General features: G+C 32.4%; 14 protein-coding genes, 2 long non-coding RNA genes, 1 other non-coding gene and 2 pseudogenes across 20 annotated transcripts; 8 read left to right on the top strand and 11 right to left on the bottom strand.

Moving 5' to 3' along the window:
* Window positions 1-5630: 5630 nt before the first annotated feature.
* Window positions 5631-5702, bottom strand: TRNAE-UUC (transfer RNA glutamic acid (anticodon UUC)). Its single transcript has one exon. It is a non-coding gene; the product is annotated as a tRNA-Glu (tRNA).
* A 13670-nt stretch (window positions 5703-19372) lies between these two features.
* On the top strand, window positions 19373-20446 carry LOC107957777 (14-3-3-like protein). Its single transcript, NM_001327664.1, has 4 exons — window positions 19373-19864; window positions 19952-20074; window positions 20169-20285; window positions 20372-20446. The coding sequence occupies exons 1-4, from the start codon at window positions 19373-19375 to the stop codon at window positions 20444-20446; spliced, it is 807 nt and encodes a 268-aa protein (NP_001314593.1).
* Window positions 20447-31951: 11505 nt separating this feature from the next.
* Window positions 31952-34136, top strand: LOC107957778 (acetylajmalan esterase). The gene is made up of 5 exons (XM_016893355.2): window positions 31952-32426; window positions 32872-33090; window positions 33177-33325; window positions 33420-33693; window positions 33774-34136. Exons 1-5 carry the CDS (start codon window positions 32168-32170, stop codon window positions 33893-33895), a joined length of 1023 nt encoding a protein of 340 aa, XP_016748844.2. The 5' UTR covers window positions 31952-32167; the 3' UTR covers window positions 33896-34136.
* A 3942-nt stretch (window positions 34137-38078) lies between these two features.
* LOC107957779 (VQ motif-containing protein 9) lies at window positions 38079-39865 on the top strand. The gene has a single exon (XM_016893356.2). The coding sequence runs from the start codon at window positions 38926-38928 to the stop codon at window positions 39475-39477; it is 552 nt and encodes a 183-aa protein (XP_016748845.2). The 5' UTR covers window positions 38079-38925; the 3' UTR covers window positions 39478-39865.
* Window positions 39866-40914: 1049 nt separating this feature from the next.
* LOC121229488 (uncharacterized) lies at window positions 40915-41652 on the bottom strand. Its single transcript, XR_005927267.1, has 2 exons — window positions 41423-41652; window positions 40915-41294 (listed from the first exon to the last, which is right to left on the bottom strand). It is a non-coding gene; the product is annotated as an uncharacterized lncRNA (long non-coding RNA).
* On the top strand, window positions 41297-45630 carry LOC107957782 (cytochrome c oxidase subunit 6b-1). Its single transcript, XM_041113982.1, has 6 exons — window positions 41297-41773; window positions 41945-42396; window positions 43317-43589; window positions 43719-43801; window positions 43887-43968; window positions 45312-45630. Exons 2-6 carry the CDS (start codon window positions 42355-42357, stop codon window positions 45363-45365), a joined length of 534 nt encoding a protein of 177 aa, XP_040969916.1. The 5' UTR covers window positions 41297-41773; window positions 41945-42354; the 3' UTR covers window positions 45366-45630.
* A 1851-nt stretch (window positions 45631-47481) lies between these two features.
* LOC107957781 (histone H3.3) lies at window positions 47482-48891 on the bottom strand. The gene is made up of 5 exons (XM_016893358.2): window positions 48627-48891; window positions 48419-48490; window positions 48239-48315; window positions 48057-48147; window positions 47482-47952 (listed from the first exon to the last, which is right to left on the bottom strand). The coding sequence occupies exons 2-5, from the start codon at window positions 48488-48490 to the stop codon at window positions 47782-47784; spliced, it is 411 nt and encodes a 136-aa protein (XP_016748847.1). The 5' UTR covers window positions 48627-48891; the 3' UTR covers window positions 47482-47781.
* A 359-nt stretch (window positions 48892-49250) lies between these two features.
* LOC107957780 (serine--tRNA ligase, chloroplastic/mitochondrial) lies at window positions 49251-52656 on the top strand. 2 transcript variants are annotated; one of them, XM_041113980.1, is made up of 10 exons: window positions 49251-49487; window positions 49566-49714; window positions 49830-49923; window positions 50032-50180; window positions 50277-50369; window positions 50787-50966; window positions 51270-51436; window positions 51573-51707; window positions 51785-51878; window positions 52067-52656. In XM_041113980.1, exons 1-10 carry the CDS (start codon window positions 49253-49255, stop codon window positions 52340-52342), a joined length of 1572 nt encoding a protein of 523 aa, XP_040969914.1. In that variant the 5' UTR covers window positions 49251-49252; the 3' UTR covers window positions 52343-52656. The 2 variants fall into 2 exon arrangements, with proteins under 2 accessions (XP_040969914.1, XP_040969915.1); XM_041113981.1 differs by lacking the exon at window positions 49251-49487 and having other exon boundaries at window positions 49575-49714; window positions 49823-49923.
* LOC121229489 (uncharacterized) lies at window positions 52469-54063 on the bottom strand. The gene is made up of 2 exons (XR_005927268.1): window positions 53878-54063; window positions 52469-53068 (listed from the first exon to the last, which is right to left on the bottom strand). It is a non-coding gene; the product is annotated as an uncharacterized lncRNA (long non-coding RNA).
* A 9705-nt stretch (window positions 54064-63768) lies between these two features.
* Window positions 63769-65336, bottom strand: LOC107957783 (homeobox-leucine zipper protein ATHB-6). The gene is made up of 3 exons (XM_016893360.2): window positions 64879-65336; window positions 64413-64786; window positions 63769-64321 (listed from the first exon to the last, which is right to left on the bottom strand). The coding sequence occupies exons 1-3, from the start codon at window positions 64937-64939 to the stop codon at window positions 63923-63925; spliced, it is 834 nt and encodes a 277-aa protein (XP_016748849.2). The 5' UTR covers window positions 64940-65336; the 3' UTR covers window positions 63769-63922.
* A 4343-nt stretch (window positions 65337-69679) lies between these two features.
* LOC107957785 (isoamylase 3, chloroplastic) lies at window positions 69680-80570 on the top strand. 2 transcript variants are annotated; one of them, XM_016893361.2, is made up of 24 exons: window positions 69680-70232; window positions 70541-70598; window positions 70692-70760; window positions 71183-71340; window positions 71734-71827; window positions 71981-72217; window positions 72513-72617; window positions 73223-73327; window positions 73756-73890; window positions 74022-74108; window positions 74234-74291; window positions 75058-75121; window positions 75747-75846; window positions 76194-76294; window positions 76847-76898; window positions 77927-77989; window positions 78485-78574; window positions 78689-78761; window positions 78978-79057; window positions 79292-79396; window positions 79471-79569; window positions 79653-79714; window positions 79963-80071; window positions 80306-80570. In XM_016893361.2, exons 1-24 carry the CDS (start codon window positions 70123-70125, stop codon window positions 80414-80416), a joined length of 2325 nt encoding a protein of 774 aa, XP_016748850.2. In that variant the 5' UTR covers window positions 69680-70122; the 3' UTR covers window positions 80417-80570. The 2 variants fall into 2 exon arrangements, with proteins under 2 accessions (XP_016748850.2, XP_016748851.2); XM_016893362.2 differs by having other exon boundaries at window positions 70080-70232; window positions 70541-70593.
* Window positions 80571-96717: 16147 nt separating this feature from the next.
* Window positions 96718-98429, top strand: LOC107957786 (uncharacterized). Its single transcript, XM_016893363.2, has 2 exons — window positions 96718-97194; window positions 98175-98429. The coding sequence occupies exons 1-2, from the start codon at window positions 96872-96874 to the stop codon at window positions 98182-98184; spliced, it is 333 nt and encodes a 110-aa protein (XP_016748852.1). The 5' UTR covers window positions 96718-96871; the 3' UTR covers window positions 98185-98429.
* Window positions 98430-99535: 1106 nt separating this feature from the next.
* LOC107957787 (blue copper protein) lies at window positions 99536-100521 on the bottom strand. The gene is made up of 2 exons (XM_016893365.2): window positions 100294-100521; window positions 99536-100206 (listed from the first exon to the last, which is right to left on the bottom strand). Exons 1-2 carry the CDS (start codon window positions 100457-100459, stop codon window positions 99794-99796), a joined length of 579 nt encoding a protein of 192 aa, XP_016748854.1. The 5' UTR covers window positions 100460-100521; the 3' UTR covers window positions 99536-99793.
* A 3123-nt stretch (window positions 100522-103644) lies between these two features.
* On the bottom strand, window positions 103645-111114 carry LOC107960667 (GLABROUS1 enhancer-binding protein-like; annotated as a pseudogene).
* Window positions 111115-111241: 127 nt separating this feature from the next.
* LOC107957788 (spindle pole body protein pcp1) lies at window positions 111242-113663 on the bottom strand. Its single transcript, XM_016893366.2, has 6 exons — window positions 112928-113663; window positions 112559-112831; window positions 112016-112173; window positions 111831-111936; window positions 111619-111744; window positions 111242-111526 (listed from the first exon to the last, which is right to left on the bottom strand). The coding sequence occupies exons 1-6, from the start codon at window positions 113117-113119 to the stop codon at window positions 111407-111409; spliced, it is 975 nt and encodes a 324-aa protein (XP_016748855.1). The 5' UTR covers window positions 113120-113663; the 3' UTR covers window positions 111242-111406.
* Window positions 113664-114477: 814 nt separating this feature from the next.
* On the bottom strand, window positions 114478-118181 carry LOC107957790 (uncharacterized). Of its 2 annotated transcripts, none has more exons than XM_016893367.2 (5): window positions 117852-118181; window positions 117676-117765; window positions 117502-117584; window positions 117221-117423; window positions 114478-114676 (listed from the first exon to the last, which is right to left on the bottom strand). In XM_016893367.2, the coding sequence occupies exons 1-5, from the start codon at window positions 118049-118051 to the stop codon at window positions 114590-114592; spliced, it is 663 nt and encodes a 220-aa protein (XP_016748856.1). In that variant the 5' UTR covers window positions 118052-118181; the 3' UTR covers window positions 114478-114589. The 2 variants fall into 2 exon arrangements, with proteins under 2 accessions (XP_016748856.1, XP_040969913.1); XM_041113979.1 differs by having other exon boundaries at window positions 117676-117759; window positions 117852-118177.
* A 2303-nt stretch (window positions 118182-120484) lies between these two features.
* LOC121228885 (uncharacterized) lies at window positions 120485-121668 on the bottom strand. The gene is made up of 4 exons (XM_041111904.1): window positions 121400-121668; window positions 121256-121308; window positions 120937-121136; window positions 120485-120663 (listed from the first exon to the last, which is right to left on the bottom strand). Exons 1-4 carry the CDS (start codon window positions 121666-121668, stop codon window positions 120559-120561), a joined length of 627 nt encoding a protein of 208 aa, XP_040967838.1. The 3' UTR covers window positions 120485-120558.
* A 5172-nt stretch (window positions 121669-126840) lies between these two features.
* On the top strand, window positions 126841-128377 carry LOC107960668 (RING-H2 finger protein ATL54). The gene has a single exon (XM_016896971.2). It carries the CDS (start codon window positions 126978-126980, stop codon window positions 128079-128081), a length of 1104 nt encoding a protein of 367 aa, XP_016752460.2. The 5' UTR covers window positions 126841-126977; the 3' UTR covers window positions 128082-128377.
* Window positions 128378-135432: 7055 nt separating this feature from the next.
* On the bottom strand, window positions 135433-137501 carry LOC107957791 (transcription factor bHLH96-like; annotated as a pseudogene).
* Window positions 137502-142979: the final 5478 nt, after the last annotated feature.

Here is a 142979-nt window from a genome sequence, read left to right as displayed (position 1 = left end):
TTAATATTAGATGAATTTGATTTATACGGAAAAGAAAAATTAGCTTAGCATTTATGGTTTGATGAATTGAGAAATTAAATACTGAAATAATAAATATTAAGAAATTAAGTATTGAAAACTTTATTATTGGATTTAAGATATAAATTTTATTTTATATATTACTTAAAATTGACATTGGAATATAACTAGATTGTTCGATAAATATAGATTTTAAATTATAAAAATTTTATTCTATATTTTATCCTTAATTTTTAAACATTTCATTTTGTTCTAACAAAAAATTAAATTTGAAAGTAAAATTTTTATGGGATAATATAATATTAAATATAAAGTTTATAGGATAATATATTATTAAAATAAATAAAATTAAATTAAATTAATTAAAAATATTCTCCGTTGAATGATAAGTAGTTCTTATTTACTTATTAAATTTCACATTTTTTTATAAAAAAAATTATCGAATTATTTTAATTTTGTATTATCAAACATATATAAAAAATTAAATCAATCAAAATTAATTTTGTCAATGATTTATCAAATAGGCCATAATTGGATGCAATTTACTAGGAGAAAATATAAAAACTCCCTTATCAAAAATTAAAAAAAAACTCTAATTATTTTAATAAATTTATAGATTTAAAAACAAATGGGATACTAAAAACCTACCCACTAATAATAAATAACTAGATGTAAAAATAACCATTCACCTTTATTTAAAAACAAACAATCATGTGTATTTTTTTAACTTTATTCTTTAAGTTGTTATCTGTTTTTTTATACAATATTTAGAATTATTTATGATCTCTCATCAACTTTTAAAGTAAGAAGAAATGTGTTTCAATGTTGTACTGACAAAAATACCGATGTCAATCAAACTAAAATTCAATCAACAAAAACAATCATATTATTTTATAAACATAATTATAATTATTTTTGTTAAACATTATTATTAAAAAATGTTTTTTTCTCATGTGGGATGAGTTTTAGATATTTTAATATTAATTCCCCACCTCAAACGAAATTAGAAGGATTTGAAGCAAATCATTACCAAAAATAATATTTCTAGAATGAAAGAAAGAAAAAGCCTCTAACATACATACGGGCTGGCCCCCATAAGATTCCATTTCCACCTGTTTTTGCGCCGTAAAGAATACAGTCCACATGGCTCAAACAGGAGTGCTAGGATTGCAATATCTTTTTAACTTTTTTGTGGACTCATTAAATAGATTTACAGCATCCAAGAGATGCCTCCAAAGGTTTAAAACCATTGCCTTTGTTTTTCCTGTCTATTGATATTGGCAGTTGCCACTATTAAAATGTTAATTTGGAGATATTTTTTTTTTATCATTTCAATGCTTTCTTTTAGATTAATCAATGGTTAAATGGAATCTCGTAAGTTTATTTCTTTACTCTTTTTCACAAATAACAAAATGGTGTTTTAGAAGCAACTGCCACTTGAATATTACACAAAACGTCCTTCACTGAAAATAGTATTATTTTTAGTTAAAGAAAAAAAAACATAGCATAAATTAAGATAATGTTGGATGCATAGAGATATTCACTGTATCAGCCTTAACAACATTAAGCATAAAATCAGGGACATCAATATAAATAGCCTACCAAACATTAGAGTTCATAAAAGGTCAGTTCCTAAGAAAACTATACCTACTTCCTTTTCTAGCAAAAGTGTCAGTATATCAGTTTCTTTTTTAGAAAATATGAAGAATTCAACTATTTAAAAATGTTTCCGTCTAGTAATCATCAATAATACAATCAACTACTCCTAAGAAATTTAATAATAACAGTTGCATCAATTTCAATAATTAGATGAGAAATGTTAGGATTTTTTATTTAAATAATCTAAATAATTTAATTAAGTATTAAAATAACCCATTTTTTAATTAAACATCAAAATGACCTGAAATCTACCGTAAAAGTTGGTGGAGACAAATTATATGACGCCACTAACTTGCCACGTCAACAGAGAGCATAAAAAAATTAATTTTTTGATGTAGCCATGTAAAATGGTGCTATCTATATAAATACCATTGAAATACTGTAAGTTCTGAAAAAATTAGAGACTTAAAAATAATTTTTTATTTTCTGGTGGAGTCAACTTAAATGGCGCCACACCACACCTGACACCCTTCTTTCGCTTTTTTTTTTCACTTTTTTTTTAACTTTTGTCTTTTTCTTTATTTTTTTTTCTTTTTTTTAAGTTTTATATTTTTTCTTATTTTATTTTGTTTATTTATTTTTTGTTATTAATTTTAAAATATTTGAAATGTTTTATAATATATATTTTTTAAAATTTTAAATATTATTTTTAAATTATTTTTTAAATTTTGAATATTATTTTTTAAAATTATGTCTTATAAATTTTAAAAATATATTTTTGAAATTAATTTTTCTAAATTTTAAATTTTAAATATATTATATTTCTAAATTTTAAATTTTAAAAATATATTATTTTTCTAAATTTTTGAAATTATGATTTTAATTATTTTTAAAGATATTTAAACCTTTTTAAAATAAATTTTATAAAAATTTTATTTAAAAATTTTAAATTTTTAAATATTATTAAAATAATATTTAAAATTTAAAAATAATATTTAAAATTAAAAAATAATTTCAAAAAAAATTTATAAGAAATAATTTCAAATATATATTTAAAATTTAAATATATATTTTTGAAATTATTTTATTTTGTTTAAAAATATATTTTTAAAAATATATTTAAAATTTAAAATTTAGAAAAATTAATTTCAAAAATATATTTTTAAATTTTATAAGACATAATTTTAAAAAATAATATTCAAAATTTAAAAATAATTTAAAAATAATATTTAAAATTTTAAAAAATATATATTATAAAACATTTCAAATTTTTTAAAATTAATAACAAAAAATAAATAAAATAAATAAACAAATAAAATAAGAAAAAATATAAAACTTAAAAAAGAAAAAAATAAAGAAATAGACAAAAATTAATAAAAAAGTAATAAAAAAAGTGAAAAAAAGGTGTCAGGTGTGGCCTGGTGGCGCCATTTAAGTTGGCTCCACCAGAAAATGGAAAATTATTTTCATGTCTCTTATTTTTTCAAAACTTGCAGTATTTCCATGGTATTTATATAAGTGACGTCATTTTACGTGGCTCCACTAAAAAATTAATTTTTTTATGCTCCCTGCTGACATGGCAAGTTGGTGGCGCTATATAATTTGGCTCTACCAACTTTTACTGTAGATTTTAGATCATTTTGGTGTTTAATTAATTATTTAGGTTATTTAAATAAAAAAGCCGAAATGTTAACTTCTTTCGTGAGTATTAATCCAACACGAAGGACCCATAATTTGATTACCTTATTTGATGTTGACCCCAAAAAAGGATTGGAATCCACAATCCATTCCCCTCATGATTACAGATTATAGGACAAATACTAATTTGTGACACTCCACAATAATCCGATCATTGAGTCTTAATGCGTGATGTCACATTATATTGTTGAGGCAATTTAAACTATTTCGAATTAATAATCCAAACAATTTGTTATTAATTCATAATCATCACCACACAATCACAATTAAACATATTAACATAACATTACAATGCTAAATGATCTCATATACGGTATTTTAGGGTTAAACGAGGTCAAATATGGAGTTAAAATTTGAATCCAAACTCTTTTGATCAAATTTCAGCATGATATCCCGAGACAAGTATCTCCATGTCTTAAGATAGACTGCATTTTATTTTTAGAATTTTAGCTTTGATATTAGCATGTCTCGAAACAAGACTCCTTAAATCTCAAGACAAGCCTTCCCTATTTTGTTTTCGATGTTATGATGTCTTGAGACAATGGCCTGGTCTTGAAACTTGGAACATAGAAAAACTAATTTAGGTTTGATGTTTACTCATCTCGAGACCATGGCATTCATGTCTCGCGAGCTTGCTATTATTGTCTCAGGACATTTACCCAAAAATACATGAATTGGTCATTTTTGTTCAAAGTATCTCGATACCATCCTATCAAAATGTCAAAAATACAAACGTTCCAACAAGTAGATAATGCCAAAACATTTCCTAAATAATCCTAAAGTTATGTTAAGCTAAAGCACATCCAATTGACTTGTAAAACCACAATCAATAAATTAAAGTCATGGCATTTCATATATCTCATTTCAATACTAATTAATAAATAGTTGAATTAATTAAATACAATTTAAACCAATTAGAGATTCAACCAGTACCAACTCAACAACCATTTTAACATAAATCAACCTAATGCATGCATATTTAACTTGTATAATTGCATTCAACGCCTAAAGGTAAGGACATTTATTCCAACACAACTAACTTAATTAAACTAACTGCTAATTTATACACAACTAGCTATTCAACGAAAGTTACTCCGACAAATCTTTCTATTTATTTATCTATTTATATATCTATCAAAAGATAAGTGGAATCCAAAATCATTCAACCAATCACCAAAGCATACAACTTTATCATATTTATAAAACAAAATGACATAAAAACTTTAAAACACTTCCTAATTCCTTAGGTACATGCCACTAATAAGCAAACGTAAAAAAACATTATAATTGATGGCTAAGCTGAGTATCTACTGCTTGGATGCTAACAAGACCACGAATACACCAAGAACCTAAGTCAGGTCTACGCAGTAGATACAATCATATGCTGAGTATTGAATACTAGATAGTACTAACATAATTTAAATTCAAAAGTAAAAAATTATTAAGCTAGTCAAATATAACAAATACATTAAATTAAAATATTAATAATATCAATATATTATTTCGTTACATCAATTTCAGTATCAAAATTATTTAATAATCATTTTAGCACGATTATCATCACATCTCAAATTCAGAATGACCTTTTATGAGCAAAATCAACTTAGTACTTGATTGCCAAGATCATAATGACATTTTATCAACAAATCAAAATATCATATCACTTTTAGAATCAAAATATTATATCAGATTGGTGATCGAATTGGTTAGACTATTGATTTATATGGTTCAATTAAATGAATCATTAAAAACATAAAAAAAGCGATTCAACTGGTTTGTTTGCCTGTTCAATCAGTTTATATCAGTTCGCAAGTTAATAAGTATGATGCTTCTATTCGGATTGGTATCTTGATAGGCTTCTAGTCCAATTAGCCGGTCCGATTAGATTCAAACAACCATGACTCTAGGTCTTTACACTTCGTACATTTAAAATTTAGTCATCTAACTTTTGTTTTCAAGAATTTAATCTCTGTACCTTATGACTTTAAAAATTAATTTTCAAATTATATGCAACCACATAACGTTTTAATTAAAAAGCTAACGGTATTAACTATTTGAAATAATTTTAAAAAATTATAAAAATATAGAGACCAAACGATATTTGAAATTAAATTATAAAGATTAAATCTCAAAATTAAACAATTTTGGCCTAAAATTGAAATTAAAGTATAAGAATTAAATCTCAAATTTAAGCATATTAAAAGGACTAAAGTTGAAAATTAACCGATCTACAAAATGAAAAAGAAAGAAAAAAAGCTGGTGGTGTGTGCCACGTGTCAGTAAGAGTAAAGGACAGCAATAAAAATTTAAAAGAATTCCATTGCCGGGAATTGAACCCGGGTCTCCTGGGTGAAAGCCAGATATCCTAACCACTGGACGACAATGGATGGTTGTTTGGCGGTTATAACAAATAAAACTAATATTATTGTCTTTAAAATGGACAGAAATTCAGTATGGAACGACATGCTGTTTTGGTTTCCAACCATACAAATCAGATGCTTAATTTCTGAATATCTTAAAACTCATCTAACTTGATTTGATTGAAACAAAAAGACAATTAATAACACAAATCTCCATACTGCCTTAATTATCATATCTAAAACCATCCTTAATTGCTAATAAACTCGGGAAAATAAGCAATGAAAAACAAAATAACACGCAACATTAGTTTACTCGTTGAAACTTTTTAAAGATCATATCTTATTTCTGTTTCTTTATCAGTTAAACTTGTTTATGGTTGAAAGAGGAATAACAAGACAAATTCATGATAATAGAGATTGTAATTAACATTTAACTGAACACAACTTAGGATTGGAGAGGGCTTATCTTGCTATGTTCTAACTCCACCTTAGATTTGAGTTAATTATTTATTTTTTTAAAGGTTATTAACGAGGTTTCATTTGAAGTGTGTTCAGTTCGATTTTTAGACAAAAATTAAATTGAATTAGCCCATTTAATTTTTCACTTCAAATCAAAATCGAAATCATATAGAATAAAAACCAAAATATTTAAACTTGATAATTGCGGTTCGATTCGATAATTTTACTAAATATGGGCTTGGTAAAAAAAATAATATCACCTTCTTTTGGACCCAAAAAAATCTAATATTACAAATTTTTTTATACAACAATCATAATATATGTTCTAGATTCATTTATAAATTAATATCATAATCATCAATAAGACTATTTAAATAAACATATTAAGTTAAGCTATTAAGTTGATAAATAATTTAAAGTTGTTAAAAGGAAAGCTAATACATAAATGATCAGTATACCTATTATTTTTGTGTCATTTTTTTAATTAGTTTAATTAATTATAACTGACTGGTTACAGGTATAATTCATTTAATTCATAACTATCAAGCATATATAGTTGTGAAAAGTTGTTTCTTTTTTAAATGAAATATTATAAAATTTAATAAGCTATTTTCTTAAAATTAAAATTATGCTTATAATTATTATATTTATCTTTTTGCATGATCCTAACTAGTTGTTTATAATAATAATAATAGGGTTAAATGAATTGGTCCATATAGATATATTGAAATATTCTATTTATTATTTTATTAGGACTGTTTGATTCATTTTCAATGTATAAATGTATCTATTGAGAATACATTAAATATAAATAAAAAATAAAAAGTTTACTTATCCAAAAATAAGATACAACGACTTACCTTTCAACTTAATAAAAAACATTTTAACTATTTATTTAATTTTTTATTTTTTTAACCCTTAAACTGTAAAAACCATCGAAAATATCTCATATATTGCCTAAGGTGGCGGTGAAATATTATAAGTCCAAAGAAATGTTTTAATTTTGTGCTTATTAGATAAGTAAGCTGCCTTTGGAATAATATTGACCTCTTGCATAGAGAGTAACTTTTGTTGGTCGCTTATAGCTCTTGTTACGCTTATTTTGTTATATTTGGAATTGCTTAATCATTTTTTTTACTCTAATTTGTTTCATGTCATGGTATTTGTAGAAACCATTTTTATTTTGAAAACGGGGATTGACTTTAAAACGAAAATAGAGTAGTCACCAATCCTTTTTGTTTAGGTGTGATCGGGTCACCTTGTGATCGATCATTTTAATAAAGTATTTCGGTTTATTAAAACAATATTTTTGGTCTATGAAAAACTAGAAAATGGATTCGGGAGTCAGTTACGCGCGAGAAAGGATTAGCACCCTCGCAACGCCCAAAATTGGTACCGTATTGATCAATTTACGTCTTAATGTTGAAGCTTTGAAAAAGATTTTAAAATACAATTCCTTTAAAACGTTTGGATAACTTGAATTGGATATTGAGATTCTCTTGCTTAGAAGAAATAAAATATTACGTCCAGCACGATTGGATACAATATTTCGAACCCTTGACACAAGATCATCTCAGGATTTTCAAAACACATGCACTTAAAACTTTTAAAAGGATATTTGACTATTCGGCCCAAACGGTAAACCGAAACCCAGCACGATTGGGCACGATTTATCGAATTTCCAAATACGAAACATTGCCTCATTTTAATTTGAGAAAACATGGATGGAATTTCAAAAGGATATTTTGTATTTTAGTCGAATGAAAAATCGAAACCCAGCACGATTGGGCACGATCTCTCAAACTTCCAAACACGAAATATTGCCTCGTTTTAAAAGGTTTTTTTTAATGAGGGTGATTATAAAAGCGGTGAAGTACATTTATTCGGTTTATATAAAAAAATGAATTGAACAATTTAAGATGACAAAGTAAATAAGCTCGATCATAAATTAATACACAGAAATCCAAAAGCAAAGTAACTAATATGGAACATGTACATAGTTAATATGTTACACCATTTATCAACAATATTACAAAGGTGCAAATATGTAAATTAAAACACACAAAAAAAACAATAAATAAACGAACAATACATAAAATAAACTATATGTATACAGACAAACAATACATGCAAAACTTGAAAATTAATTATAAAATAAATAAAAATAATTAATGCATAAAATACAAAATATTGATCTATCTAAATTAATAATATACATATAATGAAAAACTTATTATAAATATATGTACAAAAATAATAATATAAAACATTTGAAATAAACAAAAATACATCATAAAATAACTTTAAAAGGCATAAATTATATACATATAGATTTAAAAGGAAATGTATAATCACAAATAGATTTAAAAGAAAATACATAAAATAATATAAAATCAACAATATATATAAATAATAATAATGTGGAACAATTCAAAACTGATGATATAGGAAACATTTACATATATATAAGTGTAAGAAATAATTTTGTAACGAAACAGTATAAATGATATACAAAACAATATATATATACGAATAAATAATATACACAAAATACAAATAGCTTAATATAAATAATATATACAAATAATAATATAATATTTAAAAAATGTTCATAAAAAAGAAAATAAATAAAATAGAATGAAAATATACAAAAGAAAATACAACAAGAAAAAATTAAAATAAGGTGGAATCAATTAACTAAATGTTAAGATAATATGAAAAGGGGGGGAAAGAATGAATGAATTATAAAAAATATAAAAACATGAATTTTAAAAGAACTCAATGGAAATAAAAACAAAATTTAGGGGATAATTTGTAAACAAATAGGATTTCTAAAGCGTAGACAAGGACTAGAATGAAATGTGCCCCAAATAAATTGGGATTTAAAATACAAATATTTCAACTCACAAAAGACAGTATTTAAATGAGGAGCAAATTAAAACGATGCGCAAATCCTTCAAAATAAAAACCGTTATTGAATCGTTGTTTTTTTGTGCTCGTATTCAGCATCTCCTCTCCTTTTCCCCAAAAAAACCTCCTCTCTTTACAATAGTATTGAATGGCTTTTATAGCCAAATTTTACAACTGATTGCCTCTTTCTCTTTTCCTAGGCAAGTGAGGTAATGGGGTTAGTGGAAGGTAGGGTGATGGAGTTAGTAGGGTGATGGAGTTAGTGGTCGGTTTAGTGGTGTGCTAATTGGATGGTTGGTGTTTTGGGCTCTGCTTGTTGGGCCCGAGCAAAATTTGAGCTCTACAGCTGCCCCTCTTTGCTCGTTATCGTGTAACGAGAATAGAGCAAAGACTTCAAATAGGGCCAATTTTGCCCGGTCTTGCGAAATCTTCAACTTATTTGATGTTCCTCTTCTTCAAGTAGTCCTACAGCAACTTCAAGAAGATAACGTTTGTAATTTCAACCTGTTCCACTGCAACTTCAGGAAGATGAGGTCAATGGCTAAAATTTGCTCCATAGACGATACATGGAGATAAGATCTGTACTTTTCAGTCTGCTTCTTGCAACTTCAGGAAGATAAGACCTATATCTTCAACCTGCTCTCTTGCTACCTCAAACAGATAAGGCTGGTGGCTAAAATCTACTTCATAGCCAATACATGGAGTAAGATCTGTAATTTTTAGTCTGCTTCCTGCAACTTCAGGAAGATAAGACTTGCTGTCTTTAGTCTGCTCCACTGCAACTTCAAGGAGATAAGACTTGTTATTTTCTATCTGCTCCATAGCCAATACATGGAGATAAGATCTGTAAATTTTCAGTCTGCTTCCTGCAACTTCAGGAAGATAAGACTAGTGGCTAAAATCTGCTCCATAGCCGATAGATGGAGATAAGACTCGTCATTTCTAATCTGCTCCATAGCCGATACATGGAAATAAGATCTGTAACTTTCAGTCTGCTTCCTATAAGACTTGCTATCTTCAGTCTGCTCCACTGCAACTTCAGGGAGATAAGACTTGTCATTTTCAATCTGCTCCATAGCCGATACATGGAGATAAGATCTGTAAATTTTCAGTCTGCTTACTGCAACTTCAGGAAGATAAGACTAGTGGCTAAAATCTGCTCCATAGCCGATACATGGAGATAAGATCTGTAATTTTCAGTCTACTTCTTGCAACTTCAAGAAGATAAGACTTGCTATCTTCAATCTGCTCCATTGCAACTTCAGGGAGATAAGACTTGTCATTTTCGATCAATTCCGCTGCAACTTTAGGGAGATAAGATTTAACTTTACCAATGTTACTACACTGTCCTTTGGGATATGTCCTGTAAACTCGGTTTCATGTATCTATGCTTATGCCAAATAATTAAGATACTATGATCGAAATAAACCAAATGCTCCTAACTAAATGTGATGCTTATATCAAATAATTAGGATGCTATGATCGAAATGAATCAAATACTCCTAACTAGATGTGTTATGAATGATATGAATGTAGAAATGTTATGAGAATGATTCCACCTTTTTTAAAAAAAAACTTAAAGTGTCATCACTCATTATTCATCGAGTTTTATCACTATCGTATTATGCTGCCTTCTTGCTCTGCTAGCATTTTCCAACAGAAGACCCATAAAAAAACATATTCTTCTCAGTTGGTTTGCCCCATTGCAACTTTAGGGTCCATTTCACTGTACCTTCTGGGACATAAAGTTTGTATTTTCCACTGCAACTCCAGGGGAATAATCATTTGATTTTTGCTATCCATCCTGCTGCAACTCAGAGGTATAAGATTTGCATCATCTTCAATCAATTTGATCTACTACACCAATCCCTGGGTGTAATAAACAGATGTATATGCCTGATATCTACATGAATACAGAATACCATTTTTCTTTTTTCGAGAATAATCCAATTGCTCGTTCTTTTCCGGGATTATAAAACCAATGTAATTTCATTTTTGCTCAACCAATGTCTTTGACAGAAAACCTAAGGAGATAATTTCAATTTGGTCTTAAATATTTTCAACCCTTAAGCTTGATAAGTTTTAAACAATAGTCCCGTTTCTGGTTTTTGTATTATTTAGAAGTTTCCAGAGTAATATGCGAAACTCCTTTTATGAAAGTATTATTAGTCCACTAATCATTATTTCAATGCAAAATACTTGAAAAAGATCATAATAACGGACCAGAAATATAGCTCGAAGCAAGTAAGTTAACCAATGATAGCAAATGCAATTAAGAAGGAAATTTATTGGGATGTATCTTGAAAAGAATAAGATAATGAAAGATATCAAATCCAAAATAGGTAAAATAGAAAACTAGGTGCCCTAGATATCGCAGGTTGAGCTTCTCTAAACCAACTTCTTGAGGACCACTTTGAGCTCAATCTGTATTTAGGGGATCCAGAGCATTTTTTCGATGCCCCCAGACGTAGCATACTTCTTTATTGTTAATTTAGGCATAGCAAGACTACTGTATACCTTACTTTGATCCAAATTTGAGCCGCCCTTTTTGGGTTTTCAACTCAAATCCCCTTTGGCCTCAATGCGCCCTTTGCGGGTTTTCGCCTTGGCCTCTCCTGTCTCTTTTTATTATTATTATTTTGTTTTTCCCTTTTTTTGAAACTGCTAATTGTGACTAAATCTGAATTCACCAGATTGGGCAGGTTCTTGCCATCCGTCTCGGTCAATATCAGTGCTTTTCTAGTAAGGCTTTCTTTACTACATAAGGTCCTTCCTAATTTGGAATCCACTTTCCTCTGAAGTCCTTTTGTATAGAAATTTTCAATGCCAGGTCCCCCTCGTGGAATTCTCTAGAACGAACCTTTCTATAGTAAACTTGCATCCTTCATTTTTGGTACGTTTTGACCATGACGGGTAACTTTCAACCTCTTTTTTTAAATTAAGTTCATTGAATCCTTCTGCTTCATCTAACTTTTGACTCAACCGAAGCTTGGAGAGAAGGAATCTCGATTTCAATACTGTTTTTATCTCATAAGCCAACGAGCAATGTGTTGCCCTAACGAGTCCTGGTCGACGTTCGATAAGCATAGAGGGTAAATTGTAACTTCTTTATGCCAATCTTTACAAGTTTTGGTCACCTTTCACTATAACCTTTGTTTTTTTGGGTTTGATGACTTTGTAACATTGGCACATGAAGTGACCTTCACCCTCCTCTTAAAGTAATTGACGAATGCCAAGATGAATCGATGTATATTAGTTGAGAATGACCTGATAACATCCATGCCCTACATAGAGAAAGTCTGTGAAAAAATAAAATGAGGCACATGAATTTTGTCTCACTAAATAGCTAATGCAATCCCCTTCCATGGTGGATTAACAGTATCCAAACCTCATGATTAGTGTGGCTACTGTGAAGCTATTAACATATGTCTGTCTGACACTGTATAGATATATTTATCGTCCACAGGTTTTAATATCTCAGGTATATCTTGACATGATCACGCGAAAACCTCTTTGATTTCTTGGAATAACTCAATGACGATTCGCTTTGTCTTCATGGTAATGCAGGCACCGATCTTTACCTCTTGCTTATAATGTCCACTGACCCTTTGTAGAGTAGGATCTGTTTTTCATCATGTTCTACAATCCTTAACAAATCAGAGGATAAGCTACAATCTCTGTCATCTTCAAAGTCCTGAAATCCACTTAAACACATATCTTACCCCAAAATGGAATCAGTTACAGTATTGCTCCTGTTGTTGATATCTAGGGACCTATTGTAGGTACAAAGGCATATTTCCAAAGAATAAATGATTCTAAGGATGATTATTTTTATGATATGATCATGGATGAAGAACAAAAAAATATTTAGAAGACAGTCCAAAGAACAAAAGAATGTATATTATGAAATGGAAAAAATGAAAAAATATTTGCTCGACAAGATGCATTTTATTGAAATAAAAAATTCTGGACACAAGCCTATGTCACAAAAGGATTCTTATTGCCTTTAGGCTTAAAGCAACAAGCGTGTTTTGAATATTATTCTAGATTAGCTCTAAAAATATAAAGATCTATTCCACAGTCCCGTTGTTCAAAATATTCCCAAGTATGCAAGGATATGGAAACCTCTATTTCCCAATTCTCTCTTCACATATGTCATTCAGATTCCCTGATATTCATTCCTCTTTTGACTTGTTCAAGGTATCGCAACCCTTTTGCCCCCTCTTTCAAATATCGCATTTACTCCATTTTCAGAGTGATTGAGGAGTCGTCAAACTTCATAATTCCCATGTTGATGAGCTTTTCGACTACTCTTTTGAAGGAGGTGCAGTTCTCTATTGAGTGTCCCGCAATGCCCGCATGATATTCACATTGGGCACTTGCATCAGACCACTTGGGGTACAGGGGTTGCAATGGTTTTAAGTAGAACGGGGATACAACGTGCGCATCGAATAGACTTTTGTACAGCTTCCGGTATGTTATTAGAATTGGAGTGAACTGGAGCTTCTCCGTGCTTTGTTTTGTACTAGGCTCCTGACTTGACTAAACTTGCTAGCCCGTGACTGTCATTTTTGGTTGATTAATTGTGATTGGTTTTACATGAATTATGCTCACATTGCCGACCTCATTTTCTCTCTTCTTCAGGGCTGACCTCCTAGCACTCTCCTCAGCCTTTATCTTTCCGCACCTTATCGCATTCTCTATCATTTCACCGGACATAACTATGTCCGTGAAACTCTTTGTTGCGCTTTCCAGCATGTGATTAATGAAATGTGTTTTCAAAGTAGTAATGAAAAGCATGGTTGCCTCCTTTTCCAAGAGCGGCGGTTGAACTTGCATAGCGACTTCTCTCCATCTCTGGGCATATTGCCTGAAACTTTCATTTGACTTCTTCTCCATGTTCTGTAATGTGATCCGATCAGGCGCTATGTCCATCACATGGTCATACTACTTCATGAAGGTCTGTGCTAGGTCCCTTCACGATTTAATTTGGATGCGACTTAGCTGATTGTACCATTTGGCTGCAGCTCCGCTCAGACTATCCTGGAAACAGTGAACTAGCAACTGATCATTATTGACATGACCAGGCATCCTCCGACAAAACATCGTGATGTGGGCCTCAGGGCAGTTGGTTCTGTTGTATTTCTTAAACTCCGGTATTTTGAACTTCGGAGGGAGTACTAGATCTGGAACCAAACTTAACTTTTTAGCATCCATACCACATTGATAATCTGCGCTTTTTAGTACCTTAAATTTCTCCCCCAGCCATTTGTATCAGAGTTCCAGCTGCTCTGGGAGTTCTCTTTTCGTCTTCCCTACCTCTGTCATCTCATCAAAATTGATGACCGAAGGATTTACACGATCGTCTTCGGGTTTAGAACAAAATCCCATCGGGAAATTTATTGCTGCTGAAATACTAGCATGATACTGGGGTTTGATATTGACAGACACTCTTTGTGGTGGTACTAGGGTATTCACTGGGGTGAAACTTAGAGGGTAAGCAAGGATCTTGCTATCGCCCTCTAGGTTGACCATAGGGCTCTTCCCTTCTCCTGGCCCTCCGAGCAACAACTGAGTTAGCTGATTCATCATGTCCTTCTGCGATTCTTGCATCTGGTCTTTCATATCCTGCTGAATCTTGGCCAGTTACTCTTGTATCTGTGCTTGCAGCTGCTCCTATATTTCTCTCTACATTTGTTTCAATTTTTCCAGCCTTTGATCCATAACTTTGGTTTTTCTCCGTGTGTAGTAATGATGTTTCAGGGTAACTATAACACGATTTCTAATTAATTAGGGTTTTTTTGTGAAGTTTGATGCACATGATGCAATGCAATGCAAATGCATGGAATGAATGCAAAAGAAAGTAAGGTGTTGATTCTGAATTCAATTTTATTAGAACAACTTTTCTAGAAAACAAATTCCTTTACATAAAACGGATTACATATGCGGCCTTGTGTTCATGTTTCAGGCGAAGACGTCGATTTTTTTCTTTGTAGAAGTCAAATCTCGCAAGCTTCCAATAGATGCCCCTGCTAACTCCTTTTTGCTTGATTCGGGTCGCGACTTATTACTCACTTATCCTCGCGATGCTTGTTAGCTTTTTTAAGAAAGTCGAAATGTGACTGCTCTCGAATAATCTTTATTGACTTAAATCTTCGGCAAAGTTTTGTCTTCCTCCACAAACTATCAGCCTTCTTTCGTTGGACCATTTCCAGACGACCGTATTACAATCCACTTTATCAAGAAATCCGTTTTCTCATGACAAACTATTCTATTTAGCAATCGAATTTGAATCAACACCTTATTTCTGTGATGATGTAATACAATGCAGTCATAAACAAAATAAAAACAAAACACGTTAGTACAGAATAAATAAACAACAAATAAAGCACCTATTCGGGTGACCACTAAATTTGGGCATGGTTTTTCCTAAGGTAGACTTTCAAGGTTCACTATATGTGGCTCAGTTCTAGAGAAAGGGTATCTGAACCAGCAGATTCCTCAACCCTCACCCATTATAGGCTCATGCGGATCGAGGTCGGTTCAGGGGAATACATTTCCCTATGGCCATACGGAGGTGAAAACCTCACGAAGACATAGGTACGGATGTATCCCAGAAGTAGTCCACTAACCCATGCGGAGGTGAAAACCTCACGAAGGCATAGCTTCTCATTCCCACTTAAAAGGTGTAACCACAACGGTCATGCGATATGCAATGCGAGGGGACATAAAAACTCAGAACTCAAAAATATGAATAACATGATGAAAACCATAAAACCCACGAGATGCAATAAAAGGATCGTATGTTAAAAACTAAATTTTAAATTTTCAACAAAAGGACAGAAAATGATCAATTTTACAGCTTGACTCTCTTGTGGTCCCTAGTGGAGTCGCCAAGCTGTCGAAACCATTTTTATTTTGAAAACGGGGATCGACTTTAAAACGAAAATAGAGTCGCCACCAATCTTTTTTGTTTAGGTGTGATCGGGTCACCTTGTGATCGATCATTTTAATAAAGTATTTCGGTTTATTAAAACAATATTTTTGGTCTACGAAAAACTAGAAAATGGATTCGAGAGTCAGTTACGGGCGAGGAAGGATTAGCACCCTCGCAACGCCCAAAATTGGTACCGTATTGATCAATTTACGTCCTAATGTTGAAGCTTTGAAAAAGATTTTAAAATACAGTTCCTTTAAAACGTTTGGATAACTTGAATTGGATATTGAGATTCTCTTGCTTAGAAGAAATAAAATATTACGTCCAGCACGATTGGATACAATATTTCGAACCCTCGACACAAGATCATCTCAGGATTTCCAAAACACATGCACTTAAAACTTTTAAAAATGATATTTGACTATTCGGCCCAAACGGTAAACAGAAACCCAACATGATTGGGCACGATTTATCGAATTTCCAAATACGAAACATTGCCTCATTTTAATTTGAGAAAACATGGATGGAATTTCAAAATGATATTCTGTATTTTAGTCGAATGAAAAATCGAAACCCAGCACGATTGGGCACGATCTCTCAAACTTCCAAACACGAAATATTGCCTCGTTTTAAAAGGTTTTTTTTAATGAGGGTGATTATAAAAGCGGTGAAGTACATTTATTCGGTTTATATAAAAAAATGAATTGAACAATTTAAGATGACAAAGTAAATAAGTTCGATCATAAATCAATACACAGAAATCCAAAAGCAAAGTAACTAATATGGAACATGTACATAGTTAATATGTTACACCATTTATCAACGATATTACAAAGGTGCAGATATGTAAATTAAAACACACAAAAACAAACAATAAACAAACCAACAATACATAAAATAAACTATATGTATACAGACAAACAATACATGCAAAACTTTAAAATTAATTATAAAATAAATAAATATAATTAATGCATAAAATACAAAATATTGATCTATCTAAATTAATAATATACATATAATGAAAAACTTATTATAAATATATGTACAGAAATAATAATATAAAACATTTGAAATAAACAAAAATACATCATAAAATAACTTTAAAAGGCATAAATTATATATATAGATTTAAAAGAAAATACATAAAATTATATAAAATCAACAATATATATATAAAAAATAATAATGTGGAACAATTCAAAGCTAATGATATAGGAAACATTTACATATATATAAGTGTAAGAAATAATTTTGTAACGAAACAGTATAAATGATATACAAAACAATATATATACGAATAAATAATATACACAAAATACAAATAGCTTAATATAAATAATATATATAAAAATAATAATACAATATTTAAAAAATGTTCATAAAAAAGAAAATAGAATAAAATAGAATAAAATAGAATGAAAATATACAAAAGAAAATACAACAAGAAAAAATTAAAATAAGGTGGAATCAATTAACTAAATGTTAAGATAATATGAAAAGGGGGGAAAGAATGAATGAATTATAAGAATATAAAAACATGAATTTTAAAAGAACTCAATGGAAATAAAAACAAAATTAAGGGGATAATTTGTAAACAAATAGAATTTCTAAAGCGTAGACAAGGACTAGAATGAAATGTGCCCCAAATAAATTGGGATTTAAAATACAAATATTCCAACTCACAAAAGACAGTATTTAAATGAGGAGCAAATTAAAACGATGCGCAAATCCTTCAAAATAAAAACCGTTATTGAATCATTATTTTTTTGTGCTCGTATTTAGCATCTTCTCTCCTTTTCCCCAAAAAAACCTCCTCTCTTTACAATAGTGTTGAATGGCTTTTATAGCCAAATTTTATAACTGAATGCCTCTTTCTCTTTTCCTAGACAAGTGAGGTAATGGGGTTAGTGGAAGGTAGGGTGATGAAGTTAGTAGGGTGATGGAGTTAGTGGTCGGTTTAGTGGTGTACTAATTGGATAGTTGGTGGTTTAGGCTCTGCTTGTTGGGCCCAGGCAAAATTTGGGCTCTAGAGTATTTAATGGTAATATATTTTGTTTGTTGGTCTGCCGCAAGCCGCAACTGGGCTTGATTCGGTGCTTACTTTGCTTCATATACCGCTGCTGCCATGTCTCTTTAATTACTGCCCCCTTTAGTGCCCCCAATATTAAAGGGATATTAGCAAGTTTTTTTTATTTCTCTTAATTTGTCCTTGTTTAATCAGTTTGCTGGCACTTTGCATTGTTTTGTCGCTCCAAAGTATTGCTATGTTGCCTGGATCCAATAATTGCCATTTAATCTAGGCCGCTATTTTGCTGCCATTTACCAAAAATTCCTGCTAAATTAGGTAATTCCTCACTTGTAAATCAAGCTGCTATTGGTCACTGTTTGATGTTACAAAACTGCTGCACTTTGTTGTACAAATCAGCCTTGGATTTCCGAGTGAACATGTTCAAAAATCTGCTGCTATTTGGCTTAAATCTTCCCACCCATCAGTCTTAATTTAATGCCGCTTTACCATCTCATTGTACCATTCAAATTGTTGTGAATTGTCATTCCACATGGAGCTAATTGCTCCACCGTTTGCCTCAAAAATCCAAAAATAGTGGGTGATTGCTCCTTCATGACTTGTTTCCATTAGCCTCAAATACTGTTGCATAGCTGGTCTAAGTTGAAGCGATTAAGGCCATTGTTGCACCAACCAAAATGCTTCCTTTGCCACGCCAATTCTTGGCACAAGCTACTGCGTTTTTGCTTTTCAATTGGCTACTGTGTGCTTGCCGACCAGCAGTTATTGCTAAAATTTTTCCTTCATCATTAGCGTTCAATTAGCTCTCCAAATCACTACTGCTAACTGTCGTCCATCTTGACACTAATTTGCTGCACCCGTGCTAACATCCTTTGCGGACCATTGGCTTCAATTTGCTGCAGTCTTGTTAATTTTTCTTGCTACTTACTACTTGATTTAAGGTTAGTGTATGTGTTTGAAATTGACATACTTATTGATTGTGTTATTAAGCTTTGTTTGGTTCGATCAAGTAAGAAATTAGATGTATTAATTTAGAATAAGATTAATACATTTAGTTAAAGTCTAAATTGATTAATATTTTGATTAAAATTTGATTTAGTGGCTCCGTGGACTAAAGTACTTTGTCATGTTCGTTTGATTTGTTTCTCTTAATTAGTTAATTCGGTATAAAATAATTTCAGTTAATCCGACGGTCCGGATTTGTTCATCATCGGCCCTTCTTCTTCAACGCAATCATCGCCTCCCACTTCTCCCACCCCCTCAAAACTCCCTCCCGAAATCTCAGATCTAATATTTTTTAAAACCTACCATCTCTTTCGCTATCTGCCTTTTCCCTTTCTCTCTATCTGATTCCTATCGACAATGGCCGCCGCCGCCACTTCTTCACCCCGCGAGGAAAATGTCTACATGGCGAAACTCGCCGAGCAAGCCGAACGCTACGAGGAAATGGTTGAGTTCATGGAGAAAGTCTCTGCCTCCGCCGACAACGAGGAGCTCACCGTCGAGGAAAGGAACCTCCTCTCCGTCGCTTACAAGAATGTTATCGGCGCTCGCCGTGCTTCCTGGCGCATCATTTCCTCCATTGAGCAGAAAGAGGAGAGCCGTGGTAACGATGACCACGTCGCTACGATCCGTGATTACCGGGCCAAGATCGAGTCCGAGCTTACTTCGATCTGTAACGGGATCTTGAAGCTCCTTGACACTAGGCTTGTCCCCTCGGCTTCCTCTGGAGATTCCAAGGTCTTCTATCTTAAGATGAAGGGAGATTACCACAGGTACTTGGCCGAGTTCAAGACTGGAGCTGAACGGAAGGAAGCTGCTGAGAGTACTCTCACTGCCTACAAATCTGCTCAGGTTTTTTTTCTTGAACATCAGTTTGGTTTCTTTTCCTATATTTCTTTCTTTTTTTTTTCTTCTGTTTTAACTTTTTGTGTTTATTAGGACATTGCCAACGCCGAGTTGGCTCCTACTCACCCTATTCGACTTGGACTGGCACTCAATTTCTCTGTTTTCTACTATGAGATTCTCAATTCTCCCGATCGCGCTTGCAATCTCGCCAAACAGGTTGATCACCGATATCTTTTTCCCCCCTAAATAAAAGTAACTTGTTCATAAATCTAGATTTGCCAACGTGTTTGCTGTTTTTTTCTTCGGCCAGGCATTTGATGAAGCGATAGCTGAGTTGGATACTCTAGGCGAGGAATCGTACAAAGACAGCACCCTCATCATGCAACTCCTCCGTGACAATCTCACTCTCTGGACCTCCGACATGCAGGTAAATTGATTTCGCCTACGAAGATAAAGAAATCCCTTATTTTCCTATAAATAAACCCATACTAATTTCATTACAAAATTAATTAGGATGACGGGGCTGATGATATTAAAGAAGCACCGAAGCGTGACGAGCAGGAGCAACAACAAAAGCCAGAGCAGTAGTGAGGGTCAGCCGGGCTCTTACTTTCAATTATATAATTTGCCAATTTAGGGTTTCAATTCAAAACGAAACTTCTACCGATTTGATGTGTTTTTGATAGAAGAAGATTTGGTGCTACTTAGGCAATTCTTGCCTTTGTTTTAACTCGATCGTCCATGTACTCAGTTTTTTGCTTCTTTTCTTTTTTTAAATTTTATTTTAGCTTCTTTGTGCCCCTGAATGCTCTCTACTATCTGCTCTGAGCATATATCTGCTTTTATTCTTCACATTGTGGAATGGAAATGAATGATTTGGAAGTCACAATGGGAAATTGGGAATTTACTGCTCATTTACTGGGTCTGGCGTTGCCTTTTTCTTCTTTTCAAAAATTACAATTTGTGGGGTCGGTCAAGTACTGAAAAGGAGTCGTGGAACACTCGATGCCTGCTTCGCTTGCAATAGTAGCTGTTAGGTCAATTCAATCAATTGGGTGCCTCTTTTTATGAATCATGATAGCTGTTTGCCACGTCTTTTAGCTTATCTCCAAATGAGAGATTTCTTTTACTAATCGAATTAGTCTTTGTGGATGAGTTAATGCAAATTGATTTATATATTTAATTTTAAAGATAATCTAAAATATTAGAAAAACATTATGAGGATAAGGTAGTAAGCTTTCTACTCATTTATGTTAGACTTGGCCTTTGTGGCTGTACAAATTATCACATCTCTTCGCAGCTCATTCAATAGTTGGATCAGCATGATTATTAACACAAATCACAATTTTCTTTTTCCTTCCAAATTTTGAAGGAGCTAATGAACGAAAATTTTAGGGTGAGCTTCACTCGAGGTTTAGAATTTATCAATCTTTTTAGGACTATTAGAATTGATTTTTACCAAAATATTTAAAGATATATCTTTGTGTAAGTACCAAATATTTTAAAAGGGCTGAGCTATGAATATTTTAGATATTGACATGCAATTTGCTAAATCTGAAGCATCAAATCATTCGACAGCATTTCATAAAATAAAAAAAATCCTACGACAGCAGACTCTACTATCAGCTATAATTTAACTTTGTTCAATGGAAGGGATAATATATCCTATAACATTATGAAAGTTACAATTTAGGAAATAATCTAATTTGTCATAATTTATAATAAATTGATGTGTATATATTTTAATTCTTAAAAAATCTTTTATAATTTCAATTTAAAACCTTAAGGAAAACTATCTAATATGACATTAAATCCTTATTAAACATGTATAATTTAAATTTGGTAATAAATATTTTAGACATCATAACATAATATTATTTACCATATTGAATGCCTCAAATTTGCAACTACATGAGGAAGAAATCATGGTATAATTTTTTTTAGTAAATATTTTGATGAATATCTTTTCTAACATAATTTAAATATCTTTGATGAGTAAAAAAATAAAAATAAAACAATATATGGCAAGTATTAAATATATTAAATCTTAGGTTTCACTTTTAACCCTGTATAAATAACTAAAATATACTTTCGCATGTGCCCACAATTATTTTAATATTTTATTTTTAAATCCAACTATTTTAATTATATAATTTTTAGTTCCTTTTTGGTCTTCAAATAACTTACCATATAAAAATAATATATTAATTTTCTTAAATTAAAATATATAAATATTAATTAATACCAATTCTTTTATAAACTTGGTCAAGTTAATAAATTAACTTTTAAATGAAAGTTAAACATTTAATATAAGAAATAAAAATATTTTCATATAAAAAGTTTGTCAATTGATGTACAATCGAATTAGGATTTTTTTTTTAAAATAAAAAAAATAAAAAATGGATATATGGAATTTTAATGTAATCATATATGAAAAAATAATTATTAATGGATGTTTTGTTTCTAAAATTTATTTTTTAGAAACTTTCTCTTATAAATTAATTTGAAAACACCTTCTAACTAAGTTTTAATCAAACATATCTTAAAATTAAATTGTTAAATGCAAATTTAAATACAATCAACTCCTTAATTTCGTTGTTGTAGATTCTAAGGAAAACTACATATTTTAGAAACCCTAAATTCTTTATTAAGGGGTTTAAAATTTTGTGTTTAAATAGAACATGAGTTATTTCCATTTTAAATTTTTTGCTTTTTAATTTAATCTCTTTTTCTATATTCTAATTTATTCACCTTAATCCTAAATGTAATTTTGACTTTTTTTATTTAAGTCTCAACTTGGGTGTGATTTTTGTAACATTATTAATATTAATTTTATCTTTTTCTTTTTCATATTTTTATCCCATTTTTATTTTGTATGATTACTAATTTACAATTTTTTTTAAAAATTTTCGTAACATTAAAAATTTTTAACTTAAAATTCATTAAAAACTTTAAATATATATATTTACGGAAAAAAACTAGTTTAAAATAAATTAACAAAAACTGGAGGGTTTTTTTACCCAATTGGGTTAAAAAAAATTTTAAAATATCAAAATAGGGTGTCAGATACATTATTTACGGAAATGGATTGTTTTTTTGGGTCGAGCCTACCTGACATGCGCGACCCATTTTTTTAATAATATAATTTTTTTAAAATATTATTATTTTATTATATTTTAATAATTTTTAAATTTTTAAAATTCAGTCGGGTCAAAACCGAGTCGAGCCAGACCCGGAGGCGCGACCATTAGCGCCTGCTGCAGGGGCGCGACTTCCCTGTAGCCCGCCACGTGTCCCTGCCCCCCCACCCCCCATCCCTGCACCCTCCCATGCCACCTGCAAAGAGAGAAAAGAAAAAAAAATTATTAAGTTTAATAATTATTTAGGGTTTTTTACTAAAATAAATTTTTAAAAAAATTATTTATCAAATAGGTTGTCAGCTCAATTATATACGAAAATTGAGTGTTTTTTTCATTCGCGCCTATCTGACAGGCGCAAATGATTATTTTATATTAATTTTTTTAAATAAAATATTATTTTTTTATTTTAGGGTTAGTATGACTCGCATATAAATACGAATACAGGTTGCACCTACTTAAGAGGCGCGACTAATCGAGCCTTTCTCAGAGGCGCAAATGAATATGGTTGTGGTGGGGCCCACACGTGCTTAACTTTTCCCCTATATATACTCCCGAAAATCAAATGGTTCATATACCACAAAATTTAGCATACGAAAGTTGAACGGAAAGAAGAAGATAGGGAGAAGAAAAAAAAGAAAGGAGAAGAAAACAATGAGGAGGATAAGGTATTTTAGTATTTTTTTTTGTAAATAGAATGTAAAGTTTTGTTAGTAATTTTATTGTTTGAAAGTTATTTTGTTAGGTTATTAATTTTGTTAGCTTATGAATGAAAATTTTTGCATTAAAAATTTTATGTATTTTTTTCTATTCGAAACTGTTTTGAAAATTTTGAAAATTTTTTTAACAGATCTAGTATTGAAGATGGAGAACCAATTTTTCGTATGTGTTTTTTTCGATGGAGAAATTTTACCAACAACCGTGGGATGTATATTTGAATGTCGCAAACAAGTAGCAATGAGATTTAGTAAAAATATCTCGTTTGATGATATGAAGGAAAAAATTAGTGAAAAAATTTATAAACGTTGTGGGAGAAGGATGTCGAAACTTTTCTACAAGTTTCCAGTTTCGACGGATCCCATAAAATTCACCGAAATAGAAGTCGTAGATGATGAAGACGTGGAGACAATGGTTGCTCTTTATTGTGGGACTCAAAGCAACCAAAATGCACCGATTCAGTTATTTGCTGAGTTAGCTGGTATAGAGGCAACTGAAGATCCCACTTCATTAGGTGAAGAAGATAGAGCTCAAGAGCCGTGTATGGTGGTTCCGATATCGTACGTTGATAGCCAATCAACTATACACGGGATCGACATTGATCTTAATGCTGCAGCCGAGACTGATATGGTTGGTGATGATGTATACCATAGTAGTGATCCTTCTGATCATGAAGTCGATAGTGAGAGTGATCCCGACGTAGACGAGGTCCCGGATGATATTGACGACGAAGGCGTTAATGATGATAGAAACGTTAACGCATCTTCAGTCGGGAACCAGATTCGTCGTATTGCGATACACAATAATCCTGGGGTACACATGTCTCGGATAGACCCCGATGCGGCGCACGCAGCTGAGTTTCCGAAGTACCCTGAAATACTACCTGCTCACCGGATAGCTGTATATTCTGATTCTGAGGAGTTGTTCGTAGGCCAAAGATTCGAAAGTAAGGAAGAATGTGTTTTTGCCATTAAGCGGTATGCATGAATATATCAGTAGACTATAAAGTTGTAACGTCTAAACCGACATTATACATTGGAGAGTGTTGGAGGTCAGCGGAAGGCTGCAATTGGCGGATACGAGCTGCATTTATCCAGAAGTGGCAGATGTGGGAGATACGAAAATTTGTTGGGCCTCACACATGTACTTCAACACGTATAACAGAAGATCATCGAAAACTTGATTCCAAAACTATCTGTACGTGCATCATGCTAATGGTGAAAGACATGCCTACCATTAAAATTTCAGTACTAATTGCCGAAATGCAGGCACGATTCCAGTATCGAGTATCATACCGAAAGGCATGGATAGCTAAACAAATGGCAATGGAACAATTGTATGGAGATTTCGATGCATCGTACAATGAGTTACAGGGATGGATAGCTGCTATGAGGGAGTACGTGCCAGGGATTGTCATTGAGTTGCAGACACGACCTTATTACGGGCCAGATGACCAACTACAATCGGGAAAAAGAATTTTTCATCGAATTTTCTGGACGTTTGATTCATGTGTGTGCGCATTTCCCAACTGTAAGCCGTTTGTGTAAGTAGATGGGACCTGGCTATATGAAAAATATACACAGATCCTACTTCTTGCGATTGCTCAAGACAGCAACAGGAACGTGCTTCCGATAGCATTTGCCATCATCGATAAGGAGAACATGGAATCGTGGGAATTCTTTCTTACCAACCTATGGAGGTATGTTATTAGTAACGATAATATTTGCATCATCTGTGATAGAGGGAAAGGATTAATTGCTGCCATTAAGCGTTCTGGTATGCCATGGAGATCCGTTTACTGCATCCGGCACATCGCGGCTAACTTCCAGCGAGATTATAAGAATGTAGACTGGAAGAGACAAGTTGGGAGAATGGGTAAAGGATTACCTTATCTTTTCAATATAAGTTTTAATGTTTTAAGGCAGTGTTGTAACTTATCTTTTCTTAATACATAAGCAGCGTACGAGTTAGAGCCACACATTTTTCGCCAAAGAATTACTCGACTTGAGAGCGACATGGAGGGTCAAACAAACACATCTTTCCGACAGTGGTTAGGTACTATGGAGCCGTGGCAATGGACTCAAAGTTTTGACGAGGGCTTTCGTTATGGTCAAATGACCACAAACTTGGTGGAGGGGATCAACGCTGTGTTGTTAAAAATACGACATCTTTCAATTTCATCTGTCTTCTCAGCTACATTCTACAGGTTGGCTACCTTAATGCCAAGAATGAGTCAACAACAAGTTAACCAAATGGAGGCGGGACACGTGTTTGTAGAAGATGTCAGGGATGCAATTGCTGCAAACCGTCGAATGGCGAGGTCAATGACTGTAGAAGTATATTCACGACGTAATGAAACGTTTCGAGCTACTGAGACTATCGGTCGTCGACCCGGTATACCACCTAGGTCCTACGGAGTTGATCTTCGTAATAGACGATGCGATTGCAGGAGGTTTCAAACACTTCATTATCCATATGCACATGTTGTAGCAGCTTGTGCTAAAGTCTCACTCAATGTAGAACATTTTATCGATGAAGTGTACACCCTTGCACGCACGTTGCGTGTATGGGAGAACGAGTTCCCCGTGCTTCCTGACCTATCTACTTGGGAGGTACCTCTAACGACCTTCGAGCTTGTTCCAAATAAAGGGTTACGTAGGAACCCGAAAGGTCGTCCACAATCATCCAGAATTCGTAACGAAATGGACATTAGGGAGAAATCCGACGGAAAGCTTGTGGCGTATGCAGATTAGCCGGTCATAATCGAAGTAAATGCCAGTTCCGAAACTACCATGTTGGACAATCGTCGCAATCGGGTAGAAATTGAGATGTAGTTTCATGACATGTTAAAAGGATTGAATCACAAATTTGTCAACAATTTGTTACAGTTAATCTAATTTGACTTACATAGTTAGTACAAAGTTTATTTATTTAAATAATAAATAAAAAACCATAAAATTGATAAATAAAATGGCAAAAAAGTCATTACATAAATACAAAGTTAACTATTTAAATACGAGTTGTGCCATTAGGCGTTTTGGTGTGCCATGGAGATCCGTTTACTGTATACGGCAAATCGCGGCTAACTTCTATCGAGATTATAAGAACGCAGACTGGAAACGACAAGTTGTGAAAATGGATAAAAAAATAACCTTATCCTTTCAATATATTACAAAACCCCTTAAAATTGATGGTTTGATGGTGTGGTTCTAGGGGTATATCTTTGTGGAGCTCGACGTTCACGTTGTGGGCGACTACGACGATCAACATTCTCTTCGTCCATATGTAGGGGTGTAGAGAATGTCTCAAATGCCACTGATGAACTCGAGCCGGATGGAGTAGAGAACGGTGGTGGATATGAGCTGGGAGGAGTAGAGTACAGATGTGGCAGTGGGCTGAAGATATCAAAATCTCAATAATATGACTGGGCTGAAGAGCCCGAGAAATAGTCATCGGCCCCCAAATCTGGATGATAAGAACTAGTCCCTGAGTGTAAGTCCGACTCTGGCCGCCGCTCTGGGTCCGGCACTGCCTCCGGCTCTGGCTCTGGCTCTGGCTTCGGAGTTGGTGCATGATGCGGATCTAGAAAATATTGCCCAATCCGTGTCGTATGAGGGGGAACTACCATCGACCGCCCACCAAATAAAAATGGTTTCCTATTCTCATAGTACCACTGAAAGTACTGTGTCGAGGGCCGCAGATCCAAACAACGATCCATCGGAGGTTTCCTACCAAACCGGTTGTTCCACATCGTAACATACTCTTCGTGCACATCTCCCCAATCTGCCCAATGCATCCCCCTCCTAGTCATGCCATGAAGCTTTCTAGGCAATCGTACTGGTTGTGTCGGGATATATTGTACACAACCGAACTGTCGGAGTACTCGATCGCCATGATACCACTTCACTGTCTAAAAATGGATAAGGGGTGCGCTAATGCACCATAAGTTTGAGTGGACGTATGCATGCAAGGGAATAACGGCCATAATCTTAGGAACAGAATACGACATCCAAATAACTGCACAGTTAATAACATTTTCATATTAACGTGAATTGAGTGAGATAAAAATAATAAAATTAAATTGATATTGAAAAAACCTACCCCCTCCCCAAAATGATTCTCGATCATCAAACGATATATCGGAACCGTGTATGACCTCCCGATACTCGGATTCGTGCTCCATCTACGGAAACAAATTGTTAGAACAATATAACCCAAAAAATTCAATTAATTGCTATAACGCGTAAAGATTCATCACCTATTAACAAGTGGAAATATATATGGCTGGTGACTAATGGATGCCAAGAATGGCATCCGATAAAGTACCCACGACTGCAGCAGTATAAGGCATCCGCCTATGTCCATCACAGAAGGATCTGTCGTCCGACAAAGTTTGCGGTACAGCGTGGCTAACACTGCAGACCTCCAACTGTATGAAGGCGTGTTATGCAAATTAGACAGTAGCGGTAGGTACATCAAACTGACCTCACTGTCGTGTGAATCCGGCACGAGTACACCTCCTATAAAGTGCATAATGTAACCTCGAGCGGCCTGCATAACCTCCAATTCAGTGGCAGTATTGGGCAAATGCACAAAATTGGCCTTTAGCCATGAAAACCGCAATGTGGCAAATTTCCCCTCACTTGGGGAGCGTCCAAGTAACTCGTAGCAAAGGCGAGCCGGCCTCGAGATCGAACTTACGCCCGTGACCATGTTCCCGTCGATGGGGAGCCCCAGCTGTACTGCAACGTCCTCTAAAGTTATGGTGCACTCCCCGCACGGCAAATGAAATGTGTGCGTCTCCAGACGCCATCGCTCGACTAAAGCAGAAATTAAATCATATCGCAGATCAAAAGTCCGGATCAATGCTACTGATCCGAACCCCGCTAACTCTAAGAACGATATTACGCATTCATCCGGCTGAAACCCTACATTATAAATACAACCCCTCAATACGCGGTACTCGACCTGACATTATTATATTTACGAAATGGTTAATACAATATAATTTCATTCAACAAATAATGTAACTATCAAATAAAATTTTCATTACCATCTCATTAATGTTACTCGATATGTGACCCTTATTTTCATTATCAATCAACGAACCCATTTGCTGTAAATCTGCAATTAAAATTATCAAATAAGTAAAAATTATAAATTTACATTATATCAAAATTACATTAAAATTTCTTACTCTCTTCAGAATTATTTAATTTTATTTCTTACTCTCTTTAGATCGTTTATTCAACATCTTTCCATATTCAAAGTAACTTATTTCTCATATACTCACTTTCAACTAGTCAATTATGCATCTATTCAACCGCAAAGTACTACATTACTTCCAATCATAAAGCCAAATGCATTTTAACATATCATTTATATTAATGTGTTTAATTCTTTAATATATATTATTTCTCTTGTTATATGTTTTATACAAGTTAAAATATAAGCATAATTTATTAATAGTCTATTTTACTCTTAAAAATATTTTATTTTTTCCTTAAGTTTTGATTAAATTTTTATAAAATTTAAAAGAATTATTTTTTTAACACTTTACATAGGTAAATTTAATTAATTTTAAAAGTTTGAAATTAAATTAAATTATAATTTAAGAATATTTGAAAAGATTAACTCTCAAGTTTATACATTTTACATAGGTATAAATTTTTATTTTATTTTTTAGAATGTATTAGTCACTATATTTCTCACTTTTTGTTAACAATGAAGTGAATGCTAGTAAAGTTTTTTTAAATAAAATACAAAAAATATTGATTCCAAGTAAATCCGGAAATGGACAATAATTGGCAAAATATTAATTTTTTTTATATATTTATTTAAAAGGGAGGCTGCCATCAAGCTATCAAAATCGAGCATCAATGGCAAAATAATGGGGTTTTTTACCCAACTAGGTTAAAAAAAATTAAAACACCAAAATAGGATGTTAGATAAAAGTAAAAAAAAATCATGGACTTGAAAATTCAACAAAAAAAGTTTAAATTAAAAAACAAATAAAGCAAGACTTGACAAGTAGTATTAAAAACAAAAACAAAAATTAGCAACTAATAAACTATATTCAAGCACAATAATTACATAACACTCTTAAATTACTAATATTTTACTTTTTTTAAAAATGTACTTTTTTTTTAATTTTAAAATAATTACAAACACTAAAAATTATCACATAACACTAAACTACTAACATTTTAATCTTAAAATAATTATAAAAAAATTACTAACATTTTTTTCTTCTTTCTTATTTCTCCTCCTTCTCCTTCTTCTTTTTCTTCTTCTTCTTCTTCTTTTCTCTCTTTGCTGCTGCATTCACAAAATTGGGGGACCGGTGCTTATATGGTCCCCCATTACAAAATTTAATTTTTTTCTCTCTGTCTCTACAGGTGGGATGGGGGGTGGGGGGGGGGGCAGGGACACATGGCGGGCTGCAGGGAAGTCGCGCCCCTGTAGCAGGCGCGAATGGTCACGCCTCCTGGTCTGGCTCAACCCGGTTTTGACCCGACTGAATTTTAAAAATTTAAAAATTATTAAAATATAATAAAATAATAATATTTAAAAAAAATTATATTATTAAAAAAATGGGTCGCGCCTGTCAGGTAGGCTCGACCCAAAAAAATAACCCATTTCCGTAAATAATGTATCTGACACCCTATTTTGGTATTTTAAAATTTTTTTTAACCCAATTGGGTAAAAAACTCAAAACTGGAAATGGCGGTCGACTGGTATAATTGGGCTCGCTTTTGAAACCCTACGTTGAGCCCATCGCGCCTCTTCCTTTTTTAGGTAAACTACAATTAATATTATTAAATTATTAGTTAATTTTTATTTTAATTACTTAACTTACAAAAATTACAAAATAATTGTTAAACTATTCAAAAGGTTTTTTTAATTCATCAGATTATCGGGTTGTTAAAATTTTATTTTTAAGAAAAAGTACATCTAGTGAACTCCAAGCAAAAATTCGACGATCGGTACAGTAAATCAACACCTATTGACAATTAAAAGAACATACCTTGGACAGGGGCGAATCTAGGGTGCTGGCAAGAGCCCGGTCCCCTTAAAATGAAAATTTTTTCACTTTGGCCCTTTGAATTTTTTAAAATTTTAAATTAATAGAGGTAAAATTTTACCTCCATAAAAATGATAAAATTTTGATTTAATCATTTAAAAATTATATTTTTACTATCGTAAAAATTAAAATTTAATTTCAGCCGCTCTAAAAATTTTTTTTGGCTTTTCCCTTGGCCTCGGATCCAATTCAATCTAATGTTCAATATTCGAGATCGAACAATAAAGCTATTTGAATTTTGATTCGCAAATTTATGATATTCAAAGTTGTTTCATGAAAAAACTGAATTGTATAAAAAAAAAAGAATGAAAACTTTCGATCGGTGTAGACGATACAAAAAAAAGATTATGTAACAACAATTTTAACAATTTAATGACTTAAATAAAAAAATTCAAAAATTTTAAAAACTATTTTATAACTTTAAAAGTGAAATAAACAGAACATCAATTAATTTGTTGGTTGAAGACGAGTTTGGCATTATGCATCATTGATGAAGAAAAGGAATCATACATAATAGGGGCTCATATTTATGACAGCAAAATTGCCCAACTTGCGGCATAAATTATGGTCATAAGCTCGCAAATAATGTAAATAGCCTTTTCAATAACTTTTAAAACTATTCATTGCTCTTCTTTTTGTTCATTAATATGATGTATCAAATACAATTCTCCTTTTATCCAACTTCATCTGTTTCTTCCCATTCAATTTCTTTTATTACTTCTATTAATAACTTTTCATTTTTCTTTTATATAGCTTTTTTTTAACCAATAAAAAATTATATATTTGACAAAAGTACTAATCGCATGGTTAATACTGATTCAGTTTAGATTAATTTTGCAATTACAGTACTTCAACCGGACCGAATTGAATTTAACCGGTTCAGCTCATTGTTTTAAATTTTTTAAAATATTTTTTATACATTTTTAATAATTTTCACTGATTTATGTATATTTATTTTAATAAAAAGTAATTATAAATCAACGATAAAAAATTTTATAAATCAAATTAATAATAAATTTTTTATGTTATTTCTTTAAAAAAAAATTATGTTATAAGCGGAAAACTAAACTGAATGAAACAAATGTAAATAATTGAGGCTAACCAAACACTATAATTCCAACTGATATTCGATTTCTCAGAATTATTTATTCTGTAGTAGACGATTAGCACCAAAGGTGAGACTATAATTATTATTCAGAGCAGCCATGGCCCGGTTTCCTAATCCGCCTTTTTATTAGACATAAAACTGCCACGATTCGAAGACAAACTCTACTTTTCCCCATTTATACTCCATTACGAGTTGCATAAGGCACAGGTATTAGCCAAAAAGTTCGCGTTCCCAACTTATTTGTTTCTCTCTTGAAAATCAGGATGGCTACCTCCCTTTGTACTCATGTTCCCGCCCTCTTTCTTCTTCTTCTTCTTCTTGTTTCAGCTCCATGCAATGCAGGTATTCTCAGGACATGCAAGTTCGATGCCATATATCAGCTGGGGGATTCCATATCCGACACCGGAAATCTAATCCGGGAGCACCCTTTCTCTCCTTTTGCTAGGCTTCCTTACGGTGGAACCTTCTTCAAGCATGCAACCGGTAGATGCTCCAATGGCTTACTCATCATCGATTTTCTAGGTAATTTCCTTATTTGTTTCTTTCTTCTTTTTGTGGTTCTCATTTAGTATATGAAACAACCTTAGTATTTTGAAATTTATGCTATGCAAGTACTTAGTATATAGTACCTTTTTTTTATGGTTAAGATCGCAGAGCTAACATGTTTCTTTTATAAACTTTAGCAACGTGAGACCAACTGACAAAATTATTTGGAAAAGTTAGTTTCCAGCTCAATGTGACTGAGCTTTTAAGAAAAAAAAAAGTTTTTAACTTTGAAAAAGGTGACTGAAAAGGTCATGATATTAATAAACCCTTAATTATGTGGCAGTCCAATCATCTTAATTATGTTTGTTTATATAATCATATATGTCTCCTCTTGCCTTTTCAGAACTTTCCATATTATATTTCAATGTAAAACAAAAACTCGTTGTATGGCATATAATAAACGTAATTTCTTTTTGGACAGCTTTATCTGCTGGAATCCCCTTCCTCCAGCCCTATTTAAACAGTAATGCACTATTCACTCGTGGCCGTGGGGTGAATTTCGCGGTTGCTGGCTCCACTGCGTTACCTGTGGAGACTCTAGCTGATAAGGGAGTTGTTGCCCCTGTTACCAATTCTTCTCTTAGCAGGCAGCTTGACTGGATGTTCACCCATTTTAATGGCATATGCCACGATGAGGATGGTTAATTACTAGTCTAGTCCCACAATTACCCTCAATAATTTGCATCAACTGAACAATATATATGATCCTTATATTTTGTCTGATAGATTGTTTGGAGAAGCTTAAAACGGCTCTTTTCATCGTTGGGGAGATTGGAGGGAATGATTATAACTACGCCTTGTTTCAAGGCAAATCCTTTGACCAAGTCAGATCCATGATGCCCTTGGTTATTCAAGCCATAAAGGATGCTGTAACAGTAAGTACTTTACGATAAATCTTGAACTCGTATAGTAATCATTTCAATTTCAATACTATACTCATTAACCACGTTTGTTGTTAATGTGTCACAGAGAGTTGTTGGTTATGGTGCCACTCGAGTGATTGTTCCCGGAAACTTTCCAATAGGCTGCTTCCCGGTCCACCTCACGGTATTCCGGTCCAATGATTCCGATGCCTACGACGGTTTCAATTGCCTCAAGGACTTGAATAACTTGTCAAGCCATCATAACGGCCTTCTCAAACAAGCCATTAAAGAATTGAGAAAAGAACTCCCTCATGCCACCATATTGTATGGCGACTACTACAATGGATACATGAGGCTTTTGAACAAAGCTAAATTTCTTGGTAAGTTCTTTTTTACAATGATAGATGGACATAATATTTGTCTACTTTAGAATTGTTCTGATTTATTAATATATGAATAGGTTTGGATCCAAATTCAACACAAAAAGCTTGTTGTGGGATTGGAGGAGATTACAACATGGAGCTGAACAAAATGTGTGGAGCAGCAGAAGTGGGAGTGTGTAAAATCCAGATGAATATATAAGCTGGGATGGAGTTCATTTGACGCAAAAAGCTTATCAGTTGATATCAGGATGGCTCATTCATGGCGTTTATTGGAAGCTTCGATGCGGGGTTTGAGCATGTCATGCCTTTGTTTTAGTATTTCTGTATAGGCATTGCATATTTTTTGGATGCGGCGTTTGAGCATGTCATGTCTTTGTTTTATTAACTTAAGAATCATATTTTCCATAAATTACTAATTAACATAATAGCAGTAAGCAGTATTTGTATCTTATAACTTATCACATAACATCTTTAAAAACTTAACTATTTAAAAAATATATAATTTTTCTAAAAAACTATTATTCATTTAAACTATATATTTTTTACATACACCTTTAAAACACAATTTTTTGTAATAAAAAATATTCATTTAATTTACATATTTTATATATATTTTTTCTCTCACCTAATAATAGGTGTGAGATGATCATTATCTAATAACCTTCGGTTTAAGCTTTATGGGCCTCAATAGCAGACAATAGCCTATTGAGCAGAAAACAAGCCCATCTTCGTTTGCAGGTCCAAACACACCTCGTAATTGAAACATGATCCAACCAACCATTCAATTTCTCAAGACTATTTTTTATTAAAAAACTGAATTATTTTAACTTTCAGATTTACCAAAATAAAGTTTTATCTTTATAAACATGAAACTATTAAATTAAATAAATTAATATAGGAATGAAGTGGTATAAAAGTTGAAACTATTAAATTAAAAATAAATATACCATTTTCAATTTTGTCAAGCTCTTCGATTTGTTCTTTATTTTTCTTGATGTCTTCTTGTGGATGATTTCTGAATCCAATTTTGAGTACATATAAGAGCTTATACAATTTTAGGAGTTAAATAACTCCTAAATTGATCAAGCACATGCCTCCCGGTGCTAAATGTAGACTCTAAAGCAACCGTAGAAATCGATATAACTAACATATCTTTGGCCACATTAGAAAGAGTGGGAAATCTAAGGCTATTCAATTTCCACCACAATAAAATATCAAAAACTTCAATAAAATTCTCATTAGCCTCAGCTGGATATTTCTCCAATTCAGATGTTTTATCCTCAACTCTATTTTCTAACTCATGCTTTTTATACAAAGCTTGTACAAATTTAAGGGTTAAATGACTCCTAAATTGATCAAGCACACACCCTCGATGCTAAATGCAGACTTTGAACCAACTGTAGAAACCGGTACAACTAACACATCTCTAACCATCTTTGAAAGAGTGGAAATCTAGGGCTATTCACTTTCCACCACAATAAAATATCAAAATCTTCAACAAAATTCTCATTAGCTTCTGCTAGATACTTATCCAATTCAGACATTTTATCCTCACCACCATTTTCTAACTCATGCATTTTATACAAAGCTTGCATATGCCTTTTTTTTGTGGTTTACCGAGAGAAACATGTGCTGCCACACTTGATTGGCTACAAGCATTATGAAGTTTAGGCTTATATTCATCAAACAATTCATACAAAGCTCCCTGCAACTTTTACATCATTTCTTAAGCTTTTTCAGCATTAGACATTTCGCTAAGTGCAAATTCAAGATGCTTCAATTTTTTTCTAGGGTCTAAAACACAAGCAACAAACACAAGCAAATTTATCTTATCAATATCATATCAATAATTATCATAATTGTCTTTCATCTTAATGGCCATAACACTAAATTCAACATCAATATTTGACTGAACATCTCGTAAAAGGATATCAATTTCAGAAAGCTCATCAAAAAATTATTGGGTGTGACATATGAAGTGTTGGAAGCACGAAAAGTTACTTTATAAAAGTGTTCCAAAAAATCCCTCAAGTTTCTAACACTTGCCCAATCATCCGCACAAGGCCAACTTTTCCCCTTTTCAAGTCCAGCCTTAAAATTTGTATCTTGTTTCTCAAATCTCTCAAAAGCTTTCTCAAAACTCTAAGTTGTGTCTAACATTAAGTAGGTCGAGTTCCACCTAGTACAAACATCAAGACACATCTTCTTGCACTCTATCTCTTCCACCACAACACACTTTTTAAACTTTTGTAATCTAGTTGGAGATTGCCTCACATATCTAACAGCCTCCTAACACGTCCAACAAATTTATTCATTTCCTTTAAGCCTTCAACAACAATAAAGTTCATAATGTGTGGCATGCATCTCATGTGAATGTATTTACCATTTTGAACTAAACCTTTTCGAGGGATAAATTTCTTTCTCAAATAACCAATAGCAACATCATTTGAACTTACATTATCAACAGTGACAGTAAACAACTTATCAATCCCTCAATTCAACAAGCATTTCTCAATCACCATCACAATGGACTCACCCTTATGACTAAAAATTGGACAAAAGTTTAAAATCTTTTTATTCAATCTCCAATCTTTATCAATAAAGTGAGCAATGATACACAAATAATTAACTCTTTACAAAGAAGTCCAAGTGTCAGTAGTTAAGCAAACTCAAGAACAAGAACTTCCCAAAAGTTGTTTTAGTTTAGCCCTTTCATCTAAGTACAATTGATAAACATCACTAGTCATAGTAATTCGTGAAGAAATATAAAACCTAGGATATGACGTTGTAAATTTCCTAAAGCTTTCACTTTCAACAAACTTGAAAGGTAATTAATCAATCACAATCATTTGTGCTAAATCTTTCCTACATGCTTCTTGATCAAATCTCCAAGTTGAAAGATATCCTTTCTCCCGTTCAACTCCTAGGTAAAACAAATTATACTTGCTTAGTATCAACAATATTACTAAGATCTATCACTAGCTAATTTTAAGGAAATGCTTATTTGAATCAAATAAAAAAGAAAAACAAAATCTCACACACAAGTCAGAAAGATGGGGCCAACATTTATTGGTATTTATAATTGTATTTCAAATATTATATATTTATATACATTTTAAAATTTATTATTTGATATATCGATCTTAAAACCTTTACATATATTGTTTATTTAGTTTTTAATTTTTTAAATATTAAGGACTTGTGGAGATTTTATAATATGTTTGTAGAGTTAAAAATATTCAACCGTAAATGTATTAAATAGTTATAAAAAAATTAATACTTTATTATTAGTACCTATCTATACTACATATAAACTTAATTAAAAAATAAAATTTTATAATAAAAATAGGAGTAAATTATTAATTTTGATATATAGATTTAAAAAAAATCAACAAGTCCACATGTATAATATGATCTTATATGAAAAATAAATGAAACAAAATTAAATTAAAATTATTATATAATCCATATGGACTTGATGATTTATATAAAAAAAAATTATGTATTGAATTTTCATCCATTAATTCAACAATTTACTAATGGTGCTAATATTAAATACAATGATAAAATATATATAGATAATTTAATACATTAAACATTTAAAAAAGATACATGCACCACATTGAAAAGTTTATAAAAATACAGATATCATATTCGATATTTTTAAGGTACATATACCATATTAAATATTAAACATTTTATAAGGTTACAAGTGTGAAATATTACATTACCCCTTAAAATACCCTGAGGGATGCAAAAGAAGACCTTTTTGCAGCCTTGTTTTGGAGTACAAGGGAATAAGGACCAAACTTGGATTGAAAATTGCGGTCCGTTTCACACTGATTCTCTTTATTGGAGCTTTGACCAGATTCTAAAAAAAAAAAACCCAGCAATTGTTTCTTGGTTGGAAATCCAACAGCCGCGACATTAATCAGAGGAAACGCCTTTCAATTCAACCCCACACCTAATAAAATTCAATTACTGTCTTCTTTTTATGGTCTTCAAATTGAGTAAGCATCTTCTTTTGTATTAATTACATATATAAAGGAAAAGAAAATACCAGTCACCATATAGAAACCTAGTGCAGTAAATAAGTGGTCGAAACGGAGAGATTTTTATGGAAATGACATCGGTGAAAGTAGTGTGTGGTGGTGGCTGCTGCCATTTTGACAGCTTGGTTGGTGAGTCATTTACTCAGGTTTAAAAACTCGGTCAACCGGAACACGACAAGGAACAAATTGTTTGACTCCGCAATCGCAAATTACTCCTACAATCGCCCAGCACCAAATATTAGAGAAGAGGTATTCGTGGCTTCTTTTACGGGTCATGTTCCTTTTTTTTGCCTTCCCTGTTGGTAATGCCTAGAAAAACCTGACAAAAAAAAAAAAAAACTCAAGAGAGATTAGACAGCGGCACAAAGGCAAAGACCAAGGAGACACAGACATATTCGTTCTTTTGCTACTTTACTTTTCTTTCTTTCCTCTCTCTCTGTTCAAATGTTTAGCAATAAAATCATCGTTCTTTTTCTTTTTTTTTGGGGTTTAAAAATAATATTTTATTCCCATAAATGAAAGCAAAGCCCCCTATTAACTCTATCTCTTGGTTTATCCTTACTAGTCCACCCGAAACAAAAATAGCTTTTATTGTTTTACATAAACAAATAGATCATTATAGATTTAGATAAGATAGAGAAAGGGAGTTTTAGTTGGGGGAGAAAGATTGGGTTTTTATTTTTATTTTTTGGAAATGGATAGAAGCTGTCACTCTTCTGGTGGCTCTACCACCATCAGTACCACCACCGGTAGCACCAGTAGCTCGAATGTCAACAATATTAACAATCGCGATCATTACCTTAAGCATCTCAACAAGCTTTCTCATAAAATTTCCAAACCCTCCACAGCCAACGCCCCTCCTATCATTAAAAAGTCTTCATTTGACCACACACAAGCGTTGCCACCACCTCAGCTTCAGCAATCTCATCCCTCCCAGCCTCAGCCTCAGCCTCAACCGCAGAATCCTAACCAAAGCAGTCTCTAGGCTCAACAGAACCAGCCACCAGTTTACAACATCAACAAAAACGACTTCAGGGACGTCGTACAGAAGCTAACCGGTTCACCGGCTCACGAGCGGTACTCTACTTCTCCTCCTCCAATCCACCAACCCAAACCACAAAGCTCTCGGCTTCAGAGGATCCGACCTCCTCCATTGGCGCAGATTAGCAATCGCCCTATGGGACCCATGATTAATTACGCCGTCCCCAACATGAACCCACCGGGTTGCCCTCTGCCTACCCTTCCTATCAGTGGTCCCATTGGTAATAGCTTCATTCAACGGCCACCTGCTGCGACGCCTCTTTCGCCACTCCCTCCATTTCCTGCTGTGCACGCGGCAGCCGAATCACCGGTCTTCGCCTATTTGCGATACTTCCAGAATTCCATGCCCTCCACTGTGGATTCCATTTCAAAGCAATTCTCGGGATTCCCACCATTGTCCTCACTCATCTCACCCCGTCGGAACAACTTAATCGCTCCTCAACAACAGCAGCAACAACGTTCGTCGTCGCAACAGCCACATCAACAACAACCGCCGCAGGTACCATCAAGGGGGATACACCAGTCACAGTTACCGCCATCATCAATACCATTTGGGTGCCTGAACTCTCCGCGGTCACCGTATCCTTTACTTTCCCCAAGTTTGCTATTTTCGCCGAATTCGAGTCAATTAGAATTCTCGCTGTCGCCGACGGTACCAGTTCCGAGCCCAAAATGGCGAGGCTTCTGATAAATTCCAAGTTCAGGTAAGCGTTAAGCCTTAAAAAGGTGAAAAATTGCGGCATTACAGGTTTTTTTTTTTTGTACATGGTTAGGTTGGTGGGGGATTTTATTCAGTTACCAGTGGTCGGATAAAGAAAGAAAATTTTCTCGCCCTGGTCAGAATTTAGAGGCTTTTTTCCCCTTCTTACAATTTTCTTGTTATGACTGAAACTTTATTGGGTTGTGAACAAAGTTAAAAATTAGGTATTTGTTAAACATTTTAGTAATATGGATTATATTTATTTGTAAGATTTATTCTTGCTATATCTGTGCTTTCTATGATTAATCCTGGTTTAGCCCTTTATGGATGTAAAATATTCAATTTCTTGGACAATAACAAGATAAGCTGTTGTTTCTACTTTTGATAGTCAAATATGGAATTACCATAGATTTCAAGTTGCTTTGATCAGTTTTTTTTCCTAAATTGTAAGGATTCGTAATTTAGGTATTCATAAATTTCGAATATGAACAATAAAACATAATAAAAAAATTGCATGCCATTAGAGCTAGGTTCTTTAAGAAATGAATATTCAGTTATGGAATAACTTTAGGAGAGGAATTAACACTGGTTTTATATCGCCTTCAGTCACAAGAATCTTCAAAAAGTGTTTGGATTCTTTTCTTTTTTCCATATATTCGAAGTTGTACGTGACATTTAGGGTTGAATATGTGGCATGTACCCATTAATTAATGATGGATGGCCCTACATATCTGATAGTTGAATATGTAGCGAGTACCCATACATTCCTACATACGTATGTAAACCGCTTCACATGTATTTATTTTAGAGGTTAGTGATTGGCATGTGTTTATACCCTCCCCACAACCTTTTGCATCACACCTTTCATTTTATCAAATTTGGATGTAAAAAGAACCTCTGCTCATCTTTGATTGTATATGATTGGGAGAGGGAAAGCTAAAGTCAGTAAAGCATCAGACTTTTTATATAGGAATATAAAATGATAGTAGTTGTTTTCGAGCAATGGTGTGTGAGGGTGAAGACTTCTCATGGAGCAGAGGCTGCTCCATTATGCTGTGGGTGATATTGATGTCCTGAACGTTCAAAACCTTGGGGTTGGTTCTTTGTTCCCATAGGCAATCGGTTAGGATATGTAATCATTGTCAGCTGATGGTATGCATTTAAATTGTTTCAAATGGCAGTGGAACCGCGGTGGGAAGTTCCGGCAAATATATGTCGATCTCAATGGGTCAAAAAGAAAGTGCCCACTTGCTTTATCATAATATCGTACCGCCTCAGATCGGATTTCTTTATCATGAAAATGGATGATAATAATAATTGGTTGTGGAGAGGTTTGGTATGGAATGGCTGAAGCAGATCCTCTAAATGGGATGCGATCAATTATATTCAAAATTTTTAAATATTTATCTTCATAATATTCTTGAGTAAGTTGGTATCAGAAGTTAAAAATTTTATTATGAATTGTAATTTATTAGACTAATCTTTTAATTATACAAATAAAATTAAAAAAAAACCATCATCCGATTAAATTGATATTTTTAAAAATAAAAACTAGATGGAACCACTGTTGATTGCTAAACAAGAATTATGGAGGCCTCCAGAAATGGGTAGCATACAGATTAACTTTGATGCGTCGTTTCATGCAGCAAGCAAAGGTTCCATTTCTGGGACTATAGCTAGAAATGACTCGGGCCAGATAATGGGAGCATGCACTTACCTACATATTGGTATAGCTGACGCGTTTATAGCAGAGGCTCGAGCGTGTGAAAGGAAGGTTATATTTGCGGTAGAGATGGGTTTCCGAGCTGTTCAAATTGAAGGTGACTCGTTAACAACAATAAAAAAAAATCAACTCAAAAACAGCGGATAGATCGGTACTGAGCCCAGTTATCCAAGATATTAAGGATTATGTGAGATGTTTTGAGAAGATTACCTTCCGATTTGTTAGAAGAGACGCTAACATGGCGGCGCATGTCCTTGCGGGTGAAGGACGTCGGTTCTCGGAGCCAATGTACTGGGTAGAGGAAGCGCCGGCTGCGGTAGATCGAATAGTGGCTGCTGACTGGCATAAGTGGTTACATAGGGATATGGGTAACAATAGTTAGCTTTGTGGAATGGGGAATGTTTATCTGGTACTCCTTGGAGGTTATCAGAGCTGATTCTCTCTGAGTTTGTTCATCTAGTTTCATGCAGTAGTGGTGAGGAAGAATTCAGGAAGATTATTCATCTGGGTTCCACAGTCGTTTTGGTTTCTAGGGGCTGTTTGGGGGGTTTTTTCTTTGTGGTAATTTATTGTTGCTTTTACTTTGTCATTATTGCATTTGCTGTTCTCTTGAACTGATGTAACGGTTATTTAACCCTTGGTTAATGGAAGCCAGTTGTTTAAAAAATAAAAAACTAAATAATTTTAACTCACTGGGAAGTTTTTTGATTTTGTAATTTTTTTAATTGTCAGAGAATAGAAGGGCTAAACTTTCTAGCCTAACACGCCATAATAGTTGGCCCAAGATGTTGGAGCGGAGCAGCCATCCAACAGCCCAACAGCTGAGTCAGTCAAAAAAAGAGAAATCAGTCAGAGTTCTAGTACCTCCTTTTCTACCTTCTAAAAGTTTCTACCCACAGGACAGCCAGCCAGCGAGCCATCCAAAATAGTAAACAGAGCGTATTACGTGGCATAAGCTCGTCAACTCATTTATCCCTTTCCTCTTTTATTATTTGTTTCCTTTAAAATTTTTACTGCCGCAGTGAAACGCTGAAATCCTAACCTAGCCGCCCATCTATCGCCATATTATCCTGCGTTGGCTTGGATTCCCCCCAAACTAGAACTCGCCAACTGAAGGAACAGACGATCGTCCTCTTTCCGCAATGGCGGATGCTCAAACTGAAAAACCCCTTTCCCTTTCCGAGGTACCTTTTTTTTTATTCTCTCTGATTTAACCTCTCTCTTTTTCACATTTCTTTGAAATATGCAATTTTATAACTTTATTTTAATCCTTGTAGATGTTGCGAATTTCGATCTCCGTTGCTTTTGTTGTCTTTACAATTTTTTGGCTGTTTCTGGCACTTCAAGTTCGTTTTTTAGAGTTTAGTTTAATTTATTTTGGTTGAAATGTAACAGATCTTTGTGAGTTGTGCTGATGAAATTTAAAATAATTTGGTGGATAAAACATATTAGCTTTTTAAGTTTTTGAGACTCTGGTTTTGATTAAACCTAGATTGATTATGCTTTGTTGTCGAATATAATTGACGTCCAATTTTCTTGAGCATGATCCTGAACATGTAATTATCTAATTTCTTTTCCAAGTTTTCGACTAAATTAACTCAATGAAGTTACTCTATAGTTTTCCATAAGATTCTACCAATTTTTTCCTTGTTGCCATATTGAGTTTAAGGGCTTCATTCTAATATTTTGAGGCAAAGTCTGATGGGTGTTTTACTAGATATGGTGCTTAAGCAAGTGACAATATTTGGATCGATTGGAATTTCTGACCAAAATTTTTGGTGGCTTAAGCATCCAAAGAACAACTATAGTTTTTGCTGGTTTAGGGTAATCTCAATTCATGGTAGCACGGTTGCCATTTAAGAAGTGCAAGCAAATTCATTTATGAGTATGGTGTGTGAACAATAATGTCTTAACATGGTGAATTGGGTTTCTAAGTTTTTGTGCAGATAACTTTACTGAAATTCCTACTTTTTATGCTTGTAAAATCTTCAGTGTAGCTGAGCTGGTACTAAGTTCTCTGATTCTGTGTATTTGTTCGTATATGGTGAGAGCAATTATCTGATTATGCTTGAAACTTATTGTTCTTGAATGTTTGGACATATAGCAATATGCACTTAAGGAGAAAGAGGAAAAATCAGATGTGACTACAAAACCAGCAGAAGCAAAAGAGGTTGAAAATCCTGTAAATGCTGCCACTGGTTCTGGTGATGTAACTGAGAAATTGGAGGAGACTTCTGCCGATCCAGTTGAGGGAAGCACTGAGGCCCCTCCTCCTGCTGCTGAAGAAAGCACTGAAGCAAATCCTGCCACTGGGAACAGTGGAGAAGATGCTGCAGAGGAAAACTCGGGTGACTCTGGGGAAACTCCAGAGATAAAGGTTGCCCTGCTGAACATCTTTATTATGAACTTCATATCTGCTCCCCCCAGTTCTTTATGTGTATTGGGAACTCATTTTTACATGTTAGACTGCTTCAATAACATAGAGTGATGCATTTTCTTTATTCAGCTTGAGACTGCCCCAGCAGATTTCCGCTTCCCAACTACGAACCAAACAAGGCATTGCTTCACACGATATATTGAGTACCACCGGTGAGTTTGTATCTTATGGAGGTATAAGGGTTTGTTTCTTCTGGCAATGCTTCTTGACCTGCCCTTACCTTTTCTTCTTATACAGTTGTGTAGCTGCAAAAGGAGAAGGTGCTCCAGAGTGTGATAAGTTTGCAAGGTATTATCGTGCCTTGTGTCCTGGAGAATGGGTATGTATTTTCTTCAAAGAACAATAATACATTTCTCTTTGTTATGATAAGTTGCGTAATTGGTTTTTACTGTTATTGCATGGCTTCTGTTTGGGACTCTTATTACATGCATGAATTAGGAAATGCCTTTTGAATCCTATCTTTTTGATAAATACTGTCAAATGTGAACATTAGTTACTGATAATCTGATCTGGAAGGACTGTCAAAGATGAGTTGAGAGAATTAGTTCAATGACTTTTAACGTATAACTGTTAAAACCTACCAGCTACCATGAACCCTGAGCTCAACTTGATTTAATCCAAATATAGACCAAACTTGCATATTGTAGTAACTGGTGGATTTTTCCATGCACCCTAAATTTCCTAAATTACACTGGAGAAGAGAAGTATGTTCTTCTATGGTAGCCTAAAAATATGATGGTTCAAAGCTTTTAATTGGTTTTTGACCTAAATCTTATGGTTGATTTCGGTTGAACTAAAACTAGTGAATTAGAGAAGACTAAATCAACTGTTCCAGTATAGGAAGTACTATGGTGTAAAATGTAAATGCCTCAAGCTATTTGAGCTCATTTTGGTGAATACTCATGCTTGACTTGTTCATTATCTAGATGAGTTCAAACGTTTGAGCTACTTGAGTAACAAGTCAACCTGAGTTCTAGTATTTTACTAGCCTATTTGAGAATCTCATGTGCCTAATTAAGCCTGTATATACTGAATATGTACATATAAGTAAATGACAAAAATATAATTTTAATTTCTCTATTTATTCGAGTCAAGCTTGAGCTGCTGAGTAAATTAGGGGTCGAGCTCTAGTAAGAAAAACGATGTTTGTTTAAGTCTAAGTTGAGCTTCAAGTCTTGAGGTTTGTAATCGAGCCAAGCTCGACTCTGGCATTAGATCAACTCAACTCAGCTATATTACAAGGAGACCCTTAGGACCTATGACTGCGGATTGCCAGTTGATTTAGAGATTTTTATTACAACCTAATAACAAGAAGAATCACAATAGAATTCAGCCAAAAAGCAAAGATGCAGTAATGAAATATTTACTCTTTGGCAATTCAATTTTATTGGAAAGGTACTTTCTAGCGTTAATGGGTGGTCTAATTAACTAGTCTGATATGTTCCACATTCTGAGACTGAATCATATAATGAAATCTGCTGTATGGTTGGCTTCTTGTATTAGTATATTCTATCTTCATATGTCAGTAGAATTTTCATCCTTAATGCATAGTTTTTTTTAATAATCATCCTTAATGCAAAGTTGATTAGTTGGTTTATTTACCATTTGTGGGCTTCTTACGCTTACAATTACTCTTTTTTTTTCTTTTTTGGTGTTGCTCAGATAGATCGATGGAATGAGCAAAGGGAGAATGGTACTTTTCCAGGTCCTCTCTAGATGAGATGGTACCCCTATTGTTATCCGAAAAATCCCTGTTTTGACTTTTTTTTCCCTCTGTTATATCAAACCGTAACAGTTGAACCACAGATGAATTTCCAGGATGAAAGCAGAATTTCTCAGGAAATATCCAATTTGAAAAGGATGAGTTAATAATAAAATTTGGCGTGTACCCTAGCTTAGACTAGATCAATGGACCATACAATTGTGTTGCTCATAAATGGAAATTCATTGCTCATCGGTTCCCATGTTGGAACCCTTTTTATTTCTTTTATTTTTATTTTTGTCTGGTGCAGCCATCATTCAGTTTCAGGTTATTGCGTAACTCTACTATAATCAAAAGAATGTTAACTTTGTGATTGTTATTCCTTAGTTTTCTATTCTTTAATGGTTATCAACTCTTCACCGTTTTGGCACGACTCCATAGCTCCTTATAACACCGAAGGTTGTAACTATGGACCTTATCCAGAACTTGAACAATTGCTGCAATCTGACTATAGAAAAGTGTGCGTATTAGCCAAACCGTGTTGCCAACAAATTCAGAATCGAAGGGTCGAAAGTACATATATGAGCAGAGTAAGGGAGTTAAGCATACAATTCTTTTTGTTTTTTCTTGGAAAAAAGAGAGGAGTGCACTCGTCTTCATTTCACTTATTAGATTGCCCAAGCTTGAAATGATCTGATCATTGCCTGTACTGTAATGCAATATAATACCAACAAGAGCATCGCTTTCAATCTCAACGTTTCTTACCTGAAGCTCGAGAAGCCATTTGACTCCTAAAAGCATTGCCATTGTCTCCATTATGAAAACATCCGAACCCCACCATATATGGCCCAGCTTCGTGCAGCAATGAAACCACCAGCAGCATATCTAAGGATTGCGGAGTAACCTAAGCAGCTCTCATGTCTCCCACGCCCTGCATCCACGTCGAGCTTAGGAAAGCCCACTGTAGGCTTTTTCCACATAACCACAATGGGAACCTCCATAAAGCCAAGAATTGATACCATGATCGAACAGTGGTTAATGCCAATGGTTACCAAATCAGTAGAGGTGAACCGGGAAGTCATTAAAATTCTCTGCCTAGTGACAACTCTTCCAGCTCCAGGTTCCGTTTATTGGAAGTTCCAATTTTTGTTTATATGGCTTCCAACAGCTCATGGGCGTCTCCTTTGTAGCGATCCACAAACTTGTCAATGAACGACTTTTCTGAAGCCTCGAACAGTGCCTGCACGCTCAATTCCTTCTTAACCAAACCTTTTGACAACAAATCTCTAACAAACAAACCCCTCGGAACAATCCTCTTCTTTAAGCTTTGTGTTAAAACACGGGGGCGCCTGGCAATAACCGAGGTGGATTCCCATTCCCTTCACAAGAAAATCCATTATCCTCACTGTTTTCTCCTCAGACACTATCATAAACGAAGGATTCTTTCGAAAAACTTCTATTACCTCTTTTTTCAGACCAACCCACTTTTTATACACATCTAGTTTTCCATCCCACTAAGATTTAGGCATGAAATTCAAGACAGTGACGGCTAATACGAATGACATGCTCGGAGGATTAAAGCCCATTTCCTTCACTTTCTCCACTGTCTTCTCGAAATCGGTCGGTCTTTTCAAGAATGTTTTAGATGTTGAATACAGTACTTTGACGATATTGGGTTCAGGCACTCCATAATTGTTAAGACGGAATTTAGTCTGCTTTGATAGCACGAAATCATCTGCTAATTTAGCAAGAAAATTTCTAGGGTTCCTTCTTTTGCCGACAACAATCTTGTTCACTTTTAAAACAAATTGATTGATTACAAATCAAGAATAAGAAGAAGCATGGTCTTATTTGTTTTTAAGACGAAGTAGGTGTTAAGAAAGCAATAGTCACGCTAAGAGCAATTCATAAATGGAGAAAGACCAACCCTCAAAATTCATATAAATATATAAATAAATGAAATGTATAAAACATTACTAAAGACGCCAAGGACGATTCATCGATGAAAAAACCCTCAAAGTCAAATGAAAGAAATATATAAATAAAATTTGCAAAAACTCATATTGAAACTCCTAAATCAAAATTTAAAACATAATTAAAAATAAGAGGTGGAGTCAAGATACAAAACCATTAAGTTAAAAGATGGTTGGGCTTTTAATCAATTTCTAACAAACCCTCAAAGTCACAAGTTGTTGAATTCTTGCAGTAGTTAACAAAGGTACAAGGCGGTTGCTTTTCATGTGCCATAAACATAACAAAATCCTTAATCTTATACTTCTCGTCCTTAGCTTCAACAACTTCTCTTCGTGATTCGTAATAAAAAACACAAACTATATAGGTTTTTACAGCATCAGACCATCCTGAATTCATTAAACATCAAAGAAAGCAAATATCCTAGCAACAAATCAGCAAATCAGAGAGGTGAATTTATTAAGCCCTTTCACCACGAATCCTCCTAGCTAGTTGAATGTCCTTGGGCATGATTGTAACACGCTTAGCATGAATGGCGCACAGGTTGGTATCTTCGAACAATCCAACAAGGTATGCCTCTGCCGCCTCTTGCAACGCCAAAACAGCATGGCTCTGGAAACGCAGATCGGTCTGCAAAGCCACACAAAAAATGTCCAATAAGCTTAATCAACAGAAGTAAACATGTATGTATATATCTTTTTATGTAAAATTAACTTGGAATTTAATGGTATTACCTTAAAGTCTTGGGCAATTTCACGAACGAGCCTTTGGAAAGGCAGTTTCCTGATGAGGAGTTCAGTACTTTTCTGGTACTTCCGGATTTCACTGCACCGAATGGAAACATCATAAGTTCAATTCGTGTAAACAATTTCAATTCGTGTAAACAAGAACAAGAAAACGTGATTTGATGACTAACCGCAGAGCTACAGTTCCAGGGCGATATCGGTGAGGCTTTTTCACGCCTCCGGTTGTCGGTGCCGACTTGCGAGCAGCCTGAGAAACACATAATAGATGAAAAGAAACTAAAGAAAAAGAAGAAACAAATCAAATAGAGGTAAAAATTGCAAAATAGAATAAATGAAGAAGAAAGAAAAACCTTAGTGGCAAGCTGCTTCCTTGGAGCCTTGCCGCCGGTGGATTTACGAGCAGTTTGCTTCGTACGGGCCATCTATATTGACCACATCGAATCAAATAATTAACAAAAAATCACCAATCAGAAAAACAAAATCTCAAATGTTTTACCAAATTTATAAACAAAAACTAAAAAAAATGGACGGAGATTGAAAAATAACGACTACGCTTACCTCAAAAAAATTTCTTCCAGAGAACGATAGCAAGGGAATTTCAGAGAAGAAGAGAAAAACTTCTGATACGACTCGGAAACTTGAAGGCAAGAATCTCAAATAGGGAAGATATAAAAATTGTGGACCATTTTATAGGTGATGGATATGGACCAAGAAAAGAAAATAACGTGACGAATACGAAATCGGACGGTTAAAATTTGCTTGTGCTGTGTTTCTTGGAGCTTCCTGTGAACGGTTTAGATCCCCATTTAAGGATTCGTTCCTGGATTAAGGCGGAGAGATACTCGCTTCCTATTGGTCCACAAAGTTGAACCTTGCCGCCTTTTTCTCAACAACTCCGCTTCGTCGCGCGGACATCCTTCTACGACGCCGTTCTGCGCCGCTAACTGGGAAAAACATAAAAATGGCAGTGAAAACGACGCCGTTGGTCACTGTTACTTATTGAATCCATTCCCGCGAGGCAGATGAACACGTGTTCATATACTATTGGTTAGATTAACTTAAATTTATTTTCTCTTTTTTAGAAAATAGTTTCTAGGAGTAGAGAAGATAACTTCACTGAGAAATAAGGAAAACATAGACGGTCTTTATAGAAGGCAAGCAAGCTGAGGGCAGAGGTGAAAGGCATGGCGTTACAGTGTCGTTTAAGCGGGGCGACGTTTCAATCCCTAAAATTGGCGACGATTCCAATCTCATCTTCATCGTCGCGCTTCATCTTCCGAACACTTCCTAAAACCCTAAACCTCGCTTTATTTTCCCGCCATTCTGCTCCAAAAGCGCCTCCCTTTTCTGTTCTCATTAGAACCCTTTCAGCTCCGGCTGTGGCTGCTGCTCCCGCCGCAGAAACCTCTGATATTAAAGGTAATTACATTAAATTCTTCCTCTTTTGTTAAAAAACATATATTTCTATTGCTGATATTTTGCATATATTCTTTTTAGTTGTAAAGCCCCAGTGGAATGCGGCCATAGATTTCAAGTGGATAAGGGATAATAAAGAAGCCGTTGCCGTTAATATTAAGAATAGGAATTCCAATGCAAATTTGGAGCTTGTGCTTCAACTTTATGATAAAATGTTGAATCTTCAAAAGGTTATTTCCTTTTTTTTCCGTCACTCATCTTCAAAATCAATCCGATAATAAGAAAGGGAATTCTTTCCTAAAAATTTTATAGCGTAGTTAGCTAATTTTCGCTGACAGATTGCAGGAAGTTGAGCGGCTTCGAGGGGAAAGGAATAATGTTGCCAATAAGATGAAAGGCAAATTGGAGCCTGCTGAGCGTCAAAAGCTCATAGAAGAAGGTATTTGCGCAAACTTTTTTTGCTGTTTCTTCTTGTCATTTTTGTGGTCTAATTGTTTTGTTTTTTTCGTTTAGTTTTTTTATTTTTATGGGTGGTTTTGTGAGTTAGGAAAGAATCTGAAGGAAGCACTTACGACTTTGGAAGAAGACCTTGTCAAATTAAGAGACGAGCTTCAGATAGAAGCGCAATGTATACCGAATCTGACTCACCCGGATGTTCCAATTGGATGGGAAGATAGTTCAAAGTTGAGGAATATGGTATGTATTGCTTTGATTGATCATGTCTTTTTAGTCATTATATGCTGTTTTCTGGCGTTTGCATAGAATTTTGATGTTAAATTTGTATTGTTCTAGGTTGGAAGCCCTCGTAAATTTGACTTCCCTGTCAAGGATCACCTTCAACTCGGAAAGGAACTAGATCTCTTTGATTTTGATGCTGCTGCAGAGGTATTCCTTCTATTTGGTGTAGGGAATTAAAGCATCCCTAATTTGTTTATGTGTTCTATTGAGGGTTTTAATCGGTGAAGTAAATTACCTTTGGTTGTTGTTTAGCTGTTATTTTTAGTTGATTCATTACCTTTGTCCAATTCAGCCAACATGATCCTGTGTAGTTTATGACTACTATTATCGATTAGATAATCCTGATAGTTAACTGAGTTGCCTCATGAAATTTGTGTTTCACATTGCAATAAGTAATATAATGCGCACTGGAGTTTCTAAACTTGCAACTTACATGGAACCTTCTTATATTAAAAAAAAAAAAATTCCTTACTTCTCATCAGATGGGATTATATATCAACTTGCATGCTTGAAGCATCCTTGACTCCCATATGCCAAAGGTACTAATGCTTTCTCATTGTATAGGTAAGTGGTTCAAAATTCTATTACCTAAAGAATGAAGCAGTGATGCTGGAAATGGCCCTTGTCAACTGGACACTGACAGAAGTCATGAAAAGGGGCTTTACACCATTGACAACACCAGAAATTGTCAGGTCATCTGTTGTCGAAAAATGTGGATTCCAGCCCCGTGGAGAAAATACGCAGGTTTGCATGTCTTTTGGTTGTAGTCCTGTTCCCAGAAAAACTAAGTGGTACATGCTGCATCAAATATCAAGTGCTTATTGTCTCGGCTCAAATCACTATAAAAGCTGATGACAGACACAATGAATCACTTTGATCCTGAACTGCAGCAGTAGCTTGGATTTTGCTTGAATTGACAACTACTAACTCGTTTATTGGACTGTTTGAGTCTTCATGTTCTTAAACTCGTTGAAAATTGGGAATTTCGTGTTAATATAATTAGTATTTCACGGCAGTTTCTTGATACTTATTTCAAATGCTAAACAGGTTTATTCCATTGAGGACAGTGACCAGTGCCTCATTGGCACTGCAGAGATTCCTGTAGGGGGAATTCATATGGACTCTATTGTTGCTGAGTCTGCATTACCCTTAAAATATGTGGCATTTTCTCATTGTTTTCGTACTGAAGCTGGTGCTGCTGGTACAGCAACCAGGTAATTAGCTATCTTATGTTCCATTTCTACTTTACTAGGCCTCACACTATAGTCCCTATACCTGAGTAATGGACTATCTGAAAACACTGAAAAATCTCAAGTTCTGCATGAACTAACGGTGCCATTTGCTTTACAGGGGTCTCTATAGGGTACACCAATTTAGCAAGGTGGAAATGTTTATTTTATGCAGACAAGAAGAAAGTGATATGTACCATGAGGAACTTATTAAAATTGAAGAGGACCTCTTTTCGTCTCTAGGATTGCATTTCAAGTATGGACTTTCATTAACTTTTACCAACTTTACTGGTTTTGTTCTGTTATTTGTGACAGTCTTTGCTTTCTCGGCAGGATTTTAGATATGGCTACAGGTGACCTGGGTGCTCCTGCTTATCGTAAATTTGATGTCGAGGCATGGATGCCAGGTTTAGAACGCTATGGCGAGGTATTAAAATAACCTTTTGCCTACCTATGACAAGTTAAATTTTCTGTCGGTTTTTCCATCTCTGACTTTGGTATATGAAATTATTCTGTTTGCTGAGTACTTTGAAATACCTTTGAATATTTTTGTTTTCTTCTTTTGGATTTGGAAATTCCTTTTAAACTTAGTTAATAACACATTTCTGTAAACAGATATCAAGTGCATCGAATTGTACCGACTATCAGAGCCGCCGGCTTGGCATTCGTTATCGTCCATCGGAATCACCCTCAACAACTTCCAAGAAGGGTAAAACAAACGTGGCTGCAACCAAAATTGTTCATACATTAAATGCAACAGCTTGTGCAGTTCCAAGGATGCTTGTATGTTTGCTGGAGAATTTTCAGCAAGAAGATGGGTCTGTTAGTATTCCACATCCATTAAGGCCATTCACGGGTGGGGTTGAAGCCATATATCCTAAATCTAGATAAAAAGGTAACATAGTTGTTTCCCACACCCTTAAGCTATTATTTTGTGAAAAAATAAAAAATAAAAGGGGCATACAAGTTAATGTAGATGGAAAAACAAAGAAAAAAACGAAAGATTTTTTCCTTTTCTGTTCAAGAATTGGATGTATGCACAATGCGGAACATTAGTTTTCTGATAGTGAATCAGGTTTTTGAGATTGTAGATTTATAAAGCTGGCTTTACTACATGGGCACTTTAGCCCTAAGATGCATTAAATTTTCAAGGCTACTGTGTTGTTTGATAAGATATTGATATTTTATTTGTATTGTTATTATTATCCTGATTAGTGTTTAGCTTAGTTATAGACTGTTAAAGTTTGAGCCGTTATTATTATCCTAAACTCTAGCTATCTAGAAACAATCGTTGTCTCTTCGTTCCACAAATATGGTTCTTTCGAATAGATTATGTTGAAAAGTCATACATTCATCTTAAGCAACCTAACCTGACCATACTGCAGGCATTACAATGGTTAATCTCTCAGAAACTAGCATAGAAATGGAGCATTAACAATGATCCTAGCTAGTCATATTGGACGCCACAACAACAGGCTCCAACTTGTTTAACATGTAGTCGTTAGATGGTGAAAGGCAAGGAGATGAAATAATTGTCACTCCATCTCATTGTTTAGCTGATTCAGCAGCCTCCGCAGTTTTGATCTCTCTCGGGCACTGAAATACCTAAGGTTTGAGCTGCAAAAAAAAAAAAAAAAAAACAACCCGATAAACAATAGACATGGACAATTTATATCACAAAATAGAGAGCTTGAACTGTTTGAGAAACATGTTAGGGACATCCAGCTCTCACCCGAAATATAAAATTTAGTGATACATAAGAACATGATTATTCAAAATAAGCCCCTAGTATTCGATAAAATACATTCCCTTTCAGGCAGGACTAATGTAATAAATTGGCACGTAATCAATACCAACATCAGAAATCTGAAATAGTCAGGATACCAACCACCCCACCCCCCAACCAAAAGTGCTTTTATATATATGTATATATATATGCAGGACTTGGTTGCACATCTGAAAACCAGAACTATATTTGTATATCTTCCAAAGTGAATCCCAGGTTATTCAAGAACCAATAGTTTAAGACCATTACGATAGAAAGGGAATGGATTTTCCTTTTTTAATGCAATGGCATTGGGATCAGGACAGAACATAAAGGTTCAGTTATCATGGACAGAATGCCCTAATTGCGGCTCCACACAGATAACAGACCTAATTCAAGTACAGTCAACCCGAGCCTTCCTACTTACCAAGCCCAAGCCCAAGCCCAAGCCTTAACAAACTTCTAGGGTCATGAATCATTACCCCTCCATGATGTTTACTAAAGCATCAGAAAACAGTAACCTTGCCCTGAGCTTCTCCTATGAGAAAAAGGGAGAATAGTAACTACCCCGGACAAGCAGTGTTTTGAACCATATACAGAATGTTCTCTCCTGAAAGATTAATCAAAACTTAGAAAATGTCAAGCAAGTAATACAAATTACCTTGAAGTCAGTCAAATCAGGAACAACGTAGTTTGGCAACTTCTCCTGCATCACAACATATCTACCTACAGCATACTTTTCAGTTATAGACCAAACAAAATGCAGATACATTCACAGTTCAAGAAATTAAATTTCAACTTTTAGCCTACAGCATATTTATCAATTACAGCTCAAGCATTTAGAAGGCATAAGCAGAGCCAGTCAGAGATTGGAATTATAATATGCATTATTCAATTTCGACAGTTTAGAAGGAAAATTGCCAACCAAAATAACTGAATCCCAATGACCAATTCAAAAGAATAAAAATGGAGAATTTAAAAGTCTATTCTAAACATACTAAATTTCTAAAATAACCATTCCATTCCCTTAATCAACCAACTTTAAAGTAAAATCAATCAAAGATTCTTATGCTAGTAAAAAACCTATCAATAATGACTAAAACCTTCAAAAATCACCGTCGGAGTTTCCTCAATCGAGAAGGTACAGTTCTCATCCTTAAAAACCTCATTTGCCATGAGCTTTGCTACGAGGTTCCCCGATTTATGGGACATACAAATGTTTACAAAAGCTGACATTTTTAATCAGTTCCTTCCTATCTTCTATATACGATTTGTCCATTTCTTTTGCACTGAGTTCCTATCTCCCAGCATTATATAATAAATTTTAACCATTCTGCCATTTTTGTATTTGTATGAGGTGGAGACCAAATTGATTCTAAACTGATACGATCAAATAATAATCTTGAATGATATAAATCACAAATTTTATGTGAATAAGATATCGTGAACTAATTTCTTGTTTAATATATAAATTTTGTAAAACTGATACATAATTGTTGTCAACGAAAACAATAGGAGTTAATAGAAAAAATAAGATATTTTTGGTATAATTTATTTATGAAAACATACATGATAAAGCGGCGGCCGCTACGTCAAAATTTTCAAAAATGCTAGAACCTAATCAATATGAGGGACTTAAAATGATTGGGTATGGGTGGAAAAATGAAGTCATATAGAATCATATCATACGACTGTTAATGATAAAAAAATAAAAACATGTTTTAAAGTAGCAACAAAATCATTTAAGATCTATTAGTTCTAGATTAAGAAAAAGTGATGGGCCACATGCAGTTGTGTGAGAAATCAACAGTTGAAATGACAAATAGTTGATGTTAAATGTGCCTGAAATTTAAATAAATAAATAAATAAATAGACCACCTTATTTTATTATTATACACCAACATCTTGGGCCAATTCTTTCATAAATATTCATTCAAACAAGGCATTAAGGTAAGCACAAAAGATTAAGGACCCCAAATAAACCATAAAACCCTCTTATTTCCTCTGAGAAAACTCAAAAGAACATACAAAGAACCCTAATTCTCTTTTGACCTATTCCAAAGACTATTTCCTAAGCATTATCGTAATGGGAAGTTTTATTCACAGGTAAAATTGTATGGTAGAATTTAATTATTAATTTACATTTGTTTGGTGAAATGTTGTTATATATATAAACAAATTAATAATGGTTTAGTCGCTTTCTGGGTTGTGTAAATTGCACTGCTTTTTGCTTCGTTTTTCCACGTTAACAAAGATAATGTCGGCTGCCAATTTGAATTACCGTAAATAGTAAAAAACGTGCATTTAAATTATTAGAACACCGTGTGTGTTTTATTTGGGGGGAATATCGTGGCTTTTGGCTTTGTACTGAAGGTGTTGATCTCCTATTCCTCAACTATGGTGATATACTGTATGGATGTTGTCATTTTATAAAGCAAAATAAGAAGTGTTTAAATAGGCCACGTTGAAACTACCGTTTCCTGCGATCTCATTGTTAAATGAATGAATGAATTTTTTTTAAGTGGGGATGAGAAGTGTTTTAAAAAGTTTTGTTCCAAAAAAAAAAGAAAATAAAGTGTAGTTTATTAACGTTAAGTGTTCAATATTACTGCTAAGAATTATAGTTGAAGGTTAAATTATTTTTTTTCTCAAGATATCTCTATTCATCTGTATTTTGTAAGCATATTAAAGTAGTAAATGTTGATCACGAATTTTAAAGTTATTCTATATCTAAGGTGATGATCGAATCTTCAACCACTGGTAGATAATATTTGAATATTTAAATATAATTATACATAAATATATATTTTAAATACTCTTTAAATAGATAATAAATTATTTGTAAATTTAATGATACAAGAAATATTTTTTTTAAAATTAAATATAATAATAAAGGTATTTGTAAATAATATTGACATAATTTAATATAAATAATAGATAAAATATAAATTAGTCTAAAATTTTAAATATAATTTAAATAGTTAATATAAATAAGAACAATTTAATAATTTAAATTTCAAAACGCACCTTTTTATGTTTGGGTGGAAAACCACTTCTCCACCGTAATTTCAATTCCAAAAGCAAAGTGTTTGGCATTTGCTTATAGGGTTGAAAAGCACTTTTTGGCACCCATAAGCAATGTCGAAGAAGGCCTTAATAATTAAAAGTTAAATTTTGAGGATAGTCTTTATACTTATCTATTTGTGCAAATTTAGTCACTCTACTTTTATTTGTTCAAAATTAATCCCTTTATTTTTTGATTTACTCATTTCGGTCCATTCGTTAACTTTATTAAATAACTAGGTACAAACACAAATTTAGCCCCTCAACTTTCACAGTTTTTGTTAGTTTGACTCCATTCTTTTTATTTTTGCTTTAATTATAAAAAATTATAGAAAAATAAAAAAAATTATAAATTTTCCCATATGTACCAACAAATTAAAGACAGAAAAAACAAAACTTACTATTAATCATTACTACTACTGGAGATTTTAACTTGCAATTCTCATTTAGCAATAATAAGTACAATGTATATTAAGTAATTTACATTATAAATCATTGAACTTAACCTCAACTTTCAAATAGATCATAAATATTTGATTTAATCAAATTAAATCATTTAACTTCAATTTTTTTTTGAAAGGAACATTTAATTTTAATTATTAACAACTTATATTACTTACGATAATACTATTAAATTATTTTAATGAAATAACTTAATCCACATTCCTACTTTATGTGTCTTTCACATGTAAACAAATTAATAACTAATTGAAATTTAAATAATATATAAAGTTTCTATTTTTTTTTGTTTTTTTTCTTCTTAGTGTCAACGACAAAATTAGGATAAATATTAGATTACCTTTAGAGATTAATATTAGATTAGGGTTTCTTTTAAAATTAATAGGACATCATTTAAGTGATTATTATACATAACTTAAAATAAAAATAAAAAGATAAATTGCAAAAAAGAGCAAAAAATTTAAAATGAAAAAACAAATTTAGAAGTCAAAATTGAAGTAGGAGTCAGATTTGGACGAGGATCAATTAAATGACATTCGAAATAGATCCACATTCTTTTACTAAAAATCCCTTCACTTTCTTTCCTTCCTTTTTTGGTTTACCTGAGGTTATTTCATTGAGCAAAAAAATATAAAAAAATTAAGTAAAGTTCTTGAAATTTTTTCGAAAATGGAGATACGAACTAAAAATTTATTTTTCACAAAAAAAACGGAGAATAACTGTAATCCCCTTACCCGAGAAACTTGAGTAATGAATGTTACATTTAGCACTAGACATTCTTTTCTATATCAAATACTTATAATTTGGACCTTTATCAAGGTCATACTACCCTTTTTAAAACTTAACTAGACTAATAATAAAGTTTAATTTCATTTCAAACTCATTTCGGGTCTCTTTTGACTCAAATAAAAATTTTCAATTCTAAGTCTATATGTTTCAAGATAGTGTCATGTTACTATAGAACTTTAGCTTCAAAGTTATCTTGTCTCCAGACAAATGAGTGCATGTCTCGAGACAAAAGGGGCATATATCATATGTCTCGAGACAAAGTTCAATATGTCTTGAGACGTGATCCTGATACTATAGCTTTTTAGCTCCCACATTAACTTGTCTCGAGACATTCCGTACGTCTTAAGACCTGGGACAGGAAACCTGAAAATTTTGTTTTAAAAAACTTTTGAATCATATAAAGATTGTATCCAACATAGTAAACAAAACCTATATACTATATAATACCTTGTATTTTCTTTTCAAAACACCATTAACTCGAATATTAAAACAACTAAACACTTGTTACTTCATTATTAAACCTATGTACTTGCCATCATCTAAAATCGAAGGATTAAGTTCATACTCTCTTTCAAGCCTTGGTGATGTGATGAGATGTCTTGATGTTGCTACTTCACACGAGCGCTTCAATTCAAACTTTGACCTAAACTTTAAACAACAACGCATTAAGCTACATTGTAGCTTAGTAAACACCATTGAATTCAAATCTTACAATTGCGTAATTTATTCCACAATAATAATACTACTATTATACTTCATAAATTTTTTCATATTAATAAAAATAGCCATTCAACATTAATAAAATTCACTAATACTTTGATTCACTACTTGTCATTTTACAGTAAAACATGAACTTTTTATCAGAACTTACTTACCACGACTTTTAGCCCTTACTAGACATGTTTGAATCGAATGGATACATGGAACATATCACGATAAAAGAAGCACATAAGTGCTGAGAGGATGGGTATTGAAGTGCAATATCAGGACAAAACAAAGTAGCACCGAAGTGCATATCACGATTAATACAGGAACGCTTAGGTTCCTATGGCAAGCCAACCATACCCACGAAGTTCAACACTAGTTTACATGGGTGTTTCACAATTCCAGATTTACCATAATCAATCACAAATGGTTTATTCACGATTATACGGTTTCATTACACTTTCTCATTCCTTTCATTTAGCTTTACTATTTAACATTACTCGAACGTATAATTTCAAACATTAAGATTTTCAAAAGCATTAGCTTTTCATTTCCATTTCAGGACTGTTGACAATCTTTTTTCATGTTAATATATATTTAATGATTTTCACAAATTAACTACACTTTTGAACTTTTTAAGTTTAGTATCCATTTTTCCACAATTTAAAGAACAATTGTAATTTCATTTATAAAAATCACATAACTTTATTTAGTAAATTATTACACAATACACCTTATATTTCGTGCTCTTTGCATCATTTTCACTTTCAAATAATAACACTTAAAACTTTCACGTACTTTCCAATTTAGTCTTTTTAACCATGAAATTCAATATTCATTGTCTCGTAACACTTTAATCAAATAATTCATCATAATATCATATTTCACATGTCTAATCTGTATGCACTTCACTTTTCTTATTTCAATTATAAATTTCATAAAGTTCACAATTTAGCCCTTAGCATAATGAAAATTCAATATTTACTAAGATTTCACTTTGACATCACTTTATGTTTATTCCACTACCATATTACACTTCAATTTAAGCCTTCCATCATAATAATTGATTTCACATATCAAAATATTTTACACCTTATGTTACTAGTTTACCACAAATTCGATAACGTTTACGTTTTAGTCCTTAGGTAACAAGAGAATTCAAGGGTCCTTACCTCTCTTCAACCTTAAATCACTTGTTTTTCTCTTTTCTTTGTCACTTGAATTACTTCCTCTATCTCTCTCTTCGTCGGGTACACAAAACTTTTCATGATAACTCTCTACTTTAATATCACTTCCTTACTTTTCTAACAAGATTAAACTTAAAAATATGATAGAACTTTAATATTCTCACCTTGTTTTTTGAATCTCAAGCCTTAGCTTTATTTTCTCTCTCCTCCAACAAGAACATACAATCTTTCTTCTTGAAGTCTAAGTTCACTAGATGTTGAAGGCTTGATTTTAGTAAAAAAATTAATGGAATTTCAAGGATTTCTCTCTTAATTTCAAGGAAAGGACATGGAGAGTGGTGTGAGATGATGGAGAGGATGAAAATGACTTTCTTTTCATTTTTTCTAATTACCTAACTATTAATTAATTAATAATTATATCTAATAATAAAATAATTAAAAAATAATCATAAATTATTTCAACCAATCATTTCTCAACACCTTTTATCCTTAATCATTACCTCTAATATTTATCCAAATTTAGAAATGAACATTTTGCCCTTGAATTTTTTCAATATTCACTTTTAGGCCATTTCCCACTTTTGAAAAAGTTACAATTTAGTCCCTCTAATTTCTCCTCTTATTTGATTTGATCATTTTCACCAATTTATTTTACTCTTTAGTCGTTTCCAACCTTGGGACATTTGCATGATTGGTCCTTCAAATTTTCTATATTTATACTTTACCGCCACATATTTTGAATATTTACACGTGTCATAAAATTTTTTACTTCTTTACAACTTAGTCCATGCCTTAAATTAATATATATCATGACATACTTCTTAATTCAACTTTCTTTGACATCCAACAACCTTCTCTTTTGTCATTTATATTTCTTATTTTACTTTACTGAATAATCCATTCTGCATGATTCTCACTTAACACTATTTTATAAAATAATGGTTTTAGGGGTGTTACAATAACCTCCAATGAATATAGGTTTTAATCGAGTTTCAAGACCTTTGCACCGAAGAAGGTTGTGGGTATCTGGAAAATGGAAGGAACCAATGCAAAAAAGGGGCATGAAGACTTTCTTTCCATTATTCTTTGAAGGTTTTGAATTTTTAGAAAAATGGAGAGTGAATGTTTTGTTTGTTAGTTTTGGTTACTAGGGGAAGCCATGATAGTTTAAAGAGTATGAAGGAAGAAAGTAAGTAGAGTCGAAAGAGAGGGATTTTTTCAAAGTTTATTGCTAAGAAAATTAATTTTTCAATTGCGTAAGAATAAACTCATAATTAATTGAATAATGTTTTCTAATTTAATGGTTTTTAATATTAAGTTTAAGCGTTTTTAAAAAAAAAATTCTATAATTTTTAATAATTGAAGTAAAAATAAAAAAGAACAAGGGTTAAATTGACAAAAGTTGTAAAGGTTAAGAGCTAAATTTGTGATTATACTTAATTTTTAACATAATTAATAGTGGGACTAAAATTGAGCAAATTGAAAAGTCGAAAAACCAATTTTGAGCAAATAAAAGTAGAGGAACTAAATTCGTACAAATCAATAAGTACAAGGACTATCTTCAAAATTTAACCATAATTAAAATCATGATTTGAGAGTCACCGATGAATGTATGTATTGTATGAAAAATAATTTCAACTAAGTGATGAAAGTAATCACCCCAAAATGAATGAAAAAGTCAACATCTATTAAGTTAACTAACGTGGCATCCACATGGAAATCCATGTGTATGCCACGTTAGCAATTAATTAATTTTTATAATACTTTTATATTTTTTTAATTTTTAAAACAAATTTTATACTTTTTTGAATTTTTTATATTTTAAAAATTAATTGATTGCTAACGTGGCACCAGTACGATAATCCACGTGTATGCCTTGTTAGTAAGTTAAGAAAGGGCATAGCAAAGAAAGGCAAGCAGGGGCTTTTTTACCTAAATAAAAAAAATAAAATTAATAACTGAAATGGTATGCCCATTAGATTATTTATCAAAATGGTGGTTTTATTTGTGCCGCCTGTCAAATTGGCGGCATCGGGCTAAAATGCAATGATCTAAAGTATTCAGGGACCTGATATATAAATTTACCATTTTGAGTGACTGCTTAAAAAAAAAGTGAAAGGGTGCTGCGTGACATTGTGGCGGCACCAAAATTTAAATGTGGCTAATTGCCTTTTAACCCGTCCTTATTTATCATTTTCTTTTTATTCCCTTCAACTCAGAACATTGTGTTTAAACAAGCCTTCAACCTATTTTTGTATTTAAATAAGCTATTAACCCATGATTTTTATTCATAAAAGCCCTTTAGTTTAATATTAAAGTAAATATAATTACCCAAAGTAAAGCTATTTAAAAAAATATAAACCAATTCGCATTTTATGTTTACGTGAATTTGATGAGAATAGTTTATTAAATAAAAAAAAATTAAAATTTCTTGAGAGTGCTTAAATACATGATATTCTTAACTACTCTTTTGAGATTTTTGATTACTTTTTAGATTTTATGTTGATGTTAAAGTGTATATTATTTTTATTGCATTAACAAAAAATTAAGATAAGAGGTTGAAATTCAAAATATATTTAATTTAATATTAAAATAAATGGATTTTATAAGTAAAAATCATAGGTTAAAAGCTTATTTAACTATAAAAATAGGTTGAGGGCTTATTTAAACACAATGTAATGAGTTGAAGGGGAATAAAAATAAAATAATAAATAAGGAGGGCTTAGAAGGTAATTAATCACATTTAAAGTTTGGTGCCGCCACACCGTAGGCGGCACCCTTCTATTTTTTTCAGCAGCCACTCAAAAGAGTTAATTTCATATCAAGTTCCTAAATATTTTAAATTATTGTATTTCAGTCAGGTATTGCTAATTTGACAGACGACACCAATAAAACCATACTATTTTGATAAATAATATTATGGGCATATATTTTAGTTATTAATTTTATTTTTTATATTATTTAGGTGAAAAGACCGCAAACAAAACTTTGGTGTCATTTAACTAAAAGAGAATATTATTAACGCTTTGATTCAAACATGTAATTTAAGTTTTTTAGGCGTTTTGTTAAATGAAAAAAACATATTTTTTACTCCTTTAAAAAATAATTTAATTTAAACATTTTTAATATATATATTTTAATTTCTAACCCTAAGAAGTTGTATAATTTTATTTCAGTCCTTGAACAAATTCCTAACCTCAGAACAGTAAAGTGGAGGGTGAAAGATTTGGTGGGTTCTAGGGATTGCCACAAACGTCATGGAAAAGCTATAGCTAGATTCCATAGGGGGGCATTAACAGTCAAATATAGATGACATACGGGACCCATTACTGACATGAAAGGGACTTGGAGGAGCCAAGAGTCGCAGCAGCTTTTGCATTTTGTGGTCTGTCTCTTTCCCACCCAAACTACAAGACTGGAAAGGGACGACCGTCCTCTCCTCCTCCACATGTTCCATCCCTCAACGGCTAAGCATTAGCCTTGCCACGGAGCCTCCGTTCCATTGCAGCTCCGAAAGCTCCTCTTAAACAAGCTACAGTAATCATCAACTCCAATCAAACATGATAAAGCAGGTCTAATACTACATTTGTGATTCATGCCATTGGGCCTTTGCCACTTTGTTTGTAATTAAGTGTACTTCAGCATTCATGTTCCCCTCCTAAACTCAAAAGACTCGCCATTCAATATTGTTTAGCTATGGGTCAGGATCTACTTTTTACCAACCACATGGGGGAAAAAACAAAAGTGAAAGTAAAACATAAAAGACTGGACTAAAGAGGGTTTCTCCTTCGTTTTATACATACGAGGACAGGTTTTTACTTGGCTTTCTTAAATGGAAAACAGCTCTGGCCAGTCCTATTTTGTATTTTAACAATGGTCATTGGCACCAGCTTTTAAAAAAAAAAAATCACAAAAACTTTGAAAAAGGGCCATCTTTTATTTATTTCTACGTTCAAGAGCTTCCGGTTTTTAAGTCAAATCAGCGGCTGTCCCAAAAATGAAAAGAAAGGGAACTATTTGGTAGGACCAGCAAGGTTGGATTTTTCCAGTATCAGATATGGACATTGGCTGGCCGGCCTTTTGTGCCGCTGCTAATTCAATTTTCTAACACCCTTTAGCTGATTTTATTAATGAAAAAAAGTTTAAAGACTTGAAATTTCATTTTTTTGCAACTTGACTCAAGCTAAAGCACATGCAATTTAGAAGAGAAAATCTCCTATATGACATGAAATTAGCAGCTTATAGAGAGGCCACATTTTGAGATACCTACTTTCATTTGTTATTTATATTTATATAAATTTACAGCTGACATAGCGATGTCCAATGTCCATTGTTGAAGCATAAAGCCATAAACTAATTATCATATATATAAATTTAAAACAATATAGGAACACTAGTTGAGTCGAGTCGAGTCATAAAAAATCACAAAACTTTAGCTAGTTTTATTCCTTCTGCAAGAATTTTAAAAAGCTTTATGATTTTGGGGACTGCATTGTTTTTTTATCACTGCCCTGTGAAGTACCATTGAAGAGTTGGAGCTTGATCAACCGAGAAGAAATTGCAAGATTCCTCTGTGGTAAACACACATTGCTCTTCCACTTTCACTAACTGGGGCTGATACATGTTACCCAGAATCAAACTCGAGTCAAATGGCTGAAACCAGAGATGATTTGATGAATCTGAAGATGAAGAATACCCATTGAACTGAAATGAAGAAGATGATGATGGTGAAATTAGTAACTGAGCATTTTCATTGCTTTCTTCTTTGACAATCTCATTGGAATCATCATCGTTGTCGAAGAAACCTTGGTCTTTGACCTGCTGGGAAGATTTTGGAGAATCTTCTTTCACAGAGTGGCTGCTCTCTGAATTCTCTTCTAGCTTAGCTTTCAGTTCCCTCAACTGCAATTTAGCACCCAAAAAATCATATTAAGCTTCAAGAAATTTAACTTGTTAAAAAGATGGGATTTTATTAAACAATCTATTTCTATACCTCTGCAGTTAAAGCTTGTTTCTCTTGTTCAAGATTGTCGTAGTCAAGCTTAAGAGCACTATAATTGGCTTTAAGGACACCATAGTCTTTCTCCAGCTGCTTAGTCTTCCAACGAGCACGGCGGTTTTGGAACCAAATAGCTACTTGTCTCGGCTGAAGCCCTAATTCTTCAGCTAATTTCACCTTCCTCTCTGGCTCTAACTTGTTTTCCAATTCGAAATTCTTCTCCAAGGCCTTAACTTGATTCATGGATAATCGTCTTTTCTTCTCTGTAGTTTGATCAGCTTCTTCCAAGCTGTCTTCTTCTTCTAACCCATCTAACATCGCCTGGAACTCCCTGCTATAAATTTGCTTCTTCTTTGAATTCTTCTCCTCTAGATAAACCAAACCAACAATTTCAACTCAGTAACAAGTTATATTGAAGAATGTATGTATTTGAGTAATTATTGAATGCTTTTTGTGTTACCTTTTGGTGGAAAGATGGGATTCAAAGCATCCAGGGAACCTGAGCAAGTGAGCTGCTTCATGATTTAGGTGATTAAAGGAACTCTGTTTTTTGTGTTGGTGATGGAGGGCTCAAGTTTCAAGCAGGTTTGCTGTTTTTGGTCTCTTAATTTGGAGAGGCCCTAATTTACAAACAATACTAAATATTGAGCCACTGAAAGCTGACAACAATATGTTTGTACAAAAGAGAGAGACAGAGATGTTTCTTTCTTTTAATGATCCTCACTTCTCAACTTCAAGTACTTGGAAGAAAGAAATGAAGGCTAAATCATTGGCCTGCCAAGAATTTATAGAGAATTACAAGGAACAAACTTTCAAAAGAAAAAAAAAAAACTCTTTCTTAATTAAAGTTAAACTACAGTATTTAGAGACAGAGAGAGAATTCTGAAAGGAACCTGCTCCTTTGAGAGCTGTTATATAAAGGCATTAAGTTGATGTGAATTGGTGAAGTGATTTGAAAATTTTGACATCTAGTTGGAAAATTTCGTCCTTTTTCTTTATTTTTATTTAAAAAAGGTTGTGAATTTCACTTGTTTTTATGGACCATTTTAGTTTTTTATCTATAAATGGCTACATAAACATCCATGATAGAGCCCATCATAAGTGATCAACTGCACATGGGAGTTAGTTTGTAACTTATTCTTGGCAAAAATGCAGGCACATAAATAATATAGCCTACAAATATATATATATGTATATGTGTCTGTATATGTAAGGTTGTCATCTTGCCACATCCAACATTGCAAAATGAATTGGATCATTCGTTATTTTTATTATTCTCCCGTAAAAGAAAAGGGAATAGTAAGTAAATAAGACTAAACTGCCCCATAAGAAATCAAATCTAAAAATCCATTGAATTAACATGTGGCTATCTGGTTTTGCATAAACTAGCTGCCAAGCCTTAAATATGGAGGCTACTGCTTCTTCTATCATTATCTATTTTGGACATGTAATCTGATTGTCTGCAAGTTGCAACACACACTTGTCTCGTCTTTCATGGTGAACCATTACACTACACAAGTGTAAGCAGTGGATTCTATAGCAACCCAAACCTGGCTTTCAATATCATCTTCATGTGTATAAAAATGAAGGAATTATTATTTATTAGTAATAATATTTATATTTTTTGTTTTTTCAAATAATAGCATAAATTGCATTAGAATTATTATTATTTCTGGATCAAAGCCAGGGAAAAAGAAGAACAAAAAGTCCACACAGTCAGATTTCTATAGAAGATGATGGATTGATGACTTATTTAATTAAATAAGTAATTGTAAAGAGATAGGAGGGCTTTAGATGGGCGTAGCCGCCCCCTCCTACTCTCAAAGGTGTCAATGTCCCATTGGATTTTGGATTCTGGGATTTTCATCTCATCGGTTTGTACGGATGCTGCACTAATTTATATGGTTTTCTTTATCTTCTTTTCCTTAAAAGGAGTCCTGACTTTTGTAATGTCTTTCAAACCCATCATTGCTTTGCTTTTATTTTGCCTTGCATGTTGTGAAAGTGAATAATTATTTTATATATATATGTTGAACCTTCCTACAACGTTCCTAAATCATGTTTTCAGTAAGGGTTTTCACAATTTTTGTCTTTCTTGATTTATGAAACAACATTTTCTTTTTTGTTTCTTAAAAGACCTAATTACTTCATGAACAACTTGTGTAAGAAACAACTTCCCCTTGTGGAACAGTCCTCTTCTTTAAAGAGTCTTTTTAATAAGAGTACTTGTATTCTCAGATGAGACTGCTATTACCTCAATCAATAGCTTGTTGGTTATTTAAAAGAATTTCATTTTGGTTTGCAGGCCGTTTTGGTTTTTATATTTGCAACAAGTTTCCAAGCTCCCAAAAATGAAAAAACGATGCATTATCTACTTTATATGTCGACTTATTAAAAGAAGCTAATACATTAATAATTAAGCTTTTTTTTAAAACTATTTCAAAGATGAAGAAAAGAAAAATGTCAATGCTCACCGACCTTTCTGTAGTAGTAAATAACAGCTAATTTGAGAATTTGACACATGTAAAGTTTGAAACAGGTTGGTAGTCAAGCTCAAAATCAATACCCCCTCACCAGCCACCACCATTGCTATCAGTCCTAAAAAGCTTAAAGCTGAACAACTTAGTTAAAGACAGGGTATGGTGGATGCATACTTCTCAAAGATCTTCATTGATTACAGGGTATCCAATTTAGGAGCCAAAAATAAGCAATGGGATAAACTACTTTTTTGTGGGCACATTACATATCACTTTATTTCAGCTCCAAGGGGGAGGATCATGGCAATGCCAGGATCTTAGCAGTTGCAGTCCAAATCTCAAATTGATGATCACTCCACCATCAATTTAAGAAGTGTATCTGTTCACATGGCATTTCTAGGAACTTTGTTTATCAGTGTATTTTTCTGAAAGGAGCTTTGCTTAGCTAAATGGGTAGAATCGGATATCTCAAAACTGTGGCTAACAGACAAAACTTTCATGTACTATTTATGATTTCTAATTCTAGAAAGGAAAGTGCTGGCATGCTTTAGTTTCGTGTAAGGCACAAAGACACTAATCCCTACAATAAAGATAAACATATGAACAAAGTCGTAATTAAATGGGTAAATAAAGATAAGGATTTGAAAAAATGGGGGATTCTCTGGTAGGTAGGGCTAGAGCCTTAATTGAGTAGTGCCATACTGCCCTTTTACATGGGCAAGGTAAAGAAGAAAGAAGTGGGGTTTAGGTTTTCAGGACAATTAATGACTTTCACAAACCCTATAGGGGAGAGGGAAAGCAGCTTTTGCTTTATGCTTTATTTCTTAATTCTTAGACATGTCCAAAAGGATAGGTGAGGGAAGAAGTGACCTAGAGAATCTTTCTTGACTTCCTGCGCTTTAATCTAATCATATGATATATATAATATATAGATTGATGTTTTTATGGATTGAGACATATATTTGCTTAAGTATATTACAAAAGGGTGTGCATAATTGCTTCAAAAAGTGTTTGTGAACTATTGAAAAAAAGAAAAAGAAAAAAAGTGTTGTGAACATGGCAGAGTTCACACTTTTTCGGGTGTATGTTTTTCAAAGTTTCGAATTAAAAAAAATGAAAAGAAAAAACGACATTGTTTTACTCAAAAGATCTGTGCCTTACAACTGGAAAAGTTTCCTCCCTGTATTTTTCCATATTCCAGATTTCTTTTTCACTTTGCTGGGTGTTGGCTTATCAGCAATGTGCATTTCAAGAAAGGGACAATGAAGCTCGGATTTTGCTCAACTGGGGTTAAAGGTGTATTTGTACCATTCCCCCCCCCCCGGTTATGTACTATGGCTATCCTAAGTGCATATATAATCAAAATGAAAACAACAATAGAGTATCACAATTCTTGCACCCGTTTTCTTGGTGGAAACAACTGTCGTATTTTGGCAAGTGAGCCATCAATTACATAAAGTATATCATTTTCATGGGGTTTAATTGATAAATTCATGGTAACCTATGCTATGATTATGATGGCCATTCACATCACGAAACATGACGACCTGCATTATTGGGTATTAATAGTTAACATCAACAGAAAAAACAAAGATAAATCAGCACAAGTTTCAACAGTAATGAGTACGGTCATTGAAAGGAATGCGAGTTGAGAAAACTGACTCACTCACGCCACTGCCATTTTAGAGTTAGGGATGGCTAATGTAATAGGCAAGGAAGCAAACAAAGACAAGCAAACCATATGGATTGGAGTTTATGAAACCCTGGAAAGAAGCAGAGTAAACTTCGGTTCCAGAAAGGAAAGCCAAGAGTCAAAGCTAGAACCACCAATCAGGCCTGAGGGGGGCCACTAGCCAATCAACTTTATCTGCTCCGACTCATCGCATGTAAAGGAGCATATTAGTTCGCCTTTTTTTATTTTCTTCTTTTTCCCCTCAATCAAACAACGAATAAATCAGTTTCCTGTTCCCAGCTTTTGCACCACTGTTTATTATATTAGTTTCCTTTTGTAAATATTAAGTCAAAGATTCAAAATTATGAAGATTAGCAACGTGCCACCGGCCAAAGTGAATCAACTTTGACGCAACGAAGGTGTCGTGAAACATGACGTGAAAGGGATTTGCAACTAGGCCCATTTGAGGGATAGTTCCTTTACTTGGGAAACTGCAACACAACAAAGTATTCATATAGTCCAAGGGCCATAATGTAGGCTTGGTAAATATATTTATTTGTATATAAATTAAGCCATGCTGGGAAGTTCGAGCAGCTTGCTAGGGTGTTGTAGCAGTTACGGAGAACCATAATCTCAATGCTTGTCAACCAAGCAACCGGGATAATAAATCATTAATAAAAAAAATGGAACAATTACCATCCAAGTGTCAAAAAATTTAACAAATACATGCCTTGGTACCAGTTTTTTGCCTTGAAAACTCAATTCGTAATTAATGCTTTTGAAACTACAATTTCTATATTAGCTTCTACCACATGGAGCTCTATGATAAAATTAAAAACAATGATGGCTAAATAAAGCAATTTCTGTTTTATGATTGTGGGTCGCAGTTTAGCATGAGATTTTACTTCAAAAATGAAGAATAAGAGGCAAATTGTGAATATTGGGCCTAAGAGTTGGGTATGGATCCATCGATCAATCTACATGCTTCGGCTGACAAGACCTTAACCTCACCAAAAAAATCATGTCAGGGTGCTTAAGGAGAGATATTTTGAAAGATAAAGATAGCTAGATCCAAGGATTTCATGATTTCAATGAATGAATGAATGATATTCTAAGCAAGCTTGCATTAGCAAAAAGAAATAAAAATAAAAAGCACACGTGTAACTTCGCATGAAAGTTTCCATGGAATACTCGCGCTTCCGTTCACGTGGCAGACCAGACTACCCCGCTTCCATATTCAGTACTCTCTCCAAACCTTAATCAGTCTTCACTGATCTCTCGTCTCTCCCCTATCCAATCCCCATAGATTATTATTGCTGCTGCTTAACACAGAGGAATAAGGAAGGCTCACTCACTCCGAGCTGTTTCTTTTCTGCTTCGCTATTTCTCTCTCTCTCTCCCTCCCTCCCTTTTTTTTTTTTTTAATATTGGAATCCTTATTGAACTTCTGGTCTGGGGTTAGGATCAAGTATCTCATCCATTCCATGTTTGGTCTTTTCGTTACCCAAAGGAAAAGAGAAGAATAAGATAAGGATAGAAATATAGGAAAGCAAAGATGCTACACTCATCTTTTATATCCAAATCAAATGGTACCAAGTTTCCTTCCTTCGCTTCCGCAAATGCAACCCTTTCTTCCTTCCGAGCTTCTTCTCATTTTCAAATGGGGTATGCTCCTTTTTTTAAATGCATACGTTGGTGTTTTCTGATATATATTATTTCTCAGGTCTTGGGGTTAAACAGGAAAAAGTTAATATGGATGGGTTCAATTTTTATATACTGTTAAGCTCTTGTAATTAAAAAAAAGGTGAAAAAGTTTCGATCGGGTCTCAATTGGGAGAATTTCATATTATTATTTCGGTAAATTATTAAGGGTAGCTAGTGAAAATGGTGTATATTGAAATGGGATGTCTTGTTTTGCGTTTTTTAAGCAGTTAGTTTGGGTAATTTATTGACCTATGATAGTGATACTTTAGATTGAAGTGGAGTAAAATTGCATTCAGTAGCAGCAGCGGGCAACGACTTTCAAGTAAGGCATGTCTATGCTTATAATGATGTCATAGAAATTTCCAATTTGAATAAAAAAAAAGAGGGGCAATGTGATTGAGTGTTTGGGCATATTGCAAGGCAAGGAGCCGTGTCAAGCATAGGACAGCAAACGTCTACGGGCGTCAGGCAAGAGAACGTGTACTTGAGGTATCTTAATCTCCTGAATTTGTTTCTCTTTCATTAAGTTTGTTCTGCAATATTGAAATGTGGGACTTATAAGGGACTAGGGAGGTAAATGAAGTTGACCTTACTCTTCTGTTTCTCTTACTCACGTTTAAGATGTAAACTTGCATGGATAGTGCATGATGTGTGGCCGCATGTCATCTTGATAGTAAATTGCAAAAATCCTTACTTGCTCCATGCAACTGCTTTTTATTAGTAGCTTAGCCAAAAAAAAAAAGCCCTGCTATTATTAGTACTGTCTTTTATTATGCTCACTTCTTTTGCATTTTTTTTCTAAGTTTGCTTGTTTTGCAAATATGATACTGGTCCTGACTAAGAAGCAATGTATGTATACTAACACTATTTATTGATCTAAACCATTATTTATTCACTCTCTGCAATTTCAGGAAGAGGCCTCTGAAATGGCAGAAGCCACACCATCCTTTAAAATTTTTCCAGGTCAGGCATTTCCATTAGGTGCATCAGAAGTTGATAATGGGATCAATTTTGCCATTTTTTCACAGCATGCGACTGCAGTTACACTTTGCTTATCACTTCCCCAGAGGTGACAATACTGCCTCTTTTCGCTTTATACATTATATTATCTGTGTACTTATTCTTCTGGGATAAGTTAACCTGATTCATTGTTTTCATTTTGTCTGTTTTTAATTAAATTACTTTGTGAGCTTATGTAAACTTATTATCCTCTTGCGTGGACTTCATGTCATTTTATTCTATTTTATCATACATGTAAAATTGATTTCTCATGACTGGCTTTTTTTGTTCTCCTAAATAGGAAAGATACACGAAAAAATATGTTCAGATATTTGTTTGTTCACACAACTTTTCTGGCATACTTCCAGGAAATGTGTATAAAAGCTTGCTCTTCCTTTATATTTGTAGTGTTTGTCAATATTGTTGATGATGAGTAATTCATTGTTGTGGTAATGTATATCAGGGGAGAACTTGACATGCTGGCTGGTGGAATGATCGAATTTTCTTTGGACCCTAATCTCAACAAAACTGGAGATATTTGGCACATATGCATTGAGGTAGTATTTCTAACAAGATTCTTGAAATAATTTCTTTGTCTCTGAATTAGAATCAACTTCTCTTATTTCATTGTCTTTAATATGCATACTTGAACAGTGGAAGCAACTCTTTAATTTTCTTGCCATGATGTAGTCTGATTTCTGGATGTGTAGGATTTGCCTCGGAGCAATGTCCTCTATGGTTATCGCATTGATGGTCCCAAAGATTGGGACAAAGGGCATCGGTTTGACAGCAACAATGTTCTTATAGATCCTTATGCAAAGCTAGTAGAAGGTCGTCGAAATTTTGGAGATGCAAAGCATAAATTATCAAAATTTCTTGGAACATACGATTTTGATAGCTTGCCTTTTGACTGGGGAGAAGACTACAAGCTCCCAAATATCCCCGAGGTATGGGCAAGAAAGTTTGTTTTTGTGGCCCACAGCCAATTCTCCTATTGGGTAGATCAGTCACTCGTTTGTTTGTTGTTTCTTTCTTTCTCACGTTTTGCAACTTTTGTTTGATGCATATCTGAATTAAATTTATCTCTTATATCTTGTACATGGATCCCATGCTACTTATGCCACATATTAAGTTCTCCTCAAGTTCTATTTTTTTGTTTAGAATCAAAGTCATTTTGTGGTTCATCTTATCTGTGAATATTTCTGCAGCTCAATTTTTATGACACTTTCCACTTGATTGCAGAGAGATCTTGTCGTATATGAAATGAATGTTCGTGCATTTACAGCTGACGAATCTAGTTGCTTGGATCAAGATATACGGGGCACTTATGCTGGTCTGATAGAGAAGGTATTGATTTATTGCATTATGCTCTATCACATTTTAAGAAATTGCTATTTGGATAATGCATTAGTTACAAGATTTAATAGTGCTTTCAGTTTCCATTTTAACATAATTAAGCCATGGTGATGTGTGGAATTCAATCTTAACTCTGTGACTGATAACCGACAGTTGAACATATGACTTAGATACTTATCATTGACACAAACACAGGTTTTGGTTTAAGACATGGGCATTAGGGTTAGGGCATCCTGAAAGGATGGATTTGCAATGCTTGTAACATCAGTTCTTCTCTTCCTTGAATGAAGAGCAACTTTTTTATGCAAACTAATTAAGTTGTCCCTATTAATCTTAGCAAGATAATATATGCACTAAGAAGCATGAGAATGGTTGGGGAGAATGAAATCATAGTTTTATGTTGTTATCTCTAGAGAACTGCCATGTGCTCCATATGACAATCAGCATGCTAAAGGAAATTTTGTTAGAGTAACTTCTTTCATTCTGCATGGAAGTCTTATTCCAGAGAGTTGATTACATATTTGTGTCTGTAGAGAAATGATTGGACTCTTTTCAAATATTTATCTGACAGTTTTTTTGTTGAATTTTCTTTAAAGATCCCACACCTTCTAGAACTTGGAATCAATGCAGTGGAGTTGCTTCCTGTCTTTGAGTTTGACGAGTTCGAGTTTCAAAGGCGCCCCAATCCCAGAGATCACATGGTAACTAGAATATTCAATAAGCACGCACACTTTTTTTGGGTCTCAAAACGTATTTAATGTTACTAACTTCCCTGCTCTTTTCACCGTTGCTCAGTTTGTAATCAATTTATAAGTTGGTATATATTTTGCACTGAACTTGAAAGTTTAGGTTCTATTTATAGTTTGAAGTAGTTGATCCCACCTTGTGGATAGTGTTCATAGGATTCCAACTACTTAATGAAATGCCAAACCCATTAATAACATGTTACAACAGTTTGTGATTATCTGGATTAATTTTCTGGGACCAAGGTCTTATAGTGTGCTCTTTTGTCACACCTGCTCTGTTACAGTGTCCCTATTTAAAAATAAATTAAATAATTTGTATATGTTAATTGCAGTGAAATTTTAATAACACTGAGAATCCTGTTTGTTTTATTTTTTAATTTAAGATCAATACATGGGGTTACTCGACGATAAATTTCTTTGCTCCTATGAGTCGTTATGGTAGTGGTGGTGGAGGAGCTGTTAGTGCTTCTCGGGAGTTCAAAGAAATGGTTAAAGCCTTGCATGGGGCTGGAATTGAGGTAACTGTCTTTTATCACTATGGTTAGTAGACTACATAATGTACAATTGGTGATAATTTCCTTCTTCTTGTTCCATTGCAAGTATGAAATATGCTTATTGTTGTGTTTCTTGACTTTTTATTTTCCTGCAGGTGATTTTGGATGTTGTTTATAATCACACTAATGAAGCTGATGATAAGCATCCTTATACCACTTCATTTCGTGGCATAGATAACAAGGTGGTTTTTCTTTTTTCTCTTTTCCCCCATAACTGTAGTAAGGCATTTCAGCATTAGAAATCATGTTCCTCATTGATGCAACATATATCCCTCACAGGTGTTGTATCCTACTAATTCATTTGCAGGTTTATTACATGGTGGACTTAAACAACGAAGGTCAACTGCTAAACTTCTCTGGCTGTGGTAATCTGAGTTTCCTACTTGGCTTTTTTCGCGGTTTTCCTGTTGAATCTGTTCCATTATTCTTTTTCTAGATGTAGAACAATTGACTCACAAATTTCTTCCCTAAAAAGGCTATTCCCTTGCAGATGTGTAAAAGTAACTCATTGCTAGTCTCTTGTTAGAATATCAAGACTGCTTTTGAGATTGTTTTGTTTGCTGACTTACTTCTCAGAATCTTATATCTTCTCTTTCCAGGTCTACATAGCTATTGATATGATCTCTGCCTGCTTTGATAATTATAAAGATAATTCCCATCTTAAGACACTCGAATTTAGAAAGAAACTACCATCATTTTGTCTGATTAAGAATTTAGCATCTTTCTTCAACTTTCATCTTATGTTTCTGTTTCTGATCTGTTGTTGTGATGCTACTGAAGTCAAGATCTTGCTGTTTGCATAAGTTTGGTGCAGAGTATGACCCGAGGCATGTCTTTTGATATTGTCTTCTCTGTGATGAAGATGTAAAATATTTCAACATTTGGATCACTTTATTCATCTTTCATAGATATAGTGGTTTAGCTCAGGCATTAGTTTTACATCTAGCTTCTTTTTCTGGTGTTTAAAATCTCATGAATCAATTCCTGGGCAGTTAAGAATTCGTCTAAAACAATTATTTCACAGAGTGCAAAACAGGCTGAATTTGGGATCTATATTATTTTTTTACGAAGATTTATAATTTCCTCTATCTAATATAAAGATTTTTGAGATGCAAACTTGGTGTTATTCAGGGAATACATTCAACTGCAATCATCCTGTTGTCATGGAGCTCATACTTGACAGCTTAAGAAACTGGTATGGATACAAATCCTATAGGAACTCACGCCTTTTTCTGCTAATAGCATAGATATTTTCTTTTTAGTTAAAGCAATTCAAACCCTTTTTTTTTTTTTTTGGTTTTAACATCCTGTCCTGAATTGTTTTCTTTCATTCCTTCTTTCCCTTTTTTTTTTTATGTGTGTGCTGAGTTGTTCGTTAAATTGTTAGTCCTGTTTTATTATTGTTTCATGTACAAATAATTTGAGATGTAGTGCTGTTGTGGTTTTCCTTTTGACTGGAATTACTACTAACTCAAGAGAGTTTAAATGGGCTTTAGCATACACACTTAGTTCTGCAGTTGGATAATTTTCAACTCAAGAAGGAAAAACAGAATTGGCTTAACTGAATTGTGATACACTTTTGATCAGTTGGATAATCTGTATTTAAGTCAGTCAACATACTTAATTACACCTGGGGAATGATCAATAATGTTCAACATTTTATTTTTCTTACCTTTTATGCGTGTGTATTATCTTTGAACCAACAAGATTCAGTCTTTCAAGAGTTTCTTACTGGACACCCAAAAAACCTAATATATGGTGAAACCAACAATTTTTTATTGGCTGACATGTTTCCTATTCTTTGCTATTACCAAATGTAGGGTTGTTGAATATCACATAGATGGATTTCGGTTTGACCTTGCTAGTGTGCTTTGTCGAGGCACAGATGGTTCTCCTCTTGGTGCTCCTCCACTTATCAGGGTAGGTGGCTTAAATGCCTTTTCACTATAAATTGCTACACGCAGCATATCTGCATTATTCAAAGTACAGTGGTTTAAAGTCCCTTTTGATCTAACATGGTACGATAACAGGGCAAAATACTATTATGGTTTAACAGCCAGATCTACTGAGGATATTTTTTGTTAGGTTTATTCTCCTATTCTAAAAGATTATAATGAAAGCATTGCTAAAGTTTTTGCTCTCAATTTTTTTATTCTTAAGAATTTTGCCTTTTCCATTTTTTTCTTTTTGTTGGGGTTGAAGGGGGGGGGGAACTCTCAAGTTGCTGTTTCCTTTTGTGAGTTGTCGACTCATTCTTTATGAACCAGGCTATTGCAAAAGATGCTACCTTATCAAGGTGCAAAATTATTGCTGAACCTTGGGATTGTGGAGGGCTCTATCTTGTTGGCAGTTTTCCTAACTGGGACAGGTAGTTTGCTTAAAAAAAACATTTGATCTTCATTCTGTTTGTTTAAGGAGCTAGAGCATTTAGAGCACGTAAGACCAGCTCTAGCTGAAATTACTTCTTCACTATTTCATTGTCAAATAATACTTTTAACTTGTAAGTGCAGTCATTGTTACTAACCTCCCTAGTTTGCAGTAAATCTAGTTATAGAAACCTCGAGGGAGGAGTGTTTTCTTTTGATTTTTGAACTTTGAGAAAGATACATGCAATTTTGGCATTTTCCTTACTTTTCTATGTAAGATTTCTTTATTTTTTGCCATTGTATATGTCAGTGAGGATAGCATCACTTGGTTTTCTTTGGATATAAAAAGATTTTTATGGCTTGCCTGTAGCTCTTGGTTTTCTTTTCTGGAGTCTGCACTTATTATCTCCTAGTTGGATGATTGTGTGATTAATCATAGGTTTCCACCTCTAGCTTTCTACTTCAAATAGTTCTTTTTTTCTTCCTGGAAAATTTCACTTCTAAGATCACAGTGCACCTTTCCTCCTCTATGACTTTCAAATTCTTCTTTGCAGGTGGGCTGAGTGGAATGGGAAGTACCGTGATGATCTAAGAAGATTTATAAAGGTAGCACCATATGGAACAAATATTTTGTTACATGAACATACAAGTAATTCACATTGATTCGGGTTTAACTTCAGAGTGAACACAGAGTCAATGGGAAACTAAGAGAACATTGACCCATAGGTTGTGATTGAAAGGGATCTTTTACTCTTATCCAATGGATTGACTGGTTGGCTATGCATAAAAGGATTCTAGCCGTATTAAGTTTATTTTAATGACATTGAAAGACCAGTGCAGTCTGAGGCACGCTAAAGGAGCAGGGATGAGCATAATCCTGAGGTGCAAGGTGCAAACCAAGGATTCACATGTATGAACTGTGAAGCAAAGAATGAACTAAGGAAACATAGATCACTCTATTAAACTTTAAGCATTAACTCTCCTCAAGTACCTAGTATTCGACAAATCCCAAATGCTATTAAATGGCACTGTAGGCTTCTGCTGTTCCATCTTTGATAAGAGGTTATGCATAGACCATTCAACCTTTTCATTTTAAAGATACATAATTTTTGTCTTTTTTGTCGGTTGAATGTAACAATAGAAACAGTAAACTTTAAGAAAAGATGAGCAAACTTAACTGAGTTAGGTTTTTTGCTCCATTTGCCTCTGAATAAAGGTACCTCGCCTTGGGGGTTGAGGTCTGGTGGTGGTGGTGATGGTTGGAGTGAGGCACTTGCTAGATTGTCTTGCTTCTTAGCACTTGGAGTTTCTCCTTGGCTACGCTGCACTGGAAGGTGCTTGTTGCTTCAGAATCCCTAGTTCATCATCAAAGAAATTTTAACATAAGCATTATATAAGAATATATGTAGTATTTAACTTTTATCAACTGCTTGAGATTGTATGTTGGGTTTTCCAGTTTTGTACTTTATTAAACAAGTAGGAATGTATTGAGTTCAATTTTTGATACTCTAAACTATTATTTTACATGATGCTGAAATTATCTTTTCAGGCCCTGATGGGTTCAAATTATCCTTTCTTATTTATGATATGACGATCTCTGTTTGGTATCTAATTATGAACTTTCCTTAATTTAGGGCGATCCTGGTATGAAAGGAGCATTTGCAACTCGTGTCTCCGGATCTGCTGACCTCTACCGTGTAAGTGTTATTTGTTCAGTGATATTAGTACTTGTAAATTAGCACTCTAAATGCTAAAATCAAGGAAAATCATAGCTGTCTAACTAGCATTTGCGCTTTTTATGCCCCAATTCTCGTGTTTAAATATTATTAACTACTAAGCTTGGAGAGTATAGATGAAAATTTAGAAATGCTAAACAGAATCCCAGCCACATTTTCAGTCCAAATTTTCAAATTATGAAGCTGTTGTTGCATGGTTTGGTTTTGGTCTGCGTATCATTCCTAGACATTAATGTGGGACAAAAAGAAGGCACTTGAAGCATTTAATTGTTTAAGATGTTATTAAATTGCTTTTTGTTATAATTTATGTGTTATATTGTAATTGATCATATTTGGTATTTGTAGTTATTTTGGGAGTATTTTACGTGCTCTTAGTTGTAAATTTGACTTGATACACTCACCTTTAACTTCTTCCATTTTAATGGTTGTAAAACATATTTTTGGCTCATTCTACAGAAAAATAAACGCAAGCCATACCATAGTGTTAATTTTGTCATTGCACATGATGGCTTCACCCTCCGTGATCTTGTTTCATACAATTTTAAGGTATATGATGTCCAGTGCATCCATTAAAGTGATTCCTTTGTGTGTGTGTGTGTGTTTCCTTTTTTTTTGGGGGGGGGGGGTTGAAGTATTTGCACTTACTGCTTGTTTTGACAGCACAATGAAGCCAATGGAGAAGGTGGAAATGATGGAAGCAATGACAACTTTAGTTGGAATTGCGGGTTTGAAGGTATGTAAAAAAATGTTTTTTTCCCCCTTCGAAATTGTTTTTTATTCTTTCTCTAAACATGCATAATGATACTTTTGGACTATCTTAGTGGCTTTAGCTTGTTTCCTTTCATTTCTTTGCATGGTTTGAGTCTCCAGTTAAGTGAATATGTTCAATTGTATCATTTTATTAAAATTTGTTCCATCTGAACTCCTTTTTCCTGTATTTCTTTGATAGGAGAAACTGACAATGTTGATATTATTGCCCTGCGTTTCCGGCAAATGAAAAACTTCCATTTGGCATTGATGGTATCACAGGTAGAGACATTAGACACTAATTTTGCACGTCATATGCTTCATGGAGTGAGAGGTCTCGAGAGGTCTCGAGAGGTCCTGGAACCGTCCCCTTTGATACCCCCAACCATCTGTTTAAACACTGTCTATTTTGTGTATCTATAAGCTCTGTTGATTTTTGCTCTTAGATTTCTATTATTTGCTTTATACTGCGATTGAACTTGTAGAAACTATAATCATTGAGTGCATCATTATTAGGGAGTTCCTATGATGCTAATGGGAGATGAATATGGGCATACACGATACGGGAATAACAACAGTTACGGGCATGATACTGCTCTTAATAATTTCCAGTGGCAACAGGTTAAAATTTATCATTTTTAAATAACTTTGATCTATATAGTACGTGCTTGATGGTTTTATTTATGTTGAAACAGTTGAATGCAAGGAAGAGTGACCACTTCAGGTTTTTCTCTGAGGTGATACACTATCGGCAAAAGCATCGAGTATTTTCCCATGAGAATTTTCTCGACAGAGTACTTTTCTTTACACTTGTCTTGGTGAAACTACGTTGTGCTTTGACATCCTCTGAAGTTCAATAGGTGCTTTATGTGTGCAGAGTGATGTGACTTGGCATGAGGATAACTGGGACAACCCAGACAGCAAATTCCTCGCATTTACGTAAGAAATTTACATGTCTCTTAATAGGTTGTTGATATTTCCTAGTCATTTGTGATTTAAGTAATGTGTTGGCATTACCCACCACGTTCCTTGTATATCCACATTTGGCTTCATCGACTGATTATGTTGTTCAGAAACAACAATTTTGTTTGCTTTATCATGCGCTTTATCTATCCCATGACCGTAAATATTCTTGTGGGCTCCGATGTGCCTTTATGTGTGTGCATGACTGATTTCTTTTCTTGCAGGCTTCATGACAAAGGTGGTGGAGAAATCTATCTGGCATTCAATGCTCATGACTTTTTCGTTAAAGTTTCTATACCGCCGGCACCACCAAAGAGGCGTTGGTTCCGTGTGGTTAGTCTCAAACTACCTGATTCTGTTCACTTGGCACTTTTTAGTGATCTATGATTCCACCAATACACTTTCACAGGAAATGAAGATTTTATTAGCATTATTAACTGCAATTTTCCATATTATAAAAGCTACAAAGCCTGTTTGGGAATAAGCATGCTTTGATTGTTAATATAGAAAGAGTGTTGTGTTGTTGATAGCTTGAACTGAGATTAGGAATGGATATTGAAACTGCAGGTGGACACCAATCTTGCGTCGCCGGATGATTTTGTGGGTGAAGGAGTCCCTGGAATTGGCAGCACCTATAATGTGGCTCCATACTCTTCCATTCTTCTTGAAGCTAAATAATTATGAGCTGACCTGAACCCCTTGGACTTTGGATTAGAAGACGATCAGATTTGTTATCCTATTTGCAAAGCTTTGTTAAATCTTCTTAAAAGTTGAAACTTTTTAGCAAATGTGAAAACTAATATAATCAAGCGATAAATAGTTCGTTTTCATATTTACATCTTCACATTTTATTTGATTAATTAGAATGCGTTGTACATGATTAAAATTGTAAGTGCTTCAAAAATATAATATTTTACAATAATAAATGTATCAAAATGTAATATAATTAATAATTAATAATGAAATTCAATTTTCTTTTTTCCTCTTTTAACTATCGCTTCAACATTAATGCATCTATTTTGTAGTAGTTACTTTATAGCCGCAATTTTTTGTTTTATATTATTAAAATATCAGTAACTTAAAATTAAATAATTTAGGTAATGGTGAAATACGGCGGTGGATATCAATATATATATAGTGGTATAAAGTTTGATTTTTGTATTTAATAAAATACTTTTTAATGTTCAAATTTAATGGTAAATATAAAATATAATTTAAATATCAACAATTACAGCTTTAGGATTCAAATTCAGTAAGATGTCTATAATTACTTCTTTTAATCATTTATTGGTAAAAAAAAGGGTAAATTATATAAAAAATTATCTTAAAATAACATTATTTTTATTTTAATCATTTAATTTTTTATCAATTTAGTCATTTTAATTAAGATAATTGAGTAAATTTAGTAAATCTATTAATTAATCATTGATGTAGCATTTTCTTTTCAACTTTCTTGACTAAAGCTAGCTTATAATTAGCTTTATTTGTTTATTTGCTGTCATTCTCCGAAGCTTCTGTCCGCTTTCGCCCTCCCAAAACAACTCGTCATTTCTTTCCCCTCGCTCAACTTCTTCTTAGTCACACAGCACCCAAACCCTTCTGCCCCAGAATGTCCGTCACATCATTGATTTTCCTGATTGACTCCATCTCCTTAACCACTCAACTCGGTCAACCTGTCCAAGTCCTAACCGCCCTGTATACCGTAGCAAGAATAGCTCTTGAAAAGGTTTTGCTGTCAACTTCATTTGCACCAGTAAGCCATACATGTTTTTTGCTATGTGCATAATCATGATTAGGGATGGATCCAAGGGAGGTGTGGGGGCAGTCGCCCTCCTTTGAAATTTTTAAAATTTTGAATTTTATATATAATTTATCATGTATTGTAAATTTGGTGTCTACATCGTATAATATTCGTCCTCTTGACCAAATTATATTTCTTATAAGTCGCCCCTTAAGTCATAAGGTTATACTTTACATTAACAAAGTTACAGTTTTTAATTATATAACTTTAATAATAATCCAATATTAATATATTATGAGCCTTGAAAGATTAAATTTAAAGGCCCAATATGGACTTCAAAATCAAATTCCAGAATTATTTGATTTGACCCATATTCATACATATTAAGTTAGTGACTTTTTTGTATTTTGATTTGTATGTCTTACTAAGGAATTATCTTCCTCTTGTAAGCTGCCGACACTGCTGAGAGAAAAATAAAAGAGTTTGATGCCAAGATTGATAGCACAAAGTAAAAAAATATAAATTATCTTCTTCTCGACTCCTTACACAAAAGACCTATTGGTTTGATATATTTTTTGCTGGTATCAATTTATTGCTAACATAAGTAAATTCTCGCTTTAATAGTGAGATAATGGAGTTACTTGTTCTTAGCTCCACTTTGGGTCCACGCGATAATTACAAATCTTTTTAGGTGAAAGATATCTGTAAGCTTATGAATAATTTTTATCTAGACGATTTTACGGAGTAAGAAAAACTACACATAAAGATTCAATTGGAGCATTTTCAACTTGATGCTCATCTAAGCACAGAATTGCAGAAAGCTTCTATAGTTGCTGAGTTATGTCAAGTGCTAGCTAAGATAAATAAATCAAGTATTTATCCTCTTTTTGATAGAATTATTTGTCTTATGCTAACTCTTCTCGTGTCTACTACAACAATGGAACGAGCATTTCAACCATGAAAATTGTGAAGACAAGGCTTTGCAACAGAACGGGGATAATTTTCTTTTAACTTACCTGGTGGCATACATCGAAAAAGAGATAGCTCGAGAATTTTCAACAGATTCTTATAAAAAAATGGATGGTGCAATTTAGGATGCATAGTATTGAGAAATAAGACCAATGCCAAGTTTTTTTAATTTAATTTTTTAAATTATAATGATATTTATGAAAATTTTAGTATAGTATTAGTTATTCTATTTTTTGCATATTAGAAAGAAATATTTAATTTTATATAGTGCGATTTTTTTCTTTTAATTTTTTTTTTACAATTAAATCTTTCATGCTTTTTAAAAAAATATTAAATTAATTTATTTGATAAAAAAATCCGAAAAGAGTTAATTTTTTTTACATTAAAAAAAATTATTCGAATTTAGAAGTTTTACCCATTGAAATAAAATTTTGGATCCTTCCCTAATGATAGTCGACAGCATCTAATCATTACAGATACATGCATGCATGCATCTCGGAGATTATCATAATAAAATCTTATGTGGGAAAGTTTTAGAATAACGATTAACATTGTTTTTCAAAACTTTGAAAGAATATATAATTTTTCTATGGCCAACATTTTATTTTGGTTTCTTTTGCTCAACTAGTATTCTCCTAGTAGACTTCAGGTGAATCGCCTTTTTCTTTTTCGATTTCAGTTCTTTGATATTTCGGAAATCGGTAAGAACCCATTGTCTGATCATTCATGACGTAAATTTTACAGGGCTGCTATGGAGTCATCTTTGTTTAGACCATGGTTAAAGAATCTGGAGAGTGAAAATGGGATTTTGGCTAGTGGGAACATGGCTTTAAGTACTTATTCACTTCATATTCATAATACTTGCATTCATCATTGAGCCTTTTCGTTTGGGTGCTTTTTGTTTTACTTGGTTTTATCATTCTCGTACTGAAAATCATGGAAGAATTGTTAAATAAATTATAGGAATTGCTATGTCTGATGGATGTTGCTGTGGGTTTTAAGCAAATTCTGAATTTGCTAAGCGTAAAAGGAAATGTCAAATATCTACTATAGTACTCACTTTTTTCCCTTTGATGACAGAACTTTGGATTGATTGTTTTCTTTGATTACAGGGAGTTGGTATGTTTGGAAAGCGAATAGGCTTCCTCAAATTCAAAGCTGATATCATCCATGAAGGAACGGGAAAGAAGGTATTGGATCATCTTCCTGACTAGTTTTCTAAACATGTGAAACTGCTTGATGTTGGAATTGATTGTTAATTCCAGCTTTGAGCATTTGTTGCAATTATTCATGCAATTATTGAAGGGCGAAGGGGAACGATGAAGTTACAACGCAAGAAGCCTGTGCGAGCTTGAATGATTTGTTATTTTGGAGCACAAGGGTTTGGGTGCTGTGTGACAGTGAAGAAGCTGAGGAAGAGGGAAGGAAACGGTGAGACGTTTGGGAGGGCGACAGCGGACAGAGGCATAGGAGAATGGCAACAATTAAATTAAAATAAATGTTTGGACTAATTAGAAAAGAGTCCCTAGCTTTAGTTAAAAAAGAAAAAAAACCACGTCATTAATCGGTTAGTAGATTAACAAAATTTTTAACAGTAATAATTGAGTACTTATCTTAGTTAGAATGATTAAATTTTTAACGGTAATGATCAATTCCAATACTTATCAATAAAGGCAATGACAGACAATAACCAAATACTTTAATACAAAAAAAAATCAATTTCTATCATGCACATGCCATACATTTTAATACAATAAAAAATCCATGTCTATCATGCACATGTCATACACTTTAACACAAACAAATCCATTTCTATCATGCACATGACAGACAATAACCAAAGAAATCTAAACCTGTCATACACTTTGATACAAATAATAATCATATTTGAATTAACATTTAAAAAATGCTCTTGACAACTAGGAACTGATTTCTCATATTTGAATCCAAAGAAACTTGATATTATTAGTCATAAAAATAGAAATTGATTTGTCTCTTTCCTAAAGCTATCTGTAACAGCCTAATTTTCAAAGGTGTTGGAACAGTGATTCGAGATCACTAAATCAGACAAATGAGTAGGAAATATTATTAATTTAGTGAGTATAAGTTAAATGTGAAGTTAGGAAAAATTTTGAAATAGTAAATAGTGTACTAAAAATAAATATTAAAATAATTAGAATCAAAAATGAGGTATCGAGACCTCGAGAATTTTAAATCGAGCCATAAATATTTTTATAAATATTTATGGAGTGTTAATAAGTTAGTATTAAAGTTTCGTTAAGAAATTTTAAAGTTCTGATAGTTAATTGAACGAAAAGGACTAAATTGTATCAAATGTAAAATTGTGGGAAATGATTAAATAGCTTAAATAATAAAAGAAAGAGGGTTTAAAAGGAAAATAGACCCAAGGTCTATTTGGGCTGGACGGGCATGAAATCAGCAAGAAAATAAGGAGAATTAAGGGCAAAATTAGAAAATTAGAAAATTTACTTAATAAAGTTAGGACTAAAGTGAAATTATCTAGATTTCTCTTTATTTTCTTCATTCTCATCAGCAAAAACGCCATGGAAGAGTTCTCTTAAGCTGGTTTTTTATATTTTTACTTCAAGTAAGTTCAACTCTTGATTATTTCTTGAAATTTTTGTGTTTTTATGACTTTTACAACTAGGTTCACTTGTTGAATTCATTAGTTTTTGATTCTATGAAAGAAATTGAAAGTTGCTATGAATATGTTCTAGAATTATATGATGATTTGAAATGGAATTAGAGCTTTAAATTGTTTATATGCTGATTTTATTGAAAGAATTGAATAGAAAGTGAATGTTTGAGACCTAATTGTAAAAGAGTTTGAAGTTAGAGTTTTATGTGGAAATTCTGAATTTCAATAGTTATGAAATAACTTATAATGTCTAGGAAAAATATTAATTGACAAAATTATCTTAATTGAGGGGTTAATTGAGCAAGGACTGAATTGCATGAATTGTGAAATTTGGGGCAAAATGGAAATCAACATTTTGCACTAAAACTGTTTTGGACAGCAGCAGTAGTCTAACTTTGAAAAATCACCAAAAATTTTACAAATGGAATTAGAGGATGAATAAAATATGAAATTAAATATTATTGAATCTAGTTTCTTATAGAAGAAATGATGTAAGCAATGGAATTGTAAATCATGAGATATGATAAATTTTGTGAGACAAGGTCAGAATGATTTTGGGTTCCCCTATTCTGACTTTGTAAAATCATCAAAAATTGGATAAAAATAATTAGGGGCTTAAATTTATATGTTTAGAATCCTGAATAAGTCTATTTTCAAGAGAAATAAACGGGAATATCATTCAATCTTGTACGAGGAGATAATTAATTTTAGTGAAGAAGGGTCGAAACTGTCAGACAACAGAATAGGAGAGACTTCAATGAATAAACTGTATTAATTGGTCCAACCAAAAATTATGAAAAATTTATGGTAAGAATACATATGAGTCTAGTTTCTGGGAAAATTTATGGATCTTAATTTGGAGTTCTGTAGCTCAAGATAAAAATAATTTAGTGACTATGACACAGATGAATAGCTTGGATATTCACATAAGTAAATAGTGAAAATTATGGATAATGTTACTTACAAGTGTGTGATTTATACTAAGGATGTGGATGGAGAGGAGGATGAGGAAAAATATACATATATTTATGAATGACTCGTGTATAAATTGATCACATGCCCGATTATAATCGAAAAGTGTTGAATTAGAAATGATATAATGTTTTATTTAGAATATTTATTATGAAACTAAGATTATCGTTATAATACAAAAATCGAACTTCTGAGTTTATATAGCTAAATTTTAATGATCATTTGTTAATTTTATGAATTTCATGATGTGTTATTTCATATGTATTGGTGATAAAATCTTGAATAATGTAAAAGCATGAAAATTGAATAAATGATCAAATTGAGCACTTCAGTTCAATGACAAGATGAATTGACGGAAAATACCGTGGTTGGTCCATGGCAAAGTGTGAAACGTAGGTATGGTATCATCCATACCGAGTTGTGAAACGTAGGTATGGTATCATCCATACCGAGTTGTGAAACATAGGTATGGTATTAACCATACCGAGTTGTGAAACGTAGGTATGGTATTTCCATACCGAGCTATGAAACGTAGGTATGGCATCGTCCATATTGAGCTATGATACGTAGGTATGGTATCGTCCATACCAAGTTATGAAATATAGGTATGATATTTTCCATACCGAGCATGAAAAGTAGGTATGGTGTTTTCCATAAAGAGTTGTGAAACGTAGGTATGGTATTTCAATGAGGAAAACCATACTGAGTTGTGAATCGTGACACCGAGCAACGACGTACTCAATTTCGTAAGACGTTTCCTAATTTGATAATAAGTAATTTGATCAGTGAAAAATTGTGACAACCCTAATTAGACCTTAGTTGGAATGTGGTTTCGGGACCACAAAATCGAGTCATAAAAATTTAATTTAAATTTAACTACATATATTCTATGTATGATGGTGTATGTGTGCAAATTTGATGTTTTAATTTAGTCTAAGAAATGTGAATTTTCATAGTAGGACTTAGTTGAGAAACTTAGAAAATTATGATAGGTAAATTGTAAGGATTAAGTAATTACAAAGTGTGAAAGTTTGGGTTTGCATGTCAAATTGCCCAAAATTCAAGTAATGGTCGGCCAAGTAATGATGCTTCTTCCACTAAGTTGAATTTGTTATAATTTTATATTAGCTAATGGTTAAAATAAATTGAATAAAAGAAATGAATTAATAGGAAAAGATGAATAAAAGAAGAAAGGAGAGAGAGAGTATTCATCTTCTTCCTCTTGCAAATGCCGTAACATAAGGGAAAGAAGGAGGAAATTTTCTAGGACATTCGGCCATCCTAAAGGTTGATTAAGGTAGGGTTCATGTTAATTCTATTAAACTTTATGAAAATCTAGTTAGTAGTCAATGTCTTATTATAACCCATATGTTGATATTCTACTTAAATAGGTGATTAAATGGGCATATGGTTAGATGGACTAAATGCTAATAGGATGGTGTTTTTGATGTTGTGAATGGAAATAGTAGAAAGGTGAAAGAAAATTTAGCTGGACATATAGATATATGTGGATTTATATGATGATATAAATAGATGTGAGCTATGCTAGTTTAGGAGAATTCGGTCAAAGTGTTCATGAGATGAAACTATGTGTTTAAATGAAATAAAAATGATATTATAATTGATATTGTATATTCGGCCATCTAATTAAGTACATAGGTGATGTTGAATTTGATCTTGCTCATTCGGTTATATAGGTATGCACATTTGTGATATTATCTTTGATTGTATATAATCGATCAAATGAGTGAGGTTGGCTTATAAATTGAGTTTGATTCATGATTATGTATATTTGAATGTAAACATATTTGAGAAAAGGTTATTTTGGAAGGTGATAATGCATTCGGCCTTGAGGCATTAGATGAATATTTGTTGAAGTTTTAATGTCTTGATCAATTATGGTTATAAAGTGTTGTGAAAATCATTAAACTATTTATGTGAGAAATTAGCAAGGGTAGTTGCCATATATACAAATATATATATATGTGTGTTATATATGTATGTGCAATTGAAATATTGATTTGATTATTGATAGTAATGTGATATTATGTGGTTATTAGCCGAATAGCTCAAAAGCATAAAGTAGAAAAATCAAATTTTACCATGTGTTTCTCATGATATAAAAATTATTTTTTTATTTGGATACAAATAACTAGCAAGACGGTTAAACTAGTTAATTTACTTTGATTAAGCTCAAGAACTTAAAGGAGGGGAATCAAGCAAGGGCAAAGCGAAGAGCATCGAGTAGCCGATTGGAACCGTTTTATCCAACACGAGGTAAGTCTATAAGCAATTAAAGTTGGCTATTCTATACATAATTGGTATATACATATCATAAAGGAATTACTCTCGTTCATGTTGTAACACCCCTCGCCCATATCCCTCGCCGGAACAGGGTTCGAGGTGTTGCCCAACTTAAACTCAATCAATCACACAAAAACAGTGCCGAAAAATTTCAGTCAATTTAAAACTTTTCTTTTCACATGCAATCTGTCCTATATATGGGCTTACGAGGCCCAAAACATCACGAGCCAACACCTTTGGCTAAATTATAATATCACATACTCAACATTAAAACCCTATATATGCCATAGACTCGAAATACTAGGATTTACTTACACCAATAGCGTGAGCTCGACAGTGTGATAATATCTCCGGCGAACTCCAACCCGAGCAGATAACCGAAGTCAACAATCTATAAAACAGAGGAATGTAACAGCGGAGTAAGCTTTCATAAGCTTAGTAAGTCTTAAGCAATGCAAAGAAATAAACGCAATTATACTTCGATTATTCAATTTCTTAAGTGGCCATATTCTAGGTATATTTCCATCTGGCCGAATACACACAAACACATAATGCATGTTCAGCATTCTTATCACACTTAATCTGAATTCGTATAACATAATTAAATCGAATACTTTCACATACTTTCACACCCTGACTCGGTGTATCATGATCATAGATATAGTTATAACATTTATTCACGTATGTATCACAATGCACGCTTATGATTCATTGCAGATCAAACTCACATATGAGTACATAATGCGTTTCTGGCCCACTTAACGTACTGAATGTATTCATTTGTCAACCTAACACGAGGTACCTTAGTCATGGACTTTTCTTAAATCACCAGCATTTCGCCTGTTAGGCTCGAGGCCCGATATCAGTTCACCGGCATTACAGCCTGCTAGGCTCGAAGGCCCGATTAGTATCTCACCGACATTATAGTTTGCTAAGCTTAAAGGCCCGAATAATCAAGTCAACAAGTTCCATATAACATATTCATATCAATTAAGTACTAACATCATTCGAACGTATATAATTATACATCTTAAACACTTTTCTTTCATCTCATTTTCACACTTAGCATTTGATAGCTTATGCATAACATTTCACTCACGTTCATTTCAAACTTATCATTCAATTATAAAAGCATATTGCATTTTTGCCAACATGTTATACTTGCCATTAGGCCATATAAGCATGATACAATACACTATCATTTCATCTTTAACATTCGGCTAAACCCTTATCTTACAAGGAGCAACGAATTCACATAAATTATCATTTCACCGGCATTACGCCTGCTAGGCACGAAGGCCCGAATACACATCATCGGCACGAAGCCTGCTAGGCACGAAGGCCCGAATACACATCACCGGTACGAAACCTGCTAGGCACGAAGGCCCGAATACACATCACCGGCACTATGCCTAGCGCCCGAATACACATCACCGGCACTAAGCCTGCTAGGCACGAAGGCCCGAATATAATACCAGCACTAGGCCTGCGGGATTTATCCGGATGTAATACCAGCACGAAGCTTGCGGGATTTAACCCGAATACACATCAAATATCATGCATATTTAATCATATATTAATACATCTCATTTAACATATCACATTCGTAGTCATTTGCAACATTCGGGTATAAGCTCCATATGAACACCATCGTTTACATTTCGGTTCAAAAGTCATTCACAAATATCACATATCCATTTCACCATTCAAACTTAACCCATAGTGACCATTCGACTATAAGTCATATACATAAATTATTTATCGCACAACTTAATTCAAGTAGAACCAAAAGGTCACGATTCATCTAATATATACATATTGCTCACTAATTCACACACAACCTTTCAAATTAGTAATTATAATATGGTTCCGCACATAGCCCATCCTTATCGATAATTTACGATGGTTTTACCCTTACTCACATATATGTCATAGGCATTTTTACCTATGCTTCGCAATTCACATTCATGATTCAATTCCAATCGATTTAACATGCATAAGTACATATCACATACCTTAATAATTTACTTTACGGAACGAATCCACATATCGTATTAGCCCATAGTCTTATAGCACCACACTTTTAATAGTTTACCTTATCGAAGTTCACATTTAATCACTTTAGTGCCAAGCCATATTCGGCTACCACAAAGGACTAATAATAATAATTTTATACACATCATGGTTTCCTTTAGGTATTTAATAATCACAAATCGTGATATCTCCACCAGCACATATACGGCACAGTTTATTCATTGTAACACTCATTTAGTGCATCAAATTTCCAAATCCAATTCAACTTAAGCATAATAGCCATAACCGGCTTATAGCATTAAATCATTACATATTCGGCACATTAACTAAATAAAATTTACATTCCCTTTTCCATATTAATTTAACTCTTGGGCATATAAAAAGGAATCAAGCTTAAACACTTAAGAACTTACCTTGAATGTTGCCGAACGATTACAACGGCTATTCGATTACTTTCTCTTTTCCCTTCCGAATTTGCCCCTCTATGCTCTTGAGCTTAAATTCAACAATTTTAAACTTAGTCATTATTCGACTTTCACACATACAGATCATAGTAAGCTTATAAAAAATCAATAAGCAACTCATTAACAAATTTTTGTTAATGTTTACCACATAATTATAATTTCACTGCAAGTTGTCTTCCTGAGCAGCAGTCACTAAATCATTTACAACTGGAGCTACGAAACTCAAAATCAATTTCCGTTAATTTTTCCTGAAAATAGACTCATATATATTCTATCCACAAAATTTTTAGAATTTTTAGTTTGGCCAATCAATACCAGATTTTTCTTAAGTTTCCCTTCTTTCACTGTTTGACTAATCTGACCACTCTACACTACGAATCAAATTTCTCATTGTACAGAATTTAAAATATGTTCTCGTTTATTTCATTTGAAACTAGACTCATTAAGGAGTCTAAGCATGTAAACTTCATCTTATAACCATTTTTGTACAATTTATAATGATTCTGTAAAAACAGAACAGAGGATCTAGAAGTCATTTTGACCCTGTCCCACATCACTTCATATATCTCATTATCGGAAATTCTTTTGCTTACACGATTTCTTTTATAAGAAACTAGACTCATTAAGCTTTAATTATATAATTTATTCAGCTTCTAACTCATTTCCTCAATTTATGGTGATTTTCCAAAATCACATTACAACTGCTGTCTCAAGCAGATTTATTACAATATACTAATTCACAACTCTTTACATTCATATTATTAACCAAACATAGTTATGCAACCAAAACACAAATCATATATACCTTGTAATATGCATATCAAGATAATTAGGTTACTTAACACCTAACTCACATAGCCAAAGTACATATAACCTTAATGTCCAAATATTAATACCACCCAAAATTCTTATGACTTAACCCTTAACCCCATTTTGCGAAATATTCATTAAATATTTAGTTCACATACACATACATAAACGATTTGAAAATTTCCTTTAACCAAACATACATTCGGCAATGGTCACAACGACTTAACAAGTCTTAGAAACATTCTTTAACATTTTAACTTCATCTTATTACCCCCAAAGACCGAATGTACATATATATAAATAATAATAATAATAATGCCGAATGCCATTAACTAATAAAGCCACACACACAACTTATATACAAAATTCATCCTTACATAGCCTATAGCTCATTTGGCCATTCATCACTCAAACCTAACAAAGCTTCATATCAAACTCCTATGACCGAGCACACATATACTTACATTCCAATACTCATAACATTCAAAATCACATTCTAAATAAAATAATCATGAACAATGCCGAATCCTTAGGTGTTCAATCATCTAATTTACTCAATTCAACACATCGAAACAACATTTGTTCAAGACATCAAGCATTTTTTTATTTTCAGCTATTACATATATGAGCATTAAAAATTCATATTTTTAGCAAGATCAATTTCTTTCCTCAACACATTCTTCATCAAAACTTAAAGGAAATAATCAAATTCCTTCTTTGATAACCATAGCCGAATGCTCATCCATCCATCAAAATTTAAAATTTAGCATAGGCTAAGTAAGAACCATGATGATTAACCTAAAACAAGCTAAAATTTCACAACTTTAACACAATATACTAACCTTCTTCAGCCTTCAAATGACCGAAAGTCTTCCCCCTTTTCTTTCTTCAATATTTTCTTTCCCCAATTTCTGCAATCAAGATAAAAGATGAACATCCATTTTTTTGTCATCTTTTATTGTTTTACTAATTAATTTATTTCAAAAATAAAGCCATCACTTATTATAATACTAAAACAAAACATATATTATACATCAACCATCATTTATGGCAGGCCACTAAACAAAATTGGTCCATTTGACATGCAAATCCCTCATGTCATCATTTCATGCATTATTTGGTACTTTAAAATTTACCTATCACACTTTCAAGTTTTATCACATGAGTCCTATCTTATAAATTTCACATACAAATGACCAGATTAAAGCATAAAACTTTCACACATGCATTTACACATATAATAAACACAGAATTTAACAGTTAATTATTTTTATGACTTGGTTTTATGGTCCCGAAACCACTTTTCGACTAGGGTCAAATTAGGGCTGTCACACATGTATTATTGATTGAAAGATTTGTGGCCGGTTATATTTAGTTAATTAAATCAATCATTTATTTATAACGAAATGACTTTGGTACTAGATATGCAGATTTGAGTGGAACTATGTGTGCGTATTTGTATGGCACTATGTGTGCGTATATGTATGGCACTATGTGTGCAGAATTATTTGGCACTATGTGTGCGGAGTTGAATCGAAGATTCGCGTGTGGATTACTAAGGCACTATGTGTGCAGGTTAACATGGTACTATGGGTGCAAAATTTCTTACTTGAGCACTACGTGTGCGAAGTCGGTTATGTAATACTTTGATTTAATAGTAATAGTTGACTAGTATTGAATTAATGGTTTAGGTAATATATGAACCGTTTTAGTTCTATTTCGACGCTCTGAGTCAATTATTGCATTTTATTGCTTACGACTACTGAGTTGAAAACTCATTTGGTGTTTTTACTTGTCTCTTATTTAGATTTTCCTTCGATCCATTTTGCGTACTTGGAACCATCGTCGAAGTCATCACACCTACCTGCAACGTTTTGGTACCCTTTTAGTTGATCTTAAGTTAACATTTTGGCATGTATAGGATAGACGAAGCTAAATAAGTGAGTTTTGTATTTTTGAGTAATGTAATTATCTTTTAATGAGCCATACGAAAATGGCACACAAGCTAGTTTTGTGACCTTAAAATGTTAAACATTTTGATAACTAGCATGTGTAATATGAATGAATGATATATACTTTTTGTATATAAACATTATGTTTAAATTATTGGGTATTAGATTCGGTTTCATATGACTTATTGACGAGATAAAATGAAATTTTAGGTATAATTATAATAGTCATGAAATGTTTACATATTGATGCTTGGAGATGGTTTAAGTTGATGCGGTTATATATGTATAACTTGATATGAGAGAAGATGTATACTTTTGGCCTTGTTTAAAGCATGTTTAGGTATATATAAATATATATATCTCTATTATGCCGTGTGGTTGTTTTAGTTAGAGTAATATGCATAATATGTAATGTATCTAATTATGAAATGGTATGTTTTATCACATGCATAAGTTTTTGTTAATTGCTAATACCTGTTTGATTAGATCTAAGTTTTAAAAGATAAGTTTTGTCATGAGATTGAGTTACGAAGTACGAAATGTAAGGAATATTATTTTGAGTTGTGATATGTTAGGAAATGCCTCGTAACCCTATTCCGACAACGGATACGCGACAATTGATTTCTGTGTTACAAAAATGGTAGCTCCGGCTACCTGATCAGTGAATAGTGGTAGCTTCAGCTACAAGTGACAATTGATTTCTGTGTTAGACCATATTTGAGATATGGCATCGGTGTGATATGTGTATAAAATATAAGACCATAGCTGAGCTATGGCATTCTAGTGAAAAGACCATAGCTATGCTATGGCATCAGTGATCATCAGTGATTATCAGTGAAATTCAGTGCATACCGGTGCAGACCAATTCCGTAAGATGTTCACTAATTTGAAGAAGTTTGGTAAGTATTACATGAAATTATGTGACATAAGGAAATACGAGTTGATGAGACATGAGCATAAAACTTGGTTGATGAATGATTTCATTTGTGATTATATATTTCTACGCCTTGAGTGAATTATCCGTATGAATTGGTATTCCAAATGAGTTAATGAGAAAACTTCTAGTATGAAATAATCTAAGTTCGAAATGAAATATCATGAAAACGTACTTGAAATACATCGGTATGTCTTGTATATGCTATTTGAATTCATAAATGTGGAAAGTAAATGTATGTGGAAATATGAGATGATGATATCTGTATATGGAATTTATTGATGAATACGTACATCCAAATTTATATGATAGATTTTAGTGAACATTAAAATTGGGCTCAATAAGTGATTTGGCAATTTAAATCGTGATTGGCAGGAAGAGTTAGTGAATTGTATATTTATGAATTGTTACACGTATTTGTCTGAAATACAAGGAAGTGATGGTAATTGATACATGGAAATATGAAACTATGATATATATAAAAATATGGAATATATTTGATAAATGTGTTCATTCATAATTATGGAATTACGTACCTCATTTGTGCTATTTGAATAAATGTGATATTTCAAATACTTTGGTGAATAAAGCTTAAATATGAAATAGTATGAAATCGAGACAAGTTGTTATGAAAATGTATTTAAATTATCTGTAAGCGTTTCGTGCTTCTCGGTAATGCCTCGTACTTTATTCCGGCGATGGATACGGATGGGGGTGTTACACTATCTGTATGCACACGGTAGACAATAACTTTAGAACAATCCAAACCTATCATACACTTTAATAACAAAAGAAATCAAAACTTGCCACACTTTAATACAACCAATAAACATACACAGTGCATAAACCCATCCCATGCGAATACAACATTTTCTAATAAAGGAATCCAAAAAACCCTAAACCCAAATCCCCCTAAATCCAAAAAAGCATAAACCAACAAAGAAACTTACCCATTATAGTGGATGCAACAACATTAGTTGCTTCTCTTCTATTAACCATTGTGGCCTTAAACCCTAACCAGTGATATCTTTTGTTGTCTTCTTTTCTCCCTACACTCGAAACTCAAAATATCAACCATTCAACCTTCAATCATTCAATCTTACCCTTACCTTAAAAGTTCCAATCATTCATTCGTCCAACACTAAACCTTAAAATGTTAATACCAATTAATCCTTTCTTTTTGTTTCCCCTTAATCTCAACCCATCTTTTATTTTCCCTAAACCCGTTCAAAACCTTAGACCCTTCGGCTCCTCATCCAACATGGCAAGTTAACTGGCCAAATCACTTGTCCCGTTAGGTTTGTAACAGAAAATGTTAACGGGTGACTAATTTGTCACTTTTCGATAATGTTAGTGACTGATTTGTTATTTTTTGAAAGTTGAATGACTATTTTGCTATTGAAATAAAAGTTGAGTGACTATTGGTGTACTTTACTCTAAAATAAATTTTCTGGACTAATTATAAAAAAATCTCTAGCTTTAGTAAAAAAGTAGAAAAAAATTGTCACATCAACAATCCGTTAGTAGATTAATGAGATTTTTAACGACAATGATCAATCCGGGTACTTATCTTAATTAGAGTGATTAAATTGACAAAAAAAATAAAGTGACCAAATTAGGAATGACACTATTTTAGAATACCTGCAATGTAGTTTACCCAATAAAATATTATTTAAATGTCAATGTAATAATATAATAAAAAATAAGTATTTTATTAATTTTTTTTATAAAATTCATGCTTTTACATATTATAAATAAATAAAATTAAAATAGAATAATAAAATTATATGTTCGAATTAGGCTAGACTAGAAACTAGTTGGTGTATCAGTCTAAAGAAAATCATTAAATCATTGAATTTAAAAATTGACACGAATAAATTGAAACGAAAAAAAAGTGATTAAATTAAAAAATTTTATTTTATATTTTATAATTTTAATAATTTATTTAATAAACCAAACAAACTAATTAAATTAATTAAATGGATGGAGTGATAATTTTACCAAATCCGCTATCGATCAATTCTGAAAACCTTTATTATTTACACTCAATGGGTAAGTCGTATATAGTTTAGAACCAATACAATCAACTCAAAACAGAAAATATTAACACTCAATTGGGCCGGGGGACGTAGCCGGGTCTAGGCGAGTGGGGAATTAAAAAACGCTGTGGAATATACTTCATTGATTGAGGGCATTTTAGTAATTTAATGTTTTAGAATTTAACGAAATAAACCCTAATGAGAATGCAGACAGATTGAAGGAAACCCAAAATTGTGCCAAAAATCCATTACAAAATGAACGCTGTATCGAGGCGAGCTATTACTGGAATCTTTACTCCAGCGAGACAGGGGATCAACTTATTGAGTCATGATCTGAGTCAGGTTCAGCAAATGAGAGGGATAAGGGTGAAGGTAAGGAACGGCAACTTGGAGCAAGCGTTGGCGGTGATGCAGCGGGTGATGCAATCTAGCGGAATCGAACGGCTGATAAAGCAGGAACAAACTCATCACATTAAGAATTCGGAGAAACGGATTTTGGCACGCAAGATTTTGGAGCGTAAGATCAAATCACAGGACCACGCTCGCAAGCTGCAAACCATCCTCATCAAGAAAGTCAGGTACTTGAGAAGTTTATCAGTTCATAAATTTTGAATTTCAGTCTTCTTGATACTCTACGTTTAGATAGCCATAGTTAAAATTCTGAATGATGCTAACAGAATGCCAAGCACACACACACGCACACACACACACATACTAGGATATAATTGAACTGAATCGAACTGGAATTCAACATGAAATTCGAGTTTGATTGAGTTTCATATTTATAACTTGAGTTCAATTCGAGATAAGAAACAAACTGTTAGAACTTACTGTAGACTCCATTAAGCTTCTTTATCTAGTAAAAAATAATCTCGACTATCCTGCATGATTTCAAACTGGATTATTTATTTGAGTTCGAGTTAAAATTAGGTTTTTCAATACTAAATAAAAATTAAAAAGTCAATTGGGCTCTTGAGCTATTTCAGTCAAGTATTAATATGTTCAAATTCGGCTAGTTCAAGAGCTTGAGCTGCTGCTTAAGTTCTAGCTTGACTTGAAAACGATCGAGCCAAGTTTGAGTTTTTTCAAGATGAGCTTGATTAGCTTACAAGCACAATTGTCTTGTGTAGTATCATCTGCTACAGTGTTGAATCTATACTATTATTCACAATTGTCTGGGTACTCTTGAGTAAAGGGTAAGCTTGATTCTCATGCTCGATTTCTAATCAGATTATTATGTTTGAGCTTGAGTTTGTATTAGGTTTTTAAATACTAATTAAGAATAAAAAGCTCAATTAGGTTTGCGAGTTATTCGAGCCATGTATTAGGATACACGAATTTGGCTCACCCAATAGTCTGATCTTCTCAAGCTCTAGCTTGAATCGATTATGATTGAGCCAAAATTGAGTTCTTTAAAGAAAGATACAATTGTTTCGTGCATTATCATCCCCTACCGTGTTTGAATCTGTTTTATGGTAGTGAACTTTGCTCTGTTTCTTCTTGTTTTGCATTTCCTTCTATGAGAACGTATGAAAATGTTGTTGTCTTTGTTATGCAGGGGTCTGTGAGGGCAGCTTTGGTGTAGTTTTCTGGGTAAACTTTTGTTTTCTTACGGAATTCCAGGATTGTTCAAAACTTTATTTCCCTTTTTTTAGTTCAACTGGATGAATTGGGCATTGGCATTTGCACTTTGTACTGGTTTGACATTCCTTCGTTCGTGGTTGAGAATTGATGAATGATGATACATATGAAACACGATGATTGGGAACTCATTTGGATTTAAACGGAGCTACAGTACATGACTTGTTAATCACTTTGGAGCTTGGATCACATGGTGTTATGTTGTTGCGATTCTTTATTTTTCTTGAAATGTTTGTGTATACGTTATCCACATGTGTAAGTATGGTGATATAATCCTCCAAAAATCCTCCAAATACGTTAAAAAACTTTAAAATGTAGAACATACTTCTGTCAAACACATCCCCGTATCAGACTCTTACATATGAGTCCAGGTAACATAGGTGTTATCACTATTGTGTTGCACTCATGTCCAGGTAACGTGTACCTACATTTGGATATCTCCGTTTTCGGTAAAAGCATTCAATCGTTATTCACAAGACATTCAACATTCTACGCCATTAGCAGGCCATATGGATGTCATACATGAACATTCTGATGCCATTGATAAGACATTCTAACGGTTTACAAAGACGAAGTTAGATGGAGTTTAGGGATTTGATTTAGGCATTGAAGAGGCAAATTTGGTTGTTTTAGAGAGGTTGGGGTTCAAGCTTAAGATTTATGAAATGGCCCTTAGGTTAAGGAAATAAGGACCGGCGGAATGGGGGGAAAATCGAGTTAGAAAAAAATGGCATAGAATATAGATGCCTCTATTCAATCACAAAGATTGTTATAAAATAAGGGGAAAAAGAAAACAGCAACGTAGGTACACGTTTTTAGTTTTATGTGCATAAATATATTATTAAATTCAATAATTATTAAAATGTAATCATATATAAAATCATTAAGTTTTTAATTTTAAACGTAAATAAGTGAATCCTTCTTTGTTTAAATATTTGGCAACCACTGTCTAATTTGTAGCTAAAGCATAAAATATTGACAACCAATTTCTGTAGGTAAAAGAGTCCGTATTCTCTCTTTGATTAAATTTTCAATAGAAAATTCTTAATATCATTGATACGACTTGATTAGTTTTAATATATATATATATTTAAAAGTCACAGATTTCAAACACAGTTGAAAATAAATGCTTTAGTATCACAAGAAATAACATAAATTATATATATATTCTCATATTAGTTTTTTTTCTATATCTTCATATAACATTTATTAATAATATTATAATTCAATATTTATAGATCTTGTTAGTCATGTATACTTTAGCTCTAATTTCTGGTGTAGCCAAAAGGTGACGGATTATTGAAAATTCCAATCAATGTTCACATAGAACATGATACAACAATGAACAATATAACTTACATATATGATGTACGTACCTAACGCCATGGAAGCCCAACCATCTCATTCATGAAGATAACAATGATCCTCAACACAAACAATATAATAAAAAAGGAATAAGAAAAGGGAAAAAGATAAGATCAGCAGCACTGCCTCTATCCTGACCATGGCTGGCCAACACTCTTTGCCGAAAGCTTATTACGAAATGACCAAAACCAACAACGCAAGACAAGTTGTGACAACAGCCATAAATGGGGAGAGACTCCATGAGGATGAGGAGTCCGGGGCTTTAGTTGTTGTAGTTGTAGTAGATGGTGTGCCGGTCGATGGTTTATCGGTGGAAGCCGGCGAGGATGACGAAGAAGACGATGGTGACTTAGACGGCGACTTAGATGGTGCTGCCGATGAACCTGACTCCACTTTGACTGAAAGTTTCATTCCATTCGCACAGTGACCCACCACACCACAAATGAAGTAATGTGTCCCGGCGGTCTTGAGAGCAACGGTGGTCGCTCCACTGTTATCTGTTGTGATTGCGTTTCCCACCGTGCATGTACTGTAGTCACTTGAACTTACTTCATCCACTGTGTGGCTTGTTGGGTAATTGAAAACTACGTTCATCAGAATTTAACTATGTCAGTCAATATGATGGACCCAACATTAGGAAGTATATATAGATTGAAGATTTTAGAACTCACCAAGGCTATCGCCAACTTTGAAGGTCTTATCTTTAGTCCATGTGCTATAATCTACACCAGTTGTCCAACCAGAGGTGTCACCAACAGTGTAATCTTTGGCCAAGCTCGGCACAACCATGCACGAGACTAGCAAAAGACAGACCATTCCCACACTTGAGCTAGCCATTTTTGAGAGTAAAATTAACAGGGGATGTACAAGAATAGTGAGGAGTTTTGTATGATAGCAATGTTCTGAAATGGAAATCCTTATATAATGCCATGAAAGTGGGTGGCCAGGGGGGATGGGAAGGAGTAAAATTTGGTCCACTTAATGCCATACAAACCAATATTTGTGAAAAGGAAACTCATTCCATAAAGGATGACTTGTGGGCGGCAGGTCCTATACCTAATGCAAAAGGAACATGGGTCCCTTGACCCTATCTTGAACAATGGTTGTTAAGTAGGGACCCTAAAGGTGGTTACTTGGTAATGATGTTCTTAGCTACAAAGCCAGTTCAAAAGACATCAATTATGCATTCATGTAAAGGAACTCTACCATTTTTAATTCAATTTTAAGGGATCCATTTTCAACTCCTAGAATGATGGATTCTGAATAAAGAAAAAAGCATGGAAAAGAAAAAAAAGGGTTTCTTGTTTTCCTTCTAGATTCTTTGTAGACAGGTTAGTTTGTTGTCATCATGTGGTGTTGCCACCATTGTGTTTTATTAGAGGTGGTTGTCAAATTGATGAAGAAAGCCCATAATCATCATTAATGGAAAAAGAGAGATTACAGTAATGCAAACAGGTAAACAAACATGCTTGAACTCTACTCAAATAATATGTGATCAGATTAAACCCATCTTTTGAAACTCAATCTAGGATCCAACAACCTCATAAAGGCCAATTTTCATTGCTTATGTGCAAAAGATATGATAACTTGGAGATTCAACTACCAAGAAGGTAAAAAACAAAGTCCTAAACAGATCAGTTGTACTCTTTATTAGGGTTAATAGTTTAAAATTGGTCATCAAAGTATTTAGATGGAAATTGGAAATGCAGAAGAAGAATTTGCAAGCATTTATTGTTTGGCTTGCCAAGAAATAATAAGAACGAGGAATTCATTATAATACATATATGTAATAATGTAGGGGGTTAAAACATGAATCCAACAAGTCATTATGGTATTTGTTTATGACATAATGCATGTGCAACTTCTTAAAATGGAAATGATTTGATACCTTTTAATTTCTTATTTTTTTCTTTAATTAATTTATAATATAAAGTAATGTTCTTTTTTATGTCCAAAAATAGATTTAGGAGAATGATTGTAGCATGCACACATCTTGATCAAACATTTCACCAACCTCTAGACCAAATGTCTTGATGGGCAAGGATGAGAATTATCTGTAAACTAAAAAAACGTTTTGGCTCATTGAAACTGATAATTGGCATATTTATAAGTATATTTTGTTTGGTTAAAATATATTATAAGTCTTTGTTCTTTTTGGAAATTAAGAATTTAGTCATTGTACTTTTATTTCATAAAATTTAGTCTTTTTACTTTTTAAAATTTAAAATTCAAGTCTAATTGTTAATACTGTTAATTTTATTTTTTGTTAAATTTGTTGTTGTCACAATTTTTTTAAATATTCACTTAATAATCATGTAATTAAAAAATAATTTTTTAATTAACTTGAATTAAAAAAATAATAGTATTAACAATTGGGACCTGAATTTTGAAATCTGAAAAATAGAGGAACTAAATTCTATGAAATAAAAGTACAAAGACTAAATTTCTAATTTTCAAAAAGCAGAGGGACTTGTGGCTAATTTTAACCTTTGTTATACTATACAGATTTTAATATATTTATTTTAATTATTTTTAAGCTTTCAATTGGTTTAGGCCAACCGTTCTTTAGATTGGACTCCACCTAGCTAGCCTGGTCAGCTTATCTGTTGCTGTGCATTATCATCACTTTCACCAACCGCAACCTTTTGTGGATCCCCCCACCATCCCAAGCTAAATAATTCCTTTGCTCTTCAGCCTCAAGGACGGCCAACCACCGCACGGTGTCACTTGTCGAGACTTCACAGGTGGATCGTGACACCAACGCCGGCAAAGAAGTGAAAAAGAAACATACATTTTCCACAACATAAGCATACTAAAAAAGAATCATCATTCTAATTTCACTAAAACAAACAAATTCAACATCATGAAATGGAAAAAAGAAGAATATAATGGAGAGATCAACTGTATTCTTTTCTAAACCTGTTAAATTTTCTACAAATGTCTAGAAGCCAAAATTTCCTGGTTAGGATACTGTCCTTTCAGTCTAACAAAAGACGGGGAAATTTTGTGTAAAATTTAGAAGCTGCATCTGCATGCTACACCTAATCATTTGGTGTAGTTTCAAAATCAATTGGATTTCCTTTGGCTACATGTATTCACAGTTTTGTTGAGATGTTACAAGTGTTTCATTTTCAAATGATGTGATAAAGTTCATCTCAGTTCATTCTAAGCAAAGGGTGTGTAGATTTGTGAATCAGGAAAGAAACCCAATGGCTAGATGTCACATCAAATTAATAAATTGAAGTTCTTCTCAGAATATTGGGATTGGCTTCACAGTGGGGAAAAAGGAAACTAGAAAGTCCAAACCCTGTGATAGACATGCACCTCAGTTTAATGAAGCCTGAATGTAGATATCTTAAAGAGCAGACATAGTTCCAAAAAGGTTAAAGCACCCAGCAAAAAAGCCACTTTACGGATAATGTTACAGAGCTTAAATGATTGAAACATTCGTGTATAATGTTACAGCTATATTCCTTTCATCATCACTGAGTTTCAGAACCTTATTTACATAATGGCAAATATTGAAATCTCATTGCACTGTGTCTCATTCAACTTTCGTCAGCGGTTGCCCGTTTCAAAATAATGTTCAACTTGGTTGAATTATCATCAGACTATGAACTCTGTTCTGATTGTACTTTCACAATCCGTATTAGTATTTCCATAAACATCTGCAGGGAAAATAACTTGTCATTTTCTTGACTAAACAAACAAATGCATATCTTGACCACACCCAATTCAAAAAATCAGATGACTTTCTTGGATTATCAGGAAATATAACTCCAGAAGAGACAACATTAGCACCCTCTGAAGTGAAAAAAAACTCTTTAAGATGTTTAGCTCTTGCTTCATATGAAAGATTTGCCACAAACAAGTTGAATTCTACAACTGCTTTGGCTTTTCTCAGGTTTTGCAAGCTTCTTCTTCTTAGTATCAGCATAATTGAGCCTTAAATGAACGACCCTCTCTATGCAAGAGATAAATATTATCCCAAAGGCAGTTTACTTATCTAATAAGCACAAAACTTAAAAACATTTCTTCGGACTTGTAATCTTAGCTTGCTCAGCCACAAATTCAGCTCACTCCACAAATCCCTCTTACTGCACCATCTGCAATTTTCTCCATTTCACCTTCAAAGCCGTCTTCTTTTCACCATCAACCATATCCAACCCGACCTCTACAACTTCCACCTCCATGTCAAAGACACCAAATTTCTTATCAAGCAAACTATCGGAACTCTTAGACAGCTCGTCTATTTTCTTATCAGTTGAAGACTCAACTTTTCCACTAATCCCTTCTTTGCCCCAAATATTTTTGGACAACTCAAAAGCATTTTGTTCATGGGCTTTAGAGAAAGTTCGATCCTCACCCTTACCTTTACCAGCATTGTTTTTGAATTTTTTTTTTCTTTAACCTTTTAATTTATCCATCATTTGTGCTTTGGTAACATCAATATGAAACAACTTCTTAACAAAATCATAAAATCCATTCATATCAGCACAAGGATCAGCCACTTTTTTAGCAGAATAAGCCAACATGCTTTTCAACAAAGCAATCTCATCATCTTCACTGAACAGCCGCTGGAACAGTAGCTTCTTTGCATCTTCACCAGTCTTTTTCACCTCCTCCACAACAGGTGCAATAGCCAACCCTTCTTTTCCAACCTTCTTCTCGGGTCTTTTCTGTAACACTCTATACTTGACCCGATCGCTAGATCTGAACTATAAAGTGTCACATCCATTGTCAAAGCAACTATGAATAGTTTATAATCACATCATTAAACATTCAATTGCAAACAAGTTAAGTATATAAATGTTAAATATTTATTTCTGAGTCCTATACAAGCTTACGAAAGCTCTAATACTAACTCGAGATCGAATTAAAACTAAATTGTAATATTTTCAAAATTTCAAGTTGACATTGCGACATTAGAGAGTTTCTCGTCGTGACGCAACATACTAAGTAGGTCTCATCTTAACAATTCATGCTCGACGTCGCGTCGTGACATGGTGGCCTGATCTCATTGTGACGACTTACACAACTTCGCGATGTAACAAATTGTTTTTACAAAATATTAAGCAGTCCTCAACTTGCAATTTTTCAATGTATCAATTTGCTTAAACACAATATAGTTTCAACTAAAATATGCTATTTAAATGAACCAATTATTGAACTATAACACATATTCTATGATACACCAATATTGTAATGACCCAAAATTCACGGGCATCGAAAAAGTACATTAACGGGCCTCCGTCTTAATAAATCGAGTTCAAAATAATTACTAGAAATATTTATGAGTTTAGCGATGTGTTTAATTAGGTTTAAATTAGGTGAATTTAGCTTAATTTAGAGTAATTAGTAAAAATGACTAAATTGAATAAGGAGTAAAAGTTTAATTATAAATTAGTAGGAAATAATAAGGACCAAATAGGGAATTAAGCCTATTTGGGAAGATGAGGCGGCAAAAGGAGTAGATTTTTACTCGGTTATATAGTATAATTTTGACAAGTGGATGGTAAAAAAAAAATTATTATTATATATTATTAGTAACTAAAGTGAATAAAAGAAACAGAGTAAAGGAAAGAAACAAAAAGAATAGAGAAAAGAGAACAGAAAGCATTCGAGCAGGGGAAGGAAAGAAGAAAATAAAAGAGAGAAAATGAGAAATAGGGTTTTTAAAGCTTGGAGTTTAATTGGTAAGTTCAATCATGCCATTTTCTCTTAATTTTGATGTTCTAAAAGTATTAAAACAAGGTTTTGATAGAATTAAGTTAGTAGTTTAGAAGTTTTTAAGTTTTTAAGTTTTTAAACAAAGTTCATGTTGAACAAAATGATGAAATAGGGGTTTAATTGAATGAAATTAAGTTAGAATAGAGATTGGAATGTAAAGTAAACTAGGGACTAAATTGAGAAAAATTCGAAATTAGAAAAATATGTTGAAAATTTAATAGCTAAATTGAGTTTAAATGGAATTTGAATAGAAATAAAGTGTGAATTGGTGTTGTAAATTTGGTTATTAACATTTTTCACAAAACAGTTTTGGGCAGTGGTAGTGTTCTGATTTTGAAAATTCACAAAAAAATGAATAAATCGAACTAGATAATGGAAAAAATATAGAATTAAATCTTATTGAGTCTAGTTTCTTATAGAAGAAACGGTGTAAGCAACGGAATTTTAGATCATGAGATATTATAAGTTTTGTGAGACAAGGTCAGAATGAATTCGGATTCCCCTGTTCTAACTTTGAAAAATCATTAAAAATTGTATAAAACTAATTATAGGTTGGAATTTATATGTTTAAAATCCCTATTGAACTTATTTTCAAGATAATTAAACGGGAACATCGTTCGAATCTTGTACAAGGAGATAATCAATTTTTAGTGAAAATGGTCAGAACTGTTTGACAGCAGAACAGGGGCAATTTTAAAGAATAAACTGTACTTATTGGATAAACCAAAAATTCTAAAAATTTTATGGTAAGAAGATATGTGAATCTAATTTCAGGAAAAATTAGTGGATCTTAATTTGGAGTTTCCTAGCTCAAGATATAAATGATTTAGTAACAATGACTCAAGTAGACAGCAGACAGCTTTGAATGAACATATAAGTAAATAGTAGAATTATATGTATAAAAATGGTTAAATTTGCATGTTTAGGCTCATGGATTAAATTGAATTGTGTTATATTGATGATGATTATAAATTATTATTATTTTCGTAGTTAACAAAGAACCCAAGACATCGGCGCACAAAGGAAAAGAGAAAGCTATCGAGGATTAAAACGAGAAATTCACGGTTTGTATTACTATAATTCAAATTACTTTTTATTAAATGTTTTATATCAATTCTATATTTAATAAGTGAATTATAAGGTAAGTATTGATATTTGAGTTGAATGAGAATTGAATTGAATGGTGAATGTGTATGTATAATTGAATTGTAAATTGATTTGAATGTGAAAATTTTAATTGAAAAGTAATCTTGGAATGGAAATGAAAGTGAATTGAGAATTGAAATACCCTATTAACTAGTCGGGCTAAGTCGGATATAATTGGCATGCCATAGGATCTGGAAGTGTATGGGAATTTGCCGGCTTTACTGATCAGGCACTTTATGTGAAGTATTTCAAGCACCTCGTGTGTCGTATCAGGCACCTCGTGTGTCGTTTTAGGCACTTTATGTGTCGTATACTGATCAAGTACTATGTACCATTTTAGGCACAATGTGCCGTACTGGTGTGTTGGGTTGGAATCCGTGTATCCGTCAAAGTCCGGATTTGTTAATAGGGTGAATATCTAAAATGAGAAATTTAAAATAAATTGATTGATTATATTATTGAAATATTGAAAGAAACGAAAAAGTTGAATAGTGGATTGAAATTGAGATTGAAAATGAAAGGCATGAACTTAATGTTCATGTAGTGATTGAAATTGTTACATGTAATATGTGATGGAAACTGAAGAATAGATAAAAATTGTATCTTTATTATTAATTAATGAAAGTTTAAGAATGAATTGATATTTGTGAAATTAGATAGTTACATGTTTGGTAATTAAAGTTCTTTATTGCTATTATAATTTGAATTATGGTAATACCACTGAGTACGGAATACTCAGCGTGCGATTGTTTCCGTGCGCAGGTTAATAGGAGTCTAGTACCCCGGTCCAGCATCTGAACGATCCCGACTCCAGTAAATTTTGGGTGATGTTTTCTTTCTTAATTGAAAGTGGCATGTACTAGGTGTTGTATAAGTTATATAGATATACTTGTAATGTTGGTTATAAGAATGGTATACCACATTTTGTTATTAGTTTGATAAAATGGTAAATATTATATTATATAATTTGGTATCAAGTTGGAATGAAAAATGAATGAAGTTATTAGTTAATTTGGATTAATATTATGAATATTTAGTTATTAAATGACTATATTAATGAATTGGTTATGATTTAGATATATTTAGGTTTAAATTGTTTTTGATTGTGCCATTGGTTTTGGATTAGTTTGGTTTTTTGTTTGAATTTGAAGGGGGTTTTATGTAAAAATTAAGAAGAAATGCTGTCGAAATTTTTGTAAAAATAAAAAAATAAAAAAATCTCTGAATACTCGAACAAGTCCCGTTCCATTCCACTTTAATACTTGTGTTGGGCTTCGAAAGTCCATTATAGGGACATAATTCTTCAATTATACTATGAATGTTATAATAATTGTAAAATATCCATAAGTTGTTTGATATATCCGGTAATGCCTCGTAGCCCTGTTCCGACGACGGTTTGGGGTTAGGGGTGTTACAAATATCACATTTCCTATAATTCAACCATCAAACACAAATCATTCTTATCTTCAAACATAAATACCTATTCATCAATGCCATAAACCATTGCAATATTCCATACCATTCAACTTCATATTTTGAATCCATTCACACATTGTATTCAATTGACCAAATTCATACATTAAACTTCGAAATCAAAAGTGTATATAAACATAGTTTTCTATCAAAATTGACTCAACCCAGGTAAATGTCATACTTAAAACAAAACGAGATTGATACAAATTTTACTGAGTCGAAGATTGCTTCCGAGATGCTGCATCTATTGAACAAACTATAGGAAATTTACTATACATACACACAGAGAAAATAAACCGTACGCTGAACAAATACACTAAGTGATATTTTTATGATTCAAGTCAATATAAAATGTACTTAAACAATTTCATACATACAATTCAAATTCAATTTATAATTTAAACTCGTGCCATTTCATACCGGAATACAATCATTTTCACAATGTTAAGTGTGTGTATATATATAATCAAACTTACACCAATTCATTTGAGCACTTACACAAGATTACCAACCATATACAACTTCGCATACCATTTTGTTCATCTCACTTTTTCAACTCTAGTTCACACATATTCATTTATCATTTTTAGTATATAAATACACATATGTCACTTTATTTCACATTTTAATAATTTTCGAGACTATTGGCTCATTCATACTCATTCGACCCCTAGGGCTTATTTTCGATTCATTTACTTTCTATCATATATTGTATTTTCATTACATTTACCATTTCACTTTATCATTTAGTTAATTTAGATGTTTATAACTCTATTAACCCGACACGAGCTCAAAACAGATACACGGATTCATCACCTCAGGTTGCCTGAGAATGCTGATTCAAAGTGTACAATCTACCACCTTGGGTTGCCCAGCAACGATGGTTTTCAATCAATAATTTGACTCTATGACATGTCAACTATATCCGGCTTAGTCTAAATAGCTAATAAGATAACCAATTTCATTCATTATATATATAGTTCAATTCATATTCTTTTAATCTCAATTTACCATCAAATCATCAATTTATCATATAAAACAACATGCTTCAATTCAATTTCATATTAATTAACACATAAATTAAATCATACTATTTCAATTCATAACTCATATCAATACCATATACTGCAAAATGATATGAACATGCAAAAAATAAATAGTTCCTGAATCATAGAAATGCAAACCAAAATTTCGAGCCACTTGTCTACAAGTTTCGATTTTCCCTTCCATCTCGACGGTTTCATATCAATGTTATCTAAATAAAATCACAAAACATATAATACTATTAAATTTTATTCAAATCGAAATAAATTACAATATTAAACATATTTTACAATTTATTCAATTTAATCCCTAAATCCTAGACAAACATAACTTCCAATCTAAAGCTTCAAATTGAAATCCAATTTTACAATTACTTATTAGGGACCTCTTATTTTCTATTCCTACTAAAATTTCATGATTTTTTTTTACATTTTATTCAATTTGGTCCGTAATATACGAAAATAACAATTAAGCTTTACAAGTTGATCATTTTCTTAATCTAAGCTTAATTTTTACCAATATCACACCAATTCCATCTAATTTTCAACAATTGTAACTTTCTAAAACTTTAACAGTTTCACAAATTAGTACATGGGTTTGGTAAATCAAGTCCCCATGATTAAATTTTCATAAAAATCAAAGCAAAATTGATTAAGTACTTACTTGAATTAAGGGTTGAATACTTAAAACCTAGCTATGGCATCCTCCTTCTTGGTTTCTTTGTTTTGGCTAGTTCAGGAAGATTTTTCATCTCATTCCACTAATTTTCCTTTTATACTAAGGTTAATTTGTTAATTAACTTAATTAATCGTATTTTCACCTTAATTAATCGTAATTTGTTTTTATTAGTTAACTAACATCACAACCATCCACTAATTCTTACTTCAGCATGGTTTAATTGTAGTTTGAATCTTTGACTAATTACAATTTAAATCCTCAAATTATTTTTTAATTAAAAATCTATAACGATTTTACTTTAAAAATTAATGTCTAGACCCTAATTGATCACAATTTCAATTAAATTGAACATCTATATTTTAATTCATATAAACTTTTTAAATATATTTATTTAATATTTAAAGAGCAAAAACTGCAATTTCTGATTCCAATGAAAACTTGGTATTTACAGTTTCACTTCTTTGGCATACTCCCCAGACCGTTTAGATGAAGAAGCCCTAACGAGAGAAGCCAAGTGCTTACCAGATCTGCATTTCTTCGCACTCAAAATCCCCTTCATGGGTTTCGTCGCAATAGCAATAGGCTTAATAATCGGTACAGCGGTGTCGGGTTCAGACTCAGAATCAGGCTTCTGGTTGTTCGGCTCTTCTGGATCAATGGAGTAGACTGGGTTTTGGGGTCTTCCTCATCGTCTTCCTCAGTTGAAGACCCTTCTTCTTCCTCAGAAGAAGTCACCTCGTCAGAGGAAGAAGCAGCTGGTTAGACTTAAATGGGGTTTGAAAGCTTTGGTGCCATCGAAAAAGAGAGGGGGGGCACTGTTGGTTTATTTGATGGTTTTATAGGTAATGGGAAATCGATTGTGCTTCAATGCAGTGCTGCTGGTTTGATCATTTCATAAAGTTACCCTTTTCTTTTTCTTATCAAGTAGGCTGTAATTTAATCTTTTAAAATTGAATGCTATGGTTACAAAGAACCAAAGAGAGAAACGAAAAGTCATAGACTAATAATAATGACTCAAATTTTAAATTTAGAGAATACAGGGACTAAAAGTAGAATTTGACCATTTATTTAGGGATGTAATGAGTAATAACATAAACCTTCGTGTGCAGGCAAAGCTAAGAAACATTTGGAAACAAGTGTTTGGCTCATAAACTTTGAACCGAAGAATGTCGAGGTAAATTTAGTTTATTTGTGATCAAAGTTGTTAAAATTGGACTAGATCAAAAAACTAATTATATAAGAAATCAGTGGTTTAACTGGTCTGATAATTGTATCAAAGCCCAGTTTTCCTTTTGTTGTTTCAAGGCTTGTGGTAGATGGTATTGATTGTGTGCATTTGGAATGGTGCGCTTTGGAGATTCAAGCATGCACATAGAAATACCTTAAACTGAAAGCAATTTACTAAAAGAAAGATGGGATTTTTAGCACATATGTAAGTATTGTATAGAAAGTACTTTGAAGGTGATGAGCAAATTGCTGAAAGGTTGTTGTGGAGGTTTCTGAATTGTAAGAAAAGCAGAAAATGAACATTACTTATAAGAGAACAAAAAAAAAAAAAGATAAGATTTTCCTTCAGTGCTTGAAACTAAGATATTACTCGCAAACTACAAACACTGTAGCTTCAGAAAAGCTATCTGTAAATCTACTTAAAACATCATCTTTGATACAAAGATTATCGATGGACAAGAAGTTAGGTCCTATCTTGTGCATTTTTTACACCGGGGAGTTATATCGGAAGGGTGACAGAGGCTTTCTTGCTGAATCTGTTTCAGTGAAGTTAATCTTCTTCTCAATCGGGCTGCGTATCTTGGGACTTGATTTTCGTTTGTTTGTCTGTGACACAATCAAGCAAATTGTAGCATTAAACTAATGAATGTGCTGACCAACAAATACAGAGAATCCAAGATGTTGTTTTCTTTCCTCACCTTTGCAGATGCACTACCAGTATGCTTCCCACCAGAATCATGGAGATTCTTTTCTTCACGGGATTGCCTCAATAATCTTTTGTTCGCCTCATCCAATATGTTGTTTTCTTCAAACAGAATTTTGACCTATATAGATAAAATATCTTGCTGTCACAAGGCAAAAGCAAATTTCGACAAGCATACCCAATGTCCAAATTCTTTGGTTCTCTCACCTCTTCTTCAGCTTTACTAAGGTTTATCCTGAGATGTTCCTTGTCTTTCTTAAGGGTCTTTACTTCAGCAGCTAGTGTCAAAATTTTTTGAGTTGAAGGCCTCAACCTGCAAAGCACCAGAGGTCATTACAATTGATTCAGAAATATGGAAGAAGCCCTTAGCAGTGAAAGAAGAAAACCATCACCTGTTCCACATTTTAAGCAACCTTAGGCATGATTCAAGGGAAGTATTTGCCTCCAAGAATGCACGTCCAGATGTAACTTCATTTTTACAAATCAATGCTGCCAGAATTGACTCAAGTAAATTCTCTTCCTCAGTTGCGCCCTCGGAAGAAGAATCGATCTACAAGTGCGATCTATGATTGTCAGTATGGAGATATAAATTATAATAGTTCTTGACTAAGCTATATATGATTGCAGGTTTTCTAATCAATCATAGACAAGCAAAAACTGAAATTAATCTCCCCAAAGCAGTTTTACAGTGTTCAACTTATGTTTTGTCTTGGACGATATCAGCAACAAAGAAGAACGGTTTCACAATGCATATTCAACTACGTTTACATGTTTAACCCGTTCTTTATAAGCTAAATATCCATAATTTAGCAATTGAATCCAGCAAAATCGCATTATTTACTACAAGAAAAGAAAACTAATCAATCCGTCCAAAAAACAAACAAGAAGGAAGAACTTAGTAACAATAAATTAGTGGGAAAAGAATTCTAATTTACCTCTTGGCTCTCATAACGATGTTGGTAGAACCTTAATTCCTCATTTAACTTCCCTAACTCCTCTTCCAATTCATGAACCCTAATCTCAGCTTTCTTTGCCCTCTCATCAGCTTCATTTCCAAAATCCATCAACGCCTCCCTATCACGATCATAAAGTAAACACTCTTTTTCCCATTTGTTACACTGACTTAACAAATTTGCACACTCTGCCGCGAGCTTCTGATTCTCTTGCACGAATCTCTTCAACGCCACTGCGTTCATATTCGCTTCGGCCTTTGGGGGGGTGGGAGGAAGAGGACCATTAAAAATGTCAATAATTTCACATTTTGAAAACAAATATATTTTGGCTTTGTTTTAAAGTTGACCCACCTTTGACCGCTCGATGATTTGGTCTTTCTCTTTCAATTTTGAGAGAAGTAACAGATACTGAACACGGAGGCGGCGCTGGGTTTCTTCGGAGGAACGGAGCTTCAATTGCAAAGATTCAGTGGAGATTGGAAGACCTAAGGAATCATCTATGGTTCTTTTCATGTAATCATCGATTTCTTGAGGAATCCCCATGTTTTCAATTACTCAAAATGACGAAGAACACAAGATATCACAAAATCCAAAATATAATCTTTGTAGAGAAACTGTGGAGTCAAAAGTAGGGAAAAAAAGGGGTAACAAATTAGAAGTAAATCGGAACTGGAGTTAGGGATTTTGAAATAGAAGACAAAAATGGAGGAATTTGGGGGGTTTTCGGAAAGAGATATTTTTTCCTCCCTTTTTGTCTTTCACTTTCTCCAGTGTTTTCACTTTCGCTGCGTTGTTTCAAATTGAATGAAAAGTGGCCGTGACTAGCCGTTAGACTGCGTTTTAAGGGCCCAAATATGGTAAAAACCCATCACAAGTTTTTATGCTTTTTGAACATTTATAATTTAGTCCTATACTTTTATTTTCAGTATATATTTTTTTATTTTTGTCCAAATATTTTCAAGGAATTTAATCTTCTATTTTTATATTTCAAAATTCAAGACTAATTGTTAACACTATTAATTTTTTTAAAAAAAATTTTGGTATGATTTTTTAAAATAAAAAAAAAATATTCGCTTACAAGCCATGTAAGTAAAAATGAAATTGTAGTTCACTTGAATTTAACCAAAAAAAATTAAAAATATTAATAATTTGACTTAAATTTTAAAATCTGAAAAGTAAAGGTACTAAAATTCTTGAAAATAGAAATATAAGAACTAAATTTCACATTTTTAAAAAATACAAGGACTTATGGTATATTTAACTCCAAATATCTATAACGTGGCCTACTGCTTACCTGGCAATATATTTTCTTTTTTCTTTTTTCTATTTGGGCCAGTAACACCTGTCTTATGGATTTTATTAACCCAAATAAAATTGTAATCAGGGAAGCAATAAAAGAAGCAACGGATAAACAAATATTTTTTGTGTTTGTGTTTGTCTCATTTTGGAATTGATTTTTGCAGCAAAAAACAAAATTGTAAATGTCTCCTATTATATATTATATTAAAAGGGTGATCTTATACAAAGTAGTTGATTATCTGACAAGTAGTTTAGTTATTTGTTGGTACTTTCCATTCAAACAAAACAAATTTGACCATGAATATATCTACAAAATATTGATAAATCAAAATATATCAATAACAATACTTATTAATATTGGAATAAAAACAACACATGCATAGATAAAATAAATTTACCTAATGGAATAAGGTAATAGAGGTGAAATCAGAAATTTTTTTTAGGGTCAAAATTAAATTGTAATTTTAATAATAATACAAATGTAATTTTATTATTTTAATAATTTATATCTTTATAAATTTTAAATGATATATATAATTTCTATTATTTTAAATATATATATAATTTATTAATTTAAAATTTTAAAAAATTCATCTCTCGACTACCCCTGTCAAGTCTTCTGGATTGGATTTTTTCAAAGCTCTGGTACAAAATTACTTCTATTTATTAAATATTAGTTTTTAGTCGAGTTTTGATTAATACACATAAACACCATCAATCCTGCACGTCTTTGGGTTTCTTGTCGTCGTTAGTGTCGACTGCGTCCATTAAAGACTCCATCTTATCTTCAATTTCTTGCACCTGCATTTTAGATTTTAAAAAGAAAATTTACATTAAGCATCAAAAGAGGTATTTGTCTAAACTTAGAAATATCGTCCAACATTTGATTTCTTTTTTATACTCATATTATATCATTTAAAATACATTATATCTTTTATGCTTTTAAAGCTTTTTAATAACTAAATATTAAATAAAAATAAAAATAATACGTATATATTTGTATATTTTCAATAAATAATAAATCATTCAATTATTTATGATGATCAACAATTAGAGGAAAAGAATTGTATGAAATAATGACACCACATTATTTATATCTTTTTTAATAACTTAATGTCACATCAATATTTGCATCTTGAAAAAAATCAAATGAAAATGAAAATCCTAAAATTCAGAATGAAATTGCTGACGTGGCATTAAACTATTGGAAAATGGATAATATTGTTTCATACAATCATTTATCATAATTGCAAGTTGAATTTGATAAAGTGACTCCTGCTTTTAAAATGTAATAAAAATAAAGTTAAAATATCTAATAAATTTATGTACTGTTCTTAAATTTAGAATTTAATCCCTCCATCTTTATTTTAATTAAATTTTTGTTAACATCCTTAAAATTTCTTTATTAAACTAGTGTAACATTTCAAAATTAAGAAAAAAAAACTCACATAGTAGTCACGTAACTAAAAATAATAATATTTTAATGAATTTAAAATTGCCAAAAGAATTTTAATAGGGTTAACGATTAGGCTTGTATTTTTAAAATGAAACTAGAGGAACTAAGGGCTAGTTTTCAATTACTATTGCGGTTAAAAATTATTTTTAAAAATATATATTTTTAATTAGTGTGGTAAAAAAGTGCTGTGAAAGAAGTAATTTCAATATTTTCCATTGTTACAAAAAAAATTATGGCTGAAGGTTAAAATGTCTTAATTGGACATAATAGTGGAAACTTAAAAATTAGATAAGTTATATGATTTTTAAATAATTTAACATAATGGTACATGAAGTATAAATTTTAAATATTTTTTAAATAATTAATATAAATTATTTTTAAAATTAGTTATAGATAAAAATATTTTTAAAACTTAAATATTATATTAAATCATATTTAAATGATTTAATATAATAATACATAAATTATAAATTAATCTAATTTTATATACTTTTAAATAGTTAATATTAATAATGATATTTTGAATTTTTTTCTTTCAAAACAAAAAGGTTAAAAGCACCTAAATCTTAGCATTTGCGTTTGGGTGAAAAAATATTTTTTTCGCCAAAATTTTGACTCTAAATGCGAATTATTCTGCATTGCTTCTGTAGTAAAAATACATTTTTAGCTTCACAAATGTAACGAGAAACTAGGTCTAAATTTGTTAAAATAAAAGTAGGCCTTAATATTAAAATAAAAATGAAAAACTAAATATCAAATGTATAAAAAGTAAAACAATTATAATTAAGAGGAAAATTTTAAATAACTTCATCATTAATTTTTAAAATAATAAATAATTTATTTATTTATTTAATAAATAAATAATATGATGATGCCTATATCTGTAATTTTGGGCTTTTTTCAAAAATAATTCAAATAAATAAATTATTTATGAAAATAACCCACTTGTAAAATTATGTATGAAAATGATCCGTTTTGAACTGTGAACCCTGGTGTCTCCGTTGCCATTGGCGGCACCACCCTTCATAATGATCGTTGGTTAGTTTTAAAAAAATTATAATTTTTTTAGGTGTCGCCATTGGCATTAGTAATATTAAACTAAAGTGTAATTATATAAAACGTTCAGGGACCTAATGAAGTAATTACCTTTTTTAAATTTGATGAAAAAAGTGCTGCGATCACTACCTCCTCTGCCAATTGAATACTTTTAAATTTTTGGTTTATTTTCATATTAAGTTTGTCCACTTTTAAAATTAAATTTAAATAAATTTTAAAAATATAAAATTTTAAAAATTATTGAAGGATATATTTAGGTAATTTAAATAATAATTTTTTTAAATTTATTATTTTTAAAAGATTTATTTTTATTATTCTTATGTTATTAGGGGTTATTTAAGTTACACATAACATATAAATAGAATAAAAGCAATTAATTGGGAGCCCGCATGCGGTGATGGCGGCGCTTTTTGCTTTCATCCAATTCAAAAAGGGTAATGAATATTTTATATAATTACACTTTTAATTTGGTATCGTTAAGGTAACAATAGTATTAAAAAATTTATTATTTTTTAAAAATCGATTAATGATTAACTCATTATGAAGGATGGCGTCGCTAATGGTAACAATGACACCGAAATTCACTATTTAAAACGGATTATTTCATACATGAATTCACAAATGAATATTTTTATAAATAATTAATTTATTTTGGTTATTTCTGAAAGAAAAACCTTAATTTTCTTTTGAAATTGCAGTGCCAAGTGCAATAATTGAGTAAAAAGATAAAGTATGTGATAATTGACTTGGAATAAAATAACATGTTTCTCATGAAAAGAAAACCGAGGTTAATTTTATAATCAAAATAATTAGGTGGAATGCTAAGTGCTAACCTTGTCAATGAGATCACCGGCGAGATGTGCGTTCTTAGCTGTTCCCTCGGCTAAATCCTCAACCAATTCAAGAGTAGCCCGAAGTTTTCCACCGTCCGGCAGCTGTTCGCCGACCTGATCTGCTATCTCCTCCACTTTCCCCGCCACGTCTTCCACCACATCCGTTATCTGTTCAGCTGTCTCTAGCATGTTATCAGCCTCATCTACACATATGAACCCACAAATAAAGATAAGTAAATGAAATGCCTGGTTACTTTAAGAAGAAAGAAGAAGATCCTTACTTTTCAGTTTTGAGAATGGCCCCCATTTGCTTGTTGTGAAGGATAGGAGAAGTGGTACTAACGTTCCCAGAGCCCACAGTTGCCTGCACTGTCAATATCTCAGTGCTAATTCTTTTAATACAAATAGCATAATGAATATGTATTAATTATTTGCATGTTTTATTAATTAATTACCAACTGGAACCGGCAGGAATAAGATTAAAAGGAAATGATTGTTGCCCTGATTCCAAACTGCAGCTGATCACTTGCATATTTTTCCTGAATCTTTTCAAAATCAAGGGAAGCAATCAAAACAGCTAGCATTAGCATATGGAGATAATTAAGAAGAAAAACAAAAAGACAAGTTATACTTCATCTTCTTGTTTCTGCAACCTCCATTGATGAGTGATGGGAAGGTTTGATTTCTTTGAAACAGCTGCCCGTTGTTTTGCTTTGAGATACTGGGCAAACAAAGAGCAGTGTTTTTGAGTTGTGATCTGCATAAGGGCTCCCGATGAAGGCACTTAGCTTTGCCAGGACCAAGAACAACAATTGGTCCGATGGTCAACATATTTTTCTGCTATGAAATTAGCCTTGTTCAACAACCTAATTTACCTCTCTCAGATCATACCCATTTATTTATTCAAGTAATTGAAAATCTGCACGAGTTAGAAATGCACCACAATACTTTCCCACATGGAACTGCAAAATGGTAATATAAATATTAGGTTAAATTCTGCTATTAGTCTCTGTCCTTTTTAAAATCTTTGGATTTAGTCCTTGTAATTTTTCAATTGATCAATTTTAGTCCTTTTACTTTTTTAAATTTGACATTTTAGTGCTGACCCCAACTGTAGCAATTAAATTTGTTTCGTTAAATTCAATTAATAGTTTTGTACTATGCATACAGTTCTGATTTTAGTCCATATTCTACGATTGGATCATTCTAAGTCCTCATACTTTTCAAATTTTGAAATTTCAGTGTTGACGTAAATGGCAGTTGTTAATCAATTAACTAGATTTTTAGTAAATAATATATGAAAATAACAAACTGACATGACATCACACATGATAATATTTGTCGTATCAAATTTTAGAAGTAAAAAGACTTAATGAATTTACAATTATTGTTTGGTGATGGCTGGAATTTTCAAATTTAAAAAGTACAAAAACTAAAAACAATCAAATTAAAGTATAAAAATTAAATCCACAACTTTTATAAAGTATAAGGACTAATAACGGAATTTAACCTAGATATTAGTGTTCAATTTTGAAACGCAATAAACACTTTTCCCTTTTCAAAAGAATGCAAGTTGTTAATTTGAGGCATTTTTCTCATTTCGAATATGTTTTGACTCTTACATTCATATACTATTTTCTTTTTATTGATTATATGTATTAATTATAATTCATTTTATTTATTTTATTAAAAATATTAAATAAAATGTAATATTTAATAATATGATTAAAAAATAAAAATATAAAAATAGATATTTAATAATCTCAAAAAAAATCAATTAATTTAAACATTCCGTTTAAAATGAATAAAAAGAACAAACCCTTTTGAATAGCTAATATTTCACATTATAAGTAAAAAAAAAGGTCTTTTTAATTATCAAGCAACAATAATTTAGATGGATGTGTATTATTCCCTTTCATTATTAAAACAAAGAAATCTAAAAAATAGGTCCACATAAGATAAATAATATATAAAGAACTTTAAGAATAGGGCCCCATATGTCGCATTTAAAATAAAAGATAATTTATTAAAATAGTTACTTTTATTTGATTTAAATTACATTTTAGTCATTTATGTTATGATGTTATAACATTTTAGTCGTTGAGTCATTAATTGCCCTTAACGATATCATGGTAAGCTGACATGGCATGTTAAACCATAATTCCATACGAAAATTTTAGGTTAAATTATATAATTGGTCTTTATAATTTTTTCGTTTTGAGTAAATTTTTTTTCTTTTATATTTTTTTAACTTTTTTTTGTAGTTTTCATTCTCTTCTACTTCTGCTATTTTCATCCATTCTCCATTTCTTTTAAAGTATTTTTTTTTGTTTTCCATTTGTTAAACCTAATCCCTATACTTTTTTTGAACAATTTAATTTTTTTATTTCTTTATTTTCCTTTTCTTTTTTCCTTTTGTTTTTCTCACTTCTCATATTCTTCACCGCAGAAACATGATTTTTGTCCACCAAATAAACCAAGTCCTTGTTTGTTTCACATGATTCCTAAATTGAATTTCACTTAAAATCGAATACCAATCATTCTTAATCAAATCTCGTTTTGAATATAACTTAATTTTGAAACTAAAATTGGATCTAACTAATCAATATTGAAAAACAATATCCTTAATCAAATCTAAATATAAATTGAATTTTTTATATTCAAAACAAATTTTTGTCGTTTCCAAAGTTTTACAGAATCGTTTAGATTATTCCTTTCATTTCCTTTTATTTGATGATAAATAAAGTTAAACAAACAATAAAATTAATCTAAACCTTCTTAGATATTCCCAAGCAAGCTTGATTAGAAGCTGAGCATAGATGAACCAAAGAGAGAAAGGGAGCATGGAACCAAGCTGGTTTGAGTGAAGTTGAGGGTAAGTTTCGTATAGTTGTTATTTTAGTCATTAAGAGTGTAGAGCTCGTTTGAAGAATCTGTGAAGCAACGTAGTTTTGAGAGGGCGAGAATATTGTAGGTAAGGTAGATAAGGTGGTCGTGGGGTTGGTTAGGAGGTTGAGGGAACAAGTTCGAGAAACTTTGTTGACGATGGACTACCATAAATCACGACTGGTAAGTTCTTCAAGTGAGGTGAGCTTGTAGACTATGTCCTTGAAAAATCCAAATTAATTCATTAAAGCAGTGATAGACGATAATGATTTATGATTGTGGGGTAAGAATATATCAAACCAGTTTTATTTTTATCTTTTCTTTTTCATAAAAAAGTTGTAGAGATTTGCAAGAAATTTAAAAAATATATAAGATTAATTCATTCAAGTAGTCTTTATTCATCCAAGTTAATTATTGCAATTGAATAGTTGTGGACATGTACCATTTTTTGCCTAAGCATGGCCCTTGGCCTTTTGTTTTTTCTCTTTGACTTCTTCTTCATCATCACCACTGTTTGGTTTTATTAAAGATTCCAACTCTTCTTCCACTTGGTCTACCTGCATTATATTTAGTTTTATTAGTAGACTCAATATATAGATTATAGTGTTGCGGATTTTAGAGTACTAGTTCGAATTAGAAATATATTAAAACATTTGTGTCAGGAATTTGGTGTTGCTGATCTTTAATTTATTGGATTTGATTGGAATCAATCATGATGCGCAAAGTCTACATAATATATACAGGATAATGAACTTCCAACTTTCTTATCCAATTGTTAATAAAGAAGTAAAATAATGGTAAAAACCAAGGCATTTAGTTAATTGCAATACCTTGTCAATGAACTCTCCGACTATGCGTGCATCGTTGACTGTTCCTTCGGCCATATCTTCAACAATTTCAAGCGCATCCTTAAGTTTTCCTTCGGGTAGACTATCGCCAACCTTATCCGCCACTTGCTCCACCTGCTCCGCTACTTTTTCTACGATATCCGTCACGGTTTCCACCGTCTCTATTACAGTTTCAGCTTCCTCTACAGACATATATACAGCAACACATCTAAATTTAGGCTCAAGAAGTATATATAGAAATTATTGACGATATTGAGGGGTAATGCTCACGTTTGAGTTTTTAATAATGGCCGCCAGTTGCCCCTCCAAAAGGGTAGGATTATACTCATCAGAAATCCCAGAATCCAAGGTTTCCTGGAAATTTAGAAATGACTATGACAAACACCATTGAAAAGCAAAATTAAAAGATATATTTTCCTTTCAAATACATATATAAAAGACAAACCAGGATCCAGGAGCAGGAGCAGGGCTAGAAGGGATTACAGGTCCTTGTTCAACACTACTGTTGCAGAAGACCGTGTAACTATGTCTGACAGTAATTTGGAATCTAAGACCACTTCCCAGAGGTTGAAACTTGGAGTTTCTTAGAATCTGATGTTTCCCCTTGTGGTTTGGTACCACCAAGATTTCACTGAAATAAACAATGGAAGGGTGGGATTTGCGGGATTCCATGGGAACCTTGCATGGAAGGATAAAACCTGAACTACTCGACATAAGTACTTGTTAGATGTGATGAGAACAGATTCCTTAATGTCTAGAAAAAGGGTTGGAAAAGAAAGTGTGGAACGGCAAGTAGATAAACGGGGAAACAAAATATTATAGACATGGCTGCTGCTGCTAGCTGGATTGGTAAGGAAGACAATTATAATCTTCCTTTTTGTGTACGATGAATTTGATGGCCAAGATAAAAGAAACGTTTAAATTGATTATATTCCTTAAATTTCATAGTTCAAATTGTGTGTTTGTTATGGCCAAAAGAAAATATCGTCTTTGTTTTTTTCCCATCGTGTTACTTGTGTGAGCAGTATTTAGTTTGAGTAGATCTGACAGCTTCGTCTGTTCTTAGTTAATAACTTCTCTTCAGAGTTAAAGTGATAAAATCTTAATACAAGAATAATATCTAATTATTGTTAGAAATCAATTGACTATTTAGTGAATGACACTTCGAAAACTTCTTTCAAAGGAATTGACTTCCTCTCAACAATTAAAGGTAGAGCTAGCCAAGTAGTACCCACATTATCCAAAAATACCATGCAAAGAGCATGGGTTAAAACTCTAATAAGCGCAAATGCTCACATTTTCTTGGTGAGTGTGGCACTCCTAGCCTGTAAACCTCTTGACGCTCTCCATGAAGTTAGAAGGCAAAACTTAAGGATAAAATTGAGTATAGACACTCCGGGCACAAAATTGAGCACCGCTCAAAGATTTGTTGTCTCCTGACAATCAACACTTCGAAAGCTTCTCCAAAGCGAGTTTGACCTCCCCTCAACAAAAACCAAATATGACTTTGGTTAAAATGGTAAACTTGAGAGAGTGAACATTAATGTGTCTTAAGTTTAAACCTCGTTACATGTATATATTTTTCTAGATTTATCAAAATATTTAAAAAAATAATAAAAACATAATTAAGATAGTATTTGTTGTTTTGTTAAATAAATTAAATTCACAACTGAACTAGGGCTCGAATAATTGGTGAAACCAACTCAACAATATTATATATAGTATTTTTTATCATATAATATTATTTACTTATTCCAAAATTTGAATTTTTTAAGTTATTTACGAGTTTTACGTTTCTTACTAACAAAGAAAGTTTAATTTAAAACTAGTTTTTGTTTAGATTAATTAGAGTTCAGTTTATAATTTTATTTGGATGTATTTAGCTAGCCTCTATAAAAGCTTCTTTATTGTTCTTTAGATACACAATTTGTTTTTATTAATAAAGTTTTTAACTCTGGGGTTAATTTCTTTGTGCAATATTCCTCTCTTGTGATTTTTAGAAAGAATTTTCTTTTTGATTTTCTTCAATGAGTCGTGAGAATTCATTCATCTTTCAATTTGCCAATAATTATTTCTTGGAGGATTGATTAGAGTCATTAATTAAATTTGTTGGGGGTCCATCTATCTATCATATCATCGGTTTACTTGTTCCATCATTCATTTTATTTATTTTTAAAATTGTTGTTTCTTTATTTATTATTTTTATATATTCTTTTAGTGTTTTCATTTTTTTATTCCCATATTTGTTTATTTCTTTTTTACAAGCCATATTTGAATCATTCTTTCTCGAGTCGAATAACTTGAATACGATCCTTGGTCTATTTCCTTCTTTATCATTTTATTCTATCAACCACACCAATTTTTATAAAAAATTTTAATAAAAAAATCATTTGATATAACGTATAAGAACTAATTTATTTATTTTTATTAAGTAAATGAAATAAAATAAGATTTTGGTGTTAAAAAAACATTATCAGAAAATTACATTGTTGATTTGATTTGTTAGATTATAAAAATCTTCCAAACACAGCATGTTTTCAACATGTCAATTAGTCATTAAGCAACATTTAATGGGTTTAACACTTTGTGGTATCCATCAAGGCATTTCCTGTACTTTAAGCCCAAACAAATTGAATACATCCATTTTCCCATTATTGGCCAAGTCGAAATCTTCCATTTTCGGAACAAGACGATTTACTAATCAACAAAAGCCTCTATTACAATCGAAATACAAAAAAGAAAACATATGAAAAACAAAGAATTATTTTGATGGTCAAAAGATGTGTAGTTTTTTAGATGAATTTATTTTTAATTTCCAGTTTAAATAATGATAAAGGATTTTCATTTTTTTTGATAACTTTTTCAAAGGGTATCATTTTACTTGTGATATTAATTCCAAAGTATCTAGAAGTGAAGCCAGAACAATCTTTTAAGGAGCGAATGAAATTTTAATTTTTTATAGTCTATATCTTTATAATTTTTAAATGATTAAATCAAATTTTTATAATTTTAGGAAAGACCAAAGTACAATTTTATCTTTACTAATTTAAAATTTAAAAAAAAAAATAAAAGCTTAAATAATAATTTTATATTTTAGGAGCTGCCAGGGCCATGCCAATCCTCTCCAAATTTGCCATTGAAAGTATCACTTATTAAATAAAATTTTATCTGATTTATATTTTAATAAATTAACTACTATATTTAAAAATATAATTCCACTTGTCATGCCCCATCATATCAATCATGTTTTATTATAAATTTAATGACTCAATATACTTTAATTTCAGCTTCCACATCGCCGTCAGAATTTATTCTCGTTTAAACCCCATCATGTTTGTATCATTTCTATAATTATTTGAGTTTGTCTTTGAATATAATTCAATTATTAGTTAATTTGTGTTTTGTAATGCTTAATAAATTATGACTAATTCAAATATATATTAAGATATTTACATCTCATTTGTATAATTAAGTATCATATTTTTATAAATTTAAACATGATTCCACACTTATTTTGGCCTTAAAAGAACATTTATATCTGTTCATTTTATTCTATAAGCTTTAAACAAAATGAAACCACCATAGTATGTTTTAAGTTTGACGTTTCAAGAGGAAAAACAAACCTTAAAAGTTTGAATTTTTAACTTTAAAAAACTCTTTCTAAACTTTGCAAGTATTTGATACTAAAAGGCAACAAGAAAATGGCACTTAGTGATTTCAATTTTTAATAAACTCAATAAACATGATTTATTTATTTATTGTATGTGAACAATCAATCCCAAAAGATCTAAGCGTTGGGATATTTATTTACGTGGATATTATTTAAACTTTTATATATTATAAAAAAATATTTGTTTAGATTTTTTTTTATCTCTTACTACTTTGTTTGATAAGTTTAGTGTTTAGGGTTAGCTATTATTAATGCATTTAGTTGGATTTTATTATTCTAGGTTAAATTCAGCTAATAGTCCCTATGCTTCACAAGAGTTGTGGATTTAATCCATGTATTTTAATTTAATCATTTTTAGTTTCTATATTTTATTTTTTAAATATTAAAATTTCATTTATCACCAAATGCTAATTATTAAATTCATTGACTTTTGTTATTTCTAAATCTGATGCGACAAATATATTATTATATGTGTTATGTCATATCAGTTTGTAAATGCAAATTTATTATTAAGTTTTGTTAATTTTTTAGCATAAATTATAAAGTGAAAATTTAAAAGTTACAATATGCTTCAAGTTCTTGTACTTTTTATATATAATTTGAAATTTAGTTCTAATACTTTTACTTTCAAGAATTTATGCCATCTACTTTTCAAATTTAAAAATGTAGGTCTATCTGTTGACATCATTAAATTCTTGGTTAAATTCTCTAGTGTGATAGTTCGAAGTTAAAAAATAAAAAACCCTCAATCGCTAGTTATGTGACAAAAAATGCGACATTGTACTAAACCTACTTCATCAATGAATTTTAACAATGCTAATAATTCTTTAAATTATGTTAACATTTTAATTGAAATAAAGCATTTAAATTAACTAATTACATACATGTTCAAATAAATAAAATATATTTATAAGTATCAATGAAATAAATATAAACTAAATCTTTTATGAAAAAAGTATAAAATATCTGTCCTCCGGACTCCCACCACATATGTGACATTATTCCAACTATCACTATTTAAAAAAAAAAGTCTTCGCAACCCTTTAATTGGTAAATAAAATATAACTTCAACACAAGTTTAAAAAATTTAGAAAATAAAGTTCTTACATAATATCAAAATACAAACAATGTCTCAAATACATCATAAATGTCTTCAAATGCAACACAAATGTAAAACTTCCAAAAATCAATCAATACATGTCACTTTCGTTGCTTCTGTATCACATTCATCTTCTAATCCTTCTATCAATTGCTAGCATTGTATCTCTTTAACCTTGAACCTGAATATGAGAAACTATGTTAAGTATTTTCCCTTTTTTTTAAATTAGATGAGAAATTGTGGAGTGCTCTCCTTTTTTTCTAAAAAAAATGGGAATGAATGTGAGTTAAATATTGTTATCAAAATTAATTTTTATAAATATTTATTTTTTAAATATACTTATTATATGATACGACTTATTTCCGCTCAATTGAGTGCGAAGTAGCGCAGGACCCGCGAAACCCACCCGACTAATGTCACTAGGCAGAATAACTAAAAATACAATACGAAAAATAAAATAATATTTTAAAAAATTTTAAAAATTTATTTTTCTTTCCCTGGTCCTTTCTCTTTTACCACACGTACAAACAGAGAAACGTGTGAGATGTTCATGGCAGTAGCTCTACAGTGCACTACTGTATCTTAGTTTTATATAAAGAAATAGATGCATCATGTATATATGTTTTTCAATCTCTACAACCTTGTGATATGATCAGCCTCTCCATCAATGAAAGGCAGGTTTAAGGTTGATTAAGAAGAAAACATAAGATTAAGAAAAAAGAAAAAAAGATTATAGCAGATACGTCAGTCGACAACTACACAATATCCTCTAAACTATGACCCTAGGGCAACTTGATCAGAGATATGGTTAAACACTACTTAATATCCACTTAATCTAAATTATAATTTTATCGTCATGATTAAGACCGCCTACCAAAAAATTGTGGAAAATTTTTATCTATCATAGAGTAAATCACAAAAAAATATGAGAATCCAATAACGAGTGACAACATCTTAGGTCAATATGCTGTATATTTATATAACTAGAAGACTGCATTACGAAGCTTTTTCCAACATAGTAAAATAAGGGTTAATTCGAAATCGTGGTCCTAAAATACTAATTGTTAAACACACCTTACATACATATAAATATGTCTTTACTCTTTACTAACCTTTGAAAGTGACATGCTTTATGTTTCATTTTTCATTCATTCCTTCTCTTCAAATTCAAAGAAAATATTAGGTTTACAGCTGCTTAAGAATCTTCTTGTTTCTTTCCTATTTTTCTTCACATAATTCTCTCTTCATATAGCAATGAAAACCAGAAAGCTTTTTCCGGCTGTGACTGAAACAAACGAAACCATAGAATGCCCTGATTTTTGTGACCCTGCCTGCCCTTACAACTGCTACCCTTACCCCGACTACTATTACCTACCGCCGCCGCCGCCGCCACCTCCTCCTCCTCCCTTCTCGGTCCAAAACCATTACATCTCACCTTATGTGATCATCTTGGTTTCCGTACTCGCCAGTTTGATCCTTCTTGTTGGCTACTACGTGGTTGTAGTGAAGTCGTGTTTTGGTTGGTGCTGTTCGAGGAATAACAGGCAATCACAAACTCTAACCGATGCTTCAGACGAAGAGTTCCTCGATGAGAACCGAATTGATCATCCTATTTGGTTCATCACCACCGTTGGTTTGCAACAATCCATCATAAATTCCATCACTGTTTGTAAGTACAAAAAGGGTGATGGATTGATTGAAGGGACGGAGTGTTCGGTGTGTTTGAATGAGTTCCAAGAAGATGAGACGGTGAGGTTGTTGCCTAAATGCAACCACGCTTTCCATATTTCGTGTATCGACACTTGGCTGAGGGCTCACACTAATTGTCCCTTGTGCCGAGCACATATCGTCTTTAATGCTCTTTGTAGCACTCCAACTTCAGCGGATCAAAACCCCGATAACATGGATGCAATTGTCGATAATAATCAGACAGAAACTTCTGAGATTGGAGGTATGAATTCTGATGAAAACAGCGCTGAAAGAGAATTGCCAGAGGCTAATGACCAAAGGATTTTAAAGGAAGACGATGAAAATGGCGTTTTGTTAGCAAGTGATTGCATGGAAAGAAGCAGTGTAGTGGCTAAAGAGATGACGCAAATCAAAAGGTGCGTTTCCATGGATTCTTCTTCTTCTTCGTCAGCTGCAAGTTTGTTCCTGGGCATTCAAGAGGATGTGGAAAACCCAGTTTCAAGCATCGTTGAAACACAAAACGAGGTTAGGGTAATGGGGAATTCATCCATATCTCAGCATCTTCATTTAAGCCCAGTTACAATGAAAAGATCGTTCTCATATGGTGGAAGGTTTTTCTCTTCATCCAAACGTTACCGAAGCATGAATTCTTCAATTCTTCCCCTGTAAAGTAAAGCTCTTTCCCTCTTTTAGATTATAGTTTTGGTTTACAGTGTGCGGTATTTGTTAAAAACAGAGAAATTGTATGCACGATAGCTGATGAAGCCCCACGACGTAAGAGAAGAACAAGAATAAATTCCATGTATTTTGCTTTGCCTTGGGCTCAAATCCAGAAGTATATATAACTTGATTGAAGCTTCACGTTTAATATCAACTGATATCTGTATATGCGAGAAACTCATTACGCTGTTAACAGAGAGTGTGTTTCAGCTGAGAGATGAATTGATTGATTTTGATTTTTTTTATGTTGAATTGGTAAACTTCAATGATTGATGATTATGGAGGATAAAATGAATATAGTTCTTAGTTTAAATGAAGCAATCTTTCTTTAATTCTTGCTTTTCAAGTCAAGAAGAAGAGAAAGTCATAATTTAGAGGTTGCTTGAAACCTGATATACAGGCTAACCAAAACCAGTCAATTTCATCAGCAGTCAAAAGGTTTTGCCTAATTTTTTGGTGACTTGGGTTTTCTTCATGGCCTAATTTCCATCTAATCAATCGACATTTTTCTTTACTCTGAAGATGATGATCTAAGCTTATATACCTATAACTAATATTTCGTGTCCTAAACAAATTTGGATGTTGGCTTCTTCAACCAGCCATGATTTTGAATTGGTACTGATGCTGGTTCAGTAAGTGATCCAAAGCCCTATCAGTTTTTGGGTTCATATGGTTGCAGCCATAAGCCCAGTGTTTAGAGCCCAACCATGTCCAATTTCTCTGATTCGAGTCGTCTTCGTGGCAGAGGGATGGGCCGGGTTGCACCTAAGTATGATATTATTATACTTTATGTTATGCCCAAGCCTGGCCAGAAATTTAGGCCCAAAATTTTACCCAAATCCGCTCATATTTACGAAAGACTAACTCAAGCCCATTTTAAGCCCACCCATATTATTTTAAAAAAATTATATTTATATTATATCATTTTAATATTTAATATTTTTATATATTTTTATTTATTAAAATTTTTTTATATAGTGATCTTAACATTATTATAATATTTACATTAGAGTAATATTATATATTTAATATATATATTTTAATATGTTCTAAATTACATAATATCTCAAAATAACATATTTTATAAATTATTATAAACTTAAAATAGGTCGGGCTGGCTTGAACCGGGGTCGAGCCTTGAATGTTCAAGCCTGAGCTTGACCTATATTTTAAATAAGCGTACTTTTTATGCTCAAGCTCATTTTTTAGGTCAAATATTTTTGACCAAACCCTTTTAAATTTCGGACGAGCCTTCGAGCCTGAACAGATAACCCAACTCATGAACAGGTTTAGACCAAACCAATTGTTATTTTCATCTAATATTTATGTTTTGAATTTTTTGTATAACATTCTTCTTAAAATATTATATTGTTCAAATTCTTTTATTTTAACTTGACAAAGATAAAGTTGTAGCGGGCCGGTTAGGTTAAACAAACTAGTCCTCTATGATTAATTATTTATATATTTTTTAAAATATAAAATTAAATAATTAAATAAAATAAGTTAAAAAAGTGGTGGCAAAAAATCTAAATTAATATATATAAATTCTATTTTTAATTTATTTTTTCATCTTAGATTATTATATATATATTCTATTTATACATATATTTTAAACAAACATGATACGAAACATCATACGATGAAATGTAATAAACTTCAACGATAATATAATTTTTGACCCTAAACTTAACAATTAGATATATTGGTCTATGATTATTCAAAAAAAGATATATTGGTCTATGAACTTGGACTCTGTCAAGATTTGATGAAATAACCGGTGATATTGGAATAGAACCAGATCGAACAAACCAAGAACTTGTCGATATAATGGTCCGAACAAATGGGGTGAACCGGTTGACTTGAAAATTGCTAGAAATTGGTGAAAATTGAAATTTATGACAAAATCGATGGTTGAATCAGTATAATAATTTTTATTTATTTATTTAATTTTTTAGATTTTATGAAATTTTAATTATTTCTTTAATTATTGTTGGTCTGGTGATTGAACTAATTGAATCAGAAACTAGTGATCTAACTTGTTCAGCCATCGATCTAGTTATTAAAACAATGAATGTAACACTATATGGTTGTACTACATGTTCACTTCAAAATTTATATAAATTCCAAATGATGATGTGGCACAAGCCCAGAGTGTCGCATCATCAAATTTTTATATTTTTTAGGTTTAGAGATCAAAATAGACCAAATAGTTAAGTTGAAGTACCAAAAAGAACAAAAAGAAAAAAGCTATATGTATCAAAATAAACTTAACTGCCAAGTTTAAGGATTAAAAATTATATAGTACCTAAACTTTATTATAATATTTTCTGTATATTTATAATACTATGATTACATTTAAAAACAGGTAAATAAAATATATTTATATTAAGTTATTAATATAATTCGTCTGATGCAATTGTAAATTAGATAAACCAAAAGTTGATAAGTTAACATATTTAAATGTATTTTTTAAAAACCAAAAGTTGATAAGTTAACATATTTAAATGTATTTTTAAAACCAGATAAAAATGAAAATAAACAAACAAAATCAAATTGCATGAATTTAATTCAATTAACTCGATTTTAATGCACGAGGCAAGACAAAAAGAATGAAATTTCACACCAAGCTAGGGCCTCGAGAAGCTTGAAGTAGCAGGCCCAGTATAGCTCAGTGTAATTAAGGTCTGCACGACCCAATCCCTTCAGTTCAAAAAAAAAACATTGTTTTGTCGTCTTCAAATCCGCCATTTTTGTATTGCTTAGTCTTACACCCCCCCCCAAAAAAAAAAAAAAACAGGGCAAGTTGGTGCATTATCGACAGCAAATACCATTAATAAACACCAACCAACACCAACGGAGAGAGAGAACCATGGTCAAACCTAATAAGCTCAGCACAAAAGACAAACACTTGAATCGATTTGCAGTTTAATTCCTAATTTATATATATCTATACTTAAAACAAAGAAAAAAAAAACATTTTCGATAGTAGCGAAATCTTTTTGTTTGGCGAGATCGACTTCGAGATTCATGGAGTTAATAATATCTACTTACTAACAACCATGCATGCATTGTCTTACATGGTTTTGTTCCAAGTCCCAACTCCCTTTGTTATTTTAAAACTAAAATCCTTTCATCAATCTAAGATCTCTTCAGATCTTGTTCGAGTTTGACTTAATTGTGTCGTATGTGTTCCTTAAGAACAAGTTGCTCCAAAATTAGACATTGACGAATTTAATTTTTCAAATGCAAGTGTATATATTTATGTATGGCAAAATTTGGACCATTCCATCTATTTTGAATTGGTTCAACTTTGAATGAAGTGGATTTTTTTATTTGAAAAATGAATGTGGAGTGAAATAAGATGGACTTTTTCTTTTAGATAACGAGTATAGAGCGGATATCGTAATTGCTTGCCCCGGCCCGACCCGCTTTACTATAAAAAAAATTAAAAGGGTAAACGTGTAATATATAATATATAAAAAATCATATATTTTATGTTTAAATATTTTTTTAAGAATTATATTTAAATATTTTACTTGACTTTAAAAAATTGAAAATAAGTCACAAAAATTAGATTGAAGCGGTGCGGATAAGATAGGGATAAATGCATCCAACACCTATAAATGTGATAATAATTTTCAAAATTATATATCTATAATAAAACGGGATGGATGATAAATAAAAAAATGTTCCAATTGTGAGAGGATAATAAAATTAACAATATCTACATATCCGGCTTCATTGTTGTCCCTATACATACATCATACATCTATTCACGAGGGCAGCTCAATCGTTTGCCACACCGGTGCAGTCAAATTGCCCTTTATTTTTCCATTGGATGGATTACCCAAAAAGTAGGAGTCAAACACTATCCTTATATTCGATACGGGATGATTTTCTTCAAAATTCTTTCCTTTTAATCATTGATTTGTTTCAATCTTGATTATTAAATCCTGATTTCTTTAGTATGTAATGTAAGCATTTTCACGTAATACTTAGGATAATAGCTTGATGGTTTATACGACGACGTTTCTCTAATGTTTTTCTTTTACCCTATTGAAGGACAAGTACTTGTAAAATAATGCGGATGAACAATTACAAAGGTTAATCTCTAATTTATTACATGGAGAATTAAACAGTACAAATCGCAATCCAAATATAACCTATCCTATATCGGAATAGTTTTAAACAATTTCACATATAACAGAGTTTAATCCAAACATAAATTTGGATAAAGCTCGTACATGATTTGTGCAAGGTGAAACTCAAATTCAAGCACTCAAACTCTTGATATGCCAACTCTAGAAGGTATCATTGGCTAATGTTTTTTTTATAAAAAATAATATACTATTTGGTATTTGAGTTTGGTTTTAATATTCAATTTAGTATTTAGGTTTTTATTTTTTAGTTTCAATTAAGGACTTATGTTTTGTTTACTAGAGCACATTTGTGAAGCGTTTATTAGGCAATATGATGTCATTTAGTCTGAGTATCAAATTAAACATTGAATCCAAACAATAAATTGAAAAAAAAAACACAATTACTAAATTGAACATTGAAATTAAATTCAGGTTTTAAATGATATATTAATTCTTTTAAAAATGTTTAGTGTAATTTTTTATTGCTAAAATGGCAACTAAATCCACAATGACACTTGTATTTTTTACCTTTTTACCCTCCGAACATATAAATCGTTATATATTTAAATCTAATTTGTTAGCGTCATAAAAAAGTGACTTGGCCTCCTCAACTAATCTTAGGGTGGGTTTGGATCTTGCAGTTAATGTAAAAACAGTGGTGACAATGAGATTAAATACTGTAACTATATTATAGTGTGAAATAAAAAGTAAATTAAATGCATTATACCGCTCATCCAAATCCACACTTATTGTGACAAGTGTAGAACTAAATCATGATTTTTTTTTAAAAAAAAAAACATACCATAATCCTCATTTTTATTTGCAAAAGATAAAAATGAAAATACGGGGAAAAAGTTAAAATTGAAATTTAATAATTTTATTTTGAAACATTAAAAAAACCTAAAAATCATTAAATTCCTTAAATAAAACGAGTCGATCTAAATTAAATTGATTGAATATATTAAATCATATGGCATAAATTAAATGAGGTTAAATATATAACAAATCTAACGTTGAGGGAGCTCTGGTTGTGGGACAAAAAGGAATTGCAGTAATTAATTATAAAAATCGCCTAGGCAGACTTTTACTGTTGCAGCTAAACGTAGGTTTGATGTTTACTATCATCACATTGGTAGCATAAATTCAGTAGCTATTGGCATTTCATAATTATTAGAAGCGTGGAAATGAGGAAAACAGAAGATGCGAGAGGAATATGAAGGAAGTCATGATGATGTTATTATTGTAATTCAAAATCACAATGATTTCGATTTACAATCATTTCCTTAAAGAAACTTCTTTGATCTTTCCTGAAACTCTCCCCCTTTTCTTTTTCTACAGGTCATAAAAGAATCTCCTGTCCACTCCCAAGCTTTTTCACAACCCCCCTTTTTCCTTCAATCTACTTTCAAATCTAAAGGCAAAACCTTCTGGTTTTAATAATCAAACTTCGTGCAGATTAACGAAAACCTTTTTTTACTGGAAAAAACCCCACTTTTTTTTTATGATAATCTGTAAGTTATAATAAACAGTTGTGATTTTTTTACCCAAGGGAATGATGAACTTCGCATATCAAGACATGCAATGTGAGCATGAAATAGATTGTCTTTTCCATTTTATTAATCAATATTTATAACAACATGTTCCTTTTTAATGCATATCTATATGAATTATTGATCCAAAAATAATGGGGGAATTCGCTGAATTTTTTTATTTTTTTGCATGCTTAGTTGAGGGAGAATCTAATTAATGTGATTTGTAGAGTTTTTATCATAATATTTTAAGAATAAAAGGAAGGAATTGTACAAATTAATCTAATTAATGAATTTTCATCTTAAATCTCGTGTGTTAGTTTAATAATTAGGATATTTATTATTTTAAGTGTGATTTTAAATCAAATCATATTAATCGCGTTTAGTTTTGCATTTTCTTTAATTTTCACAAAGAAAAAAAAAGTTTCATCATTGATACTACTAATAACCTAAAAACAAATGATTCCACGTCAATTTTAAAACCTTAATAAAAGGTTAAAAAGAGCAAAGAAAAATTATATATGGGCCAACTCAAATTTCAAGTCCGAAAAAATTACAATCAATCAAATGATAGTTATAAACTTTACCGTTTATAAGTTTGTCGATGCAGGTCTATAGCTACATCTAGTCCCCTTCATTAGCTTTCCTTTATTTTCCCTAAAGGGACGACAAAAATCTAATGGATCTTTATAAAGATAAGCTTGATTAATGATTATTATTATTGTTTTCATTCTTCATATCATGCAAAGTTTAGGAAACCAAGTTCCACATTCTATCGATTGCATGTATGGTACTTTAGGCATATGGTTTCCAGATCATGATCATCTACAAACATTAAAATAATTTATTATCTCAAAAACCAGAAAAAACAAAATTGAAAAAAAAAAAGTAACCCCCTTTACTTATTTTCCACTCAATCAAACAAATTCAATGACAAAAAAGGAGAACAAAAGGCCAAAATGGGATAAAGTATCAAATAAACTTTATAACGTAATGGCGGAAGATAATCATCAAAGAAACCTCTAAACAGATTCAGAAAAAAAAGAAAAAAGAAAAAGTAAGACCATCGAATCTGGAGTTCACTGTTGCATGGCTTAATCTTTTGAGAGAGAAAAAAAGTGATTGTGGCACCCACACATAGTTAAAAGTTTGTCAAGCTATAGTTTAAATTCAGAAAGTGGAATGGACATTGGAGAAGGAGGGGAAGGGGTTTCATATAAAAGTAGGACAAAGGAAAACTGCAATAAATTGTTGGGAAAAAGACATATTTATTCTTTCTGTTGTTTCCTCGAAGGCGCATAGGTAACACTGTAACAGTGGCATTATACCTCAACATAGTAAATAGTTCTAATTCCAACATTACAATGATTAAATAAATCTTATCTGTTTTTAATGGAATTGCATGAATGAATTCGGCAATTTGTCACAATAAGTACAAAATAAGTTTATCTTGTCAAAAGAACCGGCCGGAAGATATGGTTATGGCTGTCTTTAAGTGTCTTAATTATTTGATGTTCTTTTTTCTTTTTTATACATGAGACGCAATGGTAGGTAACAGGGTTCTGTCTATTTCGACTGCACTGTGGCTGATGGGACACAGTTTGATGGAAACTTTTTTCCTTTACCAAGTAGTAATAATAAGACATATAATTTGATTAATTCTTGCCTCCATTAGCAGGCCCAACATTTGGAAAAATATTGTACTCACTTCGCTACACTTACACTGTATGTCTTCAAAATACATTGAAGTAAAATATATATTAAAGTTGCAGACCTTGCGAGAAAATTAGATAGCAAAACAACAATGGAGTCCCGTTCGGTCCATCGATTTTTGGGGAAAAAAAATTACAGCGGGACACAAAAGACATAGAAGCTTTATACGTCTCAGTTTTCTCTCAGCTAAAAGCAGCTTCTTCTTGGATACTGCGCAGCATTTGATTAACAGCTGCTGCAATTTCATCCACAGTGTTCAGATGGCACCCTTCCTCAACCTGTCCCCATTAACACTCTAAATCAGCAACCATAATTTGAGATGGTTTTTTTTTTTTTTTGCTATTAAACTAATGAAATTTGTAGCGAAATATTTGTTAAATAATTACCTTGACGCTGATTGAATACAAAGCCATTTCATCAACAGTGGAGACATTGAGGTGAAGAATTGTGAGGCTTAGGCTTTGTATCCCAGCAACCAGTTTCAAGAGTTGTCTGGGTCTTTTCTTGGAGAGTATCTTAAGGTTAGCGTGGGTTTCCACCATGGTCACTTCGATATCCGCCACGCTTTCGGTGGCCATGGGCTGATCGGCTGCCATGGACGACGGAGAATTGTTGCAGTGAGACGTTGCACGAGTCGAGAATTGCGGGAAGGCGAAAAACTCAGCAAAGGGTGAAGGGTCGCCATTGTGTTCTGGGTGTTGAGTGGTCCTCTTATGAGCCTCCATGGTCTGCAACAGCTGCTCTAATTCCTTAACGAAATTAATGGCTCCCCCAATAATCGAAGCTTGATCACCCTGAGAAAAGGGTTAATGCATTTGTTAGTATAAACTAGTTGCCAGACAAAGCAAAGATATAGCTGACCTAGGCTACAAATCTAAATGATCTTTCATGAAAATCAGGAATTTCTACACTTTTTTCAGCCAATGCCTTTTAACGATTCTTCAACCATTTGAGAATCGAAAAAGTAATGGTCATAATATGTTAATTACTTAACTAATAAGCGAAAGCGTTGATTAGGGTTGTATAAACTTGTTCTAAAGGTTAATCATTACTTTATTAGTCCAAACGGAAGAGAGAGAAATAAAAACTGACCCTTTGAACATAGGAAGCTGGCATCAAAGATCTAATAGCAGCGAGGTACTCATTCATTTGTTTCCGACGATTGCGTTCAACAGCAATATGAGTCATTCTCTGGTTCTCTAGCTCTTCTTTGTTCTTACTGCTCCTGGTGCGACGACGTTTTCGTCTACCACCACCGTTGGTCGCCGTGTAAGCTGGTGGGGTTCCATTGGAGCTTGGAAACCAGCTGCAGGACCAGGGAGAGACTGGTCGACAGTACAAGTTTCAGGCGAAGAAGAGTAAGGATCCCATAATTCCTTTGCATGTTGTTGTTGCATGACTGAAGTAGACGATGAGTCCCAATTTGCATGACTCCCTTGTTGTTGTAAGTTGGTTTCAAGGATCACAGGAAGAACTTTATCTTCATCTTGAAAGCAAAAATCATACCCCCAGGCTCCTCCTCCTCCACCAGCAACAGGGAAGATGTCCTTGAAACCGTAAGTAAATCGATCCGGAGGGTAAACCACTGCCTCTAATGCCATGTTTTGCAAGAATTCAGATCCTTATTACACACTGCCAATCTTTTTTTCCCCCTCTAAAGTTGGTCCTTTGTTTCACACACATACACAAGAGACACACGTTTGTATTGTCTATTCTCCCTTTCTTTTCTTTTCCTAAAAGGAAAGTGGAAAGACTAAGATGAAGGAAGAGATAAAATACGTAAAAGGGAATCTCTTGTAATTATAAGAACTGAAAGGTGAGAATTGAGAGGGAGAGAGAGAGTGGAACTGTTCCCTACAAAGAACCCCAAATGAAAGAAAGAAAGCACTACACATCCAAAAGACCAAACAAAGTCCTCCTTTTATCATCCCCTGGTTCTCCCTCATGAAAGAAAGTTGATCAACTTTTTAAAAGATGGTTTAATCCTTAAAAAAACAACAAAAGCTACAGCATGGTGCACGTGAGATTACATTGCAGACCATGGAGAGATAGAGATAGAGACAGAGAGAGATTCTCTATGGCAGTTGGAGAGAGAAAGAGCAATTACTGTTTCAGGATAGTCGTCCCGAAGTAAATAACATTACCAATGTAAGAAAATTTAAAAAAAAAAAAAAAAGGGTCCAAACTCCAAATTAGGGGCATATCTAATATCGTGAAATGGGTAACCATTTTTGTTGTTTATTTTATTTTATATCAGGGGAACAGTCATGTCTCCTGCCAACGACATTAAACTAATAATTAAAAGGAAAGGGTTGTTTCGTCTTTAGACTAATTCGGAATTTCCTCTTAATTTTATATTATAGTTTTTCTAAATTGTCCAAACAAAACAGAGGCGCCTAATTAGATATGACTATGGCTTTCATTATGTAATAATGTGGTCGGACACTTGGACATTAAACTCAGAAAGATGACAAAAAGCTGACGATAAACCAGATCTATATATATATATAAAAAACCCTAATAAAAACAGCTTATCATTTTATTTTATTTTTATTTTAAATATATTTCAGGTGTCTGGTAAATGTCCAGAGGAATCCATGTGACCATACAAAGAGCCACTCTATAATCATCTACGACCAAGATGCTTTTAACCTAAAACAATAAAAACTATGCTTCTCCTCTCTCTCTCTCTTCCCAAAAAATTCTCTACTTCCTAATGTTAATTGGAATAAATTGAAATTTTGCATTATGTTTTTTTTTTTTGGCCTTTTTATAATCTTTATCTCAACTCTTTCTCATCTACCTCAATCTTTAAATTCCTTAAATTTGAAGACTGATAAGTTTGAAAATTTATGAAGTTTTAAAGATTAAATAATATTTTATTTTAAAAAATAAATTTAAAATTATACATTTCATTATTTATTTTTAAACACAATATTTATATTTTAAATTTTATAGTTTTCATAAAATATTATGTTAATAAAGTTAAAACCCTCAAATAAATTTCAATAGTAAATAAATCAATTAATCAAATTCCTTTTAGTGCACAAGTAAATATATGTCCATTCTTGCACAAGAATGGGAGGTTTTTTATAAAACATATTAATGAGCTAGGTAGGTAGGCACATCAATTTCAATAAGACATTAAATCTTTATGGTTCCTTTCCCCTTATTTACCTTGGGTTCTTCTTCCATGGAATATTGTTAACACCATCTCAATATTCTAATCTTCTACTGTCGGAATTTAAGTCTATCTTTTCAAGTATTCCCAATGGAACAACTGGCATTCTTTTAATTTTATCACAATATTATTTATCAGATTCCTTCACCCATATGGTAATTAACAATATACAATTTGCCTTCCTCTCCTTCTAAACTAATCAACTAATTAATTAGTCACTTCATAATTTTATTTCAATTTGTTGTTTACAAACAAGACGTGTTGTCGTTTAACTATTTTTGAGCTTCATAACACGCAAGCAAGGCGCCGTTTCACAGTCTATCTTCCTATTTTCGGCTTTTCTTTTTTTAAAGTCATACTTTATTTATCATAAAGTTTAAACTATAATTAAATTTTTTAAAAATCACAGCCTAGAAGTTGATAGTAAATTATTAAAGTTTATTTATATAAAAAAATTAACTGCAATTCAAATTATTAGTGTTAGTTTGAAATTTCGTTTTTTTTTCTTTTAAGTGCTTTTGAAGATTTTATTTTTAGCACTATTTAATTTACAAAATGTAAAATTATATCTGATTATTAATTTTTAATATTATTTAACATATTATTGAGTATATTTACATTATTTTATTTCATTCATTACTTACAAATATATTTTACTAAACATATCTCCATATAATTTGCTTTTATTTTTTTATTTTTTCACTACACAATAATTTAAGCTTATAATATTTTATTTTATTAATAAATTAATTTTATATCCCTACTAGGGCTTGTGATAGGGGAAAAAATTATATTTTTAAAACAATATATTTGTCAAGGACAAGTTTGACCAAAGTTATTAATAGTTTAAATGCTACTTGAAAAATATATTTAAGAGCTGAAGAATTTAATTCATTAATTAGTATTATTTTGTTTCAGTTTAAGTAAAATGAATCAAAATTATTAAAAAAAGAAGTAAAATGGTAAAACAATCTCAAATTATCACGTGGATGTAAGATACTTAAGGAAGAGATACATTAAAAATTATTTTGTATATTCTGGAATGTTAGACACTAATGAAAATGAAAATTATTATGTATATTTCGAAATCTTACATATGTAAAATTACTGGAAACAAACATCACCTTTAAGGTTAAAAGGAGTTCAAAGGTATAGGTTTGATTAATGCCTTGTTATGCTATGGATTTTCACTATGTTTTGATTCTTCAACTGTATGATTCTTATTCTTCAATGTTTGAAGTGGGGGTGCTCTACTTAAAAAGGAAACAATACTTTGGCTCTATCAACACGATATATTTGAAGAGATAAATAAAGATAAATCTTTTAGAAATAAAATATATTTGAGAAGTTAAACTTTGATAATATATAATAAACTAATCTTAAAATATGGTTTTGACAAAATCATGATCCATCGAACATCAATCTTATTTTTAAAACGCCTCATCTCAATTTTCAATAAATGGTAAGGAAATAACTATTATTGGAAAATCAATAACTTAAGTTGTTAGGTAGGAGTGTTGAATGTATTGAGTAATCTACATAAAAACCAACAAAAAGACAAAATAAATATGTTGAACGAAAATTAATATTTTCGAATGTTCGCCACTTTATGGTGGTTAGAAGGAAAAAGAAATTAAATAGAAATCATCTAAAATAATAATTCATAAGTATGATACAAATATGACTAAATTATATTATTAGTATTTGTATTTGTATTTGTATTATGTGTAAGTTTTGAATTTAGCTTATATACTTTAATTGCTAAATTTGAGTCTTTTTATTTTATGAATTGGTATAATAGTTAAATTTGTTTGGTTAAATTTAACTATTAGTCTCGAAAATTATTGAATTGTTAAATTTATATATGGTAAATTGCACTTTGAACCCCCAAAATGAAAAAAAATAAAATGTTTAGTCCTTTTCAAAAATGATGAAATCATAAACTAATATATGATAAAATTATATTTTGACCTTGATCCATAAAATTTATAATTCAATTTTGGTCCCTCCTAAAATTTTTTATAGATTAACCCTTGGTTCATGTTTTCCATTTTGATCATTTTCAATCCTTATACTTTTTCAAATTTTGAATTTCTAGTCTTGAAGTAAATGTGAGGAATATGTGGAAATAATAAGGTAACATAACATCACACATATGATAATATGTTTGTGATATAAGAATTTGAAAATAGTAGATTTTAATTTATTGAATTTAAGGTTACTTAATATATATATATATTTATATCTCCTATTCTTAAAAAAAACAATTATATAACCTATTCAATAAATTTGTAAATAAAAGTTCCTAAAAAAAGCATTCAATAGACCATCATATATTCAATATATAATACTTAATTAAATTTTCTTATATTTTTGAAATTTACATTTAGTTTGCATGAAATAAAATTTATTATATACAACTTGATAAAGCATATGATGTCGATAACACAAGAATATTGCTCATGTTAAATGTTGTTGCATTGAAGAACAATAATCAAAGAGTGATGCACCCTTAAAGTTTTGACCCAATTATGGCCAATATGTTAACTCGCCTAAAAGACCTTATCACCAGACACCATCCTGCCTGACGCTTCAAGCTCTCTATGGCAAGGCTATGTTCTTCACCGGCACTTGTCTCCTGCGTTCTATAACGGGGACTACAAGTCCTCCAATCACATCCAAGTATAAATGCAGAAAGTTCACCATAACTCAGCTACTAGCTCTACTAACAAGACACATGTACTCTAGGGAACTCACATCAAGCAAGCCTATTGACTATCACTATATAAGCCTTCTCCACTGACAACAAGCCACCACTTTCCCCAACCTTTCATTCCTCTCTGAACTCATCAAAATAACTTTAAACAAACTATCGGCACCAACCTCCATTACCATCATCAGCACAACTAAATATTTTTTATGCAACCTTTTTTAAATGCCACCACTGGTCTTTTATTTTGATCTTTGATTTTGGTTGATATATGGAATCCATCCACCAATCATTTATTGATTTTATAATTAAGATCATTGTTTTGACTTGAGAGTTTGAAGAAAAACGTGAGGTGAATATTTTGATCGTACACCATGAACATTGAATATATACATACATTAAATATTGCTTCTTTCTGATTTCATTTGCTTAACGCAACTAACAATGTAAAAACCAAACCACGAATACGTGCTTCAACAGCTAAACTATAGAGTTTACGATTCAAATTAACTAGCTAGGGTTTTTTTTAATAATTAAGTAGGAAAACTAAGCAAGCCGTACGGAGATACTCATAAATACAGCTCATTACCTAAGAAAACACCAAAAAAAAAGCTTAGCTACTTAATTAATTAATTACTTTGTTCTTGGTTTTCGTCACATATATATAATATGTGGGTGTGTGTGTGTGTGTTTCAAGCGCAAAGCTCGCTTCCAAAAATTCTAACCATGACGCATGTGGGCATTACATGGTTGCCAACATTATTCCAACTGGATTAATTATAATTATGTTTTTAACAAATTTAAGCATTGATCAGAATCTCAACTTAATTTTAATTGAAATGAGGACGGTAATTAGAGAAGTATATATGGGTTCAAGGAACCACGGACCTCAAATTCTGGGAAACAGCAGCACCTTATTGTCGTCTTTTGTTGCCATGGCCTCAGCCTAAGATTTAGACCCCCTACTTCTCCCAATTATTTTTCTTCCATTTTTAGGTTGTTGTTAGCTAATAAAAAATAATGTTCAATTAATAGTGCTTTTTTTTTTGATAAAATGACTTTATTATTCTCATAGATTTAATATTCTTTTTCTTTCTTTTTTTTGTATCTTTTTTCAAAATTATATTTTCTTTTGATTTTTGTTATAAAATGATAAATTATTTTTAATTTACTTTTTGGATTCTTTTGAGATTGAAATTCTAAAGGCCTGAGCCGACGTATTAGACTGTTTTAGCCCAGTGTATGTATGGGCCAAAGAAGATGACACATTTAAGGCTTCTACCCATTTGACAAGTCTCTTGCATGCATGAAAATGAAACACGATAAACACTTAAAGAAATAATACCAAAATATCAATATATTAAATTTTGTTTAAATATATAATACCTGACAAATAAAAAAAGAAGCATGTTACGGCTGGAATATTAATTTGATGCACTTCATTCCAAGACCTTTTACATTAAAATTTGTGCATGAGCAGAAAGCTTTGTTAAAAATCATCAAATTAATTCTCTTGTCTTATGCTAACAAAATTATTAAACCGATGCCCCTGTTATAATGATCTGTATGATGTCC

The sequence above is a fragment of the Gossypium hirsutum genome, chromosome A05 (assembly GCF_007990345.1).
Source record: "Gossypium hirsutum isolate 1008001.06 chromosome A05, Gossypium_hirsutum_v2.1, whole genome shotgun sequence".
In the NCBI taxonomy this organism is placed as follows: domain Eukaryota; kingdom Viridiplantae; phylum Streptophyta; class Magnoliopsida; order Malvales; family Malvaceae; genus Gossypium; species Gossypium hirsutum.
Note: the sequence above shows the minus strand (reverse complement) of the source record. Positions and strands in the feature narration are given on the sequence as shown.

Bases quoted from the DNA above. Each gene is read 5' to 3' on its own strand.
- LOC107957780 (XM_041113980.1), top strand. From the start codon at position 49,253: ATGGCGTTACAGTGTCGTTTAAGCGGGGCGACGTTTCAATCCCTAAAA. The intron at 49,715-49,829 runs GTTATTTCCTTT...GACAGATTGCAG, and splicing joins AAATGTTGAATCTTCAAAAG to GAAGTTGAGCGGCTTCGAGG. The intron at 50,181-50,276 runs GTATGTATTGCT...GTATTGTTCTAG, and splicing joins GTTCAAAGTTGAGGAATATG to GTTGGAAGCCCTCGTAAATT.
- LOC107957777 (NM_001327664.1), top strand. From the start codon at position 19,373: ATGGCCGCCGCCGCCACTTCTTCACCCCGCGAGGAAAATGTCTACATG. The intron at 20,075-20,168 runs GTTGATCACCGA...TTCTTCGGCCAG, and splicing joins CTTGCAATCTCGCCAAACAG to GCATTTGATGAAGCGATAGC. The intron at 20,286-20,371 runs GTAAATTGATTT...AAAATTAATTAG, and splicing joins TCTGGACCTCCGACATGCAG to GATGACGGGGCTGATGATAT.
- LOC107957779 (XM_016893356.2), top strand. From the start codon at position 38,926: ATGGGACCCATGATTAATTACGCCGTCCCCAACATGAACCCACCGGGT.
- LOC107957778 (XM_016893355.2), top strand. From the start codon at position 32,168: ATGGCTACCTCCCTTTGTACTCATGTTCCCGCCCTCTTTCTTCTTCTT. The intron at 33,326-33,419 runs GTAAGTACTTTA...AATGTGTCACAG, and splicing joins CCATAAAGGATGCTGTAACA to AGAGTTGTTGGTTATGGTGC. The intron at 33,694-33,773 runs GTAAGTTCTTTT...ATATATGAATAG, and splicing joins GAACAAAGCTAAATTTCTTG to GTTTGGATCCAAATTCAACA.
- LOC121228885 (XM_041111904.1), bottom strand. From the start codon at position 121,668: ATGTCGAGTAGTTCAGGTTTTATCCTTCCATGCAAGGTTCCCATGGAA. The intron at 121,137-121,255 runs GCAACTGGCGGC...ATATGTCTGTAG, and splicing joins AATCCTACCCTTTTGGAGGG to AGGAAGCTGAAACTGTAATA. The intron at 120,664-120,936 runs GTATTGCAATTA...AATATAATGCAG, and splicing joins TCGGAGAGTTCATTGACAAG to GTAGACCAAGTGGAAGAAGA.
- LOC107957783 (XM_016893360.2), bottom strand. From the start codon at position 64,939: ATGAAGCAGCTCACTTGCTCAGGTTCCCTGGATGCTTTGAATCCCATC. The intron at 64,787-64,878 runs GTAACACAAAAA...TGGTTTATCTAG, and splicing joins TCCCATCTTTCCACCAAAAG to AGGAGAAGAATTCAAAGAAG. The intron at 64,322-64,412 runs GTATAGAAATAG...GCTAAATTGCAG, and splicing joins AACAAGCTTTAACTGCAGAG to TTGAGGGAACTGAAAGCTAA.
- LOC107957782 (XM_041113982.1), top strand. From the start codon at position 42,355: ATGGCGGATGCTCAAACTGAAAAACCCCTTTCCCTTTCCGAG. The intron at 43,802-43,886 runs GTGAGTTTGTAT...CTTCTTATACAG, and splicing joins CGATATATTGAGTACCACCG to TTGTGTAGCTGCAAAAGGAG. The intron at 43,969-45,311 runs GTATGTATTTTC...GGTGTTGCTCAG, and splicing joins CCTTGTGTCCTGGAGAATGG to ATAGATCGATGGAATGAGCA.
- LOC107957785 (XM_016893361.2), top strand. From the start codon at position 70,123: ATGCTACACTCATCTTTTATATCCAAATCAAATGGTACCAAGTTTCCT. The intron at 70,233-70,540 runs GTATGCTCCTTT...GTGATACTTTAG, and splicing joins TCTTCTCATTTTCAAATGGG to ATTGAAGTGGAGTAAAATTG. The intron at 70,761-71,182 runs GTATCTTAATCT...CTGCAATTTCAG, and splicing joins CAAGAGAACGTGTACTTGAG to GAAGAGGCCTCTGAAATGGC.
- LOC107957786 (XM_016893363.2), top strand. From the start codon at position 96,872: ATGAACGCTGTATCGAGGCGAGCTATTACTGGAATCTTTACTCCAGCG.
- LOC107957790 (XM_016893367.2), bottom strand. From the start codon at position 118,051: ATGTTGACCATCGGACCAATTGTTGTTCTTGGTCCTGGCAAAGCTAAG. The intron at 117,766-117,851 runs GTATAACTTGTC...GATTTTGAAAAG, and splicing joins TGCAGAAACAAGAAGATGAA to ATTCAGGAAAAATATGCAAG. The intron at 114,677-117,220 runs GTTAGCACTTAG...TCTAAAATGCAG, and splicing joins CCGGTGATCTCATTGACAAG to GTGCAAGAAATTGAAGATAA.
- LOC107960668 (XM_016896971.2), top strand. From the start codon at position 126,978: ATGAAAACCAGAAAGCTTTTTCCGGCTGTGACTGAAACAAACGAAACC.
- LOC107957781 (XM_016893358.2), bottom strand. From the start codon at position 48,490: ATGGCCCGTACGAAGCAAACTGCTCGTAAATCCACCGGCGGCAAGGCT. The intron at 48,316-48,418 runs GTTTTTCTTTCT...TGTGTTTCTCAG, and splicing joins GGAAGCAGCTTGCCACTAAG to GCTGCTCGCAAGTCGGCACC. The intron at 48,148-48,238 runs GTTAGTCATCAA...CATTCGGTGCAG, and splicing joins CCTGGAACTGTAGCTCTGCG to TGAAATCCGGAAGTACCAGA.
- LOC107957788 (XM_016893366.2), bottom strand. From the start codon at position 113,119: ATGGGGATTCCTCAAGAAATCGATGATTACATGAAAAGAACCATAGAT. The intron at 111,745-111,830 runs GTGAGAGAACCA...TTATCTATATAG, and splicing joins TTAGTAAAGCTGAAGAAGAG to GTCAAAATTCTGTTTGAAGA. The intron at 111,527-111,618 runs GTGAGGAAAGAA...ATTGTGTCACAG, and splicing joins CTGGTAGTGCATCTGCAAAG to ACAAACAAACGAAAATCAAG.
- LOC107957787 (XM_016893365.2), bottom strand. From the start codon at position 100,459: ATGGCTAGCTCAAGTGTGGGAATGGTCTGTCTTTTGCTAGTCTCGTGC. The intron at 100,207-100,293 runs GTGAGTTCTAAA...TGATGAACGTAG, and splicing joins CAAAGTTGGCGATAGCCTTG to TTTTCAATTACCCAACAAGC.